This window comes from Pelodiscus sinensis, chromosome 1 (genome assembly GCF_049634645.1).
Source record: "Pelodiscus sinensis isolate JC-2024 chromosome 1, ASM4963464v1, whole genome shotgun sequence".
Lineage (NCBI taxonomy): Eukaryota > Metazoa > Chordata > Testudines > Trionychidae > Pelodiscus > Pelodiscus sinensis.
Window position 1 is genome coordinate 155870135 of NC_134711.1, and position 144179 is coordinate 156014313.

Here is a 144179-nt window from a genome sequence, read left to right on the forward strand (position 1 = left end):
GTACAAGGATAAAGTGAATGGAAACCTAGTGTCAGTCATTTTTTGATATATGATCGCACTAGGTTTGCACACTGTTGAGATTAGTGTGGGCAACCTTTTTTATGTTTGGTGGATGAACAGAGAACTTGATCCTGCCATGAGCAGATATTAATTCACATAACACCACCCCTCCACTCAAAGAATCTCCAATCGTAGGCTGAATTGAAGTAATAACACTTTTCATGCAATTTCTAAAAAAAGAGTAATTTCCAAGTATGAACACTAACTTACAGCCCTGCTTCAGAAAAACTTAAAATTCTGTTCTAGGTCTGTGCTTTGTATTCAGTTACATAAAGGCTAATTTCATCTTTGGTGTGATTCAGAAAATGCTGGTGACTCATCAAGTTACAGCAACAAAAATCAAATAATTCACCAGTACCAAAAATAACCATGCTATTGTGTCTGCTATATAGTTCTCTTTCAATCTGTAATTGATGATTTGCTCAAGAAGTTTACTTAACTACATTCTCCTGCTTCCTTTAAACTTTGAAGCCATTTCTAAACTTAGCTGTTTTCAGCTATTGAAACTCTTTTCCCTTTCAGGAGCCACTCAGATGGCTCATCAGGTTGATAAGTGACAGCACTGTAGAGCAATTTCTGAATCGTGACTACAAACACTGATACACACACACAATGTGAGGTCTAAGGATTCTTCCCACTGGTAAGTCAATATATATGATACGAAGGTATAGAAGAAAAGTGAATGATACTGCATTCTGGAGCTTTGATATCTATTTGTCGGTAGCTCTCTGTCAACAGGGGGCAATATCTTGCCATTTGAATGCAGTAGTACCTAGAGAGCCCAGCCAAGATCTCCATTATGCTAGGCAGCATGCACAAGTAAGAGAGTCCCTGCCCCAAAAACCTTACAATTCTGGACAAGACAGCAAGTGCTATCCCCTGTATATGGATAAGCAACAGATAAAGCAGAACCAGATTCATGGAGAGACCATCTACTTGGTGGCTAGACTAACCAAGCCTCTGTTATGTATATTACTGTAGTGTGACTCATTATAATCTCTAGACAGCAGTTCTATGAGAAGCAAAACACAGCCACCCCCGGCTGAGCCACTGGATCAATACTAACTTTGTCTCACTATGAAGTTTCTTTTGACATGTCTTATGCATAAGGGAAAAGTACATAACATACTTAGTGATAGAAATGTAGCCGTGTTAGTCTGGGGTAGCTGAAGCAAAATGCAGGACAATGTAGCACTTTAAAGACTAACAAGATGGTTTATTAGATGATGAGCTTTCGTGGGCCAGACCCACTTCCTCAGATCAAAAAAAGATTTTTTTGATCTGAGGAAGTGGGTCTGGCCCACGAAAGCTCATCATCTAATAAACCATCTTGTTAGTCTTTAAAGTGCTATATTGTCCTGCATTTTGCTTTAACATACTTAATACTCCCAGGAAAAAGATTTTTGCTTATTATGTTATGTTTTGCCATGAGTGGCCATTTAGCGGCAAAACTAGCCTTGCACTATATGACTGGAAGCATGACTACTGGATGCTAAATAACTTAGGGATGTTGCTGAGCATTAGCTAGGCCACCTTTACTATTCCTCCCTCATGTATGTGGGAATTCACACCTTGGGTGTCCTTGAGAACAGTTAGGGAGGTTGCTTTTGATATGCAACAGAGGACACAATACGTGCTGGTCACTGTTTCTTGTTACTTGGCAACAGTCTTTTTTCTCTTAGCAACAGAATGGAATAGCTTTGGAAGAGCGAAAAAAAGACAGAACATGAAAAGTGAAACCTTCATTTCATTGTGGACATGATCTTGAAGCCAAAATTGGTTTAATTTTTAGGTTTGAAGGAAAAGGATGTGTATAAACTAAACTTATAAAACCAGGCAAACTTTTAGACGATAGGCTTTTTGGGGGCTGCGGCTGTCAGTTTATGTTGTGACTCTAGATACAAACAAGTTAAAAAGCATTAACTACATGATTCTTTAATTTCACATGTGAATTCCTTTGTCATGAACATCTATTTATGAAATTTACAGGGCATCAGAATATATAAATACATTTCATTTATGAATTATGTTTTGTCTCCTCACCATCTGTATCATGAAATAATCTAGCTGTTGTCTGCAAATTCAGCGGTTGCTCACAAACAAAAACAAAACACCCGCTCCCCAAAAGAAACCCAAGCAAATGACTAGGGTTATTTATTTCAGGACAGAACACAGCCTTATACCTATTCCTGGCCTATTAAGATGTTTCTCGTTCATCAGAGCTAGGTTCTGGTTTTGTCCTGGGCTGTTCATCTCCTGTCTTCTCTGTTTCTGGTTTGGAACTCATTTTCCTATAACATCTTAATGTTATCTTACTGTTGCTGCTTCATTTAGGTGATTTGAACCAGGCTCACCACTGCAGCTGGTGGAATGCTCGTTTGTACAATTGTCCTTCTCACCCTGTTCTGGAGCTCATTCCAGCTTCTCCTGGGAGCAGACACAGAGATAAGGTTTTTGACAGACCCTGACAAAGAAGCAGTACAAAGAATTCAAGAAATGTCTGTGGCTGATGGATTTGGCTGAAGCAAAGCAAGTAAGAAATATCAATGAGCCACTGATTTAGTTACTTCCTCAAACATCTAAATCAGTAAGGGTCAGCAATGATAATCAACAAATATCCAAATATTTTAGCAATATTTTATGGAAAAGACTCTTTCTCCCCCAAATGCCTTGTAAAAGTAAACTGCAAAATTAAGGTTAGAGCTCAGGATGAACTACATATGAAGGTTAGGCAAAGGAGATATTTTATTTTTAGAGTAAAGGACAAAAAAACTTCTGTACACGAGGAAGCAGAGACTGGTATTCAGGCATGTTCCAATCCATTCCAAGCTATGCCACCTTTGCAAGTGGGAATGGGATACATGGCACAGCTATTTCCTATGGCTTTGTTCCTCTCTGCCCAGGAAATCAAGGTGTAAGTCCACATTAATAGAATAAATGGAATCGTCAGCTGGAAACTGACTGGGAACTTGTTTTCCTATGCAGAGAACTAGAAACTCACTCATGTAAGGTGGCTCAAGTTTTTACATGACATTTTAACACTCTACCATCTCTTTTCAAATTTATTTTTATTATCTGTTTTGCCATTGGAGCACTTTCCCACTCAAGAAGCATTTATATTTGAGAGTAAAATACATCTTTTCTTCATCCCAGTTGCATGCCCTATAAATCACAACTGCTGATTTAACCAAACAGAGCTTTCATCTTTAAGATCAAAACACCCAAATAGAGTCATCTTCCTCATAGATATCCAGTCTTAGAGGTATGGCCATGTTAGTTTGTAACTGAAAAAACTTAAAAAACAAAGAATGGTCCTGCAGCACCTTAAAAACTAACAAAACATGTAGATGGTATAATGTGTTTTTGTGAGCACAACCCACTTCTTCAGATGAATGGAGCAAGGGGTCCAGAGTCACAAATAAATAGCAAAGAAAGAGGGGATGGGGAGAGAAAGAGAAGAGCAATAAAGAAGAGAAAAGCAATGAAGCATGTGTGTAGGACAATGTAGCTGGAGAGTAGATAAATAGTGTCACTTACCTTACTATGCCATTTTTAGCACCTCCAGAACCCATGGTAGCAGATAGCCAGAAGATGCCCTGCTGTGACACAAGTAACAAGACGGAAGTTACTGGTGTATAGAATACAGAAAGTAATCAAGTCCCTTTAAAACAAAATTAAACTGTTTAAAAAACTCCTATTTTCTATGTTGCAAGCAGTGGTTAGAGATTAAATAATCATAATACTGTTTTTCAAAATCTGATACTGGAACAAAGATTATGGATAACATTATCAATTTTTCTCTAACAAGTTAGGAATTATCTTTCTCTGTTAGGCAAAGTCAAAGGGGCAAAAAAGGCAAATTAAAAATAAGATATACAACAGAAAACAGACAAATACAAATTTGTATCTTAATGGTTTTGTGATAGGTAGCTCAAGGTTACTATTTGCATTATTTATTCGGTGTATCTTTGTTTAATGTCCCTTAGTCACTTATATAAAGTATATTCTGTGATCTGAAAGATATGATTGTGAGAATGATTTTTCTTTAGAACCTGAAATTCAGCTGAAAGTATGTGAAAACTTGTCATAGAATCATAGAACACTAGAACTGGAAGGGACCTCGAGAGGTCCAGTCCCCTGCCCTCGTGGCAGGACCCATCTAGACTATCCCTGATAGATGTCTATCTAACCTGCTCTTAGGGTACGTCTAGCCCTGGGATGAGGCATACCTGGGAGGTTGACAAATGCCTTTGATGTCGAACGCGGAACGTCAAGACTACTGCGCTGAGCCAACAAACAGCTGATCAGCTCAGCGCGGCAGCCATGTAAATTTAAACGAAGCGGTGATTATTTAAATCTCCGCTTCACTTTCCTATGCTGGGTAGTCTAATCTACATGCCTCTGTCGCCAGAGGCATGTAGTCTAGATGTACCCTTAAATATCTCCAGAGATGGAAATTCCATAACCTCCCTAGACAACTTATTCCAGTATTTAACCACCCTGATAGTTAGGAAGTTTTTTCTAATGTCCAATCTAAACTTCCCTTGCTTCAGTTTAAGCCCATTGCTTCTTGTCCTATCCTCAGAGGCTAAGGAGAACAATTTTTCTCCCTCCTTCTTGTGACACCCTTTTAGATACCTGAAAACCGCTATCATGTCACCTCTTAGTCTTCTCTTTTTCAAACTAAACAAGCCCAATTCTTTCAGTCTTCCTTCATAGGTCATGTTCTCTAGACCTTTAATCATTCTTGTTACTCTTCTCTGGACTTTCTCCAATTTCTCCACATCTTTCTTGAAATGTGGTACCCAGAACCACTTTATGCGGTTATAAAGTTTTTAGTTTAATTCACCAATGGTGGCATTGTACTGATGCTGGACATAGGTTTTCAATTGCACCACATAGCAAAAAGCCACTGAGACCTTTGGTTTGTATATGCAGATAGTAGTTCAAAGGTTGTTTTTCTCTAGACACCTTTGGTGAGATTATGTGCAGTCTACTATGCCCATTTTTCAGCACCTCAATATTGAAAAAATAAGGCTAGACTAATTCATTCAAGCACAAATAAAATTACCCAAGGGCTATGCTAGAGAGCAGTAGATTTTAGAATGAAATTTGATTAACCCGTGGGCCTAGTGGGTTAACTTAAATGCATTTAAGAATGTGAATGTTAAGCCATAGCAAGAAGAATTATTTAGGACCATGCAAGATATAAACTATGGCCTGAATTTTCTGCTTGCTGCTGTAGAGATGATAGTCAATTTAGCAGATAAAATGATTGTGTGTGGAAGGGCTATTTTTCCTATTTTTTCCTTCACAGAGAAAATTTCGCTTTTCAAATAGTTGCATTTCATCATTTGCATGATGAAAAGGTGTGTAGATTATTGAAAATTATATATATTTGCTCCCAAAGAGATCCATGGACATGATGGGTGACCTTGTGCAAGCAACCTCATGCTGTGTCTCAATCATTCCATCAGCAAAATGAGGAGAATGATACTTACCTTCTTTGCAGAGCACCAAGATAAATGTGTGAAGAGCAATTTAAGAAGTGGGCATTCGTATGGCTATGTTAATCTCAGTTTTTGCATGTAAATATTCACAAAAGGTGAAGAGTTTAAGAGGCTAGAAGAGCTATTCAGAAGTCATCTCTGAGTTCTGTTTTTACTTAGCTGCTGGACTGAAAAACAGACTCATATGCAGATGTTATCTGCTGTCATTCTGTTGCCTTTCATCAAATGAGCTGCTAAATCTGTCTCTGTTTCCTTTATCTGGTCTAGGAACCACATGACATTTTCAATCTTAACTGTTGTGATAAAGGAAGATTAAAGGCCAATATCAACTAGATTTGGCTTAAAATTGGGGATGTTATACCTAAAGTTGTAGGACTCTAGTGGAAACTTTTTCACATTACAAAGAGCTAAACTACATATTTTATATATGCACATTACACATCATGCATATTTCAATACATATCATATTATGGCTGAGATTTCTCTGGTATATTTCTCCCATTAACATGATCAGTGAAAATCCCCCAAATATCACTCATTTTAATGTATCACTCACATCCATACTCTTTGTTATAAAAGCTGTACTTTGAAATTTTAACCGATCAACATACTATGCTCAAATCAGTAGGTATTTGTGTCATGAATTGTAAGTTATTTTTGTTGCATTTCTAATGTATGGGTGGCCAAGAAATTGTGACAGCAATTTTAAACAAGTAAAAAAGTATCACTCTTAGCACTTGCTACTTAACTATTTTTTCTTGTAGACTGAAAGCGTCGAAATTGTTTACCTGCCTTATAAGATCATAACAATATTCAGAGGAATACCTCCTTATTATGAAAAGCTAGGGGATAGTCAAAGTTTATCCTAAAATGGAACTTTCTAGTCCCAAATCAAAACTAGACTAGAACTAGAAAACTATAATCAACACTACCATTATATTTTTATATGCAACATACGGAAAGCGTTGGCAATATTTACATAAGCCATGTCTGGCAAATTAATAACAGAACTGAAAGAAATATGTATTTCCCCTAAGCTGCTACTGCCAACAGCAGAGAATAAGAACAAAAATGAGAGCTCAGTTTAAAAAACAAAAAGTTCTGATCTTATTCTTGGCACTAATCCTTTGAAATTTTATCAAATTACTTAATATTTTCTTACAGTGCATTTCCCTGTTTATACCCATTGCATGGAGAATAAAAATATATTCCATCTGTTTTACTATGTACCATTATGAAAAGTGGGAATAAAGTAGATGGAAGCTGATATTTAAGTGCAAATTTCTTATTAATACTAGAAGCTTTTATCAGTCTAGTAACAAATATTCTTGCAATTTACCACCCAGAGGGAAGAGCAAGAAGTAGTCAGGAATTCAAGAGATGCTGTCTGTTGCCACTATTTTAAAAAAGGGGGTTGCATTTACCTAAAATCTTTTATATAGGGGAACTATAAAAACTTTATGGCAATTCATCAGTTAGCTTTATAAAATCAGTCAGATAGTTATCCTCTTTATGCAAATAAGACCACAGTGAAGAGGTTAAGATCATTTCAAAGAATGACTATTAATTTGGGATGCACAATGAGAAGCACCAATGTAGCTTAATTTTTGAAACTATTGTCTTCTTACAGTCCCTATAAGAATGAGTTCTGGGAGCCTGTCACTTTTATAAATCAGGCTCAAGTTTCTCAACCAAAAGTAGAAGCACCTAAAATCAGTGCCAATATTCCCCACAGTGGAACAGTAAGTCAATATTCAAGGAGCAGTACCCTGAAATGCAGATACTCTTGAAAAATAAGTTAAAATTTGAGGACCCCTGATCTGTTTATAAAATAAAATAAAATAAAATAAAATAAAATAAAATAAAATAAAATAAAAAGATCTGAAAAGCATTTGATTAGGATTTAAAGCTATATGGCAATTTATCTTCTTCAGGATTAGCAAACCAGTACGTCATTGACACTGCAGGGCTTCCAGCAACAAAAAGTTTTACTAATTCTTATACTGTACTGAAGACACTACCCATTTTCCATACTGAATAAAAGAAAGGAACTAAAGTGGTTATATTATACAAAATAGAAACCTGAAAGGTATTTTAGTGTATTTTGGTGAGAGTCTGGAGATTACAAAGCAGGCAGAGTCTACAGGTGACTGGAGCAGGAACTTGGAAAATCATGAAAAGAAGAGTTAAAATTCCAGCAAGGGATGCTTGGGTTGGACATTTGGAAAAAAACTAACCTTTCTAACTGCCAAGGGTAAATGAATTACCTTGGGAGGTTGTGAAATCTCCACCACTGGAGATTTGTAAAAGTAGATTAGACAAAAACCTGTCAGGGATGATTTAGACAAGGGGTGGGTAAATACTGGCTTGCAATCTGAATCCAGTCCACCGGGGTTAGCCCTTGGTGGGCCCCCACTCCACTGTATTTACCTGCATCTCCAAAGTTACAGAGGATCACAGATAACCATTCCCAGCCAATGGGAGCTGTGATCACCCATACGTGCAGAGGTGCAGGTAAATATAGTGGCAGCAGCCAACCAGGGGCTAACCTGGTGAACTGCCACTGTTTTATTGCCCACACAAGGTCGAGATGGTACTTGGTCTTTCCAGGAGTGCAGGAGACTGGTCTCTATGACCTCACCAAGCTCCTTCCAGTTCTTTGACTCTATGAAAACAGAGAAAGCTGGCAACCATGAAAGTGGCTGTGGCAGTCAAGCCGACATCCATATTTTAATTGTTCAAGTTAATTTAGGTTTTAAATGCACCAAGAAGACTAATACAAGTAAGAATGAAAAACATACAGCAAAATTTAAGATGAAGTGGCACATGTGTCACACAGCCTTAACAAAACTGAGAAAAGTTTCATCTACTTAAGTCTCCACACTAATGCAGAAATAGTCCCTTATGTATAATTCATTGTCAGTGGAAAGATATTCCAAAAGGGAAACAAAAACAAGGATTGAATTTCTGAGGTTTGTGGTCAAAGGAGCGTGAGTTGTTGTTGATAAAAATAAGAAGGGTTTTTGCTATAACTTAATACAAACATTGCTAGTAGAGATTAGCAAATAACTAGCAACAAATACACCTAGTTTCCCTATTTAAGTGTGAGGACAGCCCAAACATATTTCACAGGCCCGCCAATGGGGGGAGAGGTGCAAATGGACAACTGTCCTTGGCCACAACTGTGGCCGTAGCCCCAGACCCTTTAAATAGCTGCTGGAGCACTGAATCAGTGCTCTGAAGGTTTTTGGGGCTGCTGTGGTCTGTGCAGTGCTGAGGGTTGGCTGACCCCAGCCCTGTCTCTTCTGCCCAAGGCATCATCCTTCCTGGAGGCCTGGAGCCAGTCTCTCTTCACTCCCCCAGACCTTACCCAGGGATCCAGACATTATTGGTTCACCTGGTCTTTCATCATCCATGTCACTGTAAATAATTCCCTAATTTGTTTAGTAAATAATTCTTAGTCTCCAGCTACAGGGGGCAAATGGTTCGTTCTAAAAATTTGCAATACACACCAGTCACATAAAAATGTTTCTGTTCCCTGATATGGTGACTTCTTGAACTATCATAGTGTTGTAAATACTAACTTCTAAGAAATTCTCTATGGTAAATTCACTTGAGTGATGAAACCACATAAAGGTGTATCCACTTTTTAAAAATCTCAAAAAATTAAGTGGGTTGCAAGTAATGCATAGGCCTAGACTAGGCACTATGTTGCAGGGACTATTTCCCACTTGACAAATTTTCCAATGTAAAGCCATGTTCCATGAGTCTGATTGTTAGTAAAAAGTTTATACATTTGACTCTTCAATGAAAGGAACAATGGAGTTACAAATGTTGTAAAAATCAAAAATTCCAATTCAAATGTATTTTTTGCAGAAAAGGATTTCACTAGTTTCTCAGCAAAAGATATACTCAGGAGGAACTGGAAATTTTATGGTTAGCAGAACAAAAATCCTTAGCCAGGTTAAAACAAAGATCACCCTTTCACAAAGCTCGAGCTGATATGCTAACTATAGCATTCAGTCCTACAAACAGATGCCTCTGTTTTTGCAAGATTCAAATAGGTTTGCCAGGTGTCCGGTCTTGGACCGGACAGTCCGGTATTCACAGCTTCTGTCTGGTAAAAAAAACCCAGAAATTACTGGACATATAAAATGTCTGGTATTTTCTGTTTTTTGTTGGATGGAAAGCTGCTTGGGACATTCTTCCCCTGCCATGTCTGGAGCGGGTGGTGGGAGTGGGGGCATGTAAAGGCACCATGACTTTTTTTTTTTTGGTGCAGGGTTTTTTTGGGGGGGCTCAACAACTTTGGTCCCCGGTTTTTTTTTTATGTGAAACTATCTGGCAACCCTAGATGCAAAATATCCTTAGTCCTCACTGACTAAGAGTTAGGGGCTGTTGATTTTTGTCAGTGCCAATATCTAGACTATTATATAAAGCACCAATTATTTAACTTAGGATCTTATGAAATAGTATCTTTTTGCTATAAGCTCAAAGACCTTAGCTAACATAATTAGCAAGAGGATTTTAACAGCTATGTATTTATACCTCTGAACTTGCACCAGCATCATTGACGAAATCCTCAAAAGTAAATCAAATATTGTGGACTTGTGTACACGGTGCATTCGTCTGACCTACAAAGGTGTACATTAAGGGTGAGGAATCTTTCTCATGCCAGCCACATGCGGTTCATCCAGGTTAGCTCCTAACAGGCCAAGAGATAGTTTGTTTTCCTGAGCGTCTGCAGGTACAGACCCCTGCATCTCCCAGTGATGACAGTTCACCATTCCCAGCCAATGGGAGCTGTGGAAAGTGGCGTAGGAATGTAGAGAAACATTATATCTTACAATCATTTTGATGGGTCACTGGTAGATTTTCCACTTCCCTAACAGCTCCTTAAATCCAAAATACAGCTCCGTTTTTTGTTAGTCTTGACTGATATATGCAGAAGTGATAAATTAACAATAATAAGGCCAACATTTTCAGATCTGAGTACCGAAAGCTAACAGTTGAAACAAATTGGTGTCACTGTCTAAAAAGCTGACCACCCATAGTTCAGCAATAGCAATAGTTGTTGTGGAAACTGAAAAGTTAGGCCATATCTATTTAGGTGCTTAACACTGGGTCGTAAAATTATAACTTAGTGACATTTGAAGATAGCATCTTGATCTATGAATAGGAATATATATATATCAAGACATTCAATGCCATTTTTTATAAATCAGTGTCACTGAGTTTCAGAGCAATAGCCATGTTAGTCTGTAACTTTAAAAACAGCGAGTAGTCCTGTGGCACCTTAGAGACGTGTTATCTACCATATAATCAATCATAAAGCTATTAATACAGAGGAGAAACAACTGGATAAAACTTATTTAAGGATTACAACCTAGAATGAATGCCATGAATAGTTCTATCATTAGGGTACTCACTTTGTGCATTGTGTTAATGGTGACTGAAATTATAAGATATTGTTTCTGATTCCTGAAAGGATGATTTCCAAACTCTCAGTATTTCCAGAATAGCCAGGCAGAATCCTCTGGTTTGAAATGTGATGCTCATGTGGTTGCATGAATATTCACTGTGTACCTCTTCTTTGTATGATACACTTTCCAATGAAATCTCATACACATCTTCTGAGTTGCAGATACAATTAAGTGAATCTGTGGTACATTCTTCTAGTGAGCATTCACAACTTATATTGTGTAGCATTCACTTAGCTCTAAATCACAGTAACTGAGTAGTGATAAATTCAGTATTTCAAGCCAATTCCAAGAGAACTCTAAGCACAATTAGAACGACAACATCCAAGAGTGCCCAAATGTTGGCAGTATGTCTTATTGGGTTCCTGTAAGTAAACCTAAAGCCACTTTCTGGAGGCTGACATTTTAAAAGGCAATTATTGAAGTAATTACTTGGGTTTTTTTTAAGTGCAGACAGTGGTTTTTCTGTTACTGAAATGAGCAACTGTGTTTGTCAATGTTATTTGCCACAGCACTGAATGACTTTCAAGTCCAATTAAAGGCCACATTATTGATGATCTATGACTCAAAGCTCCCTTTGAGACAAAATTATTAAGTGATCAACACCTAATTCCAGAAATTGTTTGCTAGGAATTAACTTCTATATGTTCTCTCCTGCTTGTGTTCTAAATAGAAAATATGGAATGGAATATGTGATGGATAATTAACTGTGGTACATGCAATCATGGTTCTTAAGCAGTAAAATGTCGTCATTAAGGAAATTACAATTACAGATGCTAAATGGCTTCCCACTAGCTCCAATTACAGCCATTGAATTGAAAAGTCTTCCTTGATGATTAAATTCTGTGTGAAGTTCTGTTCAACAAACATACACATCTAGTTTCTCAATAATACACTGTGGCTACGTCTAGACTGGCCCCTTCTCCGGAACAGTCATGCAAAGCAGGTAAGTCAGAATAGGGAAATCCACGGGGGATTTAAATATCCCCCGCGGGATTTAAATAAAGATGTCTGCCGCTTTTTTTCCGGCTTGGGGAAAAGCCGGAAAAAAGCGTCTAGACTGGCGCGATCCTCCGGAATAAAGCCCTTTTCCGGAGGATCTCTTATTCCTTCTCTTATTCCTACTTTAAAGTAGGAATAAGAGATCCTCTGGAAAAGGGCTTTATTCCGGAGGATCACGCCAGTCTAGACGCTTTTTTCCGGCTTTTCCCCAAGCCGGAAAAAAAGCGGCGGCCATGTTTATTTAAATCCCACGGGGGATATTTAAATCCCCCGCGGATTTCCCTATTCTGACTTACCTACTTTGCATGACTGTTCCGGAGAAGGGGCCAGTCTAATCGTAGCCTGTAAGTGTGCATACCGAAGAAAAATATTTACTCTCTGTCAGATGAGCTCAGAAACTTAACCACTACTATTTGGCTTTGACCCATTCCTCTTAGAAATTCCTGCAGGCATCAAACCAGAGTAAGTACTATATTTCCAATGCATAGAAACTTTTTTTTTAATTAAACCCAATTGTCAGTTTGGAATGAACACTGCTTTCTGTAGGAAAGAGAATGTACTCAAGTATATACTCCACAAAGTGGTTGAAGTGGACTATTTCTGACTGTTCCTTCAATTCCTCTCAGGTTGTTTTGACTACCTTGTCAACACAAACACTATGCAAACATTAGCTTATTCCTTGTAAGAGCTCAGGGTATTGGGCTCTTGATCCTTCCGCAAAGGAACAAAGAACTGGGATAGATCAGACACAAAAGGTCATTCCTTTGATATGCAATACCACTGGATTTAGTGGAGTCTGCTAATTAGCATGCTAAAAGCTCTCTGGAAGCAACATGGATCCCTGCAGTAGAACTTCAAAGTCATTTGACTTGTAGATGAATATTACAGAGGAAATTGTGGTTTTATAAATCAAGTTGTCTTTTTTTTTTCTATTTTATCATTCTGACAGTGCGCTTCTCAAACTCCATTGCTTCATTAGTGTATTTTGATTTTCCTCAGTACTACTCCCATCCTGTTCACTCTAATTTTACTGTTACTCATTGTTTTGAATCATGTCTGTCTAGCCAGTGTTTTACATTTTTAGTAACATAGTCATAGGCCCTTACTATTCTCAAGGAATCAAGGAAGAACATTACTATTTAGGGCAACTACGTCTGTATTTCCCCCTGGTCATCCTGCAGGGGCACTCATACTAAGCTCCAAGCTCCTTGGATGTCACTGCTTTTTGGGTGAGGACCAGATTTTTTTCAGGCTGTGCAGTTCCCTGCCCACACTGTGAATTCTCCAGCAAGGCAGACTACCTAGCCACACCTTCATTGGTGCTGTGCTTCTCCTCAAAGGCTATGAAAAGTTTAATTTCCACAGTTATGTTATCACACTGCCCAACACATTTAATCTTAAAATGAAAATATGACAGAGAAAACATAGTAAGACTCTCACCTAGGACAATGAGTGTAGAGATCAGCCTACCTGCAACAAAGGCGCTGATAGGAGATCAGTCCGTAAAGTCCAACCAATGGGCTTTTCTGTGGCTGTAAATACATTATCGAATTTTAATCAGAAGAAGCATCGATATCTATAGGATAGTCTTTCCTTCATACAGGTTGGTTCACAGACTAAGAATATGTACTCAGTCGTACAATGATTCTCTCTTTACGGCATAGCTTCAAAAGGCTGGATTCAGAGGTGGGAATTTGCACTCACTTCTGTGGGGTTATTTCTGAGGAAACCCACTTAAGTTGGTCTGTCATGACAGTACATTCTTGCCTGACAGACTGTTTAAAACAATCTTTTCATGCTCAGAAACTTTCCAGGGTTTGCATGGGCCATCTTTTCATCTACCTGAAAAATCATATACAATTCCACACTAATATGTGAACTTTACATTTATCTCCATTGCAAAGTGTTTGTCACAGATCAATTCAGATTACTATGCTATGAAGCATATTTGATTAAAAAAGACTTCACATTTTCTAATCTTTTGCCCATATCCAGAATCATCTCCATTGAATAGTATCAGAAGGGGTAGCCATGTCAGCGTGAATCTGAATGAACAACAAGAAGTCCTGTGGCACCTTATAGACTAACAGATTTATTGGAGCATAAGCTTTCATGGGCAAAGATACATCTGACAATGTGGGTCTTTACCCACAAAAGCTTATGCTCCAATAAATCTGTTAGTCTATGAGGGTATGTCTACACTACCACCCTAGTTCGAACTAGGGTGGTTAATGTAGGCAACCGAAGTTGCAAATGAAGCCCGGGATTTAAATATCCCGGGCTTCATTTGCATTTTACCGGGCGCCGCCATTTTTAAAGCCCCGGTAGTTCGGACTCCGGCACAGAGTAGGTAGTTCGGATTAGGCTCTCTAATCCGAACTACCGATACACCTCGGTTCCATGAGTAGTAAAGAAAGTTTGCCTTGGACTGTCTTGTTTCTTGTTCCATGAGGTGTACCGGTAGTTCGGATTAGAAAGCCTAATCTGAACTACCTACTCCGTGCCGCGTGTAGCCGCGGGCACGGAGTCCGAACTACCGGGACTTTAAAAATGGCGGCTCCTGGTAAGATGCAAATGAAGCCCGGGATATTTAAATCCACAGGACTTCTCATTGTTGCCACAGGACTTCTCATTGTTTATCTCCATTGAATGTGTCTCGCCATTTCAGTATACATTTAGCAAGAAACAAGACAGTCCAAGGCAAACTTTCTTTACTACTGGAACTTCATGAGTTAGTCTGTACAGAATAAACTTAAAAAACACAAAAGCTCATGATACCATCTACATGTTTTGTTAGTCTATACAGTGCTACCAGACCATCTGTTGTTTTTAAAGTTTTTCTTAATCACTGTTTCGCACACTTCTCAGTAATAAATATAGCACTTTCGAATGACGGCCTGTATTGTTTAAATTTTTTTTGTTCTCTCAATAGAAGAAAATATCGGGTCTGTGTCTCATAAGGAATATCACTGTCTCTTTGAAGTTTACATCCAGGATCTTTCAAATGAGAAGTAATTTTAGTTTATGTTCAACAAGCCCTTTATTGCATAATGACAGTTTCTTCAGTGTCTTCTACTAGTCTTCCATTTCTGGGGAACTCTTCTGATTACTCTGTTCCAGCATTATGGCAAATCCCTGGGTCAGACATTTTTCAATGAGCATTTACTCTCAGACTTGGTATGGATATTTTCTCGGTGACATAGTTTTCCTGAGGCAAGATGCATTTTTTTGTGTTTTCACCACTAATTAAACCATTTGTCACTACAGATGATAGTTACAGTCTTTGCTCTTGGCTATTATAATTTGTCTGAGATTAACAGGGGTTTTCTTTAAGCCAGCACTCACTGCTCCAACCTTCTTCCCCATCAGAGAATTAGATACCTACATATTATTTCATATGATCTGAGTAAATTTTAGGAACTCGTGTTGAAGCTCAGAGAAATACATATTCATTCATATTGTCTACCAAAGACAAGGTCACCTGTGCCAGTTGAGTTTGAGACAAGCACATTCCCAAGGAATAAAGACATAATATTAGATGTCCTTTTTCTGTTCTCACAATGCTCCAGGCAAGGACACTTAGAAAGAAGGAGGAAAATAATTAAACATCCATCACACAAGAGCTTACTGACAGTGGGACAAGGACTTGTCTCAGGAGGAAGCGAGTCTTGTTCTCAAGGTCTTCCTAGCACCATGTACAGTCAAAATGAGATAAGTTATCCACACCTGCCCCAGGACTGAAGGTCAATTGGTATAGTGAGAAACCTTTGATACACACCATAAAACTGAAGTCTCCTCAGGGTAATTGCAGTAAAATAAAGTTATGGCACATCCAGTTTTGTTTTTTATATGTACCTCAGAACTGAATCCTTCTCTACAACTAGTCACTTGAACGCAGAACATTAAAACTTCCCTCTTCTCCTTTCTCACCTCCAGCTCTTAATTTCAGAATGGAAGTGTCACTGCTGATCACTACTGTCAATAGTCTCACCTCCACTTATTTTCCAACTGCTGTGGTCTCATGATTAACTCAAGTGCTTATACACAAAGGCCTTATCTCCAATATGAAAAGGTATGTTTTTAAAATGACTTAATCAACTCCATTTAATTAAATAGAGGTAAACCCTATTGAATATAAGGCAGTTGTAGTTTGGACATGAGTTAGCATGTCCAGTACAAGCCTCTGGAGGAACCTAGGGTATGTCTACACTACCACCCTAGTTCAAACTAGGGTGGTAATGTAGTCAACTGGAGTTGCAAATGAAGCCCGGGATTTGAATTTCCCGGGCATCATTTGCATGTTGCCAGGCGCCGCCATTTTTAAATGTCCGCTAGTTCGGATTCCGTGCCCTGCGGCTACATGCGGCACAAACTAGGTAGTTCGGACTAGGCTTCCTATTCCGAACTACCTGTACTCCTCGTTCCACGAGTACAGGTAGTTCGGAATAGGAAGCCTAGTCCGAACTACCTAGTTTGTGCCGCATATAGCCGCGGGGCACGGAGTCCGAACTAGTGGACATTTAAAAATGGCGGCGCCCGGCAACATGCAAAAGAAGCCCGGGAAATTCAAATCCCGGGCTTCATTTGCAACTCCGGTTGACTACATTACCACCCTAGTTCAAACTAGGGTGGTAGTGTAGACATACCCCTAGAGTTTATGTGAATATCCTGCCTCATGGAAAGTCCTGCCTCATGCTGTGAGCCTTCATGAGCATTTCACCTTGCATTAGTTAACTCAAATGAACTAGCTCAAGTTAAGAACACACCTTTTTTGTCTGCCTCTAATGAAGACAAGATTTAGGTTTAGTGCCTTCAAGGCTTAGTGATAGAAATGTAGCCGTGTTAGTCTGGTACATACATAGTCCTGTATTTTGTTTTAAGGCATAGCATTTCCTGAATGGCCATCCACGCTGGCTGCCTCTGATGCAGATTCCTCCTTAACAGCATCTTTCTTTGTTAAAGGAAAGACTTTTTTTGATGAAAGCTAGTGTGAATATCCTCTGATGAGATTTTTTGCTACAATTTTAACTTGAACCTAAATGCGCAAGCACCATTTAAAAAAAACATGCCTTTTTTTTTCAAACAGCATATATTTAAACTCAGATTTATCAAACCTCAAACTCTAATGCCCCTGCTGACTTCTGAATACTCTTCAAGGAAGGAGAATGAAAGCATTCTGAACACCATGGAGCAAAAAAACTACTCTGGAAAAAATATTGACACAGCTGAAAATTGCTCTGCCACAACCACATATTGTGTGTCAGGTTAACATTTCAAAGTTTTTAAGTGACCGAGGAATGTAAGTTCCATTTTCAAAAAGTGACTTTGAGTATGTCAACATAGCAACATTAATTCAAAATAACTAGTGTTATTTTGAAATAACTTAGTCTATGTCTACACAGCAGGCAGTTATTTCGAAATAATGTTGAAATACTGTCAAGCTAGAGGACTTTTTACTCCGAATCCTGTAACCCTCATTGTATTGAGACGTAAAGGAAGTTGGAGGAAGAGTGCTCTGTTTTGAAATAAGTGCTGTGTAGATGCTCCCAATTTTGAAATAAGCTATTTTGAAATAAGCTACACAATTGACATAGCTCAATTTGCATATCTTATTTTCAGTTAAGTCCTGCTGTGTAGATGCACCCTTCGACAAATATGGCCTTCAACACTGTGGAGATGTAATGAGCTTTCAAAAATCATGAGAGTTGGACCTTCAAGAGAGTTTGGCTTACAAATATTAAACTTTAAAAGCTAAGCAAGTTTTGGTGCTTTTTATTTGCCTTAAAGATCCATTTTTTTTAGGATACAGTGAAGTTATATTTCCTAAAGAGTCTCTGTAGCTATAATTGAAATCAAAGGTAAGTACTTGCCTACCTACTTTTTTCCTTCTCTGAAGTAGGCACCTGGTTGGTTGTGATCCATTACAGTTGTGGGTATTCCTAGTCCTCCTCTTTTTCAGAACATAAAAGCTCTTAAGATAAAACAAACAGAAAATTAAGCTACTTTCATTTAATAATGTACTGCCAATAGGTGGAGCTGTTTGAGAACTGACTGTCATCTTTGTTTGGGCAGTTGATTGTGAAGAGACGAATAAATTTTGGTGAATTAATCTTAAAAAAGACAAACCAACTCCACGTGGCAGAAGGATTGCATTAGAATTGGAAAAGGTACAGGGAAGGGCAACAAACAGGATTAGGAAATGGAACAGATTCTATATGAGGAGAGTTTAATAAATGTGGGATGAGAAAATTTTGAAAAGTTGATTGAAGGAGGGAGGTATGATACAGGTCTATAAAATCACAAATGATGTGCAGAAAGTGAATAAACATGTGTTATTTACCTCCTCACATTTGAAAAACAGGGGACTAGATAGAGGGGATCAGTCACTTGATAATTTGTTTAGTCTGTTCATTCCCACTGAAGCCTCTGGCAGGGGCAGATGATTGTTTTGCGGGGCCCCGGGCAGCATAACTCCACGGGGCCCCCCTTTGCTATGGCGCATGTGCCGTGACGCCATGTGCATGCGCGGTGGTGCCATGGCGTATGCACGGGGCTTTTTTAAGCGCGGGGCCCAGGGCAGCCGCCCCATTCGCCCTGCCCTATATCCGCCCCTGGCCTCTGGTATTAGCCACTGTCAGTCAATGGGATATTTCACTAGGTGGACCATTGGTCAGACCCAATATGGTGAATCCTTTTGTATTCTCCTTGGATTTGGTTGTAATTTTTGTTAAAAGTAAGAGTGGAACTTCCGTTGCCCACTAGCATTTCCAGGCTGGAATAATTCAGTCCACAATAAAAAGCCCGAATGAAGTTATGTAATTCTCTTGCTCCTGAAGAAGAATGCTAAAATGATTACTAGTGCTCTGTAAGGAACCCTTCCCGACCACAAATTTTGTATAATATTTCATGTAGAAGAGAGAGATTTTACTCCTTCCTTTTTCCCCTTACAGAGAGATGAAGCAACCTTGGGATTTCCCTTCATATTTGGTATTTGCCAAACATTTTTGTCTCATAAACATGGAGCTCAAGTGTCATGCCTAGGGGCACTCACAATTACTTTCTCTCCCCATTGTGAAAACTAACTACTTACTCCAACCCTGTGTCCTGTCTTTTAGCCAATTAAGAGGACTTTCCTTCTTATTCCATGCGTGCTTTCTTTGCTTAAGAGCCTTTAATGAGGGACCTTGTAAAAGTCTTTCTGACAGATCTGGTCAACTATATCTACTGGATCACCCTTGTCAAGATGCATGTTGACACCCTCAGAGAATTCTAATACATAGGTGTGAGGCATGGTTTCCCTCTACGAAAGCTGTGTCAACTCTTCACAAATCATATTCAACTGTGTGTCTGATAATTCTGTCCCTTAATAATGTGTCAATCAATTTCTCCCTAGTACTGAAGTTAGGCTTACTGGCCTGTAATTGTTAGGCATGCCTATGGAACAGATGCAGCTGGAGGTGGAGTGGGAGGTGCCCTCTCCCCCAGTCCCAGCATGGAGCTGCCATAGCTGGGGTAGGGAAGGCACAGCCCCCACCAGCCCATAATGGAGCTGCTGCAGAAGCTCTGTCCTGCAGCCACGTGACAGAAGTGGCACTCTGCGTACCCAGCCTGTGCCCCTGCCCTCCCTCAGCCCTCTTTCAATTTCACTCAGACTTCGTCTACACTGCTAGTTCTTCTGAAAGAAAATATGCTAATGAGAGACTCATTAGCATAAATCACAATCTCATTAGCATATTTTCTGCCGTTTCTCTTTGCACAAAGAAGCAGTGTGGATGGGGAGGAGAGCTGTGCAAAAATCCCCCGTCCATACTGCTGCTTTTTACACAAAAACCCCTTGTGAAAAAACAAACTCTAGAAAATATGCTAATGAGATCACAACTTATGCTAATGAATCCCTCATTAGCATATTTTCTGCCAGAAGAACTGACAGTGAAGATGTAGCCTCAGGGTACGTCTACACTGCAACGCTATTTCGAAATAACCGGCACTATTCCAAAATAACTTAGTCCGTGTCTATACAGTAGGCAGTTATTTCGAAATTCAGGCAGTCCCCGAGTTACGTACAAGATAGGGACTGTAGGTTTGTTCTTAAGTTGAATTTGTATGTAAGTCGGAACTGGTACATATTGTAGGGGAAACTCTAGCCAAACATTTCTCCAGAGCTCAGTTTTATTCTCCCACACCTCACTTCCCTCAGTCCTTTATTCTCAAGCTGAGGTGTCTGCTGAGAAAAGCTGCTCCACATCTCCCTGGTCTGCTGGGGGGGTGGGAGGAAGGTGCTAGCTTCGTGTCTCCCTGGTCTGCTGGGGGGAAGCAGCTAGTGCGGGGTTGCCTCACCCCATTTGTAAGTAGGGATCCGATGTAAGTCGGATCCATGTAACCCGGGGACTGCCTGTAGTGTCAAAATACTGTCAAGCTAAAGGACTTTTTACTCCAACTCCTGTAACCCTCATTGTACGAGAAGTAAGGGAAGTCAAAGAAAGATTGCTCTATTTAAATATAAGTGCAGTGTAGACACTCCCTGTAGCTCAATTTGCATAGCTTATTTCAAGTTAAGCCCTGCTGTGTACACACACCTTCAGTTATGGCAGCTTTGAGGACTTCACTTGATTTGAAATTTAGGACTATGTAGCCCTTTTTCAGCTACACCAGACTAAAACGGCTACATTTCTAGCACTTGATTTGGTCATTCTGTCTCTTTTCGGGGTTTTTTTTTTTTTTATGAGAAGCAATCCAATTCAGGCACATCCTGGTTACCTGATTCATCCAAACCCTCATGTTGCTTAAAGTTAGGATAAGAGGATGCTGTATACTAAATTTGGTGGTCCTAGTTCTTACAGTTTAGGAGGACTTCTTGCACAAACAGACAAACACACAGACACAAACTCTCTCAAATATATAGTAGTTATATCACATGCCGAGATGTGTTGGGGCTTTAAGAAAAATAACAAATATGAGACTTTTGTTAAAATGGTGAGAATAAGCAACATTGCAGTATTAAGTCTACCTTGTCATTTGATGCTGACATCTCCTGGCAGTGTATTAAAGGTTTCAGCTTGATAGCACTTTTAAAAATAGATCTTAAGAAAAGGTTCATTCTGCTTTCATGTTTCAGGAAAAGATCAGACTAAAACGTGGTCTCCTGTTTTAAGATGCTCTATGTGTCTGTCAGACATTTCTTCTCTTCAGATTCCAGTCTATGACCAAATTAGTCTTCCCACAGCTCTCTGTAAGATGACATTATTTCATCTGAAACATATTTCTTGACAATTGTCATGCTGTGGTATCCGCATCAGAAAGACTTTTTTATAATAGCCAAGCTAACTCAGCAATAGCTTATCTTTCCAGTCTACAACAAAGAGGACAAAGGGCAAAATTCACTCTTATCTAACATCTCAGTTCTGGCTGTCAGCTATCTATGGTGGAATATGGATACAAAACATTTTTGCTTCTAACAAGTTAATGGCTATTATTGTCTTTAGCAGCTCAGTTGTCTGCAAATGTACAATCAATAAGGTTAGATTCCTGGTAAGTCCTGCCACACACACTGTGGACTCTTGCCAAATTTTTCGGTAGCTGGGCATTGAAAGATATGAAAAATGTAGTAAGAGTGCTTGAAATGCCATTTTTCTAAGGACCAAAATTAAGACCAATCAGTTAGGAACATTTTAAAAAACATTTCACAAAGAAGTTTATTTCCATGCTATAATTGTTTTAAACAGATGAAATGGCCAAGGCAGAAAACATTTTTTTATAATAAGGAATTTCCCTGTTCTATCATATTCCAACTATTCTCCTTATCAAAAAGTAATTAATTCTTGTTTAAATTTACATCCTGAGTTTTTTCCTCAGGAAGAGAAGGTTGGAAGATTTTCATGCAAAATAAGGAAGTTTCAACAAGTTATCAGTGGCTAGATATAGAGTTACAATGGAAAAGCCATTATGTAACTTTAATTATATTGCCCACTAGTATTAGTCTTCGAAATAAATGCAAAAATGACATCAATGACAATGCTAACATTTCACAATTAAAAGTAAAAAATGTTTGGAAAGGATGATATTAAAATTTATTTTGAAATCATACATCAATGTTGTTGCACATCTTGTAACTTTCGTGTGCTATAATATCTAGTACACATTCAACCATAAAATAAAATAGGAATTGAGAGTACTGCCCATGCAAAATGGCTAAGTCAAAATATATTAAAAGTGCAAAGGTTTTTCTTAATGCTGCGTTAAAATTTGTGAGGTCAGAGTATCTTGAGATATTTATTTGTCGGGAGGTTGGTTAAAAATATTATTAAAATCTGTCTTAGGTAAAGAAGCAAATCTCCTGTTAATATTTGTGTACTTAATGATCAGTTTTGCATTTAAGAAGTACCAGTGTTGGCACAAGTTTTAAAAAGTTAACCAGTGCATTCACAAAGCCACCACAGCAGTGGGCTTGTTCTAGCCCTGTTACAATCATGGAGCAGTGTGGAAGAGCTTGGTGAAAATTTGATATTTTAGTTGCTGGCTGTTCCAAAAAATTGAACCTAAATTCAGTTCAGGTAGAGGCCCAAAATCTCCCTCCACCCTTAAAAACTGCAGCAAATCAAAGAAGTTGACCAAAAAATCATTTTATTTCAAACCAAGTGTGTAGTACAGCCTAAAGTGCATCATCTCATTTTTTCTATAGGCTTTTTTGCGGGGTAAATTCATTTTAAAAAACAGCAGAAGAAGGCATGTATTGGCACCACCCACATCATAACTTTTAGTGCAGTAAAAAAGGTAATCATCAATTATGTGGGAGACCAGGCTCCAATTGCTCCATTTGCCTGCAGAGAAGGCAAACTCTCCTGTGGAAACTGTTCCACTGGATATGATTAAATCACTGGCGCAGGGATTTGAACTCACATCTCCAATGTCCCAGGAAAGCAGCCCACCGAAGGGCCAGGGAAGCTCATTCCCTTTACCTGGCCTGCCAGCTAGTCAATTATTTAATACAACATTTAACAGTTTCAGTACAAGTGACTGAGAGAGACCTATTCCACAATAGCCTGCAACCCAAGGGCTAGGGCACTCTTTAACCCTAATGAGGGCAAGACAAATCCCTATTTGTTCCATGCCCCACATAAGAAGAATTAAAATCCTGGTCTCCAATAGCCAGGTGAGTGTCCTAATCACTAGTCTAAGGTAATAAGATGAGCACTGCCAGCACTAACACCTCCTCATGAATTAATGTCAGGTTCACAGATGGGTTTCAGGACAACTAAAATAGGATTTTGGGGGCGGGGAAGACTTTTTCATGCGGGGGAGGGAGAGGAACTACTCAGTCCAAAAATTCCAGGAATAGATAGGAAAGGCCAGAGAATAACTTTACATTGGGACACAGATTCTGGAAATGTATTCGCAACCTACAATGGCATCGGAAAGGAATGGATTAAGAGTGCCTTTTCTGTCCTTAATTTCAAGTTTTTATGGCCATGACAGTCCTGGTACATTTCAGGTGTTACACAACTCCTTAGGAAATCTGAATTCATTTTGTGATTTAATAAGTATACATCCCTGTTCCAGGTGAAAATAAGGCAGCTAGAGTTCTGGTAATATCACGGTTGAAAAACAGCAGTCAGACTCAGAGTGCTTTATGTAAAAATACATGCTTCCTGAGTTATTTACCAAAGCACAACACATCTCTTCTGAAATGAATATCTGAGAGCTTAAAGCTTTGCCCTGCTTATGTGTTGTACATAATTCCCTGACTGGCAAAGTTCTCCTAACTCTGATGACAGATATAAAAAACTAGCATCACCATATCAGTTTAGAATACTTTGCCTCTTTCTGACACCTGTACTGAGTTCAGACATGCATGCAGTCCTGCTACTAAGCACCAACAAAAAGCAAAAGACAGAACTTCTCAAGAAACAAAAACAAAACACACCTCCATAATTTCAGAGGAAATACACAATATCTAATTGAAGATCAACTCTAAGCCAGTAAATAACATAGACTGCTTTTTATTTTAAATGAGAAGGAAGGCATCAGTAAATATATTTGAATCTCAGATGTAAAGAATGAAGAGTTATCTAGGCAACCTGTAACAATGTACACTGTGGCATAGACACACAACAAAGATATAAAGGCCCACACCCTTACTCACTGGAATAGGTCAACTCAGAGCTAAAAACATATGTGATAGTGATTGCATAAGATATGAAGTGCCACAGAAATAGCACCCTGAGAAACTGAAAAAAAGGTCTTTTTCCTGGGTAAATGATAAAATTCAATCCCTTTTGAATATGTTCTTTTTAAAAGCCTATTACTTATGAAAAATTATTTGCACATGTTCAGACTCTTAGTTCCTCATGTGTAGTCAGTGGATAAAATCACTGGCAAATATCTTTCACAAATTACCCAGGGGAGACAAAGGAAGAAGCCAACTTTCTATCCAAGGGTATGTCTACACTACAGCGCTAATTCGAACTAACTTAGTTCGAATTAGTTAATTCGAACTAAGCTAATTCGAATTAGCGCAGCTAGACTTAAAAACTAGTTCGAATTAGTGTTTTGCTAATTCGAACTGGCATGTCCACACAGAGTGGACCCTGAGCAGAGTTTAAGGATGGCTGGAAGCAGTGCCAGCAGGGCATCATATGAGAACTTAGAGCGTGGAGCTGCTGTCTCAGGCTAGCCGAGGGCTGTGCTTAAAGGGACCTGACCCCCACCCCGGACAGACAGTTCTCAGGGTTCCCCACTTGCAAAGCAGTCCTGGCTTGCAGTGCCCTGAGTGCCCACACGCGGAACATCACAGCACTCGGACATCACCTCCGCTGCACTTGCCGCAGGCTGCCATCCGGGGGGAGGAGGCAATCGGGGGGCTGCAGGAGAACTTCCACCCCGAGGAGCCCGCAGAGCCAGCCCAGTCCTCCCCATCGGGGGCGCATACCCCATTCCTCCCTCACCTCCTTCCACTTACCCTTCCCTAGCCCCCCTTCCTGATGTACAAAATAAAGAAAACATGTGTTCAAAAATAGAATCTCTCTTTATTGAACAAAACTGGGGGAGACTGGGAAAAAGAGGTGAGAGAGGGGAAGAGAGAGGCTGGGAGAGGGGAGGGCAACTAAAATGATCAGGGGTTTGGAACAGGTCCCATATGAAGAGAGGCTAAAGAGACTGGGACTTTTCAGCTTAGAGAAGAGGAGACAGAGGGGGATATGATAGAGGTCTATAAAAGCATGAGTGGTGTGGAGAGGGTGCATAAAGAAAAGTTCTCCATTAGTTCCCATAATAGAAGGACTAGAGGACACCAAAGGAAAGGAATGGGTAGCAGGCTTCAAACTAGTAACAGTAGTTATATTGCAATTAAGTGTAAATAAGAGCCCTTCTTTTCTCTTTCTAACCCATACATAGAACTGTATATCTTTATGACATTGCTCTGACCACCCCAGCTTTGTCTTTCTAAACTCCATCAAAAGCTTGACACACAGATGTCCCTCCATGCCGTACATCACGCGTGCTACCTGCTTTTTTATATTGTTCTGCTGTATTGCACCTTAAGAGATAGGAACTGTACATGGCATTCAAGGTGACGGTATACATATAGTTATAAAATAATAAGTTTGTGGGGGAGATGAGAAGGAGTTTTGATCAAAGGAACCTGTGTATATAAGAAAACAAAAAGCTAACCTTTTTCCATGGAAAGAGTTACTTGTACATAAATTGTGATTTGCTTTTTTCCATTGGTGCTGTTTTCCATTCTATAACAAAGTGACAATGGTTCACTTTCATACCCATTTCACCTGCAGCCACTGAAAGGATTTATGAGGCATAATCATCTTTACAGGGGAAAATGCACACCATGTGATACAAAGCAAGACAATGTCATGACTGATTGAGATGTATGCAGTGCTGGGGTTCATGCAGGGGGCATGGCTGTGTATTTCCACTTTAAAGGTGAAAAACCTCTATTAAATCTAATAATAAAAGGCAAAACAGTATGTTGCAGCAACAGACAAAAATAAGATATAGCATTTCATCAGTGCTCTCTCAACCCAGAGTGCCTCACACCTAATTCTAGCAAGTATGAAGATAATTAGTCAGGAAGTAGTTTCCCCTCTTGCAGTTCTGGAGTATCAGTGTGGTTTTCATGCTTATGTAAAGTTGTTATATTTGTAGAAATGAAGTCAGTGAGATGCCTCATTTGCCCTCAATCCACTCGTGTACCTCCTTCCGAGCTACTTCTAAAGTCCCACATCTAGGGTTGCCAACTTTCCTGACCAGATTGACTGGATACAATTGCTGCAAATCCAGACAAGGGAGCTGGCAACCCTACCACATCTCTGAGGATTGTCACACCAAATGTTATTTTTTAAAAAAGCCACTTTGACAGGGAGTGTAGGGAGATTGATAAGATTTTGAGTTTCTTTCTCTTGTCCAGAGGAGACTGTACTCTAACCTGCAAACTGTACAGAACTAAGATCTGGAACACTGCATTTAGGGCACGTCAGTTCTATGCAGAAGATGGACACTACCGTGGTTGATCTTCCAGGGTTTGATTTAATGGGTGTAGTATAGACTTGCTAGATTGAACTCAAGGGTGCACCTGTCAGTGCCAGTATTCTTGCTTTTCATGAGGAGTAAGGGAAGCCACTCTCATTGGCCTCCCACTGTTCGGATGGCACGGAAACATGATGTAAGATATGTCGACTCCAGGGCTGGAGTTGTGTATCTTACTTTGACCTGCCAATGTAGTGCAGACCAGGCCTTAGAGTTATAGAGAATAAGGCCAGAAGGAACCACTAGTTCATCTAGTCTGACATTCTGCACAGTCTCCCATACTGACCCAACAACTGAAGTTGAACCAAAGTATTACGGCACACAGGAGACTAGACTATTGTGAGCAACAGGTGGAGAATTACTAATGTCATTGTACAAGGCACAGTCCCAGGTCCATCAGAACCATTGTTCCCTGTAAGCCGAGTGCTTGGGTGGCCACCTACAAGTGGTTCAAATGTCAACCAGCTGATTAGCAGAGTGTGCACAGCACCTATGGCCAGTGGCATGTGTTTCATCTGCACATGCCTCAGTGCACATAACATATTTTATTCCACACATGGTTGGAAAAAAAAAAGTAGAGGGAACACTGACCGGAACCCAACCCAAAATGTCAAGAATATTATTAAATGGGATATACCCTCATAATCCTGAAAAGTGCTCCACAGTCACATGTTAGGGAGAAAAAACACAAAATTCCCATGTCATTGCCAATCTAACTTTCAGGAGAATTGTCCCATTACCAGTTGTGGCCATCTCCTAATACTTCAGAGCAAGGAGATCATGGGATACGGCTGAATTTAGGGCAGAGGAGATTTCAATCCTGCCAGGCTGATGAGCAGAGCATACACAGTTTTTCTGTTTCTACTGTTGGTGCAAATTTGCACATGCCTCGGTGTGCATAAAAATTTATTCTGCAGATGGATGGGAAAGATGAGCGGGAACATAGGCTGGGCCATGTGCTGCCTGCCATTCTCAGCCCTGGTGGGAGCAAGTGAGAGAGGGAAGGTAGGTGTCACTTGGCCTCACTCTTCCCTGGAGCATGGGGAGGGCATGCCCCCATCCTTGGAAGACAGGCAGGCCTGCTGCCCCTAAAGCATAGGTGGCAACCAGCCCCAGCCTCCCAACCCTGGGTGAGCAAGTGGTACAACCCCAGCTTACACAGGGCTGAAACCCAGACAGCCCTGGTAGAATGGAGGAGACGCACAGAAGGGGGTGAGGGCTAGGAGTGCAATGTGGATGTGGCTGGGCTGGTAGTTTGGGAAGGCATTGCCCTGCCTTTTATACCTACTACCTATGAAGATTTAAAAAAAAAAAAAAAAACCTTTCCCAGATGACATTGAAGAGTGGAGGAAGAATATTTCTCTGACCTCCGCCTGAAGCCAGCTGAAACACTTGAAGCATGAGCTTTATGAACATAGGACATAAATTGAAGTCAGCCCCTGGGCTGTTGACGTCTGCCTGCTCCCATCACAAAGAACTCTGTCATACAATTTCAATCAAATATTTGTTCTGCTCACTCTTAAAAGAAATTATGTTGTTTGCCCCCTACAACTCCTACTCTTTTGTTACAGAACCTCACCCCTCTGATGGCTTGAAAACTTCTAATTTTTAACCTGAATTTATTTATTGCCAATTTATATTGGTTTGGTTTTGTGCCACCACTGCCTTTAAGCTTATATAGCTCTTCACCTCCCGCTGCATTTACCCTCATAATGTATTTATAGAAATTAAACATCCTCCCCACCGTCCCAGATTTCATTTTGCAAAATTAACAAGCCATGTCCTTTCAGTCTTCTCTCATAACACAGGGCTTTCATTGTCCTGATCTTCCAAGTGGTTCATCTCTGCATCTGGGGCAGTTTAAATTCAATTTTTTCTGGCATGGATGATCAGAACAGTACATGGTATTCCAAGTGAGGATTCACAATGCCTTGTACAATGACATTAATACTTCTCTCTCTATCAGAAATGCTTTGCCTAATGCACTAAAATCACATTTGCCTTTTTCCTAGCCACATCACCCCGTTCATAGTCTTCCTGTAATTGAAGCACACTTCCAGGTCACTTTTCTCCATTGCTTCCAATTGTTGAGTCCCTAGCCTGGAACACAAATTCTTATTATTAAGTGCATGACCTTGCACTTTGTACTATTTAATTGCATCTCATTCTGTCACGCCAGTCTTCAAGGTCATCCAGATCTTTCTATATAAGTCTTATCCTCTTCTGCATGGATGATGTCTCCAGATTTAGTATCATCAGTAAAATTCATTAGCAAAACTCCTACTTATTGTACCAAGATTAATAGCAAAAATTATTGAGTAAGTCTGGTCCCAAAACAGCCTTGAGGAACTCTACTAGTAACCTCCATCCTGTCCAAAAATTCACCCTCCACATAAATCATTGCCTTCTGCTCTTTAGACTGTTCCTTATACACCTTACAATGCTTATACGGATCTCCTTCTTCCCTAATAATTACTCACGGCTCACCATGTTCAATGGCTTACTGGCATCCGAGTGCATTCACTCTATTGCATTTCTTTTATTTTAAAAAATCAGTTATTTTCTCAAAGAAGGAAAACATGATCTTCATTTGGTAAGCTAATAATTCAGTGCATCTCTTTACTTCTATGAATTTAAATTGTCTTTCCTTCACAATTTGTTCTAAACCCTCGGTCAGAGTAACTGGTCTCTAATTGCCCTTTTCTCATTCTTAAACACATATACAATCAGGCCTGCCTCTGTGTGTGTGTGTGTGTGTGTGTGTGTGTGTGTGTGTGTGTGTGTGTGTGTGTGTGTGTGTGTGTGTGCGCGGTGGGGGATGGGGGAGTAAAAGAGGTGGGGGGTTGAGGGAAGTAAAAGAGGCAACTGCCTCAGGGACTGGCCATTCAAAAGAGCCTGGGGCTCCTGGCCAGTGCTTCAGTAGGAGCAGTGGAGGTGGCTGGAGCCCTGGGCTCCTTAAATCATTGCTGGAGCCTCAGGCAGTGCACTCCTGGCAGTTCTGAGGGCTGGCAGGGGGAGGCTAACCCCAGCCCCAGCCCTTTTGTCTGAGGTCCTGACCCTTCTGGGAGGATGGAGGGACCCCATCTTGCCCAGGTCCCTCCCCCCCCCCCCGTATATGATGTTAATATTCTGTAACTATATTATACTACCCCAGAGTAAGCAGAGTTAGTAAAAATACTTGCTACCACACCAGCAATCTTATGTGTCATTTCTTTTGGGGTACGTCTACACAGCAGCACTATTTTGGGATAACGTCCGTTATCCCATAATAGCATTCTGTGCACTCTACACAAGAAGCCTGTTATTTCGAAATCCATTCAAAATAACAGGCTGTCTCTACGTTGGCACCCCTTTCCGGAAAAGGGACGCTAATGAGACACTTCGGAATTGCAAATTCCACGGGGGGGATTTAAATATCCCCCGCGGCTTTTGCATGAACATGGCTGCTGCTTTTTTCCGGCTCGGGGTTTTGCCGGAGAAAAGCGCCAGTCTAGACGGGATCTTGCAGAAAATAAGCCCTTTTCCGGAAAAGGGCTTATTTTCAAGTAGGAATAAGGGATCTTCCGGAAAAGGGCTTATTTTCCGCAAGATCCCGTCTAGACTGGTGCTTTTCTCCGGCAAAACTCCGAGCCGGAAAAAAGCGGCAGCCATGTTTATGCAAATGCTGCGGGGGATATTTAAATCCCCCGCAGAATTTGCAATTCCAAAGTGTCTCATTAGCATCCCTTTTCCGGAAAGGGGTGCCAATGTAGACACAGCCACAGGCTTCTTATTCCGGCTTCCTGTAAACCTCATTGCACAAGGCTTAAGGAAGATGCCAGAATAGCGATTTATTTCTAAATTTAACACTGTGTAGACTGTAACAAATTTCAAATAAGCTATTTTGAAATAAGCTATGCAATTTGCGTAGCTCAAATTGTCGCTTTTTTGAGGTAAGCGCTACTGTGTAGACATCCTGTTAGTATTCTGAGGTGGACGTTACTGATTCTCCAATTTGAGCACATTAAGCTCTTCAACCTCAGATGTGGGTTATTTCCATGACTAGACAGTCATTTCCATCAGCAGTACTGCCTTCGTGCACATGTTTCATATCTTTGTCATAACTGAAAACCAAGGCAAAATATTCACTTAATCTAGCTATGGACCCAAAACAATCTTTAATTTCCTTTTCATCCAGACTGCATAGAGGCTCAACCTCGTCCTTTCTCAATCTCTTTATAGTTATATAACTAAGAAACCTCTGAATAGTTATTTTAATGTCCTTGGAAAGAATTAATTCAGTTTGACTTTCAGCAATTCTCACTTTACATCTGCATTTTCTTACCTCCAAAATGTAGCCTAATTTGCTGATCAGACCCTTTCCCCATTCCCTACAGGCTCTCTGCTTATTCCTAATAATCTAATCCTAGCTTGCAGGATGGTTCCTAGGCACCAAGCCCACAGTTGCTATGCTAATATGTATATAGTGAAGCTATTTTAGGATTGAGCGGTTTTTAAAATTTGGAAGCTATTTATTCCCCATCCAAGATCTGTAAAGTTTCATGTACAGTTGCTAAGGGGAGTTTTGCCCTATAATTGAAAAGTTATGGAAACATTATTTGAAGTGCTAAACTCTGTAAAACATACTCAAAATCCATTCTGTTAGATGTGTGATATTTGCAGAATTCATATGGTATGCTAGTGAAATGTTTTACTATCTCTTGTATGGGATGACCTGTAATTCAGACCTTCAACGCTTATACTGAAAAAAATGTATGCTTTTTCTCTTTCTAAGTTATATAACATCAGTTTAACAGGTATGTAATATTAAAGCCAGCATAGCAATACACTGGGAAAAAATTAACACAAATCAGATTAACCCCCAAAACTCTAAAATCCACGAAACAAACACTCACTTTGAAGTATACCCTGAATGTCAAATCACACAGAACTATCACAGCATATGAGCACATTTACATATTGCTAACATATTGCTACATCCAATTCCAGCATCTCAAATACATGCAAGTGTTCTATGGGTGGGTGGAAAATGAAAAGATTTCCCTGCACCCATGGAATTTATCCATCTACTTAATTTAAGATAAAGCATCATGGTGAAGCATGAAATTCTCCCTACCTCATAAATTGTATGAAAAAGCAGTGTTGACTTTAGGATTCAAATGTCAGTTTCTTAGAGTTCTTTGTTTTTATTTTAAATTTTCCCAGAGGTGAAATTTATCCTACAACTCCTGCAGATTACTCAAATCTAACAGTAATCTAAGAATGTTTGTAATCATGTGGACCCCACTCAATAAAGTTATGTGCTTTATGATTTTGACACTCTGACCCTTTATTATACTACCTGGATGTATGAGCTGTTAAGAAAACTTGTATTATTACTCCTTCTGAAATCACACTCTTGTCTGGTTTGTGGGAATTTCTGATATAAAATATTTATCATGCTCCAGTCCTTGCACAAGGTTTAAACTTCTAGCAAGCTATTTGCCCTGGGCTGTTCATATATCTTTACATTCATTATATATAGGGACAAAAATCTATGTTTACTTACACTCCAGAAATTGAAATAAGAAGTATCATATAGTATATAAATTGGAACATTTGGCCCTTGGTTCGCTTCTATTAAAATGATGTTGTTCTTCATTATAAGATATTCCTGCACACATGTAATCTATTTTTACCCATCAATAACAAATGCAGTAATCAGAAAGTCTAATTGAGTTTTCCATCACACTCACCTAATCTTAATTATAAATCTTAACAGTTACTACTAGAAAACATTTTGGTCAACATTTTTGTTGAGCGAATCACAACTGCATTATCTCTACAATGTAAAGCAGTAGCCAACTGACTTATCTTTTGATGAAGATACTTACAGGCTTCCTATCATTTACACAATCAATCCTGTGCATGGTGGATCTAGCATGTTTTCACTAGATTTAAGTAGCTTCAAATTACAAGTTACCCCATCAGTTATGTGGGAATGGTGGACACAATCCATTTTAAGATAAGCTTTCTGTTCACCACAGTTGATCTTGTGGGTCAATTCCTGGACTTTGTCAAGCATGAATTGCCAAATCAGCAACCGGAACATGTGAAATAGTGAATCAGCATTCAAACTCTGCATATATAATGGCAATTCCATATACCAGCTATTAAGATGGATAAATGATAAATCACTGTATGGGCATATTTAAAGTGTATTTGGACTCATTGTGTTTAACACTTCAAGAAAGAGTCATGTGTCTGTAGCACCAAATATTATAAACAGTAGGCAGAGACAAGACATTTCAATGGTTGATTAGTGATTTTCTTTAGAAATTAATGGAGATTGCCTATCTTCTAGAACTGAAAGGGACCTTGGAAGGTCATCTACTCCAGTCCCCTGCCTTCACAGCAGGACCAAGTACCATACCTGACAAATTTTTGCCCCAAATCCTTTCTGCAGGGATTAAACTCATAACCTTGGATTTAGCAGGCCAATGCTCAAACCACTGAGCTATCCCCCCCGGAGGATTGTCTGGAAATCTAAGTCCACTAGATCCCCCTTGTCGACCTCTGCAGAGAACTCTAGTAGGGGAGGGAGGCAGTATTTCTCTATCTAACCCTCTCTGGCCTCACCAGCACACTGCAGTTCTGAGCCTCTCTCTAGCTCTGTCTTCCATCATCCCCATGCTGCTCACCCAGCCCTGCTGCTCCAAAGGTTTCCAAAAGCCCAAATTCAGGGCTTGTTTTTCTTTCTTTCTTTCTTTCTTTCTTTCTTTCTTTCTTTCTTTCTTTCTTTCTTTCTTTCTTTCTTTCTTTCTTTCGTGAAACCTAATGTTGGCCTTTTTCAATGCCATGGAAAATGGCTGCACATTTATCAAGATGGAAGGATTTGGGAGAACTTACAGAAAAACACGTGGCAAATTACATTGTCTTCTGATTAAGTTGACCCTGCTTACTTAATGTTTTCTTTCTCCATCCTTCAAGGCCTTTACATTAGATATGTAAAAAGTGTTGCAGAATTATAATTATCATCCATTTAACCCTGTGAGATTTGCATCCTCTCATGTTTGAACCCCTGAGAAGACCATCATTTTGGAGTTTTATTGAAAGAATCCTGCTGTGCATCCTATTTGATTTGGACATATTTCATCATCAAAAAAAGATGCGATGACACATGCCTCGGTAATTTTGAGATACTGAATGGAAGCTTTTGTTTCTCAGAAATAAAACCAGAAAGTCTTTGCCAAAATAACAAACTGAACAAAACAAAAAACAAAACAAAACCCCACAATTTATTAGTTTTAGGGGGTTTTTTTAAAGCATAAATAATCATGGCCGCAAGTTCTCTGAAATCTGATAGACTGTTTCAAAATGCTGAATAGAGCAAATGGGCAAGATTTTAAAAAAGGCATTCCTCTTCACCTTGTGCCTCTCTCTGAGGACAGTCCATGATATGCACTACTCAGATAAAGTAACTCCAATGAAGAAATGCACATTGGTTTCATTAAGGTTAGATATTCATGTCCAACAAACAATTAGAAAAAGATAATCCCAAATAACCCGATTTATGGTCTTCTCTGCATCTAAAACTAGAAATGGCCTGACTGTGATATATTTATTCATTCTCTGACTGTGATATATTTGCCAAGTAATATAATTAGAAGTTCTTCCCTGAGTAAAGCCAAATTGATCAGTGTTAATTAGTAATAGCAGCCAGGTTACCGTTAGCCTGTTTACTAATACTTATGTCAGTATTCTATTGTCTGAATTAATTTGAGACGCTAAGAGCTACTGGAAAGTTATATATAGTTTGCTGCTGAACTTCATCAGTTGCCGTCCTTTTACGTTTTTTCTTCATTAATCTACAGAAATTTAATTTTTCCAACAACTGTTTATTTTACAGTAGTGCCCAGAGCTCCCAATCATGACCAGGTCGTATTGTAGTAGATTGGGGCAGACAATAAACCAGACGTGACTTGCCAGGGTTAGCCCCAGGTGGGCCACTGGTGCTTTATTTACCTGCACCTTCAATGGCAAAGCCACTTGAAGCTCGCATTGGTTGTGAACCACAGTTTGCAGCGAATAGGAGCATCAAACGACTGTATCTGTGGAGATGCAGGTAAATAAAGCACTATTGGCCCACTAGGGGATAACTCTGGTGAACCGTGTCTGGGTCATAGGCCATTTATTGCCCCCTGCTGTATTAGACACTGTACAAACCCAGTCCCTGCTTGAAAGAGTTCACAAGGAAAATGTAAGATGAAAGATAACAGGTAGATACTCACAGTCAGGGAAGCACAAGGAAAGAATATGAATTTTAAAGAGATTCTTTAGAGTTATTAATTTTTAACATTCCATTTTGATATTAAGGACAGCTTCAAGTATTTTTGTGTTAGGTACCCTCTTACTCTCAAGCAGACAATTTTCATTAACCTCATCTAAATCACAAAGCCTCAAAGCCAAAATACATAACATATTCTGTCTTTCAACTGTAACAGACTTAACTTTGATCCTTCTAGGCTACAGTTAGGAACTTTATGCTATTAGAAAGGGGTGCGCTCCAGCTGTCTGATAGGACACACCGAAATTGCAACTATTTCCTTAGTATATGTCAACGTTGCATTGTAACCCTAGTCTGTGGAACCCAGAATTGTGGACTTAGTGTTTCCACTTGAATGTCCATGCTGCACTATAAACCTAAGTTTACAATTGCTGAATCAGAATGTCTCACAGCCATGCTGATGCATCTATATTGCATTACACAGACCTCCTGACTCAGGTCTACTAGTAGAGTTGAAAGCACACTGCAAAACGACAGGCTTAGACTCAAGCCAAGATGGCACTTGGGCTCCAGCCCTCCTCCCTAGCAAGGTTCGAGGACAGGGTCCTGAGTGCTTGCTAACTTTAATCAAACTCACTCTTCCGTGTGGATGGAAGGCGAGGCTTGGTCTCTCAAAGCTGAGTCGCAGCCCAAGCATAATGTGCAATATAGATATACACTTAAGGTCCTGAGATAATGGACTCCAAAGTTGTGATGCTAGAAATGCTACTTTGAAAGTTATTTCCATATTATTTGTAACACATATTTTCTGAATTCAGAGATCTATATATTTTGATTCATGACAAATAAGAAACATCTTTGCAGATGGAGGAAAGTGAATATAAACATTTTTAACAAAATATGAAGTCAATTTAAGATGGTTTCCTGTTCAGTATTCAGAGTGAGTTTCCAGAATAAATGTTTCACTGGTACTTGTTTGGAACAACCTATATAGGTAATTTATGGCTGTTGTCACTTGTAAGTAATGCAGCTATTCAGAACTCATGAAAAACACTTTATACAACTCAACACACAAAACACGATTTATATTTTCTATCCAATAGTCCGAAAACTGGTATGTAAAATATGCCAAATTCTGCTTAATGTAACCCCCCGATATACTGTGTAGTATCTTTTATCCAACTATATTAGGATGATTCCATTGAAATTAGGGCACAGGATTTTGTCCATCCTCCAATTTAAGTAGAAAGAATAAAAAAAGTTAGCTTATAGGTGTGGTATTTACTCCTTGAACTTTATTATAAAAAATACAATTTAATCATTTAGAAAGTATTTGTTCGCCAGCCCCCATTTTTCCTCTTAACCCTGTAATTTTCTACTTTTACTGTTACAAATGATCTTCCTTTTTTTTTTCTACCAAAAATATACCAATAGGTGTTGATACTAATGTAATCCCCTTCCTATGTTTAGAGTAGTGGTATTTAGGTTGAAATAGAGCATAGTACTGAATCTCCATTAATCCACTCTTTGTGAAATCATTAACATCAATGCAAAGTAATTTGGTAATCTACTCTGTGGTCACTTAATTGACTACACAAAGTGCAGGATACCTGGAAATCCATCATCAGGACTCCAACTCTGCCACAGACTGGCTGTGGACAAGGAAGCATTCTGTATCCCTGATTTCTCTGTTGAAAGTGGGAATGAGGGTGTTAAGCCTCCTTGATGCAAATATTATGAGATTTAAATTAGGTCTTCTGGATCTAACTTGTTACTCTTATGTGACCAAAGGTGAAAGTAAGTTGGTGAATACTGGTACAGTACACTGGCAAGTGACGGGCCAGCGAGGGTGAGGCTCTGGATGCTGCCGGAAGTTTGGCCAGCACGACTGCCGTGTACCCAAGCTCCAACCCCAGTGTGCAGGCAGCCAGGCAGCGTGGTCCCTACATCCCTGCCAGCCTCAATGGTCCAGCAGCCGGGCAGTGTGGTGGTTGCACTCCCAACCCCGAGCTCTCCCCACTTCTCACAATGCCCTGCCCTGACTTCTGCACCTGCACATCCTCCTCACCCATGCTCTGAGCTCCCTAAACCTCCCAAACTCCTGCCTGACTCCTGCTCTCCCTATAGACCCCAATCCCATGCCTTGAGCCCCCCACACTCTATCCCTCACTTACATTTCTTACAGCTACTTTCCTTTCGCAACCTCCCGCCCTGACCCACCCTCCCAAAGGCGGGGTGCAGTACAACAGTACCTGTAAAAAACTAAAGTTACTTTCACCCCGGCATATGATTAACACAACTTCAGTAGAAGCCATACTGTACCTTTATCATTTGTAAAAAAGCTTGAGCTCCTTGCATAGAAGGGCCTACAAACTTGAAACTTTTGTGATGGTGTACTACATAAGCCCTCAAAATGGGACCTTTCACTTGGTGCCAACAATACACTAGGTTACGCTCTTTAAGGGAAGGGCCATGTCTTTCAGACAATTTAAGAATGGTCACAACAAAAAGGAGTATTCCCCACTCTCACTTGAAAACAAAGGTTAGCATCCAGAACTATGATTATTTCTTCCTGAGGTAACGTGACCCAGTCACACTTTGGAATGTTACACCTTCTCTTTCCACTGAATATTTTCTTAACCCTTATGCTATTTGTATCTTTGATAAATTCATATTTAATATTTCTGTTTTCCATTAAAAATATAACACTATTAGGCCCCCTCCCTGGACTTCTTATACTTTTTTTTGCATTTCACACACCAGTTCAAGTGAGCCATCACCTACACCCTGAGTGATACCAGAGCAGTCTTCCAGATTCTGTCTCACGCCTCCCCACTGAACATAGCTCAGCAGGAAGTCCAGTCCAGTTGGTTCCAAGAATTTCCTGCAGTGGTCCAACCCTTCCCTTTCCCTCTGTGTAAATCCCATCATCACAAAGATTACTATTGCCTATGCACTCAGCTAAGACTGGTAGATCTGTTAGAGAATGAAACAGTGCAGCTGTAATGGATCTAGAGTCCCCAAGAGAATCTCTTGTTAAGTTAATTGCTGCTATTTCAACTCTGATTCATGGGGTTTAGTAAAGGATATATCATGCCACTAATATCCTCCTCCTCTACCAGAGATATTGACTGTTGAATACTCTGAGGCTATGTCTACACTACAGAGTTTTTCTGAAAAAACTTCAGTTACATCCACATTGCAATCGTGTTCTTTAGGGGGGAAAAAAAATCAAAAGAACAGAGGGAATTTTCTGACATTGGTAAACCTCATTCTATTAGGAAGAACACTTTTTCTGAAAGAGCTCTTTTGAAAAAAGGCGTGTGTGTGAACAGGGAAGAGGGAGTTTTTTAGAAAGAAGAGGAAAGAGGAAAAAGCACAGGTACCCTGGTGGCCACTCCATCCATAGTAATCACAGCTTATATGCAAGGTATGCAAGATATAAGCATATATCTTATAATCAGTGCGGATGCTATCTTTAAAAAAAACAAACATTGCTTTTTTGATGTGCTTTGGCAGTGTGGACGCTATTTTTCGGAAGAAGTTTTTTCAGAAGATCTGAAAAAAGCGAAAGAAAGAAGCCTCCAGTCTAGACATATTCCTCCCCTGACTTAGGTATAACATAGCCTAGCCTGAGTATTATTCTAGGAAATATGCCACTGGAGGGATCACTTGTCAGATGTGCTGAACAGAAAGGTCCTCCCCATTAATCATTGTCTAAGATCCCATGGCACTTCTGCAAGACAGCAGCATGTTAATTAGTGTGTATAGTGCAGCTGGAGATGTAATTTCCCATTTGGGTACGTGTGCTGATGCACAACAAAAACTACAAGAACAAAAAAGCCAAACATCTGCCCCTCCACACAACACATAACTGCCATGGTGGCACAGGCTAGTCATCCAAGTATGATGCCATCTGAGACTCTATGTAAGGACTCAGGCAACTGGCCAAAGCCAATTCCACCACCTGTGTTGCTGGCCCATGCTGCCACCTGGACCGCTGCTATTTTTGGCAGAATGAATGTGTTCCTATCTGCCTGAACTGGAAATAACACCTCCAGCTAGTGTAGATGTACCCTTAATGTCCTGGCCAAATTTCAGTGTAGGTCAAAATATATTCCTCCAGAAGTTTCCATTGGCAAATCATTCTTCACTTCCTCCTGTAAGTAGTGTTACATTACGAGAGCAAAATAGCAGCCATGTTTCATCCTGACGATAGTTGCCTGTCAGCATTAGATCAAATGGTTTCTATTATCTCTATTGTGGAGCACTATATATTCATCTCTCTTTAAGTATTTTGAAGAAACCCCTGCACCTTCATATTTCAGTGTTGGTCACTAGAAAGATAAAAGAGGCTATAAAACTGTTGTGCACTAAATGGTTGCTAGGATTTGCTTCCGCATAGAAATTTTAGAAATAAATATTGACACACATAAGGAACAGGAGCATTTCATCACAGAAAGCATCCAGCTATTTGCATCACCCATTATTCTAGACAGTTGAGACTTAAAGAAAGAATCTAACAAGGAAATTAAAACATATATAAAAAGTAATTAGTGGTAATTATTACCTTAGCTCATCAGCTCTTTGTAGAATTTCAGAAACTCTCTCATTATAAAAGAAGATAAATTTAGTTGCTTCCTTTCAAAGCAAACTCTATGTAAAAATTTTACCTGCATACTCAGATATGCTTCTATATGTATTCAAAACCATACTTCTTATTCTACTGGCTAAAAGCAAGTGATTACTATTATTCCCACTGGACCTGCAAAATCGTCTCAAGTAAGGAGGAGTGAGCTGCATTCTGTTTCTTGTGTATTGGCAAGGTTGTTTACCAAATTTCAGTTATATCTTTATAAACCCCACAGCAGACAATGGGACTGGATAGATGTCACTAAAGGCATGATTTGGGCTATTGGAGCTATATACTGGTGAGGCTGGATAAGTTGGAAAGAACCCAGTTTGACTTTCAGTACAAGGAGAGTTTCAGGGCTTCCAACTGGAGAAGCATTTTTGATTGTGAAGTGTGAATATTTGATAATGGTAACTGAGACGGAAATTACACTTTTATATATCTGGCCATGAAGTCACTTAAAGGATTAACAGCTGTATTTCTATTACACTGAGATCCATACTATACTTAAAATGTAGGCTGACATAGGCATAGCACTCAGGAGTTTGAAAATCCACACTACTGAGCATTGTAGCTCTACAGACTTTATCCCTGATGTAAAAAAAACGAAGTCAATGTGTGACGGGACGGCCATGTCCCGCACTGAAGCCCCTGCCGTGCATGCCCTGTTTGGGGGGCAAGGCACGGGGTGCCGGCCGTGTGCCGGATGTTCATGGGCCGCGGAACAGCTGGCAGCCCTGAGCACTGTGGCAGAGCCGCCTCCCAGATTCTACGAGGGGGGGGCTGAGCTTCCCCCGTGGCATCAGGACGTTGCCCCGGCCGACGCTGGAAGTGGCGGGGGACTTAAAATGCCTGGTGCGCCAGGGTCAAAGCAGAGAGAGAGGGAGAGGAAATTGATGCAGCCTCAGGAAGCCGGTCCTCCTCCAACTAACCCCCTCCGGACACGGACACAACGGGGAGGGAGATAAGCCCAATGGGTGGACTAGAGGCGTACGCCCGGGGAACCATGTGTGCTAAAGCCCCGGCTCGGGAAGAGAGAATCACAGAACCCCCATGACCGGGGCTGGCCCTGAAGGTAGGTGGCCCATTGGATAGCGGGGAGAGAAGGGGGAGAGGAAGCAGCCCAGGGCAGAACTGCTTGAGGTTGGTGGGCTGACGCATTGCGATGGGAAGCCCCGTCAGCTGGACTTGTCTATGAAGGGTCCAAGTCCTTAGGGCCCTGGGCTGGGGCCCGGGCTCCCCTCTCCCTCTCCTACCCAGAAAACAAGGAATTCATCCTACAGACACTAGAGATTGGCGGGCAAGATACTCCGACCGTGGACAGAACTGGCGTGAGGTGATGGGGACATTGGTAAACGGAAGGGACCTGAGCTGGGGGAGGGCTGATAGCCAGAGAACCCCTCCCCGGCTCGGTCACACAATGGGAGAATGCTTCTGTTGACCTTGCTACCACGGTAGGGAGATTTCTCTCAGATTCATAGATTCCAAAATCAGAAGAGAGTTCTGCAATCTAGTTTGACTTCCTTTGTAACACATACTATAAAATGTTCCCAAAGTAATTCCTAAAATATATTTTTAGCAAAATTCACCAATCTTGATTTCAGAATTGCCAGAGATGTAGAATCCATTGAGTCTCTTTGTAACTCACTACACTGGCTAATTATACTTGCTCTCAAAAATGCACGCCAGTTTCCAATCTGAATTTGTCTAGCTTCTACATCCAACCATTGGATAATGTTATACCTTTCTTTCATTCATAGATTGAGAAGATTATTAAATATTTGTTCCCATTGTTGCTTTGCTTTATTGAATAATCAGTTACTTAACCACAATTTGGTTTGTTATTAAATATAATCAAGAGGCCAAATAACCAATGTCAGTCAGGTTTACTAATATGGTATGACAAAAAGATTCTATATGATACCTGTCTGCAAAGAAAAGTCCTGTGAGATGATGTTACAGTTACCTTAAACAGCTGCTATTATTTATATGATAATTTTACAAGTTACACATTTCATCATGTCTCTAAAATCAAACCCATCATTTTGTTCCAGTTCTCTAACTTATCGGATAGCTACTCTAACAAATCTTAACCTAATGCAGATAAGGTGATATAAAAATATTAGCATTTACAATGTAAACAAAAAGAGAGACGTGACTGCATTGAATCAAATCAAAATGAAGCAGCTGAAGCACATGCGACGATCATTCAGGGACCTAGGTGAAGTTGAGCTATCGTTACACAAAAGTTTAGTGGATAAATAATTTGTATAATTCAAGTGGCAGGCAAGTATTTCATAGCTGGCATCTCACCATCAAACCTTTAGAACAATAATACAATGTTATTTTCATTTTCCTTAGGACTAGATCTTTCTACTACTGTACATATTTAGGTCAGTTTGTCTGTCTCTGTTTGTTCAAGAACTCCTCCTAAATGGTAAGAGTTAGGCCCACCAACTCAGTATACAGCTTCCTTTTATTATAATTTTAAGCAAGGTAAGGGGTTGGTTGTGGCAGGGAAATGGAATGTGCCTAGAGTGGGATTGCTTTTCATAAAACCATGCAGAAAAAAAGAGACAGATGCAACAAGTAAGTGAAAAGGGCTGGCTGGGGGTGTGCCCATACCTGAGCCTCCCATCCCCCAGATGCCCTTTAGATGGGGGGGCTGAAGCTCCCCCTTCAGTTCATATGGGAAAATTGCTGGCTGTTCCCCTTCATCAGGTAGCAAGGAGAAAGTGTACAGCTTGCTGCATTCCGCACTCTGGCTGGGGAGAGCAGGAGGCAGATGAACATGGTAAGGTTGCCAGGTGTCCAGTTTTGAACCGGACAGTTATCAGCCAATGGTCAGGGAAGTGTGTGTGTCTGTGTGTGTCATACCCAAGTCTTTCACTGCTGAGACACAAGGTCCCATCGCAGCGGGCAGCCTATAAGGCTGAAGGGCTCCCCGAGAGGTTTACCGCTAGGACCAGGGTCCTGTCACGGAGGGCAGCCAACAGGCTGACAGACACCCCAGAGTTTATAGGAAGAGCTTATTACATCTCAGATTTCAACTGCTAGGATACAGGATCCTTTTGCAGTGGGCAGCCAGGGAGGCTGAGAGATGCCCCAATGGATCTGTCCTCTGGAAGTGACATGATCCAAAACACCCAAGCTCTCCCCTATACCTGTCTCTTACGACTGGCTGACGTTCTTTTAAATTGTGCTTGGTTCTGTTACAGCAACTGAAGGAGTCAGGTTAAAGCTTAACCAGTTACAGGTTTATTAAAAAGGCTTATAAAGCATGTGGTTACAATGGCTATTGCTCTACTTCTTAACTTCTAGCAGAGTAAAAAATGAATTGGACTATGCCATTCCTGTCTCCCAATACTATGACTAATTCACTAGTTCATGCCTTCTGAGTACTCCTTACTTTCCCCTTCACAAAACAAAGAAACTTTTTGGGTAGCACACATATTGGAAGTTAATTTGAAAGCATTGTTAAAATGTTGTATTCTGACCAAAAGAAGAAGTGTAACATGGAACCCCGTCAAGATGTCTCAGAAGTGAAAGTAGATGGACCCTTATTCATGAGGTCTCACATTCCAACACAGATGCTCTTCCCATAAATTCTCCCATGGGTCATTCTCTCTCAGAACTAATTTTTCTCATACCTGGTATTGGTCCCTATGGCCTTTTCCTTCTCAGCACATTCTTTTGTCTGGCTAAGTTTCCAATACATGCTACATCTTAATTTAGAGTTCTGGACATGTCCTTAATTTGTAAAAGAGTCTACAATTGCTGACTACTCTGTGTAAGCAATTTCTGTCTCTGAAGAAAAAGAAATCAGCCTCTTACTCACTGCTTCATCAAGGATGTTACAGGAAGAACAGAAAGCGCTAATAAATAAGTACAATTATGACATTGTTGGCATCACAGAAACTTGGTGGGATAATACACATGATTGGAATGTTTCTATAGAAGGGTACAGCTTGCTCAGGAAGGATAGACAGGGAAAAAAGGGAGGAGGTATTGCCTTATACATTAAAAATGAACACACTTGGAGTGAGGTGGAGATGGACATAGGAGACGGAAGTGTTGAGAGTCTCTGGGTTAGGCTAAAAGGGATTAAAAACAAAGGTGATGTCATGCTAGGAGTCTACTACTGGCCACCTACCCAGGTGGAAGAAGTGGATGAGGCTTTTTTTAAACAACTAACAAAATCATCCAAAGCCCAAGATTTGGTGGTGATGGGGGACTTCAACTATCCAGATATATGTTGGGAAAATAACACAGTGGGGCACAGACTATCCAATAGGTTCTTGGACTGCATTGGAGACAACTTTTTATTTCAGAAGGTTGAAAAAGCTACTGGGGGAAAGCTGTTCTAGATTTGATCCAGACAAATAAGGAGGAACTAGTTGAAAATTTGAAAGTGGAAGACAGCTTGCGTGAAAGTGATCATGAAGTCATAGAGTTCACAATTCTAAGGAAAGGTAGAAGGGAGAACAGCAAAATAGAGACAATGGATTTCAGGAAGGCGGATTTTGGTAACCTCAGAGAGCTGATAGGTAAGGTCTCATGGGAATCTAGGCTGAGGGGAAAAACAACTGAGGAGAGTTGGAAGTTTTTCAAAGGGACATTGTTAAGGGCCCAAAAGCAAGCTATTCCAATGCATCAGAAAGATAGAAAATATGGCAAAAGACCGCCTTGGCTTAACCACGAGATCTTGCATGATCTAAAAATAAAAAAGGAGTCATATAAAAAATGGAAAGTAGGACAAATTACAAAGGATGAATATAGGCAAACAGCCAGGAATGCAGGGGCAAGATTAGAAAGGCAAAGGCACAGAATGAGCTCAAACTAGCTACGGGAATAAAGGGAAACAAGAAGACTTTTTATAAATACATTAGAAGCAAGAGGAAGACCAAGGAGATGGTAGGCCCACTGGTCAGTGAGGAGGGAGAAAGAGTAACAGGAAACTTGGAAATGGCAGAGATGCTCAATGACTTTTGTTTCGGTCTTCACCGAGAAGTCTGAAGGAACCCCTAACATAGTGAATGCTAGTGGGAAGGGAGTAGTTTTAGAAGGTAAAAGAAAAAAAGAACAAGTTAAAAATCACCTAGAAAAGTTAGATGCCTGCAAGTTACCAGAGCATGATGAAATGCATCCTAGAATACTCAAGGAGCTGATAGAGGAGGTATCCGAGCAAAGGCTAAATAGCTAGAGAGCTATCATCTTTGGAAAATCATGGGAGACAGGAGAGATTCCAGAGGACTGGAAAAGGGCAAATATAGTGCCCATCTATAAAAAGGGAATAAACTAACTGGTCTGTAGTTTCCTGGGTTGTTCTTAACGTCTGTGCCAGGGAAGATAATGGAGCAAGTAATTAAGGAAATCATCTGTAAACACTTAGTGGCAAGGTGATAGGGAACAGCCAGCAAGGATTTGTAAAGAACAAATCATGTCAAACCAATCTGATAGCTTTCTTTAATAGGATAACAAGACTTGTAGATAAGGGAGAAGTGGTGGATGTGGTATACCTAGACTTTAGTAAGGCGTTTGATACGGTCTCGCATGATATTCTTATCAATAAACTAGGTAAATACAACTTAGCTGGGTCTACTATAAGGTGGGTGCATAACTGGCTGGAAAACCGTACTCAGAGAGTAGTTATTAATGGTCCACAATCCTGCTGGAAATGCATAACAAGTGGGGTTCCGGAGGGGTCTGTTTTGGGACCATCTCTGTTCAATATCTTCATCAACGATTTAGATATTGGTATGGAAAGTACGCTTATTAAGTTTGCGGATGATACCAAGCTGGGAGCGGTTGTGACTAATCTGGAGGATAGGGTCATAATTCAAAATGACCTGGACAAATTGGAGAAATGGTCTGAGATAAATAGGATGAAGTTTAATAAAGACAAATGTAAAGTGCTCCACTTAGGAAGGAACAATCAGTTTCATACATACAGAATGGGAAGAGACAGTCTGGGAAGGAGTACGGCAGAAAGGCATCTAGGGGTCATAGTGGACCACAAGTTGAATATGAGTCAGCAGTGTGATGCTATTGCAAAGAAAGCAAACATGATTCTGGGATGCATTAACAGGTGTGTTGTGAACAAGACACCAGAAGTCATTTTTCCACTCTACTCTGCGCTGGTTAGGCCTCAATTGGAGTATTGTGTTCAGTTCTGGGCACCGCCTTTCAAGAAAGATGTGGAGAAATCGGAGAGGGTCCAGAGAAGAGCAACAAGAATGATTAAAGGTCTAGAGAACATGACCTATGAGGGAAGGCTGAAGGAATTGGGTTTGTTTAGTTTAGGAAAGAGAAGATTGAGGGGGGACATTATAGCAGTTTTCAGATATCTAAAAGGGTGTCATAAGGAAGAGGGAGAAAGCTTGTTCATCTTGGCTTCTGGGGATAGAACAAGAAGCAATGGGCTTAAACTGCAGCAAGAGAGGTTTAGGTTGGACATTAGGAAAAAGTTCCTAACTGTCAGGGTAGTCAAACACTGGAATAAATTGCCCAGTGAGGTTGTGGAATCTCCATCTCTGGAGATATTTAAGAGTAGGCTAGATAAATGTCTATCAGGGATGGTCTAGACAGTATTTGGTCCTGCCATGAGGGCAGGGGACTGGACTCGATGACCTCTCAAGGTCCCTTCCAGTCCTAGTAGTCTATGATTCTATGATAACAAGCATTTTGGTTTCCAGGGCTGCATCTATAGGAAGCAACTATATTTAATAGTGGGTTTTTTTTAATTTTACTTCATCTTCACATTTCTTAGCAGTCTTCCTCTCTGTCCAAGCAGATGACATTCCGTGAAGCAGAGCTAACTAGGAGTATTAGAGGTCAGTTTGTGCTTTATTTATTTCCTTTCAGCTAAACTAAAATCATTTAGATAGTCAGTAAAGGCTTCCACTTTTCATTTATGATTAAAAGCAGCCTGCAATATAATGGACTGTTTCACTAAACTTGTGGTCTGGAATGTATTTTCCTTTATCCCAAGATTCATCCGTCTTTCTTACTCAGCTTCTCTTTGTGTATAGTGTTTCCTATACTAAATGGTAGCATTAAAATGTCTTTCCGTATTATGTGTGGCTTGCCTTTTCTTATTACCTGTTTTTGTCTCCACTTCATACCTCTCCTCTGGCTTTTCTGGGGGTTTTACATATTGCTGCAAGGTGGAAATTCTAGCTCATTCTAGCCAGAATGTGTAGTGAAACAGTAACTGCTATCTCCAGTCAGTTAACGGAAACAATAGTGTATTTTATATAATTTATATTTCATTGATGATAATGTATGAGATTATTTCTAGATTTTAAGAAACATTTTATTCGGCAGGAAAAAATGTCTGGCCATTTTTACAATGTTTTACGCTTGACTTAAGTTGAAAGTGATGCTACTTAAGAGTTCAAAACAAGCCATGTTGTTCTCTTACCTGGCTTAATTGTTACAGTTGTTCACTGGGAAGAAAATAAAATGCTGTTGACATTTTCTCTGTATAGATGAGCTGGCTGGTTCCCATGAGACCCATAGATGCTTGCGGTGCTTTTGAAGGACTCTGGCTCAGTTTCCCTTTTTCTCAGAAACCCCAATGAGATCCACAAAGGCTTGTTTTCAATAACCATGCTTATCTTGTGGTCTGATTTATTAACATAAAATAAATTCCGAAATAAAACCTCATTCTCCCAAGTTTCAAGCTATGAACAGCTCTTTCTCCACTCCAAGGGTTTTTGTCTTCATGATCTCTCAGCATCTTAGCCCAGAGTTTCGTCTTCTCTACCTTAACCAAACGCCTCCTTTGCTGCTGCTGTTTTCTCTCCTACTGACTTATGGAGTTGTAGAAGCCTTCTGACTCTCTGCAGTGTCGGCAGGCATCTTTAACCATTCACTTGCAGTCCCTTCTTTTTCAAGTTCTGATTAAGCTATTTGACCCACTGGTCAGACAATCTTCTTTCTCCCTGGCTGAGGACATAAATTAACCTGCTCACAGGTAGACAGAGGCTCCATCTCTCCTGAAGAGCCAGCCACGCTGATAAGGTAAAAGTCACATTTATCAACATTTGTATTGTCATTTTAAATGTATGGTCTGCTTACATATACACAAAAATTTAGGAAGAAGACATTACTTAGAACACAGAAGGAGCAAACATCCTTAAGGATATGGTGTGAATGTAATTTGCAATCTCACTGCATGAGTGTATCATGATTCTATCAACTGAAAAATTGAATTGAAAAGTTATTTTTAAAATACTGACTTCTAGGGATCTCCAACAGAACGTATGCACAGACTTGTGCCAACATGTTTGTAATACAGTAGCACTTGAAACAAAATATACTGGATCTTTGTGGAGGGTTTCAAACATAACCTAGATCTGGATCCTAATTACTGAAGTCGGTAAGAGCAAATAACCTTGAATTTTCTAGCACTTAAAGTTCAGACGGTAAATTATGAGGCTGAAGCCCCCAAGCTTTAGAAATAGAAATGTTAAAAATTCCAACCTTCCCTCAATTACCAAGACTTAAATGTAGAAAAATAAGAAGTTCCCTTTGCATATCATAGGCCTGGAAGGGTAAGTCTACACTAGGAAATTATTTGGAAATAACTTATTTTGAAATAATGACTCCCAAAATAATTTTGAAATAGCATGTCCTCACTACAGGGAAGCCTCAAAATTAGACTAAGGCACGCTCTGTTAATAGGGTTGCCCTAACTCGACTTACAACCTCAGGAAATACTAGGGTATGTTTACACTACAGAGTTAGTTCGAACTAACTTTCATAGGCGCTACACTAGTGCTCCGCTAGTTCGAACTTAATTCGAACTAGCGGAGCGCTTAGTTCGAACTAGGAAAACCTCATTTTACGAGGATTAAACCTAGTTCGAACTAGTTAGTTTGAATTAAGGGGTGTGGCCCTCCCCAGCTTTCCCTGGTGGCCACTCTGGCCAACACCAGGGAAACTCGTCTGCCCCCCCTCCCGGCCCCGGACCCCTTAAAGGGGCACAGCCTGGCTACGGTGCCCATGCCAGGTGCAAGCCTGTCAGCACCCAGCCAGCAGACCCTGCACCTGGCACGGATCGAGCCAGCCACCCGATGCCCCCCAGCCCTCCCCCTCTTCCTGGGACCAGGCTGGCGGCTCCCGGGAGCTTGCCCAGGACTGCAAGAGGCGGGCACCCTCCTGGTCTAGTGCAGACATTGTGGACCTCGTCCACGATCTCCGCACTAGGCACAGGAAAGCGGCCATCTAGGGCAGGAGAGCTGCCAGCCTGGCCACCCAGGAGCAGGTGTGCAAGAGAATCAAGGGGGTCCACTGAGACCCCCCCATCCTGAGCCCACAATGGCCGTCCCGGGTCAGACCAAAAGTCCATCTAGCCCAGTAGCCTGTCTGCCGACAATGGCCAACCCTAGGAACCCTGGAAGGGATGGACCAAAGACAGTGACCAAGCCATTTGTCTCGTGCCATCCATCACCAGTCTTCCACAAACCTTGGGCAGGGACACCACTCCTACCCCCTGGCTAATAGCACTCCGTGGTCCCAACCTCCATGACTTGATCTCACTTCCCTTTAAACTCTGTTCTAGTTCTAGCCTTCACAGCCTCCTGCAGCAAGGAGTTCCACAGGTTGACTCTTTGCTTTGTGAAGAACAACTTTCTGTTACTAGTTTGAAGCCTGCTACCCATTCCTTTCCTTTGGTGTCCTCTAGTCCTTCTTTATGGGAACTAATGGAGAACTTTTCTGTATGCACCCTCTCCACCCAACTCCTGCTTTTAGAGACCTCTATCCTGTCCCCCTTCCGTCTCCTCTTTTCTAAGCTGAAAAGTCCCGGTCTCTTTAGCCTCTCTTCATATGGGACCTGTTCCCAATCCCTGATCATTTTAGTTGCCCTCCCCTCTCCTAGCCTCTCTCTTCCCCTCTCCCACCTCCTTTTCCCAGTCTCCCCCAGTTTTGTTCAATAAAGACAGATTCCATTTTGGAAGACATTTTATCTTTATTTTGTACATCAAGAAGAGGGGCTAGGGAAGGGTAAGTGGAAGGAGGTGAGGGAGGAATGGGGCACGAACCCCCGATGGGGAGGACTGGGCTGGCTCTGCGGGCTTCTGGGGGTGGAAGCTCTCCTGCAGCCCCCCAATTGCCCCCTCTCCCCAGATGGCAGCCTGCGGCAAGTGCAGCCGGGCTGATGACCGAGTGGTGTGATGTGCCCAGTGTGGGTACTCCGGGCAATCCAAGCCAGGACTGCTTTGCAAGCGGAGCACCCCTGAGAACTGTCTGTCCGGGGTGGGGGTTGGGACCCTTTAAGCATAGCCCTTGGCTAGCCTGAGACAGCATCTCCACGCTCTAAGTCCTCATCTGATGCCCTGCCGGCACTGCTTCCGGCCATCCTTAACCCCGGTTCAGGGTCCACTTAATGTGGACATGCTAGTTCGAATTAGCAAAACGCTAATTCGAACTAGTTTTTTAATCTGGATCCGTTAGTTTGAATTAGCTTAGTTCGAATTAACGTTGTAGTGTAGACATACCCCTAGGGAGTAATTACTTTGAATTATTCTGGGGAGTCGTTATTTTCAAAATAGCATCAATGGAGCATCCACACTACTGCTATTCTAAAATAACTCTTTCAAAATCAGCATGATTGCTCATGAAACCCAGGAGTTATTTTGAAATAACAGGCTTGGTAGTGAAGATATTCTGCTTATTATTTTGAAATAAGGGGTGTTATGTAGTCCAGGGCATAGAGCGCTAATGCTTGATTCTTCAGTATGTAGAACACAAGCACAGCAGCACACTACTGTGTTACCAGCACGATGCAACTGTATTTACATTTTGGACATGAAAAGTAGTAGTAACTCAAACCAGCCATAAGCAAACCTCAGAATGTGAGGAGATTTGCTTTCCATCAAGAATTCAGGGAATGGCTGGACCCCAGAGGAATAGCTGCAGCCAGGAGTGTAGGGCCCTTTAAAATTGCCAGGCCCTGGGGCAATTGTTCCCTTCCCATCAGTGGGCCTGGCTATAGGTTGACAACTTTTTGCCTAAAAGTGTAAATTTGTTAAGATGGGGCTATGTCAAACCAGCCATAAGCAAACCTCAGAATGTTAGGAGATTCATTTCCCATCAAGAGTCCAGATTCTTCTCTTCTCTAACATTGCTTGTGTGCATAGCAGCTGAAAGTTAACTACAAGTTGTTGCGACGTGGAACCCGAAAATTGACCCTTTACTTGTAACAGAGGCCTAAATGTGAATAATTTGGATTTTGTTTCTATGTATATTTTAAAAGTCCTATGGTTCACCTTCAAAATGTTTTGGCAAATAGGAATCACGTTATTCCATTCTTCCTATTCCACTGCATATAGCCATAGTTATACTTTAAGGCACATATGTTTTCCAGAGACACGTAGCGTCAGTCAGCTGGTAATGGAGAAGTCCCCCATTATTATCTTTTTCAGTGTTTCCTCACACCAGCCATGCTATCATAATCTCCTGTAGACAGAATACAATGACCTTCATGTCTGAAATATTTCAGGATAGATTTATAAGGTACTGTAAAAGTTCTACTGAAGATAAGCTTATTTAAATTAGGGATAATATTTTGCCCTTAATGTGCATTCTAGCCGAAGTTTACCAGTTTTCATAAATACTGTTAGATTGAAGGACACATTTTCAAAACTTTGAATAGGGACTTTATGTGCTTTGGAAACTTTCACTTTTTCTCATAATGAAGTATAGTAGCTAAATATCATCCCCACTTGTCTGAGTTAGCATACCAAATCAACATCAGAGAACTCAAAACAATGGAGTATGCCATCTCTCTGGGCCAGGATTTTATGGAATCCAAACTAACTGGCTCAGAGTTTTATCTTGAAACTGGAACTAAAATCAAATATGGTTTTAAAGTAGTAAAACAATTAGTTTGATCACCTTTATTTTTCATTCATTTTTCACACAAAGTAGCATTTTAAGGTTCTATCTGGGTCCAAAGTTGAAGCACCAGAGTATTATGAGAAAAAACTCCTTGTGGTGCAATGCTCTGAAAGCAAGCAGGTAGTACCAGAAATTGTATCAGGAAGCTTCTTCTTGCAAGATTTCATGTGGATTTGTGCCTAAAGGGGCTTGGATATCTCAGATGATTATCTGCATTCTTGATGGGAAGTGAATCTACTCACATTCTGAGGTTAGCTTTTGTCTGGTTTGAGTAAATATTACTTTTCATGTTCAAAATGTAAGCACAATTGCAGCACAATTGGTGAATCCAGGCTTTTAAAATAATTTCCATCCTCAGTGTAAGATTTGTCATTTGCATTTATAAATGCTGACATATTAAACACCACATCTTCTCCTGTAAGCTATTCCAGAATGAAGGACTACAAAGGGAACACTTGGAAAGTAAAGAGTTGGAAGACTATTCCTGTCCATCACATACTAACTCTGCTGTAGCCCCAAAGTAAAAACTAATCTGGCTGGGTACTGGAGGAAAATGGATAAATGTTCTAGCAGATTTTTAGTTTCACAGAACCTCCAAAACTAGAAACAGGATTTTTTTTTAATTGATCCAGTACAATATCTATCCGGCAGCCAAGGGGACTGATTATTGTACATAAGAGGAATAGAGACTAGCTCAGTAATATGTATGTCAATGTCTGATAGCTGATTACTCTTCAAGCACCAGTTTTGGAATATGAAACCAAATCAAAAGAACGGCCAAAAGAAAGGAACTATAATAATCCATCTCCAAACCCTCATTACCGTGTTCAAGCGTCCGCCTGTGGCTATGTTCTTCACCTTATTTCTCAACTGATATTACTCTGTAAGACACTGAACACAATTCTCAAGACAGCTCTGCATCAGAAGAACATTTCCTCTCCGTTTCAAGCACGCACTGTGATTCAATGTACTAAAGAAAATGTATTGTAACTGGAATAATAGAAAAATTGACCAGACATACAAAGCAATCAAAGTGATTGCTCTTGCCTGTGAAATTGGTTGTAAGTTCACTGATGAAGCCTGGATGACACAATTGAGTGTATCAGACCTGTATTCCATTTAGGACAGTTTCCTGTCTGACAGTGGCCTACATCGGATGTTTTAGAGAAAGATAATCGTGATGGGGTGTGCATATCCCTCACTAGAACAGGAGGAGTGAAAACCCTGTGGGTGGAGGAAGTCCCGCCCCTTCAACCAGACTAGACATGCTCCAAGTGCTGGGGCAGTATAAAAGGCCAGAGAGCAGTTCAGTCTGGGCTGGCCAGCAAAGGGGAAGGTTCTGTAGACAGAGTTCCAGTGCTGCTACAGCCCACATCCCAGAGAGAGGAAGATGAAGTGCCAAGAGGCTGCCATGACTCAGCACCTACAGAGACCTGGGAAGAAACCACAGCCGGGGAGATGAGAGACCCAACTGCTACGTGGGACGATGCCCAGCTGGACCGGTAGGAAGCTACCTAGGTAGGGTGCAGGACCTGCCTCTCCCATCCAGGTGTTCTCGGTGTATTTTGGCCAGATTCCCCACTGAGCAGAAGCAGTAAGCAGCCCCACCACACACAGGGCCTGGGTCGGTGCCCGGTGGAACAGGGTGGGCCCAGGTCCCCCTATCAGGGGCTAAACCCTGTCATATTGACTTTGGCTATTAAGCCAAACTGCCCTGAGGCCAGGAGGGCTTATTGTCTCTTCCTATAAGGCCCTACTGCCCTGACACAAGGACATTCATTGACTCTGGTTATTAGGCCCTACTGCCCTGAAATAAGAGGTGTTCACTGATTCTGACTATTAAGCCCTACAGCACTGAAGAAAGGGCACCCACTGACTTTGGCTATTAGACCATACTGCCAAGGAGCCAGGAAGACTTATTGACTTTGGCCAGTAGGCCATTTTGCCTGGTGCGTGGGACTGTTCACAGACTTGGAGTTGTGTAGGAATCAAGAGACTTATGGACCAGTGAGAGGGCCGCTGATCCGGCGACCAATCAGTGGTGACTGCACCTTGGAATAACCCCATTCCTGTGATGGGCAAACACCAGGCAGGTGAAAGGGGTTGGCTGGGGGTGCCCCTCATCCATCCAGGACTGTCTCAGCCCCAAACCTTCCTACCCCAGACTCCCTTGGGACAGGGGGAAGGAGGGCTGAAGCTCTCCCCCAATTTGCTTTGTACAAAATAGGGCAAGTAACTCATGGTTTAAGAGCTTGTGATCCTCTGAATGTGAATATTCTGTTTGTATGCATGCATCTTTATTGTTTGTGAAGTTAGAAATATGAAGTGAAAACAGTTTAACCTGTCTTCTAGAAAAATAGGGGTCTCCATGTTAGTCTGTAACTTTAAAAACAATGACCAGTCCTACAGCACTTTAGAGACTGACACATATGTTATCATGAGCTTTTGTGGGTAAAACCCAAATTAGGTTTTACCCATGAAAGCTCATGATGTAAAGTAATCAAAATCATTAGTGGTACATAAGGAACTTAATGGCCTGGTGAATTTTGTATTCCTCTAGAACCCCAGGTTGGTGGGAGAATTGAACAAAGGAAATTATATTTAAGAAATGGGGAGCAAACAATGGTAGTCTTCAGCAGGCTTCACAAACTTTTCCCCTCTACAAAAGGGCACACAAAGGGTACGTCTAGACTACAAGGTTTTGTCGACGGAAGTTTTGTCGACAGATACTGTCGACAAAACTTCTGTCGACATAGAGCGTCTAGACACATTCAGTTCTGTCGACAAAGCAAGCTGCTTTGTCGACAAAACCCTGTAGTCTAGACGCAACCCTACAGGCAATAGCACCTTCTGTTGACAGAACTCTGTCGACAGAAGGCGTTATGCCTCGTAAAATGAGGTTTACCAGCGTCGACAAAACTGCTGAGACTCAGCGGTAGTGTAGACGCAGGTATAGTTTTGTCGACAAAAGTCCACTTTTGTCGACAAAACTCAGTAGTCTAGACACACCCAAAGAGACCTGGAAACAAAGAACACTACCAAGGGAAGAAGCTGTTAGACTCAGGTCTGAGAAAAAAAATCAGCTCTGGCTTGATGAATTTTACCTGAAATAAGGAATAGGGTGAGGAATTATGTTCTGTAACAACTTCTCTTAGTTTATGTCTACACTGCATGCTTATTTTGAAATAACTCACATTATTTCAAAATAACATAGGGTGCATCTACACGGCAGGGCTTAACTCGAAATAAGCTACAAAAATTGAGTTATGTCAATTGCATAGCTTATTTTGAAATAGCATCTACGCAGCACTTATTTAGAAATAGAGCACTTTTCCTCCCACTTCCCTTACTCCTTGTACAGTGAAAGTTACAGAAGTTGGAGTAAGAAGTTCTCCAGCTTGACAGTATTTTGACATTATTTCAAAGTAACTGCCTGCTGTGTAGATGTGCACTAACTTATTACAAAATAACGCTAGTTATTTCAAAATAATGTTGCCGTGTAGATGTATCTATAGTGTGTATCTATACAGCAAGCCCATTATTTCAAAATAATTTCAAAATATCGAACTTCTTACTCTGACTTCTGCAACTTTCATTTCATAAGGATTAAAGGAAGTTGAAGGAAGAGTGTTCTTCCTTTGACTTCCTGCTGTGTAGACAGCACCTAAAGCCGAGTTAAGCTATTTCAGCTACTTAAGTTCCACAATAGACATAGCTGAAGTTGAGTAGCTTAATTCAACTTTAGCTCTGCTGTGTAGACATACTTTTGTATATTAGTCATATCTGGCATATATTTTGTTTATTTTAGAACAATAATTTACTTTGATTTGTCTGTCATCACCAGCAACCACTTAAAATTCTACTTTTTATGCTTAATAGCATTACTTTTGTTAATTATCAAACACTGTGTAAATAATTATCTGGGGGGATCAACAGCTGTACATATCTCTTTCATTGATAAAAAGAGCAACTTTATGAGCTTGCTCAGTGTAATATTTTATATAGAGTAAGACAGATTTATTGCAGATTTTGGTTACTCTTTATGGCTGGGCTCTTGGGTACTCTCAAGTCCCTGTAAACTGAGCTCCCCCAAGGGCTGAGCTGTTCTCAGGGCACACCAGAGGGCAAGTATGTGGGTTCAGTGGTATGATCAGTACATTGAGTAACAGACTCAAGGGAATATCTGTCATCTAATCCAACACACTACGATGAGTTTATTTTTGTTAATTAAAGATCTGGTAGAAGTAAATTCTAGAGAAAGGGAGCTATATGACAACAGGAGAGCTGCCTATCTGCTGTGGTCTTTAATTAAAGTCAGGTCTTGAGATGAAGCTGTGTCTTGAGTATTGGGTGTTCCAGTTGGGTTAAGATTATTGAAAGAAGGGATTGCCTACATGTTGTTAGCCTACTCTGTTCCAAGACTGATTTGTGTGTCAGGGAAAAGAAAGCACACTCAGAATATATCCATATTTCACATCACTGATTTTTTCCATGGGGAAGCCCAACTTTAAAGGGTTTAAACATCTCTCAATTCTTATCATAAAATCATAGAATACTAGGACTGGAAGGGACCTCGAGAGGTCATCAAGTCTAGTCCCCTGCCCTCGTGGCAGGACCAAATACTGTGTAGACCATCCCTGATAGACATTTATCTAACCTACTCTTAAATATCTCCACAGATGGAGATTCCACAACCTCCCTGGGCAATTTATTCCAGTGTTTGACTACCCTGACAGTTAGGAACTTTTTCCTAATGTCCAACCTAAACCTCCCTTGCTGCAGTTTAAGCCCATTGCTTCTTGTTCTATCCCCAGAGGCCAAGATGAATAAGTTTTCTCCCTCCTCCTTATGACACCCTTTTAGATATCTGAAATCTGCTATCATGTCCTCCCTCAATCTTCTCTTTTCTAAACTAAACAAACCTAATTCTTCATAGGTCATGTTCTCTAGACCTTTAATCATTCTTGTTGCTCTTCTCTGGACCCACTCCAATTTCTCCACATCTTTCTTGAAATGTGGTGCCCAGAACTGGACACAATATTCCAACTGAGGCCTAACCAGCGCAGAGTAGAGCAGAAGAATGACTTCTTGTGTCTTGCTCGCAACATACCTGTTAATGCATCCCAGAATCATGTTTGCTTTCTTTGCAATAGCATCACACTGCTGACTCATATTCAACTTGTGGTCCACTATAACCCCTAGATCCCTTTCTGCTGTACTCCTTTCCAGACAGTCGCTTCCCATTTTGTATGTATGAAACTGATTGTTCCTTCCTAAGTGGAGCACTTTGCATTTGTCTTTATTAAACTTCATCCTATTTACCTCAGACCATTTCTCAATTTGTCTAGGTCATTTTGAATTATGACCCTATCCTCCAGATCAGTCACAACCCAGCTTGGTATCATCTGCAAACTTAATAAGCGTACTTTCCATACCAATATCTAAATCATTGATGAAGATATTGAACAGAGACGGTCCCAAAACATACCCCTACGAAACACCACTTGTTATGCATTTCCAGGAGGATTGTGAACCATTAACAACTACTCTCTAAGTATGGTTATCCAGCCAGATATGCACCCACCTTATAGTAGCCCCATCTAAGTTGTAGTTACCTAGTTTACCGAGACCGTATCAAACGCCTTACTAAAGTCTAGGTATACCACATTCACCGCTTCTCCCTTATCCACAAGACTCGTTATCCTATTAAAGAAAGCTATCAGATTGGTTTGACATGATTTGTTCTTTACAAATGCTGGCTGTTCCCTATCACCTTGCCACTGTCCAAGTGTTTACAGACGATTTCCTTAATTATTTGGGATAGCCCAACAGATGGAGTTTGAAGAATTCACTAATGTGGTTCCCAAACCATCTTTTTTATTTTAAAATAGGCTAAACTATCACTCTAGTTCTCATGAAGATATTGTTTAGATCATACAAATTCAATATGATCAATATTGTATTTTAGCACATCTCTTTTCTAGCATTAGTCTTTATCCCAAGCCACCTCTTCATAAATTTTAAAATATAAAGCAAATTAATGAGGGTTTTGAGAGCTATGTTAATTTATTTTGATTTTTCAGGTGTAATATAAATTAAATACTTGGATTGCATGGTTTAGGTCAAACAAAATATGTGATTCCAAAAATTCCTTTAGTAAATTCTCTTATTAATGCTGATAATATGTCTTGTTGTGTTAGTAAAATAGGCAGATGCTTGTTTAGGGAGAAAGGATTACTCAGTTTAGGACAGTCAATATTGATTTGATAAAGTATCTTGGTACCATTTTATTTTAATTGTGTTCGATGGAGCAACTAGGATCTAAGGCATTCATTGATTGTAAATAGAATGAAGTATCTTTTTTAACACACTAGATTAAACCATTCCTTCATCCTCTCTAAGCATCCCGTTCACTGTTTTTTTCCAGAATGCCTAACCTTTCCCCCCGTCAGCCAAGAGAGCAGCATAACTCTGTTTTTAAGGTAATTATGAATCTATAATTTCAGAAAATAGTGTGTCTAATCTCTGACACTATGAAACTAACTCGGAATGTTGGTTTTATACCTTTGTAAGATTTTAATATACAAATGGAGTTACTGCTGCCTCATACCTCTGATGGCACATCAAACTCTATGCTTTCTGTTAGTAGAGATTTTAGTTTTACAGATTCAGTTCAGTGTAAGATTGTGTCTTCTTTGTCAAACTCTGAATGAGTTTTAAGAGTCTGAAAATTTTTGTCTCTAGTGGCCTTTAGGAAAACCTTTATCTTTTTTTAAAAAGGAGCCTGGTTGTTATGAACTACACTGAAGCAGTCTCCTAGAGTTGTCAGCTTTAGACTGCGGTTTCATTTAGACAAATACTTTCAGCTGTTTGCCAACCTCCTTGAGGTTCACTTTTTTGCCTGCAACTTCCATTGTGCTTCTCCTACTAACAAATCAATGCCCCTCCCTGACAAGTCTGCAAAAGATCATTTCTTTACACCTCTGACATATGCAGGCAAGAACCTTTCTGCAACATAGCATTAGCTATACAAGGCTTTTATAACAATGTGGAAAATAGCACGACTGCTCAATCACTTTGAAAATTACTACCAATGTAAGAATTGGCAATGATATGGAAACAATAATTATGAGTCAATGTTCAGGGCTGATACAATTAAATCATAAGAACTTATTTAATAAACTTGATTATTTCTGTGATTGTTCTCAAGACAATGGAACCTTACCTTTTTGTGTAGAAAATTGTATGTATACATTTCTTGTCAAGCCTGCTCAAATGTATAGATGCCCCATATAATTTCAATATTAAAAGCTAATCTTCTGCTTATTAAGTCACATTAAGGAAAGTGTTCCCCCTTTGTGTCTGAGGTATACCTGACTGTGGCAGCCTAAGCACTCCCTGTCACTAGGGTGACCTCATTCTGGGATGCGCATGCTGCTTCTTTGGCCACAATGAGTAGGCCATCTCTATTATCGGCAAAACTTCACTGGTCTCTGGGTAACCCTGAGTCTATAAGTGGCCCTGCTCACCAGGCAGCATGATCCAATGGTCAGAGTCAATATATATATATCCCTCGGTCCAGGGCAATATGGCTCACTAGCCCGAGTACATGAATAGCCCTCAATTCGGGGTAGTATGGCCTACCAGCCAGAGTCAGTAAATAATAGCCCATGATTCAGGGCAGTACGGCTTACTTGCCATAGTCAGTAAATGGCTGCTAGTCCTGGGCAGAATGGCCCATTAGCCAGAGTCAGTAAATGACAGTCCACAGTCTAGGGCAGTACGGCTTACTAGCCACAGTCAGTGTGATTGGGAGCTAACGCCCTGGTAGAGGGACCCGGGTCTTTCCCGCTCCACAGGGTCCCAACCCAGGGCCCTGTGAGCAGCAGCACGGTCTGCCACTCCTTTGGCGGGGAATCCGGCCGAAACACGCCGAGGACACCAGGGTGTTGGAGAGGCTACTCCTGCACCCTCTTTGCGTCACTTCCTACCGTATGGTTAGAATCAACGTTCCACATGATAGTTGGGTCTTCCAGCCCTTCAGTAGCTGCTTCTCTCTGGAATCCCACAGGGGTTGTGTTGAGGCTATCTGCTGGGCCTCCGGTTCTCACCCCTGGCCGTTGAGCAGCTCTGATGAGAGGTCCTTCTCCTTCACTGGTCAGCCCAGACTGAGCTGCTATGCTGCTCCAGCACTTGGAACATGCCCAGTCTGGGTCAAGGGGCGGGACTTCCTCCACCCACAGAGTCTTAGCCCCCCCCCCCTTCAGTGCGGGGTATGCTCTTCTCAATACGCTGATCCAAAAATACATTTCACTTTGACACCAGAATTCAGTCTGAAATTCTTTTTGTGCTGCTCATGGGAGAGATGAGATTGAATGACAAACAGAGGCGATTCCTCTGAGTCTGCCCACACTTTTGGAAGGAGAAAGCTGTGGTGAGGATGGTGTCAAAATCAGACAGGACTCACAAATTTGTCAGACCGCTCTGTTTATTAGCAAAGCCTCTCTGCTAATTCACCCAGAAAATGTGAGTCCCATACAAGGTTCAAACTCCTTGATTTATACAATCAAAAGAAAGCCAAGTTAACAAGATTAAAAGAGAAGCAAAACTTCACATGATTAGTATGAGGCTAGTCAAGTATCTTCATTTCCACATCAAGCACACAGCAATCTCCTATCCATATCTCCCTGGTTATCTCAAATGCTTTCTGCCCAACACCTAATGTTCCTTTTCCTGTTATCCCAGGCCCACCTGGCTAGCACTCTGATCTGCATACCTACAAACAACATTAACATACTTTTCTCCTTCCTGTTCAGAGACAAACAGGATTCCTTCAACTTATTCAATTATTACAGCATAATTCATTTTTCTTTTACAGTATAATTCTTTTTACTTTCACAATGGTGACAACCCACCCAGTGTGAGGTGAGTGCACCTGTCTCACTTCTTCTGCTCCCATTAATTCTCTAATTTATCTCCCCAATCCGTGTCTATAGCTCTACCCACAGTTCATGACTGAATGGCCTACCCACCAAAGTCAGTAAACCCCCCTCCTTAGTCCACAGAGCAGGGTGGCAGAATGAATTTTTCCCCACTCATGGGGTAGTGCACCCCAATGGTCAAAGTCAATAAGTTCCACCCAACTCATAGTGTTGTATAGTGCTATCTCAAGGGACAGGAGATAGGGGAGAGAGTTACATCCCCCAATAGAGGGTCCAGGTCCTTCCACTCCACTGGACCCCAACCCAGGACCCTGTTAGTGTCTACAGTTGTAGTCACTAAGGCTACGTCTACACTGCCAGTTTTGCCAGCAGTGAGTAGGCAACTGAGGCGTGGATTAGCATATCATCTTGCCTCATTTGCGTAATTCATGCAAGCTGTTTTTGCAGGAAAAAAGCAGTGTGGATGTTTTCTTTTTGCACAAAAACCCCTTTTCCCACCAGATCCTTATGCCCCCAAAAAAGGAGGTTTACCAATCTGGTGGGAAAAGGGGTTTTTGCGTAAAAAGAAAATGTCCGCACTACTTTTTTTCCCCACAAAAACCCTTTGCACAAAAATGGCTTGCATAAATTATGCAAATGAGGCTGTGATATACTAATCCATACCTCATTTGCATAATCACTGCCAGCAAAACCGGCAGTAAAGACATAGCTGCAGGGTTCATCTACACAGCAGCATTATTTCAGAATAACTGTTGTTATTCTGAAATAACAATGCGAGTGTCTACATAGCAATTCTGTTATTTCAAAACAACTGATGGCTTATTCTGACTTCTGCAAACTTCATTCCACGACGAATAACACCTATTCCAAAATAGCAGTGGTGTGGACACTGCACTGCTGCTATCTTGAAATAGCTCTTCTCCAGGCCATTCAAACTAATTACTCCCTAGTGCCTCCTGAGGCTTTAAATCAAGGTAGCATGTCCACATTACAGAAGCCTGTCTTGGACTAATTTTGAGGCTTCCTTGTTGTGTAGACATGCCATTTTGAAATAAGCTATTTCAGAGTATTTCTTCCAGAATAGTTTATTTCAAAATAAGCATGCAGTGTAGATGTACTCTGAGTCAGCAGGGAAAAGCTCTGACCAAAACACACTTTCCCTCTGTCTTCAGCTCACTCACCAGGTAGCAGTCACCTTCCCCTAGTCTGCTTTCTGCTACAGTTGCCTCAGTTCTAGTGCAAATCTCCAACTCCCCTCCTTTGTCTGGGATCTGTCTGTGCCTGTTTGCCTCCAGAACCCATAAGGTCTCTGGGCATTTTTGGTTTCCAGCCTGTGTTGTAGCCCCTGGGAATTTGGATGGTCACTGTGGCTTACCTGGATCAAGCAATTCATGTCCTCTCCCTCCGGCCATCAGCCCCAACTGATCTGAGCTGCTCCCTTTCATAGCTGTTCTGCATGAGAATGTCCAATAGGGCAAAAGGGATTTGACTTTCTCATCCATCAGAGAGAGCCAAAGATTTGGCTTTCTCATCCATCACAGTTCACCCTCTCCTGCCCAGTGTGGGGTGAGTGCACCCTGTCACAGAAGCACAGCCACTTAAATTATGTGTGGGTATGTTGTTTCCTTTTGAACCCATCCCCCTTCCAAGATCCTTTTCTCTTTCAGTTATACTATTTAGAACTTGTCCATGTAGGATGGTTATGCTCTAGAGAGCTGTAGACAAGGCAATAGAACTTTGAAAATGATGCCACTATGAGGCCAGGGAAGCAGCCTAGAATCCACAAAACACTTTCTAAGCTTTTAGTTGACTTTGTAAGAATTAACAATTGAGTCCAATACAATATGGAGCAAGAATAAAACTAAACTTCTTTAAGGTATGTATATTCTAGTCCCCTAGTTCGAACTAGGGAGGCTAATGTAGGCATTCGAACTTGCAAATGAAGCCCAGAATTTAAATATCCTGGGCTTTATTTGCATGTTCCCATCCGGTCGCCATTTTTAAATGCCACTAGTCCAGACTAACTGTCCGCAGCTACACGCGACAGTTAAATGGTAATTCAAACTAAGTCCTTAATTAGAATTACCTGTTACACCTCATTCCAGGAGGAGTAACAGGTAATTCGAACTAAGGACTTAGTTCGAATTACCATTTAACTGCCGCCTGTAGCCTCAGGCAGTTAGTCCAGACTAGTGGCATTTAAAAATGGCGACCGGATGGGAACATGCAAATAAAGCCTGGGATATTTAAATTCTGGGCTTCATTTGCAAGTTCGCATGCCTACATTAGCCACCCTAGTTCGAACTAGGGGGCTAGTGTAGACATATCCTTAGTGGGACAAAACTGCACCTGATCCAGTAAACCAAAAGAGGGGGAAAAACATAACAAAGAAACCACTGGATTAATTTAGATGCTAGCATTAATTTAGTAGCATTTAATAATACAGTTTGTGGAGTAGAATCAATCAAACCTAGGTGTAAACGTGTCTGACACAGTTCGCCACCAACACGGTCGATGGCCCCCGGTTTATTGGTCGTGCGGGCCAGTCCCGCAGTAACCGGTACAAACCGCCACCGAGGCCCGCCCTGTGTCCGTTCCTCCGCTCCCTTTGTTATGCAAGCCCGAGGTTGATTCGTTGGCCAGCGGAGTAGGGGGGTTCGGGCCCACCCCCTCTCCGAACCCTGGCCCAGGGCCCTGAAGGCAGGGACTCGCGGTCCCTCCCTAGTGGATGGGGGAAATGCCCCAAAACACACCCGCTCACGGGCTACGCGACTCCGCCCTGGGCTGCTTCCTACTCCGCCGTTCCTTAAGGGCCGGCCCCTGCCGCGTTTCCCAGCCTCACCTCTCCAGCCTCCTTCCTCCCTGCCTCTCCGTTTCGCCCTCTCCCCTCCACAGTGCTGGTCCCGGGTTTAAATCCCCTGCCGGCTCTGCTCCCTTCGTGCGTCACTTCCCCCGCATCGCCCCGGAGCCTCCCTTCCCCCATAACGTCATCCGCCCGCGCCTCTCTGGCCCCTCCCTTCTGGGCCTTGCCTAGAGGCTCCCCTTGCCTCCCGGCGTTCCCCTCGCCGAGTCCTGGCTCGGTAGCGCGGCCCGCCATATCGGGGCCATGCGGGCTCCCCACCACCCGGCGTGTCTGTCCGTCGTCCCCCCGAGCACCCCGAGTGCGGGGCGGGAGCGCCCCGTCACACTAGGGAAGAAAATGGTATCTCCATAAATATGTGTTCAGTGCAACTTGAAAATTTCTTTTCATCTTCTACATATTTACCAGTAAATCTCAAATGCTTTCCACTCACGTTCTAACCAACATACAAGCTTACAATGGAAACATGTGCGTTGCCATAGTTACTTCAAATGTAAATTTGGATGGGACTCATTGGTGAAGAGATAAACACTAGCATAAGGTTAGCGTAGGAAGGAGTCGTAAAAATGGACTTCAAAGACAGATTTGAAGGAGGAGGGGCTGCTTATCACAAGTATTGGTATCTGTTTCAAGCATGTTATATTTTAAGCAGAAACATAGAACGGGGAAATATGCTAACGTGAAAGATAATGAAAAGGGAGTGTTAGCAAAGAGATCTTCATGTCTTGTTCTCTGACCATAGGCTGTAACATCATTAAAAGTTGCAAGGATGTTGACTTCTGCTTCCTAGCCTCACCTCTAGGATGGCAATTTAAGAAAAGCAACAAATGATTTTACATTAACATATATTAATTGGCCAAGCTAATTTTTAATTTAACATTAATAGGTTAAAAGACACGCAAAAATGTAACTGGTTCCATGCATTTCTTTGTAGTATCTGGAAAAGTATGTCATTGAAGGTAACAAGACTTAGTGCCCACCTAGTCTTGTTACAAGCCAAAGATTGGGGCAGGGCACTGTCTGTGAAAATGCTGTGAAGTATTTTAGGGCTTGTCCAGCATACAGCAAGCTGAGATGAAAGTCTAGCTCACTACATTGACCTGTTTCTGTGTGGACCCTTTTACCGTGCACCAGAACTTCTCAACTGTGCTTTCATCTACCAGTGTTTGAAATCTATCGCAGTGCATCAAAACACAATAGGGAACTTTTAATGGCAGGTTAGCATGCTCTACATGTACACCCCACCTTGTTGCTCACTAAGGGAATGTGCACACTGCAGTGGTTTTTCAGGATATTGGAGGTCTATTCCGCGTCTTTTGAGCCCACCAGTTATTTCAAAATATAACTGCCTCACTGTTCCAACTTTCCTGTAAACCTCATTCCGCAAGGAGTAAGGGGTGTTTCGGAATGGCAATTTATTTCAAAATAAGTGCTGTGTAGACAACACCAAATTTCAAAATGAGCCATTTTGAAATAAGATACACGATTTGTGTAGCTCAAATTGTGTAGCTTATTTCTAGCTACTGGTGCAGTGTAGATGCACCCTAACTCTCTGAGTAGATACGGCCCTTGTCTTTCTGCCCAGAGTGAGGGAGCTGCTCTTAATGTAGTCCAAGTACCCCAGGGTACAGCTGGACTATGAACAACAATTTGGTCCTGTCACCTTTTCCTGTTCTGGTACCAAAATGGCTAGTACTAGGCAGATCGGAGTGTCACTAAGCATTTCCAATAAATTAATTACTGATGTGATGCCACCACAGCCAATTAATGCAGACCAATATTGTCTGTTTCTTTGTATGCTCCTGTCTATGATCATGATCCATCGGCTCTGCCCATCTATTGTCCTTGTGTAAACACCATCTTTTTGTCCTGTGTTTGTACAGCACCTACCCCAATGGGGGACGTGGCCCATGGATGGGATTCCCAGGCACTGCTATAGTACCAATAGAAACAATTATCTATTATGAATTTGCACCAGTATCAGTGAAAGCATTTATTTTCCCTTCACTGATGACCTCAAAATCAATACGCATTCCTGGAAAAATGGATAGTGAATTGCTGAAATTTTTCTTCACTCAAACTCCCTTGTGATTTCTTCTTTCTTTAAAACTTTTTAAGCAAACTAATCCAACTCATGAAAAATCATCTCTCTAAATACTTAGGCTTAATCACATAACTTGACTATTCATAAGACTCGTCCTGCAAAAAAATGAGAACAAATCAACATACATCAAAGGCAAAAGTTTCTGATAGGAGCATTTGATATAAAACGCTTTTACATAAACTTAACCTCAGCTCCACAGTTTAAAATAAACACAACACAATGCACACTTATCAGAATCCTTCCAGTTTAGCACATTTTATATATCTTTGAATTCAAAGCTTTGCTACTCTTATCCCAGACTCAATGGGAAGACTTTATGGAACAGAAACAGCTTCTCCATTTTCAGACTTTTCTTGCTCCAGATAAAATGGCATAGGGATCACCCATAAAATTTCAATACTCAGTTGGGAACCATCATAACAAATGAATCTAAACCCTTTCAAGGACTGAAAAATGGTAGATGGGGGCTAGGATTAATTGTGGATTACTGTAGAATATTGTCTTAAAAGAAGGTAAGAGGAGGATTCTATCTCTGGATGTATCTACTGTATCACTCATCTTGTACAGTGCGCTGGTACTGGGTAATGAAGTGAGGAGGAGTAAGTCAGGACTGCAACATAGTTGGGGTTAAGTTGCACGTGAGGTCTTCAAACCAAAAGCAACAGGTTTTTACTTGGTAAAGGCAACAGTATTCAGACTCAACAGCATTGGTTATGTTCCAATATATTTCTCTATATTTCTGCTAGATTTTTATTTTTGCTATTGCTTTTGGAGCAAGATTTGTATTCAAAGAAATATAAATATCCCAGTTTCATATAGGTATGCATTCAAGCTAGGCTGTTTATCAGGTTTACATTACTTCGGGCAAAATTAGACTCATGCCTCCATTGCTATCTTTGATATAGAAAGAAAGACAATCATGGACTATTTGGGGGAAGGGTTAGTGAACATACACGCACCAATATTTGAATTGGTTTATTTAATAGCATCTGTAACTACTGGTGGTGTAACTTATCCATCCATCTTGGATAACCAATATTAAATGCTAAAATGTAGAATCTATTGCACTCTGCTTGTTGGTGCTCAAATACTGATTTTATTAGTTAGATTTCCCAACATTCCACCACAAAATCTCTTTATATAAAAAAAACAGCTCCACTAAAAAAAGTCATAAAACTGAAATGTACTATACCTTGTCTGAAAGATGTTGGATGACGGAGGGTGTATCTACACTGCAGGGCTTAACTCGAAATAAGCTATGCAAATTGAGCTATTTCAATTGCGTATCTTATTTCAAAATAACTTATTTCAAAATAGGGAGCATCGACACAGCACTTATTTTGAAACAGAGCACTCTTCCTCCAACTTCCCTTACTCCTCGTACAATGAGGGTTACAGGAGTCGGAGTAAGAAGTCCTCCAGCTTGACAGTATTTTAACAGCTTCAGGGGGTAGCTTAGTTAATCTGTATAGTCCACGAAAACTCATGATACCAGCTACCTGATTTGTTAGTCTATAAAATGCTATCAGACCATTTGTTGTTTTTTAAGTTTGTAGTACTTTAACGCTATTTCAAAATAACTGCCTGCTATGTAGATGTAGAATAAGTTATTTCAGAATAGCGCTAATTATTTCAAAATAGTGCTGCTGTGTAGACATACTCTGAGTCTCACACCATGAACTGCTTTTGGAAACATTTGTCAATAAACCAATATGAAAACAACTTAAACTGTTACTCAAAGACTGAAGTTACTGAAAGAGGCTTTTGTGTTTGATTTTAGCAACGCTCAAATACTCTTTTCAGTACTGCCTGTGTGTTTTTAATATTAAGATGGCAAAGCTCAGCCACAGTTAACCAGTTTCACTCCCCCGGGAGAGAGAAAAAGAAATCAACAGACAGGTATCTTTGAAGCAGTGCAATTTTAAATACGCTTTTGTTTGCTCAAAACCTTTTGTGTAAAACTGACAACCTTGACCTGCTAACCCCAAGGACATCAAGTCCTCCGCAATAAATCACATGACCATCTCCCACTGAGCCCTGGCATGATACTGTTGCCATAGTAGTGAAAGGCAAACCTAGCAACAGAAACTTCAACCCCTAAAGTATACAACTCCAAATGACATTTTTTAAATAAATAAAATTACTTACCCAAGCTTGCCCATTTTCAAAAGGGATGTCAAGTTCTTTTTGTTCATACATATAAGAGAGGGAGTATAATTACTACCAAAATCAGTAGATGAACACTGTTCAATGGGTAATAAAATACTTTCCAATTAGAGGCCTTTTGATATCTGTTTTGTATAGTCAACACAGTTATATCCGGCAACAGTTTCGTTTTGATTTTAACCAGGGTTGATACAAGTGCTTTGCTGAACTGGGAATAAGAAGCACTGTAGTCATTTCAGATGCAAATATTGTTCTGGAATACAAAAAGTATGACATTTGTATTTTTTGTTTATGCTAATTAAAAACAAAACCGGTGACTTTAATATGCGTGTATGTGTATATATACATATGTAAAAAATGGAAAAGCTTCTTTTTCTGCTATTTTTGTGCGTGTGGCCTCTGTTTGATTATTCACTGTGCCTTGTAACTGTTTGCATAGCTATGGGGAGGGGAAAGCTATTACTAACTCCATATCTGAAGTCGTCTACATGAAGCTCCTCAACATCAATGCAACTACATTCAAATAAGTTTGTGTTGAAGGGTACATCTACACAGCAACATTATTTCAAAATAACGTAGTCTGCGTCTACACAGAAGGCAGTTATTTCAAAATAATGTTGAAATACTGTCAAGCTGGAGGACTTCTTAGTCCAACTCGTATAACCCTCATTGTACGAGGAGTAAAGGAAGTTGGAGGAAGAGTGCTCTATTTAGAAATAAGTGCTGAGTAGACCCTCCCATTTTTGAAATAAGCTATTTTGAAATAAGTTACGCCAGTGTTTCTTAAACTTTTTAAGATGGAGGAATACCAAACAATAATTTTTTTTATGAGGCACACCAAGGACTTTTTGTGGAGCAAAGCAAAGAAAAGCAAAGAAAAGAAAAACAGGGTAGGAAAAAAAAAGTCACCTTTTTGGTAACTTTAAGGGTGGCCATTTTGAACTCCGTTGTTCTCCAGGGCACACCTGCGACTGCCTCGCGGCACACCAGTGTACCATGGAACAAAGTTTAAGAAACACTGAGCTACGCAATTGACATAGCTCAGTTTGTGTAGCTTATTTTGAGTTAAACACTGCTGTGTAGATACACCCTACCAGAATTCAGATCATGCTCCAATCAGGCCTAACACATTGTTATAGAATATTGTTTTATGTAGTTCTGAAGGACTGAGTCGACTGCAATAGTATTTAATAAAAGCAGAGTTTCCTGTAAAAGTGTTACACCATTCTGCAGGTAGGCTGAAAATGGTGTAAGATGTAAGCAGACAAGGAATTTTTATTAATTTTAAAGATAAAGAATTACTATTCTCCTTTCCTTGTGTGTGGTTTTAGTTTCTCCCCTCTAATTCTTCTGAGCTAAACATTATTCCATAAGCAAAACTCTGAGTATGCATTTTTCCCTCTAAAAGCAGACATTCCAGTTAGGTAAATTATATTTTGTAAGAAGATTTGAAGCAATAATTCCTATGGTGCTTCACCATTGTACCTTATAACTAGCACCTATCAAGTTGAAGTCACCCCAAGCACTATCACATTAAAATAATCTTTATGGCTGATTAGACTTGGGTACCTATTATAACAAATTACCCAGACAAAAAAGGAAAGACAACTTGAACAAGCTCTCCAAGAAAGGAGAGTAACCTCCCCCTTCCTCCCTTACCTATTCTTTCCTTGGCTGGGAAACTAATAAATTCTAGCTAAAGCAAACAGATGTCCCTTCTCATTATTCACACAAGAAAAGTACATTTTCAGAAAGCAGAACCATATCAAACTCCAAAGCAGAGGTTTGGTTCATGTAACAATACTCCATGTGCAAGTGGCCACAATTGGGGAAAAGTTGTTTGTTCTTTTGCAGTTTGGTTAAAAATAGCAAGATGGCATTTTCTCAGAAAGTTTAGGCAATCTTTTGGTAAGTATTTAGCCTTCTGAAGTTCTTCATTACAAACTACATTATATGATGACGCTGCATGAGGAGAATGTTTTAATGAAGAAAGATATCATAATGCTAAGTGCATTGACAAAGTGACATTCTATTGAACATCTCCGAATTCATCTTGGCTTATATTTAAGCTTTTTTTGAAGTTCATCCCATTATACCTGTTCAAAGGCATGCAAAAATGCCTGTGAACAAAGTAAAGCACAAGAAGATTCTCTCATGAATGCTGGCTGTTCACATGTGTGTCGATATACCTAGATACACAACTCTTACACTGTTTTAATCTTCAGCTAATCTCTTCAGAGGAGTTGCCTATAAATTAGAAAGCATTTCTTTACTTCTTGTAGATAAATATCAGAATCAAAAGAGTAATATTCATGGCAAGTCAAGTATACACAAAAATTATACCATCTGGCACAATTAGTCAGCCTTAGGGGTGGTTAATGAACTGTAAGATACACAATCAAACATGAATGCCAGAGGTGCAACAGTTTATGATACAACTGAAAATCTAAGTTAGGAAGCTTTATATAAGAAGGCTCCAATATTTCTATTACACAAATAGATTAACACTTCAAACTTATTTGCCATCCTATTTCTGTCTCTCTAGTTGTCTCAGTAATAGCACATGCACCACAGAATGATTTTTATCAAGCTAAAAATTAAGTTTGGTACAGATGTCGAAAAAGCATTAAAAATAAACTGCCGTCTAATTCAAATGCTGTCTGTGGTAATTTCTGTGTATTCATAACAAGCAGTGATAAGGCAAAATAGAAAAACCCTTATTAAAATTCCCCAATATAACTCTAATATGAATGTAGAAATTCTCTGCTGTGCATCAAGAATGACAGATGCCACCATCCTCTGTTCCTCATTCTTTTTCATACACTCATTAGTAGTGCCGGAGGAATCAACCCTAATGTGTTCGTCCACCGAGGGAAGCCAGCAGCTGTTACCTTTCCTCCACAGATAGCATTCAAGCCTTCCAACTGCCACAGAGAAAATTAACATCTTAAACGTGTCATTTTATAGTCATTCCTGCTAGCTCTGCTGCACCAACATTTCCATTAACACACCTCCTTTTCTTCCAGGTTCAGTACTTGTCCACACACAGAAATAAAGCTCATAAATGGCATTCCGAGATACTAAGTACGTACAAAAAAAAAGGTAAAATTGGTTGATTTTATCTGCTTATCGAGAATATACACAGTGTATTGCATTATGGCACTGATTCAGTAAGGCACTTGAGAGTAAGTGTTCTGCTGAATTGGACCTTGTATTTCCTTCAGAATCAGTGACTCTGAAGGATTGGAATCTGTGTTACCTCCAGAATCAGTGACTCACAGTAATTGTATGAAAAGACACGGCTGCACATCAGGGCCGGATTAAGACTTTTAGAGGCCCTAAGCACTGAAAAGATTATGGTGCCCCTCAAATGTAATTCAAAATAAAAACAATACTATACCGTAAAATATAATTGTATTTTTTGAAATGACACAAAACTGATATGTCATCTGAAATTAAAATAGCTTCTTTCTAGATTTTCTGATTGCAAAATTTTGGATACGTTCATCGAAGCTGACTTGATGAAGCACGTCCACTTCTGTACACAATAGGGAAAGTGAATCGAGTCTGTCCTGACATGTTGTTGTTCTCTGAGGGTTTTATATTCTTTTCAGCTGAGAAAAAGAACGTTCTGCGGAGTTCTGACTTTTCCCATGACAACAACTTCAATGCTTTTTTTGAAATATCAAATTTTTTCAAAAAAAAATCTTTTTTTTTTGGTGCCCCTGCTTTGCTGGTGCCCTAAGCACGTGCTTAGTCTGCTTATTGGATAATCCAGCCCTGCTGCACATATATGAAGCGTGAAGTCAGACCTTTGCTTGGCTTGCTTGTATTTTTTCAGGCCTGATTCAGATGAAGGGTGGGAATGGGGAAATCAGCTTCGGTTTGTGTCAGACAGTGTCACATTGCATATAGGGACTAAGAAATCTGTGAGTACTGTACATCTATGCAATTTTAACTCCCTTCTGCAAACAAAATGCCATTTGAATATTTGCAGAGAGCAAACACAAAAGGGACAGAGCAATTTGTTGAAGAAATACTTGTTCATTCACTCAATCATTCATTCAGAGCTTGTATTTATCTCCTTTATATAGAAAGGATGAAAGACATAACTGGATCTATGTTAAGAGCTATGTATATGGAGGGCATGTAGATAGAATATGACAACAAAAGTTCACCTAATAATTCTATACTCTTTCTTTTATAGTATAGTAGGCTGCCCTCTGAAATCCATGTCAACAGTGTTTTGGAGGTGTCAGCCTTTTTTTTCATACCCTCCATGAACGAGTCAGAAAAACTGGGGCATTTTTGAAAGGTTTTGTTCTTTTCAGGCAGCAAGAAAAGAGCTCTACATATGTCCAATGAGTTTCACAACACCTCTTCCCTGCTAGAGTGAGATTCAGCATAAAATATAGATGCTTTGGCTCATATGAAAGTCCAGCACCGCTTTAGGGATGAACTCAGGATGCAGGCTTGTAGAAAGTTTATCCTAGTGGAACACTATATAGGGGGGGGGGGGGGGGAGGGAGGATGAAGGGAATTATTCATGATAGCAACCTTCAACTTCCTGAAGGGAGGTTCCAAAGAGGATGGAGAAAGGGTGTTCACAGTAGTGACAGATGGCAGAACAAGGAGCTATAGTCTCAAGTTGCGGTGGGAGAGGTCTAGGTTGGATATTAGGAAAAATTATTTCACTAGGAGGGTGGTGAAGCACTGGAATGGGTTACCTAGGGAAGTAGTGGAGTCTCCATCCCTAGAGGTGTTTAAGTCTTGGCTTGACAAAGCCCTGGCTGGGTTGATTTAATTGGGATTGGTCCTGCCTTGGGCAGGGGGCTGGACTTGATGGCCTTCTAAGGTCTCTTCCAGCTCTATGGTTCTATGAAATCTGACCTTTTGTGTGCTTTTACCCTCCACTATACAGATTTAATGTTTCTCAAATTGGTGATCCCAAAAGAGTTGCATTGGGGTCACAAGTTTAATTCAGGAGGATCACAGTGTTGCCACCCTTACTTCAGAGCAGAGCAACAGCAGAGTGGTGGTTGTAATGTTGGCTAGGTGCCCAGCTCTGAAAGCAGCACCCTAGGCAGTCAGAGAATGATGGCTACTGACTAAAAGCCTGGCTCTGCAGGTAGCAACACAGAAGTATGGGTGGCAATACTGAATTGTGCCATCCTTCCTTTTGCACTGCTGCTGATGGTAGCTCTGCCTTCAGAGCTGGATTCCTGGCCAGCAGCTGCTGTTCTCCAGCTGCCCAGCTCTAAAAGCAATGCTGCTGCCAGCACCTACTCAGATGTATGGGTAGCAATACTGCAACAATCACCATATCTCACACATGCATGCGCCTCCTTTTTGAGCCTGGCCCCCCAAAATTACAAAACTATGAAATTTCAGATTTAAAATATCTAAAATCATGAAATTTGGTAAGGCATTACATGTGAGACACCACAGCTAGAATACCAATGGTTAATTTTTACGTTTTCATGTGAAAAGTTTTACTTGGTTTTTTTGTTTGTTTTTTTTTTTACTGAAAGGTGAAGTTTAACAGAATGCAAATGCTTTTCAGGAAAAAACTTTGTTTAGCTGCAAATCCATTTTCCTGTAAAAACATTTAGATCTACAAAGCAAAAGAGGTGATTATGCACTCATCTTAGTTGTTGCAGACAGATTTTTCTGCTTCTAATTTGTGAATCTTTGTCAGTCTGTAGAGTGCTTAAATGGAATTTCCTGATAACTAAATAGTAGGTCATTATATTTAGAGGGACAATTTTTTACTACTTGCAACTTTATTTGCAAAAGGCTTAAATAAATCTTATGTATTTGGGATCCAATTGCATGGAAGGAGCTAATAGTTTCTTCTCTCACATTGTTAAAGTCTTCAGAAGCACACACTGCATCAATCATACTTTCATGAGAAACAACACATCTCTCCTGCTGCTTCCCATTTTTTATGACATGGGAAATTATTCAGCTTCCCTACTCTGAGACTTGCTGAAAGATGGGGAGATGGAGAGGTATTTGGCAGCAGCTGTTAACCCACCTGCAGAGACAACTTCTGTCTCATTTCATCTGTTGAATTGCGTGAGTCACCAGACTAATGTTTACTTGTTCACAATTAAACTCACCACATAGTCCCCTGAGATTCTTCGTGAAAGAAATGTCAGAGCTTTTAGAACCTGCATTCCAATCTATTCTCCCTGTTTAAATATTGGATGACCATTTAGAGTGAGCGTATCCAGGGATGCTGAATGGTAATGGCAGGACAGAAATAAATCCTTTGTGAGGGAATATACACAACCACTCAATAATAACATTTCTTCTCTGCTGGGAGTACTAAATTGCATGTTTATTTGTATTCCGCATTATGATTATGTTCACAGGTTACTATCATTTATCAGTTACACTCAGTATTAAGCATATGTTTTAGGGCATTAATTTGTCTAAAATATAGTTGACCATAATAGCAGCAGTGTAAGCAGAAAGCTATGTGTTAGAAAATGCAGAAATTTGTTTTTGTTAAACAAGTACGTCTTCACAACTATTTTGTTCCAGCAGTAGTTTGAGGCCTTCTGGACTAATAATGGTGAAAATGACTCCTGTAGAAGAAAACTGACATATTCCACATTGCCACCCAACAAGTTTACACAAAGCTAGGCTGTACAGGTGACTGTTGTTTTAGCTGAATAGCATATTGGAATATTGAACATTAACTATTTTATCCTCCATTGTAAATTAGCTAAAAACAAATGTAGCCCAAGGTCCAGTGTGTTTCAGCAGCAGCCCTGGGAACTACAAGTTGTGGACTACAAACTGCAGCATGTTGGGAGAACTTCCTGATTCCTGCCAGGATGTGCCCTCTGCCCTCAGCAGGGTCTCAGCAAGGACTGTGCTAGAAGCAGCACACAGGCTGCTTGCTGAGAGAAGGGGCTGCTGAACTGTTTTCCTGTTCTATGTTTTTTACAGAATAAAGCCTGTTCCTGGTGGTTTGTCGGAGTGGGTCTGGTCTGAGGTGCACTCACACATACACATCACAGAGCACACCAAGCAGCCTCAGGCCTAGCCCTCCCCCCACAGTGGTGTAAGAAGTCACAAGCTTCCCCTATGCTGAATAACCTCACACTGGGCTAGCCAACAGGAGGGGTTACACAAATTTAACACAAATACATGTATCAAGGGAATTGGGGTTAGCTCTTAATCCAGTTGAGAAGATTCAGAAAATCCAGCAAGTGATGAGCAATGTTTCTCTCAACCCAGGGTTTAGTAAAAACAACATCAAAAAATAAGATACAATGGTATGGTAATGAGCTAAGTGGGGGGGGGGGGGGTGAATCTTGTCATGAAGCCTAGAAGTAATGAATTATTTAAAATAAAATTGTTTTCAAAGTGCGCGTGAACTAAATGATATTACAGTAACATATGCAGGTATCTGTATTAAGCCAGAATCTGTCTTAGGTTTTTCTCCCTCTAGAGTTGTGGCCTGTCTAACTTTCAGATCACTTAAGTCTTTTAAACGTGGAAGTTACCCATTTTTATGCTGAGCTGCCTTGGATGACTGGGGCTGGATATAAAATAATCCATCATATCTTCTTTGATATGCCTTTTCCTAGCTTCAGTGATAAACAAAACCCTCACTTGCTTTTGAGAATAACTTCTTTGCTTGTGACAGCTGTTTCACTCTCTTGATAAATGTCCATCTGATGCATATTTTCAGCACAAGCTGGGGCAGAATTTCCTCCTTTTGAAGTCAGTGGAAAATGTGACATAAACAGGTGCAGAGTCTGTCCCATTTAGGTACTTCAGGTTTCCCGTGTCTCAGGTGAGATAGGGGAGCTTATTTGAAAACATGATTTATGGACTTTGTAAAAGTTTGTGTCAACCATGAAACCATGGTACCAGGTGACTGGTTGTCTTTCAGTGGGCCTAGACTGAGTATGTTATGAGAGCTTCACAAAACTGGATTGGTTGAGGGCAATCAACCTGTTTATCATTGTGGGCTGCATGTGTTACTTGGGCTGCAGAGACAGAACCATAGCTCTCCCTACCAAAATGGCCACCAGTCCCACCCCTCCCAATTAAAACTGCCCACAGTCCTCCCACCCCTAGCAGGGCCAGGAGCAGAGCCCTGAGGACAAGACAGGAAGCAGCTGATAGCCAAAGCCCAGACCTTGCTACGTGGAGCTGGGCAGCAACCAGCATTTACAGCTACACCCCTACCTGGGCAGCCAGGACCTGAGTGCTGTCTTAGGGAGATGGGCATCTAGTACCCCTGACAGTGGGCCAGAATTGGTGTGTACAATGTGGGATCAGGAGTGGAGTCCTACCTAAAACCTTGGAATGCTGCAGCCCTCTGGCAAACCCCTAGTTTCTAGCACCCTCCTCTCCCTCGCTTCCCAGAGTCCTCCCCCTGCAACCTACCCACAGAGGCACTCTCCTGTCCCCTACCATCTGGTGACATTCAGCAGCCCCCAATTGGTGCAGGCTGCAAGACACTTTCCCCCACCTCATCCAGCCCCAACCCCTGCCAGACGAGAGTGGCAAATTTTGAAATCTTTGTAGTTCACAGCGGGGCTGCCACGGTATGCTAATTCAGGCCCCAAAGTGGACAGAAATCAGTGATGTAGGGATTTCCATTGGAACTGTACAGTCGCCCCCGAGTAGACACTTCTCTGCATAGCTTTCAACATCACTACTGATTAGGGTGCCATTAGAATCTGAAAACTGAAGAGAAGTTTCCCACAGTGTATGTGCAAATGAGTGTTCTATCACTCTGGTCTTTGCAGAGAACTGGACAGTCACCTCCTGCTGCTGCTGCTGCTATCTCCACCCTCTCTTGTGCAGTGCATGAAGCTGACACTAAGGCTATGTCTAGACTGCAGGCTTCTTTCGAAAGAGCCTCTTTCAAAAGCATCTTTCGAAAGAGCCTCTTTCGAAAGATCGCGTCTAGACTGCAGGCGGATCTTTCGAAAGAGCAATCCGCTTTTTCGAAAGAGAGCACCCAGCGAGTCTGGATGCTCTCTTTCGAGGAAGCCCTATTTACATTGAAGAACGCCTTCTTTCGAAAGAGGAACTTTCGAAAGAAAGCATTCTTCCTCGTGAAACGAGGTTTACCACCATCGAAAGAAAAGCCGCGTTCTTTCGAAATAATTTCGAAAGAACGCGGCTTGAGTCTGGACGCAGGGGAAGTTTTTTCGGGAAAAGGTTACTTTTCCCGAAAAAACCCCTGAGTCTGGACACAGCCTAAGACCTGCTGTAAAGGCTGCTCCATTAAACACGCTCCCTGCCCTGTCCAGTGTCACTAACTTCTATGGAAACATCTCGTCGGAGGCCAAAGCAGTGCTCAGTTTAATCATGTTTTTCCCTTATCGGCCCCATAATTTCTTAAAGGTTGGTGGGTGGAGAACTGCACTCTCCAAAGCCTAGAAACGTTTAATAAAATTGGATCATGACAGTGGGTGCCCAACACAAGCTGGTAAAGTTGTGTGATTAATGAACCATCAGTGTGAAGCCATTTATTCCTATCAAAGTTATTAAGGCTAAGTGATCCCATATAGGAACTATTAAAGTTACGGGTGTCCTTTAAAAAAAAATAAAGAAGGTATTTTATTTGTTAACCTAACTTCAATTTCAAGGCAACACTAATAGAGAAACAGGAAGAATTAACGAGGACAATAATTTTTTTTGCATTGTTCTTAGTTTATCCTCTTGTTCCTTCATTTTTACTTCCTAAACCTGAAGGTATATGGCAGTGGTCCCCAACCTTTTGGCGCTGCCGGGCGCCCGGAGGTGGGGCCACTCATGCGCCATACATCCGGGGCAGGGTCGCGCATGCACCATGAGCCTGGAGACAGGGCTGCGCATGCGCCGCACACAGGGCGGATTAAGGGGGAGGTTAGCTGGGCAGCTTCCCGGGGCACCAACCTATGGGCGGTGCCTGATGGCAGCTGTAAGGGGCACCACACGCCTGGCCACACGGTGCCCCTTAGAGCTGCCATCAGGTGCCGCACGTTCAGGACTGGGGGCTGCGCGGCGCCCCTTAGATCTACAATTGGGCACTGTATGCCCAATTGCAGCTGTAAGGTGCGCAGCGCGCCGGGGGCATGGCTGCACATGCACCGTGCGCCCGGGGGCGGAGCCGCACATGTGTTGCGCGCCCGCTGCCCAGGGTGCAGGCATGGCTCGAGCCATCCCTGGCCGCGCACCCGGGTCTCGGGGTGCAGGAATGGCTTGGGTCAGCCTTGGTCACTCAGTGGGTGCACATAAATGCCCTGGCGGGCACCATGGCACCCACAGGCATCGCGTTGGGGACCACTGGTATATGTCATACAACAGCTTCCTGCACAATCTGTTTTCAGGCCTATTATTGCTCATCTTATCATTCTGTGATAACTCCTGTGAGTGTCTACCAGGCAGGAAGCCCCTTTGTCCTAATACTGCCCAAACCATTACCGTCCTTACCCAAAGAGCTAGAATCTGAAGTGGCCACATCAACGCAGACCGCAGAAACACAGCAATGCCATTTAAAATGGAGTCCCTTTTTCCAAGTTCACAGGCCAATAGGTTTCCTACTGGATGCCAAACCAAGTTCTCAGCTGAATATCATAGCCAAGGTTGGGAGCTGCTGGATCCCACTCCACCCACATCTTCTGGCTGCCCAGAGGAGGTGCCAGAACATCAGGCAGCTGGGCCCCGCAGCACCCATGCCCTGCACAGCTGGGGTGGGGAACCTGCTGATATCCATTTTGTCCCAGATATTTGTAATAAAACTCATGGAAAGGTTAGGGCTTCTGTGAGTTTTTCTTTATTGCCAGTGACCGGTACATGATTTTTACTGACAAAATCTTTGCCCTATTCATAACCCCTCTACTGCTTGCTACTTAGGAAGATTTTTCCCTTAGCTCAATTTATGGGTGTGCCTGCACTTTTGGAGCTTGAGGTTCTGTTTTTGTCCTTCTGGCACAGTGCAGTTCCTCCTGGCTCTTGTGCACAAAACAGTTCTAATTCCAGTTCCTAACTGTGTTTGGATTTTCCTAAATCGTAGAATAAAATCATAGAATCCTAGGGCTGGAAGAGATCTCAGGAAGTCATCAAGTCCACCCCCCCTGCCCAAAACCAAGAACTCGTGTTATTGCCGTAATATAGTGCCCCTGTATGTGAACTAGAACAAGAGCGGCACTGGTGAGCTGAAGAATAACAGCAGTATTCCTAACAAACTATCAATCACAGTCCTTCCCCTTCATCTTAACATGGCAGAAAAAGATGGATAGTGACAAATGCTGAAAAGCATTATTACTTGGTTGGATATTAACTATTTGTTCTCTTAACTCGTCAGTGGGGAAACAAAACACCATCCCATCAGGGGGATTTATCTCAAGAAAATGGGCCAGCTAGTACCACATCTACATGCCCTTCCCCCCCCCCCCGCTAAGAACTTAGCATAGCTTTAATGAAGCATCCATGTTGATTTGGGCATATTTTACCAGTCTTTGTTAATTTCTTCCCAACAGGATGGGGTAATATATCTGTGTTATCAGACAATGTCTTTCAGAATGCAAACAAAGCCATTCCTAATAGGATCCAGACTCAGGCCTACCAAGTCTCAACTGTTTGCTAGGTAACATAAGGCACCAGTGAAGAATTTCTAGTCATACAGTGAAACCCTAATTATTCCTTTTAGTTTGCACTGTTCCCTTATGTTCCAGCAAATTGATTGCTCAAGTTGCTCTTTCTTTGCCCGCATATGACTTGAGGCTTAACTGTCTGATGCAAGTGGGGATGGGGATGCATGACAAGAATGAACAAGCATATAAAAGGGCATTTTGTGTCTCTGATGCTTAATCAGCATTTCTAAAATAAACCCTTACTGCTAGCAAGAGGTGAATATTGAGAAAGCATGCCTCTGTGAATAAGGTTTATGACTTTTGTTTTGGTAACCTGAGGTGGATATTAAATCTTTTTGAAAAAAATCTGTAGTGTTTTCTATTTTATGCTTTATAATTAATAAATAAAATGAATTAAATTATCTTTTAACAGATGGTTGGGAACTAAGCAAAGTTCCCTCTAATTTTTTCCATCCCTGGATGGAATAAATTTTGTTTTGTGCATCGAGACATCTGCAGAACTGCACCATCAATAAAAACACAGGCTGCCAGTTGTGGGCACTGTGGGTGCTCTGCTAATCAGCCAGGTGGCATCTGAATCTCTCCTGGGCTGCCGCCCAAGCACTCAGCTTACAGGGAACTCTGGTACTAAGCCTCCTATGACTTGATTTGATCTCCTCAGTCAAAGTACACCATATAATGGTAAATGTTTGCTTGTTAAGAGCTCCATAGGCTCCATAATTCCCTAGGCTACACCTTTTGAGTGTGCCCGTCATTTCAAAATATAACAGGTTTGCTATTCTGACTTCCCTGTAAACCTCATTCCACGAGGAGTAAGAAAGATTTCAGAATAGCAATTTATCTTGAAATAAGTGCTGTGTAAACAGTGCCAAATTTTGAAATGAGCTATTTTGAAATAAAATTGAAATAAAATACACAATTTGCATAGCTCCAATTGCGTATCTTATTTTGACTTATGGTGCAGTGTAGGCACACCCTTAGGCTATGTCTACACAGCAGCATTATTTTGGAATAACTGACTTTATTCCTTTATTCCAAAATAACATAGTCCACGTCTACACACAAGCAGTTATTTCGACATAATGTCAAAATAATGTTGAGCTGGAGGACTATAAGTCCCTCCTTCTGAGGGAGTTTGAAGGAGTGGCTCTCAAACCATTTTTTTTCCTGTGTATGCATTGGTGGTTACAGCAAATTGCATAGTGGCTGTAATTAGAACAGTTAAAATATTTTACTAGTGATAATTTAGTCCCATCGTGTTAATAAAAATAATTTATCATTCCAATGTAAAGAATAATATGTCATTAATAATAACACAAAGTTATACAGTTATTACTAACCATCAGTTTCATTTGCTCTAGATTGGATGAATTCATCATCTGAAAAAGGGCTGCAAAGCTGCCCAATATAAAAACTCACATTGGTGTCACCAGACTTAATTTGTCATTTTGGGAATGAAAAGTCCTTTAGCCTCTTTTGTTGTGAAACTATTCCCCTATTGGTTTTTTCTAAAAGCTTTTTAGGGAGAAAATCACTACCATTCTTCCTGCTTGGCTGATTCATGAGTTTTATAATGACGTTGCATGGCACACAATATCATCTGATGAATTTCTGTCTTACATATTGCAAACATGCCAGTTATTTCAGATACATTTGTTTCCAACACTACTATATGCTTCTCTTCCCACTTAACTGTTAAATCAAACTATATATTTGAGAGATGTTTTTGTCTGATTGTTCAAGAACCCTTGAACACTTTTGAGCTTCCTTTTTAACAAAACAGTCTCCTACAGACATAGTATGTCCGTAGTATCACACAAAAAATCTGCGGTGGGGCCTGCCCTAGCCAATGGGTTCTGCCCAAAGGGAACCCTTTGGCAGGATTATGGCAACCACACACTCAGGTTGCTCCTAGGACCTGTCCCTGGCCTCTGTTCTCCAGCTATGAGAGGCCATGTCATGATCTCTGACTTCTAGTGACTGCAGCGACCATCCAACACCTCTGCTCTGTGGCCACTGTTGCCAGCCCCCGAGCTGGTTTTGAGATTCAGCCTCCCCATCAATACCACATAGCCTCTTCTAGCCAGCAAGCACCAGCTTCGTCCTGGCTTCTCCCCCACAAGCTGATTAGCTCAGAATCTTGCCAAGGCCAAGGCGGTGGAGAGAGAGGGGAGTGTTTGGTTCCTTCCACAAAGACAGCCACCCTACTGTACTGTAATGAAACACTGCCAGGCCCACCATGGGCTCGGGCTGCTGCAAAGAGCAGCGCTTGTGGCCACAGCAGGATTCTTGGGGAAGAAGCTCCACGACCCCACAAGTCATGGTGGCTGAACATGAAGGCCCTGGTGGCCACACACAGCCCCCATGGCTGCATTGGGTAGCCACTAGCCCTAGATTGTGCCGCACATGCAGCATTTCTTCTGGATTTTCTCCATTTTCCCTCTAGCTTTCTCAGTGTTGATTTTACTCATCTTTGTAAGAGGTCTGATAGATTTGCAATGGACATGTTCTATCTGACCTCTTTCTGCCTGATTTCTAGTGGGGAAATTTTCATGCTGTTTTGCGTTTTAAGACTTTAATTGAAATTATCACTGCACTTTACATATATTAACCCCCACCCCAGATGTAGATAAGCATTGCACCCATTTTACAGCTAGGGAATTGAGGCAAAGCAACCTGCTCAGGGTGATACAGTAGCGCAGTATCAGAGCCAGGAAACGTAACATGCCGGGCTTGCAATTTCATGCCAGGCTTGCTAACCACAGTCTTCTGCCCTAACCACTGAACAATGCAGTTTTAGTGTTCGGCCCATGAAAACAATTGTGGGAGCAGTAAATACAAGGGTAAGGTGTTTCTCAAAAGCTGATTCAGCAAAATAATGTGTGGCTTGATGCTATAATGAGAAACCATGCCAGGAATGATCTGAGTCTAGTGAATTTGATTGTATGTTCAAAAAATGGCTCATTGTAAATATGTGTATATTTTAATAGTCTATGTTCATTGTATTTATCAAATTAAACCTACATAGCTCTCATGTAAAGGCTCATACACTAGAAAATCTCAGCATAAATACTCAACATTTTGAAAGGAGGATTTTTGTACACCTACTCTGTAGTCACTAAATCACACTGGGAAAACCTGAGGAGATGAATCACAAAAGATTGATACTCTCTATCTTAAGAGTCACTTTCATGGGATTTTAGCTTGAAACATTGATGTATATGATCATTTAGCTTTACATGAAAGTTTCATCTTGTTTATTTTTCATCTAATTTAAAGATGTTTTAGAACTTTTAGAGTCAGAGAGAAAGAAGGTGCTGCTAAGTGTTAACATTAGGCGGTCTTAATGAAGATGGCAGAAGCACATGTCACATTTTATCCATATTCATAAACTGTCAGAAAGACACATGAGTGCCAGTTTTGTACAGACAAGTTCAATCTAATAGTGTCATTCGATTGCATGAAGTAAAATTCTGTACATTTCTATGCATGAGAATAAAGTAAAGGGGTCCAAGTCTCTTCATGATCCATAGTGCATCTATAAAGTGGCTTTTTTAAAATTCACAGAGTGTAGACAGCAGCAATCCTTATTTTAAGGATACACCATAACCATGCTAGCAACACTTTCAGGCAGGCCTGCTCTGGCTGAGAGAGGAATTTACAATCCCTGTGAATTCAGTCCAGGGTTCAATGGCCACGTTGTTTGTGATATTGTTTGTTTGGTAATATGGAGGCATCTCTAATAGAACCTGGAGTCAGTTAACCCATATTTCATGTGACACTCAATAGCTGTTATTAACAGCATGGGAAGACTTCAGTTGTGTAGCCTACAGGCTTAAGACAGCTTTGATTAAGTTAAATATAGAAGTTGATAGAGCTAAGCAATGGCTCAGAGTATGTCTACACTCCACTGTGGCCAAGGAACATATTTACTCTTCCACTTTTTTTTGCGAAAGAGCAAACGTGCTCTTTCGGGGAGCCACATATTCCTCGTTCTACAGGGGATAAGGCCTCCGTCAAAAGAGGAGGCTTTTCCGCCATTTGGCCCCGTCTAGACTGGGCCACATGTGAGAAAAGCCTCTTGTGGAAAAGCGATCGGAAAAAGCTAAGCAAATTGAGGAGTGCAATTTGTGTAGCTTTTTCTAGCAAACAAACAAACAAAAACTATAGTGTAGACCTCGCCTCAGATATGGTTAATAAAAAGAATGGAGAGCTGGTAATAACCTAGAATTAGGGCAGATAATATTCTTCCTACACGTTATATTTTAAATCTAAACAATTTTGTTTCAGCTACATTTCATAGCATTTTCTATTTATGGTTTTCTTGTTGCTTATACAGTTTGGTGTCTATTTTTATTGTTCAGTGTATACAAAAATAGTAGGGTATATAAAATAGACTTAAGATTGCTGTAGGAAACTACATTTCCTTTCCCATTTTTTAAAATAACTTCTATTCAGTTTCCTTTGTTTAAAAAAAAATTACACTATACTTCCTTAGCATTTAAATTGTCTGCCAGCAAGGCTTTGACACTGTTTCTGTTTTTAACTACTGGGGAGTCCCTTAGGCCCCAGAGCAATGGTACTATGTAAGAATTTAAATTTTAAAAATAACCTGCCATACAAATTACAATTTCACTGAGATGATGGGGGTAGAATTGAGACAAGTGTCATCCTATCTGTTGATTCATTTGTCTGGAGAGAATTTTCTGCAGTATTGGGCCTCTTACTGCTTTTTTATGGTGCATTAAATATCTGTCATATGTTTTCTGTTTGCATTTAAACATAAGCAGTTATCAAGTTTTGGCTTCCCTCTTTTATGGGGCATACAGGACCTGTCGAGAATACTGTGCAACACATCATGAAAAGTGAGATACAGACTTAGATAGATCAAGTACGATACATTAAATGATAAATAAATGATCACTGCCCTCAGATGGATTCAAGGAGAGCTCTGGCTCAGGTTTCACCCTTTTCTGTGTCACTATGCAGGAATGTTTTGGAAGGTGGATGTCATATATGTATATAGCACAATCTCCCCTATGGAACCTCTCCCGGCAGCAGCTCCTGTATTTTTTTGAAGCAGACTGACGTTGGGGCCAGTTCTATCCTTTCTGTAATGAAACAAAAAACTGGTTGAAGTTCTTCAGTTCTTCTTTTTTTTATAACTTTTCTCTGGTTTTAGAAAGTTTTGCCAAGTCCAGATGTTCAGAAGGAAATTTCCTCTAAATCCTCTCCTACTGCTGACAAATATTTTAAATCCTTGTGTTAAGATTTAACTCTGCAAGTTTAAACTAGAAAGTGGGAAGGAAGAGCTTTCAAGAGGTTATTAAATTCTGGAAACAGGATGTTTTAACATTCATTTTAGTGCATTTCTTGTTAAGTTGCAAGAGACATGTATATTAACACTCACAAAATTGTCTACGGAAAGTGTTCCATTGTAGGAAATAAGTGGGACAGAAATTATAGATGAAAATATTTTTATCTGGAGGCTCCAAATTTCAGAAATCCACAAAGTTGACCCTAGTTTTCCTTAAGCTAAATATTATTTTCTACATGAGCAGTTTAGGGTAGTAAGTTGAATCTCTTAAATCCAAGACTCTCGTGTCTGGCAACATAACGGATGTTGCCGGGCCAGAGAACCCCAGCACCTGGAAATCCAAGCCAGTCAGGGAGACCAGCAGTGGGGAACCCCACCATCAGAGCAGTGAGACCCGTTCCTGGAGAGCCCCTGCCAGGGAGGGCAGCAGTGGGATCAGCGAGTCCTATCCCTGCGGAGCCCTGTCCTGACACGGCAGCAGCGGGGCAGCTGCAGGACTGCTGCGGCAGCTGGAGAGCTCTGTCCCTGGAGACAGCCCAAGCCCTGTAGCAGCAGGGCTAGAGCCCAGTGGCAGTGGGGCTGGAGCAGAGCCAGCCATAGGGAGAGGCAGTGTCCTGGGAAGCTGGTGGTAGGGGATCTCCTCTGATCCAGCAAATTCCCTCATTCGGACCGGTCAGGCCCTGAGGGTGCCAGACTAGGGAGGTCCAACCTGTAGTGCCATCTCTACTGGGGTAATTGCAAAGCATTACAAAACTCTTCAGAACTAATGCGCACTGATGGAACACTTCCTAATATCTTCTGCAACAGAGGCTCTCTCATGTTCTCTCAATATACGCAGAATCACTATTTGGTCATGAATTTCACCATTTGCTGTGGATGTGGGAACACATTCACCATGACTGGTGAGGATTTTCAGTACTGTTTCACCTCCTTTTCACATGAACTTTTAATCCTTTGCCATTCTTTTTTTTTTTTTTTTAAGAAAGGGGTTTACCTCATCCCCACATCATATAACATGGCATTCAGACAAAAATTATCTGATAAGTGTGGGGCATCAGACATTCCTTACGTGTTATGGCAGCAGACATCATGCTTGTGCACCTCTGTTTCTCTAATCCTACAATTCCACTGTAGCACTGATCAGGAAGCTAAAGGATACTCCACTTTTTTCCCTAATAAATTAAATGACATTCATCTTTTATATATGCATTACAAGTTCCCTGTAGTCAGATGATCTTGATCTCAAATGCTAATGAATTCTTCATACTTTTCCTAACTTGGTTTAAGATTTGGGAATTTGATGGAGTATCTTTCAAAGGCAAGTGGACACCAGTAGATTAGGTAATTCAGGACTCAGCTGGACAGTCAACGTAAGCTGTCATCCCCCTTCGTGTCCTGAACAATTTCAGCACAGGCTGTCAGCTTTTTTATGCTGTGACTAAAAGAGCTTTCAAGAACAACTTTCTGACACCAAGACAAGAAAAACCCCCAAATCTCATCACAACTCTGACCTGTAGTTGACAGATTTATTGGGTATGAACAGAAAACACAGAGTAGTCCCTTTTAAGGGTATGGCTCTCATGTGTCTCATTGTCAGCCAGGATTCCAGCATGATGTACACTTACAAAAGACCCTTCCAAAGAAACAATCTCTCTGTCCAACTCAGATCTCTCTAATCTTATCCTATTAGAGGACAATCATCAAAGTCTAACAATTATTTAAATAAACAATTATGTAAAGCAGGATTAGCAAGTGGTTTTTAGTAGGAGCAGTGAGCTCGGTGCTTGATTTGTGCCAGTGCTGAGAACTAGCACCACCAGGCAATTCACTGGCACCCATGGGCTTGCTTGCAGTGTCAGTGATGAAAGTAAAACAATTATTTGAGCCCCAACACATCTTGCATTACAAAATGTGCACTGAATACACTTTAAAAGATCTGCTAACACCCCACAGATAAACCAAAATCAAGATAATTCTGCTAATCTACTAAATATTTGAGAGTGTTTGCATGTCTGTCTGTCTATTCAGCTGTGTGTGAGTCCATTTGTTCAAGAACCCCACCTAAGGGGTAAGACCTTGACCAACCGACTATACCATGCAGTTTCCTCTTACCATAACTTAAAGCAAGGTCAGGGTTGGTTGTGCCAAGGCAATGGGATATGAATGGAATGTGATTGTTTCTCATCAAAAGGAAAGAGAGGAGTGTGATAGCGGGGACAGTTATACTCTCAAAGGATCCCAGGGAGCAGCAAGCACCCCAGCTGCAGGGAGCAGCTGCTGGCCTCCCATTTCCTGCTCTGAATCCTGTACCCCTCACCTCCTGCAGTGATCCCCTGCTCTCCCCCTAACCCTGGCTTCTGTACGCCCCCACATCCTCAGCCTCTTTCCCCAAGTCCCACCACATTCCCAAGTCCCTGCCCTGACTCAGGCAGCCCCACACCTCCAGCTTCCTGCCCTGAAGAACCCGAGCAATGTCAGGTAAGTCCTCTAGTATATCAATATTCTATGCATTTCTTTTCCCACAGTCTTCATTCCGAGGTAGATTAGCATAGGAACAGGGTCTTTGTCAATTAGGAGACTTGTGTGCAACCTTTCTTCACAGGGTATTATGTACCTTTTTCTTTGGTTATATTCTGTTTATTCTGGTTCCCCTTCAATTTTGTTTTGACTGCCAGTTTCACAGAAAACTCACAAATGATTGCAAATATGATGAACACCCAACAGTTGAGTTTCACTGCTTTGCATCCAGGGTACGCAAGTTCACAAATTCCTCAAAAATTGCAGCATGTCATCCTTCAGCCTACAAGTTTTTACTTTGCCACATGATAAGCCCATTAAATTAATTAGTGCCCATAGGAAGCACCACTTTCCTGCAGAATATGTGGAATTTCAAGGATCTGATAATAGAATTTGGGGAGAGGGTGAACGTGGTTACTCAGTGAACCGTTGCTAATGTTTTGACAATATCGCCTGTAGTTTAACTCACAAGTAGCTACGGTTTCACATTTTGCTGCATTACTTAATGTAAAATTTGGCAATGTTGTTCGATTCTGAACCACTGAACACATAATAACCTAACAATCGCCTATCTGGAAGGGTGCATATCTTATTTCAAATCTATTTCGAAATAGCTTATTTTGAAATTTGGTGCATCTACACAGAGCCAAATTTCAAAACAATGTGCTATTTCGAGACATTCCTTAACACTTGTGGAGCGAAGGTTACCAGCATACCCGTTATTTCAAAAAATATTTTGAAATAAGGGGTGGCTTATATAGACATGGGGTAGCTATTTCGGGATACCGTCAGTATCCTGAAATAGCTGTGCAGTGTAGATGTACCCAAAGTCAATACAGATCCCAATTTGCTGCTATCACACCACTATATTCATTTTCCCATTAGCATGGGTGATTATTTTATGCAAATAACAATAAACCCTGCCATATTGGAAAGTTCTTCATTCAGTTCTAGCATCTGTCTTGAGCAAGCTGCCTGCAGTGTAAAAAAATATAATCAAATGCAAATATTGAAGCTTAAAGTTTGGGAAACCCTCTTTGTCTTTTCAGTCTCAAACAAGGAGAGTCTGTAGGAAGTAAAAGACATTTTCATGTTTGATAATGTTTTGATAGTGTACTTTTAGAATCTCTTTTGGTAACTTGTAGATGAAAAATGTCAAACTGACAATACAGTAACTCAACAAAGACTCCTGTGGCACCTTATTTAGGAATAAGTTTTCATAGGCAACAACCTACTTGCACAAATAAATGTATTACTCTGTAAGGGTACATCTTTATAGCAGTGTTATTTCAGAATAACGTCCATTATTCCAGAATAACTATGTGAGTAGCTACACAGCTAGCCTGTTATTTTGAAATAATGGCTTCTTTAGCATTTGTAAACTTGATTCCATGAGGAATAATGCCTCTTTAGAAATAGCTATTTCAGAATAGCAGTAGTGTGGACACTCCACTGCTGCTCTTTCAAAATAGCTCCTCCCCCAGGGCATTCCAAGTAATTACTCCTCAGTACTTCCTGGTGCTCTAAATCAAGGTATCACATCCATTTAAGGGAGCCTGCCTTGGACTCATTTCTAGGCTTCCTTGTAGCGAAGACGCACTAAGAACATAAGAATAGCTGTACTGGGTAAAACCAAGGGTCCATCTAGCTCAGTAGCCTGTCTGCCAACAGTGGCCAGTGCCAGGTGCCCTGGAGGGGGTGGACCGAAGACAATGATCAAGCGATTTGTCTCCTGCCATCCATCTCCAGCCTCTGACAAACAGAGGCCAAGGACACCATTTCTATCCCCTGGCTAATAGCTTTTTATGGACTTAACTGCCATGAAATTATCTAACTTCTCTTTAAACTCTGTTATAGTCCTAGCCTTCACAGCCTCCTCTGGCAAGGAGTTCCACAGGTTGACTACGTGCTCTGTGAAGAAGAACTTTCTTTTATTAGTTTTAAACCCGCTACCCATTAATTTCATTTGGTGTTCTCTAGTTCTTCTATTATGGGAACTAATAAATAACTTTTCTTTATTTGCCCTCTCCACACCACTCATGATTTTATAGACCTCTATCATATCCCCCTCAGTCTCCTCTTTTCTAAACTGAAGAGTCCCAGTCGCTTTAACCTCTCCTCATATGGGACCCGTTCCAAACACCTAATCATTTTAGTTGCCCTTTTCTGAACCCTTTCCAAGGCCAAAATATCTTTTTTGAGGTGAGGAGACCACATCTGTACATAATATTCCAGATGTGGGCGTACCATAGTTTTATACAGGGGCAGTAAGATATTCTGTGTCTTATTTTCTATCCCTTTCTTAATAATTCCTAGCATCCTATTTGCCTTTTTGACCGTCGCTGCTCTCTGTGTGGAAGTTTTCAGAGAACTGTCCATAGAATCATAGAATCATAGAATAATAGGACTGGAAGGGACCTCGAGAGGTCATCGAGTCCAGCCCCGCCCTCAAGGCAGGACCAAGGTCCGTCTACACCATCCCTGACAGATGTCTATCTAACCTGTTCTTAAATATCTCCAGAGAGGGAGATTCCACCACCTCCCTTGGCAATTTATTCCAATATTTGACCACCCTGACAGTTAGGAATTTTTTCCTAATGTCCAATCTAAACCTCCCCTGCTGCACTTTAAGCCCATTACTCCTTGTCCTGTCCTCAGTAACCAAGGGGAACAAATTTTCTCCTTCCTCCTTGTGACACCCTTTTAGATATTTGAAAACCGCTATCATGTCCCCCCTTAATCTTCTTTTTTCCAAACTAAACAAGCCCAGTTCATGAAGCCTGGCTTCATAGGTCATGTTCTCTAAACCTTTAATCATTCTTGTCGCTCTTCTCTGTACCCTTTCCAGTTTCTCCACATCTTTCTTGAAATGTGGCGCCCAGAACTGGACACAGTACTCCAGCTGAGGCCTAACTAGTGCAGAGTAGAGCGGCAGAATGACTTCACAAGTTTTGCTTACAACACACCTGTTGATACAACCTAGAATCATATTTGCTTTTTTTCAACAGCATCACACTGTTGACTCATATTCAACTTGTGGTCTATGACCCCTAGATCCCTTTCCGCCATGCTCCTTCCTAGACAGTCGCTTCCCATCTTGTACGTATGGAACTGATTGTTCCTTCCTAAGTGGAGCACTTTGCATTTCTCTTTATTAAACCTCATCCTGTTTACCTCTGACCATTTCTCTAACTTGCTAAGGTCATTTTGAATTATGTCCCTATCCTCCAAAGAAGTCGCAACCCCACCCAGTTTGGTATCATCTGCAAACTTAATAAGCGTACTCTCTATCCCAATATCTACATCATTGATGAAGATATTGAACAGTACGGGTCCCAAAACAGACCCTTGCGGAACTCCACTTGTTATCCCTTTCCAGCAGGATTTAGTACCGTTAACAACAACTCTCTGACTATGGTTATCCAGCCAATTATGCACCCACCTTATCATGGCCCTATCTAAGTTATATTTGCCTAGTTTATCAATAAGAATGATAACTCCAAGATCCATGATAACTCCAAGATCTCTTTCCTGATTTGTCGTAGCCAAATTAGCCCCCATAATACTGTACGTATAGTTGGGGTTATTTTTTCCAATGTGCATTGCTTTAAATTTATCCATATTAAATTTCATTTGCCATTTTGTTGCCTCACTCAATTTGGTGAGATCTTTTTGAAGTTCTTCACAGTCTGCTTCTGTCTTGACTATCTTAAACAGTTTAGTATCATCCACAAACTTTACCACCTCACTGCTTACCCCTTTCTCCAGATCATTTATGAATACGTTGAACAGGACTGGCCCCAGGACTGACCCTTGGGGGACACCACTAGTTACCCCTCTCCATTCTGAAAATTTACCATTTATTCCTACCCTTTGTTTCCTGTCTTTTAACCGGTTCTCAATCCATGAAAGGGCCTTCCCTCTTATCCCATGACAACGTAATTCACACAAGAGCCTTTGGTGAGGGACCTTGTCAAAGGCTTTCTGAAAAATCTAAGTATACTGTATCTACTGGATCCCCCTTGTCCGCATATTTGTTAACCCCTTCAAAGAACTCTAATAGATTAGTAAGACATGATTTCCCTTTACAGAAACCATGCTGACTTTTGCCCAACAAATTATTTTCTTCTACGTGCCTGACACGTGCAAATTTCTTCCTCAATTGCTTATTCCAAAATAATCGGGCAGTGTAGACGTAGCCTAACGTGTTACAGGACTCTTTGTTGATTTTGCTGAATCAGACTAATATGGCTACCCCTCTGAAACTCAGTTTCTAACCAGTCCATTTTTTTTCAATCATGCATGCATGGAGGGACCAATAGTACTTCCTGTACCACTTGGAAGTACTTCCAGCCCTGTTGTTGTTGATTCTGAACCATCATCTCTCTAGTGACTCAGTTCTTCATTTCTCAAACAGGCCATATTAAGTATATGCACGCAGCAAAGAAAAACTCATGGCTGACTCACAGCTGATTTGGGCAGTGGGGCTTTTTCACTGTTGCTTGGGCTGGAGCTCCAGGACTTTCCCACCCCACGCAATAAACAGTTAAATAGTCAAATGGCATGAAAATACCTAAACAAGTTTTTCCTCTTGTGTCAGTTCACTTTGTTTGGTGAATTGCCTATGACGTATATTCCCTAGGCATTATATGAAAGAAAATGCCATTTCATTGTGGTGTCTTACCAACTTTTACATTGACCTCATAAAAGAATGACAGAGTAATTGAAGTACTATCTTTTATTTGACCAATGTCTGTTGGTGAGAGATACAAGCATTTGAGACACATAGAGCTCTTCTTCAGGTCTAGAAATGTACTCCCAGCATGGCAGGGAAATGCAAGTGGAACAGACTGTTTAGCATGAGTAGTTAGCACATGTTGTAAGGCATCATTCTAGTATAGTGGGCCTTAAGGAAAACCTGTACAATATTTCAAAAGACAAACCTGAGAGCTTAAATGAATTCCTCTTCTAGATACTAAAAATCATGGACTGAAGAGAGACACTGGGTTTACGGCTATTACAACATTCTGTAACCCACTGAAGCTTACTTTTGTCCTATGACTGCAGAGGGTTTAATGGGCCAGTCTACCTGGAATGGTTCCATACAATGCATGCTAGCTATTTAACACTAAACAATCTGCTCCCAAGTGCATTTTGTTGTGACATTGGAGGTTGCTATCAGCTCTTAATTTTATAAAGTGGTCCCTTATGTTATACGCTACAACGAGTGCACTCATTATATGATACAGGATTAGCTGCACAAAGCTATCAATAAAACATTAGATATTGCCAGAATAAACTAAGCAAGTTTGTCCTAGTTACAATGTAGGAAGATGAAGTTTTACCATCTGTATCATGTGATTACATAATTAAGCTTGCGATTTAGACCAGCAATTTGGATCCCATAGAGTATTTTAATTATAAACTTCTTCAGACCTGGCCTTCTTAAAATTGGATGACAAATGATCAGATCGTGGTTCAAATTAATGCACATGTAATCAAAGGCACACAATCCAATTGTCTTCAAATGCTTCTTAGTATTCGGTCAGCTGACTCTTGCCCAAATGTCATGTATTATGATGAAGGCAAGAGCACAAACTTTGGGATATTAAATGAATTGAATTTATAAATGAACTAAGTTTAATGTGTTCTGAATTGCAAACTGTGCAATAATCTGTTTTAGGACATATATGGGAAGAAATGCATTAAATCAAACACAATGGTATGCCCATTCAGTTACATTTATAGTAAGGTTTTTACTAATAAAATTCTTTATAGCCACCAGTTCCACTGTGTGTGAAATTAAATATATAATTTTTCTGTGTTCACTGTACTCCAGCCAAAACAACGACTAGGCCCAAATGCTATTCAAGGTTATACCTAGGGATGTTCTTTCTTGGTTATTCACCTTTTTTTTCTATTATAGTGAAGAAATGAACTCTTCGTGGTTGATTCACCATCAGTGAATTACTTCTACTAAGTCAACTCAACTCCATTGCAATTGAGTTGTATTTGGCAGTTTTACGTCTCTCTACACTGATTCCAATATTTTAAATTTGAAGCCATGTTCCTTAGTACCATAGACGTAGGTCAAATAGCGTATTCAGTTAGCTAATTCAATAGTTCCTACAATTTTCCCTGTGTGTGCACAGAGTCTGATAAATTCAGCATGCTTTGAAGGTTGTTTAATATTCACTTGAAATTCAGTATTTTGATCAGCTAGTCCTACCAGTAAACTCATTTACCAGGAAACTATTAGGAGAAAAAAGACATAGTTAAACCAAGTTTGTTCATAAAGCAAAAGCAATATTCACAGTAAGCGTTTTGCCATGTTTACACAGTTCTGGTAATTACATGTCAAAACCCTTAGCTAGGGAGCTGACCCTTACATTTTCACTTAAATGCCAATGATAAAGGTCTCAACATTATATTTTAAGATGTTATATGGTCTGCATTGCTCAGTTGTAATTTCAGTTACATTCACTGGTTCAATTAATTAAAGAATAACACTGGACAATGCCTTAAACCCTGCTGGTATCCTGAAATAGCTATTCCTCGTCTTGACAGCACACCCATTATATCAAAATATCTTTTGAAATAATGGGCCTGCTATTCTGATGTCCCTATAAACTTTGTTCCACACGGATTAAGGAACATTGTGGAATAGGGGTTTATTACAAAATTTGGTGCTGTGTAGACAGCACCAAATTACGAAATAAGCTACTGCGACATACACTCAAAATAAGATATGCAATTTGCGTATTGCAAATTGCGGAGCTTATTTTGAATTAAGGGTACTGTGTAGACACACCTAGGCTGTGTCTAGACTGCAAGCCTCTTTTGAAAGAGGCTTTTTTGAAAGAATCTTTCCAAAAAGCCTCTTTCAAAAGAGAGCGTTTAGACTGCAACCACTTCTTTCGAAAAAGTGAGCCACTTTTTCAAAAGAGAGCACTCAGACAGTCTGGATGCTCTCTTTTGAAAAAGTCCTGTTTGCATTCAAAAATGTCTTTTTTCGAAAGAGCACTTTTGAAAAAAAGGCGTTCTTCCTTGTAAAATGAGGTTTACCGCAGTCGAAAAAAAACACCGTGTTCTTTCGATTTAATTTAGAAAGAATGCAGCAGCAGTCTAGATGCAGAAGTTTTTTCAAAAAAAGGTCACTTTTTTTCGAAAAAGGCCAGTTAGGGCCTGGGGGTGGGGGAGCGCACAAAGCCTCTTCCATGGCATGGGTACCTCATGGGAAGGGGGGGAAAGGGGCTCCCCCACCCCCAGACCAATCATGGTCTGGTAGTGGGGTAGCTCCGCCCCTTCCTGTTTAGGTCTCCACCCCTCCCGGGGTGGCCTGGGGCTACTTCAAAAAATTTTGAAGTGGCCCCTGGGCAAAAATGATTGTCCACCCCTGTACTAAATCATTAGTTGTCACTTTCTGGTGGGTAAGTTTGTAGACGTAGTATGGCCTGCAACTCCATCTTCTGATGTAAGGTTGATGGTAGCACTTAGTTGCAATCACTGAGTACTCATGCTCAGTACAGCTGTTTTATATTTTGAACAGTGTATTTAATACTAGTTTTATGGATTCATTTTGCTTGTGCAGCACTCATTCTGAATACTAGCCCCTGGTTTACATTGATGTTTTTAGTAGTGAGCTGTAGTTGAAGATGACTGAAAAGGAATGTTGGTTTCCCCTCCGGTTTGTGTAATGTTTTGGTAAACATTGCAGCACATAGAGCGTAATTCCATACAGACAACATGTGCAGTCAGATGTGCATGTGCCTTATGGGCTAGAACCATCTCCTCTTCAAGCCCATGATGTGGCGAAAATTGGCCCCAAGAAATAATCAGCCCCATTTGATGACACATCTTAATATCAATGCTGTAAATCCTATTCTGTAAAAAATAAAGTTTAAGTAAAGTGTAACTGCAAATTGAATATATCTCCTTAGGACTTGAGCAGAGATTGCTGTACATTGTAACTGAATAAGCAGCAGATAACACAGGCATTATATCAGGAAGAACTCCTATATCACATCACAAGACATGTCCAAGGAGAACACTGCTTCATGGAAAATTCCGCATCCACTCTGAAAAGGTAATAGCATATTTGGAAGAAAAATTTCTTCCAAGCAAAACATCTCTTTGCTTCTGAACACTATTTCTCCAAATAAAAAGGGGATTTCAATTCTTTGTTCTCTCTCGTTGGACAAGTAGAAAACCATAATTATCCATTCTTGCTTCTTGAGAGAGCCTGGGTGTAGATCCTTAAATACGCCTGGCTTTAAAACAAATAAGCCTTACAACTATTGAATTACTCCTCCGTAAGACAACCAATCTATCCATAAGACCATAAATGGGCTAGCCATTCTCTTGCAGAACCTTCTAAATGGACTTTCATCATTTTAATTGATGCTTTTGAATAAGAACATTGTAGAACAGATTATTAAACCTGCCAAAGTACTAAGAAGATTTCAAAACATCCCATGTTGCAGGGATATGAGAACTAGAGCTGAATGAAATTTTTGACAAAACTTTTTTCCCCACAGTGAAAAAAATGCAACTTTGATGACACCAAAGCCTTTACTAAATTAGTGTTTTGGGTTTAAAAAGAACTAAACAAAAGCCCCTCAAAATCTAAATCAAATGTTTCATTTTGAAAATTTTGAATTTTTTGTTATAGGCATCATTTCACATTTTCAAGTTTCCTTCAGTTTTCTTTTTAAACTATTCAGTGAAGGTTATATTTGTCAACATAGAAAAAAAAACACATTACATTTGACCTGAAAAAAAATTCTACTTTTGATTCACCTAAAACATTGTGTTTTCAATTTGACCCCAAACAAATTCTCTTCTATGTTTCACAATTGTCAGTGAACTGAAACATTGAGTATTTACTTAGCTGTAAATACTCCCCAGAACCACTCCCCATTAATAAAAAAGGTGAACAATACTCACATTTGTTTACTTAACTTTTTGAAACACACAATGCATTCATAAATCTTGATGACAAAATTGGGAAAACTGCCATTTCAATGTAACTCTTGTTTTCCGATGCTAGCCAAATAAGCAAAAATTCCTCTAAGGAGTCAGTCTTCAAAATATTCTAAACTGACTAATTCCTATGCTCTGATCTAACAGAACATGCACAGTGCACTAGGGAAAAATGTGCTCATGTAGGGACATCCTCTGAGGCACCAAACAGCAGCTCTCAGAGTCAGGCTTTAACTGTCACGACTGTGTCTTACACATATTACATATCCACCACTTAAATTGTCAAAAAAGGGCTAATTTAATCTCTCAAAGGAGGCTATTATGTTGCATGGAGAATGTTTTCCCAATGTTATGTTGCCATTTCTAGTAAAAAAAACAACCAAATATTTAATGGCTTACTGAGAGAATAAATTTACTAATTGACTACTTGGGAACTAATTCCCTCACATCCTTTGGTTCAACAGCACAGTGAAATAAGGAGAGAAAACAAGCTGCTTCGATGGCAAAGCCTTTCTTGAGAATTTTATGGGCATAAGCTTTGCGCTGACTTCAGCACATGGGTGAAATTCATATGAAGATAACTATGATCTTCAACACCTTCACATTGCTTCGCAGGCAACTGACTTAATTCTGGTTTCTACAACTCCTTCCATCATGCTAACCCTGAAATGATATAACTTTGGACTAATGGCAGGTGAACATGAAGGTGTACATTGCAAAGCTTAGTTGAAAAAATCCTTCAAGTGAAGTGCAATGTAATCCTTGTCAACTGAGCTATTATGTAACAGACATAGGTGAAAATTGTATATAACGTGAAACACTTTTTTGTAGCTCCTGCCATAACTCAGTGGCCTATGATCAGTTCAACAAGTGTGGTTCTGATGTACAGAGGGTAGGATAAGATTCCACCTTTTTTGAGGCTAATGTTTGAAGAATGATGGGTCCATGGGTTATGTGAACCCTCTCTGCTAATAGACTTGTGTGATGCAGCAACTACACTAATACCCCTAGAGTGTCTGGTTTCCGCTCATTGATTGAGAGGAAGAGCTCATCCTCCTGTTCCCTGAAGCTCACACCCCATTAAGTTAAGATGGATGCTGGGTCAATGCTGTTGTTTTAAGAACAGCATATTCTTGTGCTAAGCCCAAGAGAGCAGGCGACAATCAAAACTGCAGACATTGGGTTACAGCTTTAAAACAGCAGGTTTCACTGTGGTAATTTTTTAATCCAATGTAAACAGTACAAACAAAAAAACGGCTGTACGGTGATGCCATTAGTGCTCCCTCTCTCACATGATGTCACATCAGCCCTGGAGAAAATTATACATAAAGAAAATGATCTAGACTGATTTTTAGGAAAAAGCAAAAAGCACTAGAGGAGAAGTCCTTTACATGAAGGGCAGAAACACTGACTTAACATTAAAAATATTAAATGAGTAACATAGAATAGTTAACCAGGAAATGAACTTTCTGTATTGTCAGTTTTGTTTATGGCCAGTGTGACGGGGCAGAGGCGCCCCGCACTCCAGTTCCCCTGGAGGCCGCGTACTTGTTGGCTCTCGGGCCGGAGCCAGGCACCACGGAGCCGGCCGCTCCACGATCGGCGGCACTCAGGCTGGAGCTGGCCGCTCCGCAATCGGCGGGCCGAGCGGCCCCAGCGGTTGCCAGCCGGCAGTGCGCTGGATGCTCTTGGGCAGCCGCCACGGCGAGGCGCTTGGGCCAGCTGGGGATTCCGGGTGACGTCACCATGGGGGCAACATCACCACGCGGCCTCGCCGCCCGGCCGGAAGTGGGCCAACGCACGGGGGGCAGAGCCCCCTCCTGCGGCAAGCGGCGCGGAGATTTAAACCCGCGAGCAGCACCGGTGAGGGCGGAAGCTCGGAGAGAGCCCTCCAGCAATGCAGCGCAGCGGATGGGACCCAAGCTGAGGAGGTAAGCTGCCAGCGCGGACACAGTGGCCTGGCGGGGAGAGGAAGTAGCCCAGGGTGGGCAGAGGGAGCCTGCGGGCTGGCGCGTTACGGCAGACGCCCCGCCAGCCGGACCGGACGACATACGCGTCTGAGTCCTTAGGGCCCTGGGCTGGGGTCCATGAGAGGGGGCGGGCCCGGACCCCCCTCTCCCTGCTACAGGAGGTCAAGCGGCCTCCAACCGCGAAGAGGCCCCCTGGGCGAACAGTGAAACTGACTGGGACGCCAGACGGCGATTCACAGGGTGACAGGAGCACGGGACTGGGGATGGAGAGCTAGGGGTGCCATCGGGGCCCCCGATAGACTCATTTACAGCCAGGATGAGTTCCAGTGCTCTGTTCAAATATTTACACCCCAGGGGCTAGATTCCCACCTCCATGAAGTTCTGACTAAATAGGTCGATGGGTTAGACATATATGTGAGATGAGAACAGGCCCAGTACGTGCCTGAATCAGTGCATACCTCATTTAAATACAACCTTGTTGCCAGGTATGAACAGCAGCAAGAAATGCCAGGTTCTGTTTTCAATGGGTTTTTTTTTTTTTTTTGCTAAAGACTTATCACTGGCTCAACCCTGAGTGCTTAAGTACACCACCCTGAGCATTCTTGATGGACAATATTTCATCACTGAATCCAGGGGCTGAAGCAAAGAACTTCACTGGAGGATAATGGGGAGGTAACAGGATGAATTTGGGAAAACCAACAATTAATGATCAACAAATTCAGTTGTCAGTCTCCCAGGGTACGTCTACACTTGCTCCCTAGTTCGAACTAGGGAGGCAAATGAAGACGACCGAAGTTGCTAATGAAGCGTGGGATTTAAATATCCCTCGCTTGATTAGCATAGTCACGGACGGTCACCATTTTGGAAATTGACTAGCCCTATTTAACTTGCCGCGTATAGACGCGATACTCCAAGAAAAAACCCTTAACTCGAATTAACTGGTACTCCTTGTATGAGAAGTACCAGTTAATTCGAGTTATGGGGTTTTTCTTGGGGTACTGCCTCTATACGCGGCAAGTTAAATTGGGTTAGTAAATTTCCAAAATGGCAACTGGCTGTGACTATGCTAATCAAGTGCGGGATATTTAAATCCCGCGCTACATTAACAACTTTGGTCACCTTCATTTGCCTCCCTAGTTCGAACTAGGGGGCAAGTGTAGACGTACCCCTCAGGGTGTCTCAACAGCTGTGACAACCTCATCCCTCCTTTGACCATTGTGTGTGATCCCTGAGAACCCTATTTGATATGGCTTTCCAGTTTAACAGCAATTCACTGATGCTACTCTAAAAACAGTCTTTCAAACACTTTGGAACACACCCCATAGTAATACATCTACACCATATTTCCTAAGTTTGCTTATGAATAGTGCCCTACACAAACATGAAAAAATGCATTGCGGACCATGAAATCTGATCTCCCTTGCTGTGAAATGTGTGGGTTTTATGTACTTTTACCCTGTACTATATAGGTATCATGCAGCAGACCAACATTTCTCAAATTGAGGGTCCTGACCCACAAGGGAGATGCAGCAGGGGAGGTTACAAGGTCATTTTATGAGGAGGCTGTAGTATTGCCACCCTTACTTTTGTGTTGCCTTCAGATCTAGGTGGCCAGAGGGTGATGGGTACTGACAGAGTGCACAGCTCTGAAGGTAGCATCCTGATTCAGCAGTGCAGAGGTAAGGGTGACAATATGACACCATACCATGCCATCCTTACTTCTGCACTGCTATTGATGGAAGCTGGGCTCCTAACCAGCAACCATTGCTCTCCAGTTGCCCAGCTTTGAAGGCAACATTGCTATGAGCATCAGCACAGAAGCTCAGAGTAGCAATATTGCAAGCCTCCCACCACACACACATACACACACACACATACCACATCATTGCCCATCCACAACTCCTGTTGGGATCAAGATTCCTGCACGTACAATAACATGAAAGTTCAGATTTAGATAACTAAAATCCTGAAATGTCTTAGTTTTAAAATCCTATAGCCCTAATATTGACCAAACTGGACCATAAATTTAGTAGGGCTTCTTAGCATCTACTGCTGCTTCCTATCCACTAGTCTGTTAGCCTGTAAAAGAAGGAAAGTAGGTTGGTTTGATATAATTGGTTCTTCACAAATCAATGGTAGCTATTGCTTGTCTTATTCCCTTGGTTTCAACCAATTGATTACAAATTATTAAACAAAAGCTTCTTTTCATTACAAATCCTGTGAGAAATCTAGCACGAGTTTAGTTTCATGCTGAAACCCTCCCACTAGCAAAAATGCTTATTAGTGTGTCATTTTTCCTAATGTGTTTGTTTGCATTTTATTTTATATTCTGAATACTCTTCTTACAAAAGAGAACAAATAGCACTTATGTAAAAGTCATCTTATTTTTAATCCATGTGCTCCCACCATTAGTTATCATGGGATCGCCATAATTATTTAAATATAAAACCAATCTACTTGTGGGTATGTCTGAATTAATAGACTCCCTCAGAAGAGCTTGTTCTATTTAAAAAAGCTTCTGGGGACAATTTGCTATAAGGGAGTCTTAGCTGTGAAGCCATGTTGCTAGTCAGTGGCATTAGCTAACACTACTTGTTGAGCACAGCATGAAAGTAATGGCAGCTTTCTGAAATATTATTGAAAGACCTTATTCAGTAAGATTATGTATTTTGGATTGCAAATAGACTCTTGAGAGAGGCAAGGCAGAATGTCACACATGAGACCTGGGAATTCCAAAGACTGAATATCAAATATGCCAGAGGTTTGAGAAGTTTTGAGAAATAAATATCAATTGTATTTCCTGGTGACAAGTTACAGAGGAGTAGCTGTGTGAGTCTTAGGCTATGTCTAGACTGCAGGCTTCTTTCGAAAGATGCTCTTTCGAAAGATGCTTTCGAAATAGCATCTTTCGAAAGATCGCGTCTGGACAGCAGGCGGATCTTTCGATAGAGGAAATCCGCTTTTTCGAAAGAGAGCACCCAGCGAGTCTGGATGCTCTCTTTCGAAGACGGCCTCTTTACATTGAAGAACACCTTCCTTCGAAAGAGGAACTTTCGAAGGAAGGCGTTCTTCCTCGTGAAATGAGGTTTACCGCCCTCGAAAGAAAAGCCGCGTTCTTTCGAAATAATTTCGAAAGAACGCGGCTTGAGTCTGGATGCAGGGGAAGTTCTTTCGAAAAAAGGGTACTTTTTTCGAAAGAACCCCTGAGTGTGGACACGGCCCTAGTCTAGTGAAGTGGGTTCCAGCCCAAGAAAGCTTATATTCAAATAAATTTGTTGGTCTTTAAGCCCTGGTCAACACTAGGGAGTTATTTTGAAATAACAAGCAGAGCGTCCACATTACCTCACCCATTATTTTGAAATATCAGCTGGTTATTTTGAAATAATAAGTCCTGCCTTCCATAAGGAATAATGCCTATTTTGAATAGTTATTTCGAAATAGTGGTAGTGTAGATGCTCCACTGATGCTATTTCACAATAACTACTCCCCAGAGTCAAAGTAATTACTGCCTAGTGCTTCTTGGGACTCTAAGTTGAGGTAGCATAAGCACATTAAAGGAGCCTGCTTCAGACTTATTTTGAGTCTTCCCTGTAGTGTGGACATGCTATTTCAAAAGTTATTTCAGGAGTTATTATTTCATTTCAAAATAATTTCCTAGTGTAGACTTGCCCTAAGGTGATACAAGACTCATTGTATTTCCTGGGGAATTCCTGGGGAGATGTTATTGCACACTGATACTTTTGAAGCTATGTCCTGAGAAATGGGTCTACTGGTTACCTGTTACAGAACGTCAACAATCAAAGACAGACACTGTATATAAAAAGGACTGATTTGTCCAGTTGGGCTTCTGGTTCTGGATCTACGGCTATGTCTACACTACAAAGAAAAGTTGGAATAAGATAGGCAAATTGCGAACTGCAATTGGCCCGTCTACACGGGGCCAAATGTCAGGAAAAAATCTCTTTTGGAACATCCCTTCTTCCTCATGAAATGAGATTTACAGGGATGCTGACAAAATGCGTCCACTTTTCCAACATTTTTTTCAGAAAAGCAGACACATTCTTTGGACGCAGCAGAGCTTTTCCAAGATAGTCTTTCCAAGACATACCCTAAGATGGATGCATTTATAACTATAAGGAAAACCCATTTGTGGATTTTGAAGTATTAAAACCTATTAGTGCACTGAGCTGGAGTTGAGAGTGATCTCTGGTAAGCTTTTTACTATATATATAGGTTCTTTTACTGTTTTATTATGTTTTCTCAGGAATGCTTTCACCTACAGAATAAATGCGCTTGCTTAGAAGTAGGTGTCGAGTGATTTGTAACTGCTGGAAATACACTCGTCAAGGCCCTGCGAAAAAAAGCAACATGCAGTCATGGGCCTGTTAAGCTTAGTTAAGCTGTCAGGCTTGCTAAGGATAGCACAGAGTAAATCAGGAAAGTGTTCAACCCTGCAGTCCGCAGAAAGGAGGCAGTGAGATTGAGGTCTCCCCTCAGGAGATGTAAGGGTTGGGAGCTAGAAACCAAACCTACAATGAGTGCTTTTGTTGGGCCATGAAGGAGGAACAGAAGACAGTTTCCCTGAAACTATGATACACAGAACTAACTGTTCCATTTAAGGTAAATTGAGCATTTCACCCACTATCGTGCACATCTTTTTAACGTTTCAAGACATCGGGTGTTATTTCTCCAAATAGATCCAAAGTGAGAATAAGTTTTTAAATGAAAGTACAAAAGTCACACTGAACTGCTCAGGGTTTGAAATGGACCTCGGATCCCTCTCTCCAATCAATTCTTGCACAGTGTGATCTTTTTAACCAACACTTACGTGTGGAACAGAGACAATGAGAAAGAACCTTAGTTAAGAATGGAATTTCATTTCTCCCTATATACTTTACATGACCTTTTCTATTTCATCATGAAAAATGTGAAAACCATCAGGTCAGCTTTGCAACACGTGTGAGGGGGATTAATGATCAGTTTCCTATTTTATAGTTGAGTAAACTGAGGCACAGAGAATAAAGCCAAAAATATAAAACTTTGGTGAATAGTGTTTCCCAATTGGTGCGCCGTGAAACCATGGGGTTCCGCGAAGCAAAAGCAAGGGTTCTGCGATGAGTCAGCACTCTCCCGTCCCCTCTTAAAGAGACAGAGTGGCGGGAATTGCAGCGGTGGGGCTTTTTGGGGGCGGGGGTTGCTCAACGAAACACCACGGGGCTTTGTTTTTTAAGGCAACCCTAGGGGTTCCATGGCCAAATAAAATTGAAAAAAACCCTGGGTTAGGCAGTATAAAAGCATGTGAATCGGACCAAGGAATAGAACTTAGCATCAGTTGTCCCATGTCAGTGCTTGACTTCCAAGGTGTAGAGTATTTGCGTCTCTTAAAGTCCCCTGTCTGCAGCCCCCTGGTCTCTTTGCCTCAGGCTTTTAAAGCCTGCTCACCTAGGTCAGGCCTACCCCCTCCTTAGTCACAGAGGGGAAGGCTGATCCTGAGGCTGATCAAAGGCTATCAAGGGAACAAAAGATCAAACACTCCCAGACACACAATCCCAACTGCCACAGTAACTGAAACTGAAATCACCTGAAATCAGAATCAAATTCAAATAGTCGAGCAAACTTACTCACACCAAAAGCTAATACTCTCACCTGGCAGCCTGTTCAGTGGCAGGACCTCTTGCTTTCCCTCTTAAACTCTCCTGTCTGCAGCCCTCTGTCTACTTCACTTGTTCTGCTTCGTTTTATATAAGTAGTTTATTTATCTTAATTCTCCTAAAGAAGTTTTCTGTCTTAGCAATTTAATTTTAAAAAGTTGCCCTGGAAAATTCAAACCTTACTTCAGAAAATGTGCAATTTCTTGCAACACTTCTTCAGCTATTGCTTCTTAACACTGTTATTTGCACCAATTTCCCACCTCCTAGACGCTGTGTGTCACATTCTTGCTTTTTTCATTTCTCATCTCCAACACTTACTTTCACTTGTCTTCAATCCTTAAGCTAAGGGCTAGTTCAGTATTTCACCTGTTTCAATTTTTAAATGACAACTAAAAATAGCAGATCTATTACAGCATATAACCCATACATCTTACTTTCCAACAGAGGGTTGCTCTTTGTTTTCCATTGTCATTCACTTCCCATAGTGTTTCTGCTGTCCAGTTTTCAGTATGATTTTCCCTGAGATCTTGTCTTGCTTTTCAGCTGCCCCACATGCCAAGGGTGCTGAATAAAGTATTTTTCAATTTGAAAAGCAGGAGTTGTAGATTTCAGTAATCCCAACCATTCTAATTAGAAAAATGTGGGTGCTGTTCCAACATTTGCTAAAGTAGTACACGTGTAGGAACTGTGGAGAAAAGTATTAGCCTTTACTTTTAAAGTCCAAGTAAAATATTTACAGACACACAGACAAGAGCTCAACAGCAGGCATGTCATATCACTTAACTACAAGCATGTAACTCATTCCACTGTGGGCAAACACACACAAACAAAAAACCCACTCGCACTTACCAATGTGACATCCAATTAAATCTCCCAGCAGACACCTTGTGGAAAGAGATATCAGACAGTGCAAACATAGACAAAATCAGCTATATTTTTCCTTGCATCATAGCTGATAAAAAACAATAATGAGCTGAGGTTTTTTGTTAGTCTTTCATTTCTAAGCTTCATGGCACAGTCATGACTGTCAGTTGCAATGATTAAACACTGTCTGTGTTAGAGATCATTTCAAAAAGACATTTTTAAAGGGCAGAAAGTACAGTTGATGGGTCAGAGCCTGAAGAGCCTTTGCAACAGAGACAGTTCTTATTTCAATGAAAAATTGGCAGGCAGACTAGTCAAGAGAACTCCCTCTGCTCCAGGAAACTCTCCTGAGACTGAGATCACACTGGTTTCTAGTGAGATTCAAATGCGTTCAGCTTGTTTATTATTATTATTATTATTTTTGAAGAAGTGTTCACCTGCTTCTACACACCTCTTGCCCCCACTGGAAACAAAAGCCCCAAGTATTTCAGCCAATTTATTTTATTTTATTTTTTTTTATCCAATTTCAGAAAACTATGAGCTTTGCCCTCAGCAGCAGACATTGTGGAGGCTTTAGCTAAGCCGGAGCTCTTGTGTTACCCTCTCCTCCCGACATTCGTCATTAATGTGGTATCTTGTCATTATTTTAATTTGCATCCAATAGCTAATATCCATTACTGCAGGGGGGAAAAAGCTGGCAGCACATTAAGATCATATTTCCATCCTCTCAGTAGTGTGCAATAAAAAAAGAGGCCATCTTGTTAGGCACTTAATCTTACTACACATGTACAGCTATCCTTCATTCTGTCCACTCTAACCTCCCCTGCGTTCTCCCTATTACAAGTATAGTGACAAGTAAGAAGAAGAGAGACCCCAATATATATGTGCATGCACACAGTTTTTCCAGCTGCTTGATTTTTAACTGGAAAGACTGATCAGAATGAAATAGAACTAAACTGGATCTAAAATGTTGTCATCTTGCTTTTTTCTTCTTTAGAATCCTCTTCCAAAGAGCCTTGTTGATCTCGTCTCCATTTTCCCCTCCCACCCTCTTCCTGCCACACACAGGTTCTTTCTCCTTGTTCTCACTCACCTTAGACTTCTAAACCTGCCTCTGCCATCACCATTTTGTTTTCACTAGCTCATTGTGCCCAGAGACTAAGGATCCTCCTTGAATGTTCTCTGATGCTTACCTTGTAAGAGCTGATCTGAATATTTCATCTTCAGCTATTGGCTTTTCAGTCAAAGCTACCTCCTCCCTCTCTAGAAAATGCCTGATGTGAAATGCCTGATGTGTTTGACAAAGATTTTACTTCAAGGTGTAGGGATTGTGGGCATTTTATTTCCTTTGTTACGTTGCATGTGATTTCTATTGCCCCATATATCAACCTCAGTTTCCCTAGGCACTGCACCAATACCTAGATGAAGATGGGAATTTCAGATATAGCCTGCCCCATGTATGCTTGACACTTTCTGTAGCCTGAGCCTGTGATGGGGGTGTGACCAGGTGACACATTTTGCCTAGGAAGCAGGACAAAGGCCAGAGGCAGGGCTGGGACACACTGCTGGGTCTGTGTTAGTCCCTCTGCCTTAGAGTACAGGGTGGGGTCAGGGCCCTTGGCTCTCAGTCCTCTCTCCCCAAGACAGATTGTACTGACTGCTTCTGGTTACTGTGCTGACAAGCCTGTGCTGTGCTGTCCCTGTTGACTAATAAACTTTCTGTTCTATCTGCTGGCTGAGAGTCACATCTCAATGCAGATGTGGGTGAAGAGCCTGGTGACTCCCCACATCTCGCAAGGTTTTTCACAGAGTTCTTTTCAAAGACAACTTATGACCTATACTCTCATTTCCATTCTGGCAGTATGGATTATATGTATACCCATATTTACACCCACTTTACACTCATTTAGCATTTTAAAGGGTTTGCAAGTGGCCTCAGCAGAAATGAGAAATCTATCCTGTTCCTTCCAGGCTTAAGAATTGAGGCACCTGAAAGAAGATTGATTCAGTGTTGTTGTATGGAGACTCGTGAAATTTTACATCATCGAGTATTTTAAATGTCTAACAGTAAGGTAGTGCCCTAAAGTGCTCATAAGCACTCATAATATTGATTTATGTTGCTTAGACAGAAGTACAGACTATAAACCATAAAGCGACAGGCACATAGACCCAGAATTCCACTGAGTTCTCCATTCTCTCAAAAATAGCCAAAGAAAATCCTCTGATATGCATGCTTTTGTATCATAAGAAAGTGCAAAGTTTATTTGAGAAAGTTTGTCTGCCTGTCTGTTTGTTAAAGAACACCTCCAAATAGTAAGAGCTAAGAGCACCAAATTTGTTCTACATCTTTCTCTTACTGAAACTTAAAGCAAGGCAAGGATTTGGTTGTGCCAGGACAATGGGATGTGCATGGAATGGTATTGCTTCTCATAAAACCATTCAGGTTAGGATGTCATTAGATGTGTATTCACAAAGCCAATTTGCAACACTGTTAAACTGCAAAGGAGTATCTGGTGAGGTTGCACAATGGTTCGACCTGGTACTATTCAATATTTTCATTACATGACTTGGCTGATAGAACAGAGTATACTTATACAAATTTCAGATGACACCAACTTGGGAGAGATGACCATTATTTTGGGAGACAGGATTAGAACTCAAAACAACCTTGACAAACTGGAGAATTGGTCTGAATTCAACAAGATGAAAATCACTTACAACATGTGCAAAATATTCTACTTAGAAAAGAAAAAAAATCAAATGCATAATTATGAAATGGGGCAATAACTGACGAGGCAGTAGTACTGCAGTAAAGGATGTGAGGGTTATAGCGAATTGCAAACTGAATGAGTTAATAACATGATGCAGTTGCAAAAAACCCTAATATCACTCTGCGGTGTATTAACAGAACTGCCATATGTAAGATATGTAAGGTAATTAACCCACTCTACTTGGCACCGGTGAGGTCTCATCTAGAGTGCAGTGTCCATTTCTGGGCTCCACGCTTTAAGGAAGTTGTGGAGAAACTGTAGCATCCCAAGGAAAACATCAAAAATTATACAAGTTTAGAAAACCTGACTTCTGAGAAAAAGCTAAAAAAATGGGGTCATTTTGTCTTGAGAAAAGACAATCTGATTAATCTTCAAATGTATTAAGAAGTGTTATAAAGATGGTGACAAACTGTTTTCCATGTCCATTAAAACTAGGGCAAGAAATAATGGGCTTAATTTGCAGCAAGGGAAAAATAGAAAGTTTTTCTTGATATATAAACCTAAATATAAGGGTAGTTAAGCTCTGGAATAGGCTTCTGAGGAATCAATATCATTGCAAGTTTAAAAAAAAATAAGTGGGACAGATACCTGTAGGTGCTGTAGGTTTACTTGGCTGTGCCACAGCACAGGGGTTTGGACTTAGTGAGTTTGAGCTCCTTTCAGCCGTACATTTTTTATGTTTATATAATTGTTTTCCTCAGCTGCTGGGAAGTTTTTGTTAAATTAAGAGTCCACACATATTTGTATTATTTCATCGATACACTATCCAACTCTCCGACCATATGCTGCACTCCTTTCATTTAACAAACTGTCTCTGAATACAGAAAATATATATTCCACGGCATTTGGATTCCAACTACATTCTTCATTAAATAGTCAACTCCTGCTCCATGGGGAAAAGCTTGATCTTATCTTCTACTTTCGATGATTGTGCCAGCAGACAAAACTGCATTTAAAAGTGAAGTCATGTAGAACTAACTGAATGGTATTCTGTTACAGTTATATGTCGTATCCCAGACTACTGGGAGCTCCTTAAATGAAACTGCTGATTCGAGAGATTGAGGTACAAATCAAGGAGATTGATTTGAGAGGCAAACAATCGCCCATTACCCACATGGCACTAAGCACACTATTTTTAAAGCTGTGATCCATCATGAAACAGAGTTCATTGCAAAACATGGGGTGGATACTATGGAGCAACTGAAGAAACAAACATCCTCTACAGTTCAGATGACTCTGGAGAGATGTTTTCCAAGAGTTTACTAATATATGTTTAGTCTATTAAAGATTGTGTCACAATCAAGTGATTTTTTTCCCTCTGGGAGTGCTTGTGATGAGTGTAAAGAAACATTTAATATGTCAATCAACTCAACTCAACAAACATCACTAAAAGGGTGACCCAAAGGAAAATACAACCCTCTGAAAACCCAAATCCCTCCAACTACCAGCTTCAACAAAGCCTGGCTGTAGCATGGTCTGAGGGTTTAAAAACTTGGACTCTGTTTGACACTAGAAAGAACTGCAGAAGTGGAGACCTTTTAACAATTCTTCCTAAAGCCCTCGGATGAGACTCACGTCAGCCATCCCAGCGAATCAGTTATTTAATTTAAACTGAAAGGAAGAATCTGTCTTGAAAAGACACATAATGTTTTGATTATTAACCAAACCCTCAAACTGTATCTAAAATCAAATTAGGAATCACTGCAGCCTTTGGTTTAGTTCTAACTCTATCTGAGGGTTATGTCTACACTGCATGCTTATTTCAAAATATGCTATTCTGGAATAGTTATTGCAGGAAAGACTGCAGGGAAGCCTCAAAATGAGTCTGAGGCTGGCTTCCCTAATGTAGATGTGCTATATGGATTTAGAGCCCCAGGAGGCACTGGAGAGGAATAACTTAGCCCCTCATGAGGACCATTCTATTTCAAAATAGCAGAAGTGGAGCATCTTCACATGCCTTATTTTGAAATAGCTATTTTGGAATAGGCATTATTCCTCATAGAATGAAGTTTACAGATTTCAGAATAAGCCGTCCATTATTTTCAATTTATGGAATGGCTGTGTAGATGCTCACATTGTTATTTCGAAATAATGATGTAGTGTAGATGCACCCAGGGAGAAGAAACAGTAACTAACTAGTCACCACATTCTACATCAACATTTTCAAACAATCTTTGACTTCAGGGTTTTTAATAGCTGTAATGCAACCTAGAGGAGAAAGTCACAGAATCCTACTCAATCCTAGTTTGTACTATTCTGATATACACATGTAACCCACACACCATCTAGTAGCACTGAGACCACTTACAGGGAGAATAGTGAATCTGTTCTACAGCCTTAGTTAATAGCTGACTGGCTTCTAGCTCATTCAGGACACATTTCCTCAGCTAGGAGAAATATGTAACCCATATCCTAGTTGAAACCACAGATAAGTCTCCACTTGTAACACCGACTATCAGAATCGAACCTGGGAACTCTGGACAGTACACCATACCCAGAAGGTGTGTGGGTTACAAACAAGTCAAAAATCCAGCAGGACCCCTATTTTGGATTTCAATTTACTTCAGGTTTTAAATTTTGTCCATCAACAGGCTCCAATACATACAGTAAAGATCAAAAGCCAATATACCATTAATTACAATCATTAAGATTATTTAAGGTTTCAGTTACATTTATGGGTGATAATTAGCAGAAATTCCCTAGTTAAAGCCCCAATTAGTATGATCCTTTTGGCATAACTGAAGATCAGGTTCTGAGTCAGTAATTGAATAGGCTGTGGGTGTAAACTAGAAAGGTTCTTCACCTGAAAACAGCACGTTTTAGAAACAGATGGGGAAGTGAGAGATAAATGTGGCCAATTGACAGATGTAGAGTTGCTTGGGCATCTTAACTCAGTTCTGTTTTCTTAGTTACAACCTTGCTTTTTTTTCACTTTTACTTCATATATGAATTATGGCTTCATTTAAAAAAAAAAAGAACTACAAGCTTTTTATACCAATTTTTACTTTTAACTACTTAGATGTATTGTCAGTTTCAATGTAGGTAACAGTTTCATGTCTGGCAATGAATATTAAATATATTTCATGTATAGTAATGAGATTTGTATACAGGCATAAAAACATCAGTAGTGAGGTGTAACTATTTCACTAATGCTGAAGTATGTTAAAACATCCTGCCTACACAAACAGACTTCAAAGGGAGTCTTGCCAGTTCTATTTTAGAACTATAGAGCAGCGGATCTCAAACTGGGGTCCACAGAACTCGGGGTGGGGGTGTCTGAAAAAACTCCAGGGGGGGCTGTGATTCCACTACTCGACTTCTCTCCCAGTATCTCCTGTATGTCATGGAACAGCTGTTCAGTGACATGCAGGAGGAGTTGGGAGGGAGAGAGGAGTGGGGAGGAGCACAATCGGGGAGGGGGCAGAAAGAGGTGGGGAAGAAGAGAGGCAGAGAGGGGAAGAAGAGAGTGCCTTCCTCCCTCCCTATGCTCCAGGCCAGTCAGGCTGGGGCCACATGCAGTCCGAAGAGGCTGGAGCTGCCTGCCCTCCCTCATGCTCTGGGACCGGGGAGGCTGGGGACATGCCCCACCTGCCCGCAACCTCTTCATGGAGGGGGTGGGGGTGAGGAGGTGACTTGTCTCCTGTGGGGGCTGTGGCCTCAATAGAAGGGGCAGGGTTGGGGGTCGGGCTGTGGGCTTGCCTCCCCCAACCCTACCTTTACCCACTGCCTATGGTGTGGGTGGCTTGGGAAAAGAGATGAAGTAAGGAAGGAGGCTGGGATTGAGCAGGGTTGAGCATCCCTAGGGAAAGTTAGAAGCCAGTTCGGAGGAGGGCCCAACATTTTTAAATCAAAAAGGGGGTCCTTGGCTGGCTAAAGTTTGAAAAAAGCTGCTATCGAGTATTCACGCAGCAATGCTGCTGCAGCTCTCCTCATTTCAGCCTTCAAGGAAGCACGACTGAATACAAGATAATATTCAGGGATCGACATGTCAATTTGGGGGAATACTCTTCATTCCAGTTATATAGGCTATGACGGGAGGTAGCTAAAAGTCTTCTTCAGTTTCATTTTACAGTACTAGCCATAAGAATACAAATTCAAGCCCATTTTCTAATGTTATGTGTTACTGAAAATCAGTTCTAACTGAGAAGCTGTTTTAAGCTCTGAAGTTTTATCTGATTAGTTGTTAACATTTTCCCAGGCTCTCTGTAGTTTAACAAAATCAAAAGCCTTGACACTTTATTATAAGGAATATTAACAATACCCTTTTAGGCAAGCAGCAGCGCAGTTTTTCAATCTTTTGCATGAGTGGTAGGGACAAATAGTACTTCAGCATCTTAAGAATTTTGTGTTGGCCGGATGCTTTAATAATATAATTGCAATACTTAGATCCAGAGATTTTTAAGGTTAGAAGGATCATTATCATCATCTAGTTTGTCTTTTTGCATAACTCAGTCCAAAAAAAATATGTTTCACCCAATTTTCTCCATCAAGTCTACACCTTCACTACAATGTCTCTTTTAAAAAGATCTTGATTGAATATGTTTGATAAATTATTTCCACTTTTTAAATACCTTCATCATTAAAGTGCACCTTTACTTCTACTCTTGAGTTTTTCTAGTTTCACCTTTTAGCCATTTGCTTTCACTATGTCTTTTTCTTTCTAGATTAAAGAGCAATCTGCTCTCAGACATTTCTTCCCTGTGAAGATACTTACAGACAGATCAAGTCACTTAAAAATCTACTCTCCGTTTACCTAAATAGACTGAGCTTAGTTTTTTTTTCTCTCTCACTCTCTCTGAAAAGCACGTTTGGATCATTCTCATAGCCCTTCCATATCCCTTTCCAATTTTTCAACATCCTTTTTCAAGTGTGGATGCCACGTCTGAATATAAAATTCATGCACTCTTTCCGCTGATGTTCCCTTGTTTAGGGGTCGGAGGATCAGTTTCACTCTTGCAGCTACAATGCTACACAGGGAGCTCATGTTGAATTTGTTATCTCAATGATCCCTAAATCCTTTTCCAAGTTGTTGCTTTCCAGGATACCATCCATCTTGTAAGGCTGACCTACATTCTTTGTTCCTAGATGTATAACCTTGTGTTTAGCTGTGCTAAAAATGTAGCTTAGTTCAGATGAATCCACGTTATATCCAGATTGGTCTTATTTACCACTCTAATAATTTGTGTCTTGTCTGCTGTCTTCATCAGTTATTTCATACTGTCCTCCCAGTCACAAACAAAGATATTCAGTAGCATTGTACGGAATACATATCCCTGCAGGACTCAACTAGAAACAACGTTAGATGACGATTCTCCATTGAAAATTATGTTTTCACATTCTATGCAGTGAGCCAGTTCTTTTAACCCAGTATGGGCTGTTTTTCGTTGTCTATAGTTCTCCTACGTAAGAAAAATCACATGGGACTAACTGAAATGCCTTTCAGGAGTCCCAGTAAATTTATATGACAGTTAGAATATCTATCATCACTTGCAATCTTTAAACAATTATCTGTTTGACAAGAACTATTTTTTATAAAGCCATGTTGACCAGCAATTATGTTACCAGCTTAATCTTTCATTGATTATGTTCCATATCAGCCTTTCCATTATTTTTGCTCCAGACTGATTTCTAGTTAACCATGCGACAGTTTCCCAGGTCATCCTGTCAGCTCTTTTTAAAAACATTAGCTTTTTTCTTGTCCTCTGGAATTTTGTATTGTCCCAAGGTTTGCTAAAAATCTGTACTGATGGTTCTGCAAGTTCCACAGCTAGTTCCTTCATAGAAATTATTTCATTACCACTCTAAGACATCAACCTGCTCATAAGTGCTTCGTATATACCTTTCATCTAAAGACCCCAAAGCAATCCAACTGATTAATAAACAGGGGCTCTTGTGTCTTTAAAGAGTTGCTTGGTGGGGATAGAGGTGCTGAAGAAGTAAGGCACCATAGCAGTAGCTCCTGGTGGCTTCGAAAATGTCTCCAGGAGTGGTACCCACCACCACATTGTTAAGGAAGCAATGTGTGCTGCTCTTTACATACCAGCTCTGATGACTCATGTTCCCTGCAAGCTGAGAGTTTGGGCAGCCACCCAGGAGAGATTTGAATGTCACCCACCTGATTAGTAGAATGCCCACAGAGGGCATCATGTGTTTCTATCAGTGGTGCACATCTGTGTGTGACTTGGTGCACATAAGAGAATTTATTCTGCACATGGATGGAAAAAATTAGAGCAAAATTTGCTGATGACTCATGTGCAATGAGTGGGACACTGGCTCAATCTTACTCAGAAGACTTCTTTGGTTTTCAAATCCTAACACTGGTATGTATCAGATATGCCCAGTCCTTACTCTCAGTGCACAAGGATAAGAATGTGCCAGGCCCAACGTCTGGTGGACACACAAGGATGGGCAACTTAATCCAGTCGGGCTCTGCTACTTCCTATGTTCATGGATCTGCATGAGACCACCCACAAAGCCTGCAGACATCAGTTGAAAGATGTCAGTTCACTCATTACTGAATGGAACCCATGATATTAGTTATATTTGCAGCAAACTTAGTGAACTCTGTAGATAACTGAGAAATTAGTATGTTTACTTCTTTTATTTGCTGTTATATGAAGTCTAACACTGTGGCATTAGTAGAGCTATTCATACCTTATGAGACACTATATGCATAATTCACCGTGCAATGCTGAGAGAAATTGAGCATGCTTGACAGCTTATGGAAGAACAGGGAATCAGAGAGCAGGTCAGTTCAGTGATCAGGATCATGAAATACAAGATGATCTGGGAACAGGGACAGTCGAAAGATATAAACTGAACATCATCAGTGCTGAAAAAAGGTAAAAGGGGTCAGATACACTTGTTGTTGGAGCTGCCATAAAGTTGAGGTAGGCCAAAAGTGAAGCCAAGAAGAAAGCAACATTGTCAAATTCCAACAAGCACATGCTCCTGCCCCGAGGTATTACATCTGCTTTGCAGTGATGGACGTATGACTAGTGAATTGTTTTTTAATATTAAATAAAAAGATACCTTTGAAGTTTGTGCAGATCTTAGATATTAACTGCCCTGCCAGCTTATGGAGAGAGGCTGACACCTTTGGATTTTATGGAAAACACTATTGCTGCACACTGTCCATTTAGCACTAGTTATCCTGTAGAATAGACACAGATTTCTTAAGGGAATTAAGCTTTCCCGAAAGAGACTGGAAATTCTAATTAAAAGCCACAGAGGAATCCAAGGTGAGATTACATCATACTGATTTAAATACTCTCATAGAAGTAGCAGTGTTAGCTCACTGATTTAAATACTGTATCAATAAAAAAACACTTTTAATTTAAAAAATATAAAACATAGGCATTGACTTTCCCCACTTTTTTGTGCTTTTGAGCAAGAGAGCGTCCACACTGCATAGACACTCTTGCGCAATAAAGCACCTGTACTTTTTCTGATAGGCTTTTTGTGCAAGACATACCTGTGGAGCATCCACACTTGCCTTTTTGTGCAAGAGCTGTAGCACAAAAAGAAGTTATTCCTCGTGGGGAGAGAAATAACTCTACCAGCAAAAGTCCTCTGTCCTGTTGATATACTGTATTTTTTTTTCCGCAAAAACGAGTTTGAGGTGTGGATGCTCCACTGGTTTTTGTGCAAAAACCTTGTAGTGTAGATATAGCCTTGGTGAGCAGGAGGCACTGGCAGGGAGAGGTCAGGGCACCACCAGAGGACAGGAGACACTAAGGGAAGAGCTGAATTTGACTGCCAATGGGACTTAAGCACCTGGTATTTTTTTCCTCTGGGGGGGAAGGGGAGGGGGCAACTCCTCTGAGCCAGGCGATTCAAAAGGACCGAGGCCCCCTGCCACTGCTACTGTGGCATTTAAATTGCTGCCAGAGCCCCAGGTGATGCTTATGGTTGGCGGCCCCTATTCCCACCCCTTCTGTTTGTGGCCCCGGCTCTTTAAGGAGAATGGAGCTGGCTCCCGCACACCTTGAATTGGGGTCTGGCAAGTCTGCCAGCTCATCTGCCTATGATATAAGGTGTCATCGCTGGCAAGAAGCTAAGTTTGTTTCCTGTTTAGCCACGCCCAAGACAAAAATGAAATATATATGAAGTTTAGATGGAGCTACTGTCTACTTCAATATAGAACCCTATACAAACATTCAGAACCATAATTTGCAAATAGCCTCATTCTCACTCAGTAGCAATGAATGATCCCTAAACAGATGTGAGGTACCTCTCTAGGCATCACACCAATGCATAGCAGAAAACATCTGTTATTGGTAAACTGTGTAGCTAATTGCTTGACCATACCTTCGTTCCTTGTGAAATATACTTAGCTAGTATTAGTTAAGCTTATTGCTATAACTCAATAATAGTACAAGGAAAAGATTCCATATAATGCCAGTTTCTGTGAAGCCATTTTGCACAGCATTGCTACAGTTGTCTTACACCAAAAATATGCTTCCAAAGTTACACTGCTCAAGTCCATCTTTTTATAACCTAGCTGTTTACAAGTAAAAGTTACTATGTACCTCATCTGAAACTAAATTTAATGAATCAGCTTTCGACTTGATTTTTCTAGTACCATAGGGTAACTCTTCTCTCTTTGTGCTGAACACATGGGCTGTGTCTAGATTGCACCCCTTTTCCATAAAAGGGATGCAAATTAGACACAGCGCAATTGCAAATGAAGCAGGGATTTAAATCTTCCCCGCTTCATTTGCATAAACATGGCTACCGCTTTTTTCCGGCTCGGGGCTTTGCCGGCAAAAAGCGCCAGTCTAGACGGGGATCTTTCAGAAAATAAAGCCTTTTCCGAAAGATCCCTTATTTCTGATTTTAAGAGGAATAAGGGATCTTTCAGAAAAGGCTTTATTTTCCGAAAGATCCCCGTCTAGACTGGCGCTTTTTGCCGGAAAAGCCCCTAGCCGGAAAAAAGCGGCAGCCATGTTTATGCAAATGAAGCAGGGAAGATTTAAATCCCCCCTTCATTTGCAATTGCGCTGTGTCTAATTTGCATCCCTTTACAGAAAAGGGGTGCAATCTAGACACAGCCATACAGTCTAGGTACCAAGGGGCATGAAGGCAAGTCCTTGTTCTGTACTAGCAGAGAACAATCATATGTCCTTTCTTTTGGGACATTCTAGTATAGGCTTGTGAGAATAATTCCCTTTCTGTTGCTATGGTAAAATAATCACATGTCCATTCAGATTTCTGGTTTCTTTAAGTCAAAGATTACTTCAGCTAATGCAAGGTATTATGGGCTGCTTAGCATAAGTGACCAAGATTATAGTGATTGTATAGGCCAATTTAGACTATATAACTGAAATAATATATGTGCTTAATAGTTGCACTTAATGCATAAAAATATATGTGGTATGGATTATACATATTATTAGTATATGTGTGTGTATCTGCTCCATATCTGAGATAGTTTGTCTCTCTATGAGCAAGCAAATCTTCTCTGTCTATTCGTTTGTTCAAGAACTCCTAAATGGTAAAGCTAGGAACACCAAATTCAGTATGCAGCAAGGTACGGAATTGGTTGTGTGTGGGGGTAGGAGGGGGGATGGGGACTGAAGCTCCCTGTGATGGGGTGAAGTCAGAGAAGACCCCTTGGGGTGCTTCCCAGGGTGCTGAAATGGCCACTTTCACTCACATTCCTGCTCTCTGGGCTCTGCACCACCCTGTCTTGCTGGGCCAGCTCCCTGGTCTCCCCCAGCCAAGACACGGAGGTGAGATCACTGCCTCCTTCCCCCCCAAGAAGCAGTAGACACTGAGCCTCTTCAGGTCCAAGGAGAGTGCAGTTTTGGGCCCAGCTTCCTGGGATACCACTCCCCAAATGGGATCAAATCCCCCAATGAATTACTTGGGTAAGCCCCCTTTAACAATGAAAGGGGGAATGTAGACACTCATTGCTCCCCCAGGTAACAATTATTTACCCTGGGCTTGATAGTAAGCAAAAGTTATTTTATTTAGTACAAACAGTAGGATTTAAGTGGGTGTAAGTGAGAACAGGCAGAGCAAAGTAGATTACAAATCAAAAGTAACAAAAAATTACTTAGCTATTTCTAACACTAAAATCCTCAGGGCAAACTTATTATAAACTTGCTGTGACAGGGCATTTGTCCTGCTCCGGCCCTTTAAGGGCAAAAACCCCAGCCTTGAGAGAGAACTGAGAGTGAAGCCCCAGCTGAGGCAGTTCTGGCTAATGAGGGCCCAGCTGGGGGCTATATAAAGAAGGACTCCTGGAGGAAGAGGGAGATCTGACTGCTGTTGTGGATAGAGAGCAGTAGGGCCCTAGAGTGCCAGGAAAGCAGGAGGTTTTCTGGAGGTAGAGTGGGGGGGAAGAAAGGCTGAGCTGAGCTGAGCTGGGGAAGTCCTGGCCGGGGAAGCTCTGGCCAAGCAAGCTCCTGGGCTGCAGGGCCTGAAGCAAAGCCTGAGGCTACTAGGGCTGTAGAGAGGCAGCCATGATAGGCAGGGACAGCAGGTCCACACCCCTTTGCTAGTGATGAGTGGCCATTACAGACTGCAGTTTGCCCTTGAGGCAGGGGCAAGACGAAGACTGGCAGTGGGCCCCTGAGGCAAGGAACTGGGTGTTTGCTGGGAGGAGAACAGGGTGCCCTGGGGAAGGGAGGACCCTGGAGTGCAAGCAGGATAAACACCAACCCTTGGAAGGGGGATGCAGAGACTGGAGCAGGTAATGCTGGAGGCAGTGCACTGAAGAGGATGCTGCAGACAAAGAAATGGGGGGAAACACCAGCAAGAGGGAGGTATCCAGTGAGCTAATGGGGGTGCCAGGGTGGTCAATCTGACCCATGACACCCTAAAATGGTTTCTTTCCATCTGCCTTCCAAACCATGGAAATTTCCACTTCCTCTGGGGTCTCTGGTTCACCCATCTCAGGTGTGCCTAGCAAGTCCAAAGACAAAAGACTCCAGCCTCTCAATTCTTCTTAAAGAATTCCCTTACTGCGTGGGGAGTCACCTGGCTGCTCCCCAGAAACCACTGCTAAGACTTAAGGACAAAAGGCTATGTGCATATGACCGCCCAGACACTGAGGCTACATCTACACTGCAGACTTTCTGGGCAAGAACTTGCAGAGCATCTATACCGCACAGGTGTTCTCATGCAAGTAAATTTACAGTAAAGCATCAGAAAAGAGGGCTTCTTGCACAAAAGTTATTCTCCCCATAAGGAATAAGAGCTCTTGCACAAGAAGGCAGTGTGGGTTCTTGCGCAATAAACCCCTATGGCTAAAATGGCCATCAGAGCTTTCTTGAACAAGAGAGCGTCCACAGTGCCATGGATGCTCTTGCGCAGAAGCACGTGGCAGGGTGGACGCACTCTTGTGCAAGGACTCTTGCACAAAACAGTTCTTGCACAAGAAGCCTGCAGTATAGACAGCCTGATTGCCCAGCCTTGGAATTACCCTTGATGGATTTCCATTTACACATTTAAACAAAGTATTCCTTATTCCATATGTCTAATTTTACACACAAGAATGATAAACATACCAAAATAAGATAAACAGAACTAGCAGATTAAGACCTGAAGATTGATAGGTTACATGATAATGTTCAAAGTACCTTTTTGTTATGTATATTTATGTCCATGAGTCCATTTCATAAAGCATAGGGGAGGGTGAACCATTACACTCCCTTCTTTCCCCTCATTTGTATAGGGATGCATCAAACCATACAGAAAAGAGGCAGAATCAGCAAAACCATTACCCAGGTCTTAGTCATTTGCTGGACTTTTCCTGTAAACTCCTCTGGCCTATAAACTGCATACTACTCTCCTCCTGTCCATCTAATTAAGAGCTACTAAAATGTTCTTGCTTCCCCCATCAGACCACATAATTACTTTTAAAAATCCTTCATTGGTTCTTAAGGTTTTTTTCATTTGTTTTTTGTTTTATGCTGTCCTCCCTCCTCCCCCCCACAAAAAAAAAGTCTTGGTACTGCAGTAGGATTACAGGGTGAAACAGGTGTTCAGAGTTGTGCATTAACTTCAAAATTCTAACTTGCTTTTGTGTGAAAGGTCTGCAAGATCTTACAAAACTGTCATTTAGCACTTGTTGATCAGGAAGAAGAATGCTATTTTCTAAGTGGTATTATTATATTCTTATCTGATCTTCTACCTATCTAGTGATTTTGCTTCCTGCATTCTTTAATTCTGTTTCTTTGATTGCTCGAAATAGAGCACATTCAGCCCTTTTCTGAGGAGGCCCTTCAAGATGCTATTGTATTTCCTTAAGCTACACATTTACCAACTTGTGTTGGTGAAATTTCATTCCAAGTGCTTGGGCTTAGTACACCTATTATGCACAATTTGTGAGAATAATAGGCAAACAAATATCTTACACCTTGAAATAAAAGCACTCCTGCAATTTGACCTTAATCTTCCAGTTCTACCTGTACATGATTGACATGTAACACATTTATTTAGATAGATTTTACTTGTATGAATGAAATTACTCAGCAGAGCATAGGATATGAAGATATGCTGATGCATACCAAGTTTTCACAACAGTATGTACACTGATAATATCACTACATGAAGAACATTTATGTCTTGAGTATCAAGTCATACTATCTTTCATGTCACCAATACATAACATCGCTTCAACAAATATTCCTGCTAGCAATGTATGCAACTTGACAGTGTACTTTGAATCTAACTGCGATCAAAATACACTGACTTATCAACAGTCTCTTACTTACGCATCTGCATTCATGCCTAACTTCTTACTTAATCTGGATTACAGCCCCAAGATTTGACAGAAGGGAAAACAGCAAGTAAAATGATAAAAGGAGACCTACTATGTAAATAAGTGGCATACCCTCACTTAGAATTCTGCTTTTAGCAAAAACAAGGGTTAAATTCATAACTGCATGCTACAACATGAGGTTTGTTAATTGCTAACATCATGCAAGAGTGAACAACACTTACCTGAAGAGAAGCCTGAAGTTTGCAATTCAATCAAGTTGTTTTTCAGTAGCATTTGTATTGGTGTCCTACAGTTAATGTAGTTGCTTTGATTGATTGTTTTCTGGCATATCTAAAATTAGCTTGCATCCTTTCTTGATTGATTATTGAAATTAAGAATGTGTTTGAATGCTAATTCTAAGTAGGCATGTTTCCATAGAATCATAAATATATTTTGTATAGAAAATAGTAGACTCTTCAGAGAAGGGTACCAGGAATCCCATAGCAGGTACTCAGAACCTGCCTAGCCATAGGGGAAATTTTCCCTGAACCAGGCTAGTTTGGGTGTGCTTTACATAGGATTGGATCTTAAGCTAAATATTTTAATATGGGGAGAAGATGATATAGGAAAGTAAAATCACTTTTAAATCTATTTAAAGAATTTGTTAACACTGAAGAGCCGCTTAGGCGGTAGAGTGTTAACTGCTGTGTAAACTGAAGGGCTACGTCTACACTGGCCCCTTTTCCGGAAGGGGCATGTAAATTTCATGAGTCGTAGTAGGGAAATGCGCGGGGGATTTAAATATCCCCCGCGGCATTTAAATAAAAATGTCCGCCGCTTTTTTCCGGCTTTTAAAAAAGCCGGAAAAGAGCGTCTACACTGGCCCCGATCCTCCGGAAAAAGCGCCCTTTTCCGGAGGCTCTTATTCCTACTTATTCCTACTGCTTTTTCCGGAGGATCGGGGCCAGTGTAGATGCTCTTTTCCGGCTTTTTTAAAAAATGCCGCGGGGGATATTTAAATCCCCCGCGCATTTCCCTACTACGACTCATGAAATTTACATGCCCCTTCCGGAAAAGGGGCCAGTGTAGACGAGCCCAAGCATCATGAAGTTGCAGTCAATTATCTGTCTATTACTAAATTCAGAAAACCTCGAGTGTCTACATGTACATCTCAGGAGGCCAGAAACTGAGGAAGCATCCTCTGCACAGACCCCCAATTTTTAAAATAGTTTCCCAGATTTGCCATGAAAATAGAAATTTAGTTTCCAAAGCACATCCATTAAAATACCAACTTGTTGTTGTCATGACTTAAACACTGCACCAGTTGCCTTCAGTGCTGACCTGCTTTCTACTATTACTACTGTAAAAGCAACAAAATAGATGAGCTTTATATTTCTTTAAGCTTGTTGTTATCACGCCAGTGCAAGAGTTGATAATAGAGCAAATGAGGAAATTATATTAATCCCCAAACACTTATTTGCTGCAAAAATTTACATGTTTCTGAGGAATAAGAATCTATCTCATTTTAAAGGTGGATGCTTTATTAATTTATAACAATCAAAAAAGATTTCATATCTGAATAGCTCTAATTTAAGTAAATAGCAGATTATTGGCAGAGTGTAATACAAGGAAGCCTAGCAGAATTGCCACCCATCAGCCAGTTCTCGGACAGTCTGTAAAAAAGAGCTAAAATTGGATCTATTAATAAAATCTGTTAAAAAAAATGTAGATATCAGTAAAAAACCACCGAGGTTTGCAGTAGAGTGGATGAGTCTCTCCTGGTTGGCCCTGGGGCTAGCAGCAGATGGTGGGACAGTTCCCCGGGAGTCTACGGTTTCCAGAGCAGGGGCAGAGAGGGGAATTCTCATGAGGGCTCCCTCTGACTTGCTGCTGGCTGGTGCATTCTCTTCTCCACCTCTGGCTTAGTACTCTTCTTCAGCATCGCTAGAGTCTGCACAGCAGCAACTTTTGGTGGAAGCATGTGAAGCACAAACCCCTACCAGGCTTCCTGTGGTTAGAGGGTGCAGGGGACAGTGGGCCAGGCATAGCAGCCTTGAACAGACTCCCTGTCAGGAAGTCACCGTGGGGCTTTTATTTAAATATAAGAGATAAACTGTCCACTCCTATGCTGGAAGGATTATCGATTGTGCAAAGTGAAAAATTATTAAAGCTACAGTTGACAGTGGGGCGGCTCTGATGTGGCTAATACGCAGGTTAAACTAGCATAGCATTGCTGCTGTGATGTATGAATAAAAACACTGAATATTGTTCACTTTTGCCCTTTTGTGTCATCTTCATATTATATGCAAATGTGTCTATAAAAAAAGTGTCATTTTTTTTCTGCGCTGTCCATAAAAATCAGTTTCAGCAGTTGGCAACCCTGAAGTCTAGAGATGCAAGTGTAGTAGCTACTAGCAAATAATTTAATCGAAATTTTGACTACAGACCACTAAGAAAATATTTTTCAAAGAATAAGCAGAAAGCTACAATAATAAAACTAGACTTAAGTTTACAATCGGTTCAGCTAGCCCGCTATTTGATAACAGAAGGGATAAAATTAACTTGGTTAGATATATAGTAAAGCCTACCTGAGGTATCCCAAAGCACATTACAACAAAGAGATAGATACCAACACTGCAAAGATTGTACAGGGCCATCATTTATTCAGCAATAGGTCACAAAGAACCATAGACTTCACCAGCTGTTTTACTGAGACGGGGGATATTTAGCATTACGCTGGGGAATATCACTTATTGTAATGGACATTGCAGCAAACTCATTTTTAAAATATTAGCTTGGATCAAAGTGCTGCATTCACTGTGCTTCACCCCCTACACTGACACACGTTCACACCTTCTCCTTCTTGTTTGGGCGCCTGCCAACAATTTGCCTACTTTAAGCAATTTCAAACACGCTGCTCTGCAGCCTTTCAGGTGACACCCAATCCTCTTGAAAAGTGTATGGGATTGGAACTTTGCATTTTATCAGATGTAGTCAACACAGTAGTGGCTGAAAGAGCTTTGACTCATGCTTCATCCAAGTTACAGAGGCACTTAAAATTCTCCCTGGGATCAATTACAGTCATATCAGAGAATCCTAGGCTACGTCTACACTGGCAGCTTCTTGTGCAAGAACTGTTTTGCAGAAGAGTTCTTGCACAAAAAGTCTTGCACAAGAGCACGTCTACACTGGCATATGCTTTTGCTCAAGAGCGTCTATGGCAGTGTGGATGCTCTTTTGTGCAAGATAGCTCTGATGGCCATTTTAGCCATAGGGGTTTCTTGTGCAAGAAATTCATGTTGCCTGTCTACACTGCCCTCTTGTACAAGAGGTCTTGCACAAGAGGGCTTATCTCTCATGGGGAGAGGAATAACTCTTCCAGAAGAAGCCCTGTTTTCGAACGCTAGACTGTAAATTTACTTGCGCAAGAATGCGCGTGCAGTGTAGATACCCGGCAAGTTTTTGCACAAGAACAGCTGTTCTTGCACAAGAAACTGCCAGTGTAGATGTAGCCCCAAAGTACTGGCATGTGAGTTGGCAATGGTTTTAACCTTGAAGGTAGGGAAGGTTTAGCCCGTGTGGTATCCCCACAACAAAAGCCTATTTCCATTACTATGTCTTCACCTTTGCAAGTGTCATGGGGCACATCCCATGGTGGAGTTTTTGTTTTTGTTTTGGTACTGAAACCCTCTTGAATTCTTTACTCCTTAAATGCGTTAATTGTGGGAGAACTTTTGTCCTTTTGGGGAGAATTCTGGCAATAAAGATACCAGTGCTGCAGTGTTTTTTTCCACCCCTGCATTCTTACTCACAAGTGTGAGTTTGGGGTGAGAGTCAGGAAATCAACAGCCCTATCTCAGTAAACTAGCCTGGACTAAAAAGTAGAAGTTTTCCTTTGTGGGTGATAGAAAGAGGGGAAGATTAAGACAAAATTTCACTGTGCAGTAAAGACATATCTCTAACATCAGCTTGTAATGTCAAGGCAGGCCAAGTTGCTATTCATAAGGCTTGTGCATGTGTCATGCTCCAGTATTTTATTTTATAAGGGTATGTCTACACTTGCACCCTAGTACGAACTAGGGATGCAAATGTAGGCATTCAAAATAGTCAATGAAGCGGGGATTTAAATATCCTGCGCTTCATTAGCATGATCTCGCCGGTGCGTTACTCCGAATGCCAGCTGTTTCAAAAGTGAACGTGTGCACCCTGTTGCGTTAGTTTGAATCAAACCTCTTGTTTCCAATTAACTAAAAATGAGGAGTAACGTTAATTCGAACCAAGGGGTTTATTTCGACCTACAGCTTCTAGCCTGGCCTGGGGGACTGAGCCTAGGGTACAGGAGGAGGTGAGGCAGGAGGCCAAGCCCTTAAAAGTGGATGGGCCATGGCAACTGGTACACCTGTTCTGACTCATATCTCTAGAAGGATTTTTTCTACAGGTAGGAAGGGAAGCAGATATAAAAATTGGCTACTTTTTTCAAGAAACTATACATTACACCTCACACTTTCCCTTATGTACATAGCCAGCAAATTATATTAAGGTTTAGCAAACTGCTTATGTGCCACTAAATGTAAGTCCCATCTTTAATAGTAAAAATGCTGGACTCAAATTGTTGGAAAGTCAGATGCTTCCAAATCCCCCTAAAACTAAGGCTTAGCTCCTCTCCTGCATCCAGCATACCCTTTCTGCTCTTTTTTCGCCCTCAGAGAGGGATTGGAACATTAAATGAGCCTTGAAGCCTCATCTCCAGTTCCACATTTGGGTGTTCTTGAACCAACAGCAGGAAGCAAGTTCTACATTCAGATAAACAAAAAACAGGACTATGTAGCACTTTAAAAGACTAACAAGATGGTTTATTAGGTGATGAGCTTTCGTGGGCCAGACCCTAATAAACCATCTTTTTAGTCTTTAAAGTGCTACATAGCTGAAACAAAAAACAGGACTAACCCAGACTAACACAGCTACATTTCTATCACTATATTCAGATTAGCTCTCACAGAAATCCCCCTAGCTGCAGCCATTCATAATGAGATTGCAGGCAACTTTAGTCAAACGTCCCTCCGATTGCTATGATGACAATGTAAAGGTGGTACGACAACCATCAAAATAGGCAGGACACAACCCATAGCAGCGCAAGAATACAACCCCCATAGGGCAATAGTGGAATAACTCTAATTAATAAACATAGTGGAACATCACTGCAGCATGCCTGAAATGTCTTTAAAAGCTTTCTGTAGACTGCCAAAGAAGTGAAAGTGTTTGACAGAGTAGGAGGAGGAAGATGCTAGTGGCATGGCTTAGCCTGAATTTTAAAAGGAAAATTAAGCATAGTACCATCGTTACGCCATTTACTTCTGCAAATTGATCGTTTTAACAAAATAATGTCGTCTTTGACCTTGTTCTCAAGGGAATGCAAGTCAGTCACTTTGCAAATCCAGTCAGCTATATAAAAAGTTATGTGTGTGTGTAAATATGTATATACGGAGAGAGAGAGTGCAATTTCTGAGGTGAACATGTATCACTAGCAGCTATACAGTTCTCTTATCTGAAGTACTTGCATTGAAGTTTGAAAAAGCACGCTATATATTAAAGAGCTTGGATTTCTGAGAGGAGTGTGGGTGAAAGCCACCTGTTTCCTTTCTGTAACACTCTTTAGTCTGTCCTCAGGCTGAGGAAGGACTTGAATAATCCTGTATTTTTATTGGAATGGTATTATTCCAAAATAAAAGGTTGTTGAGAGCCAGATAAGGTTTGATCCATGAAATATGCAGTGCCAGCTCTCGTGTCTTCCCTCCCAATTCTAACCTACAGCTACACACAGTGAAGCAAGTTGGAATAGCTAGCATTTAAGTCCAACTGTAGTGGTGGGTAACCTTTCTGTGGACACATTGGTGGCAGATTCCAATGATGATTTATGAGGTTAGGGATTTTACAGTTCTGACAAACCAAATACATAAGATATAAGATGAAGTATTCTAAGTCACATTTTTCCCTCACAACAAATGTGAACTTAGATGAAATACCTCGATTTAAATAAAATTATATCCATATCACCTGAAAAAATCCAGGTCTTTGGGAACAGCAAATCCTTAGTTTGTAATGGTCAGGAACCTCATTTAACTGTTTTGTGATCCTTTGCAAATTTTCAAGGTTTGCTACACAGGTTTGCCCAAGTTTTTAAGCTGGGACCTGGATTTAACACAAGTTTAAGACTGTTCAGATTGTTCATCTACTTGTTTCTAAGAATAAGGGCATGTGCACAACTAAGATCTGTGCTAAAAATCTCTCCTGTTTTGCAGCTGTATACACACTGGAATAATCATTGGGCAGGGACATGAATGTGGGTAGCCTGCCTCCCAAATGACAGCTCCAGCTACCAAACTCAAGAGTAATTCTTGCTCTTGGTCCCAATGACAGTTTATGGGACAGTTTCACCAGGAGATACTGAAAGCCCTACACCAGAATATCCCATAGCTCAGAGTCTAGGGAACTCTTCCACAACCTGGAAGATGCAAGTTGAAAATTCTTTTCTACATCAAATAAAGAGGAAAGTTCAACCCAGGTTTCTCACAACCCCAACTGGTGGGCTGATAGAAGTCCTAAGGTAGGCATCATTACAACCTCCTTTTCCTCTCTCTGATATATTAACATAGCCTTTCATCCTCTGCTTTGCTTTTTATGTGAAAAGGTGCTCAGAAACTAGACTAAACGTTCATTTGTGATCGAACAATACATTTTGTATGACCCCAAATAAAATTTGTGTTGGCTTTCTTGATCCAAAGTTTTTCAAAATGTTTTGGTACAGTTCAATCCAAAACATTTTTTCTCCAGAATTCCACCAAACAGATCAATCAGTTATTTGCCCAGTTGAAAGAATGACAAGCTGTAGCGATAAACTGCTTTGTCTTGCAACTGTGCCAAGGCACTGTAGTTGCATAAGGTGTGTGTCAGGGTAGCAGTGACTCATTCTGTTTTTACTGGTAAATTATTATCTAATGTAGAAATGCTTCCACAACTGTTAATCTTGAGATCCATGTATTAACATCATGAGCTTCCTACAACAAGTATTGTAATTCCCACCAAAATTGATGGGATATGTGTTGCACAAACTGATTGTAGAATAGATCCTATCACTTTTAGCCTTTGAATATCTATTTAAGGAACATTTTAATAAAATATTTATGCACATACATGCCCACACATTTCCAGTTAAATAAAAAAGTTTGCAAGCCATCACCGGTTAAATGATTTTACTGGTGGATAATTAACATAGCTTGTCTCCATACACATTTGTTTAGGGTTCATAAAAACAGGATCCCTTGTTGTTAATATACAACAGTTATGAACAGCAAACAAAACTGAAAGATAGAGTAAGGTAATGTTCCCTGAATAAATTAGAGATGGGCTGAAACCAAAGACAGTATCTGATTTCCCTGAAGTGTATGGATCTAGGAATTTGATTCAAGACCATCTCTGAAACTTACAGCAATACATTTCTCTCACATTCATAGCTCTTTGAACACCAGTTACAAATAGAAAACTTATTTTCATACTTTCATGGCATTTCCTTCCCAAATTCTCATTAACGATTAGAAGCTCTACTTAGAAAAGCTAACTCCCCCCCTTGAACCATGTGTTCAACCAATCAGTGAGGCAGCCTTACCTTTCTCCTCACCTACTAAACTTCTATTAATTCTTAACATAGTAAAGATAGATAAAATAAGAGCTTCAAATACTTGCTATTGTTTTGCATGCATATCTGCATGAATCTTATCATAATTTACATTTTTACACATAGGATACCTTTCAAGCTACAAAAGCAGGAGAGGAATAGCTAAGGAATAGCACATTATATTCAGAAAAAGAAACACATAATATTTTAAAAGCCAGTTAATGAGTCAGAGCTAGCAGTTAATTAGTATTCAATACAAACTTATGTTAGCTTGGACTGGTGTAGTTACTTGTTCAGTTATTCCAACAGAAGATAACCCAATTGATATGACTAAATTTATGTGAAGTAGATTGGCTCCCTATTTCATGCTTCAAGAAAATATAGGTTATTGGATTCTTTTTCTTCTAATAAACTGCTGCAGAACAACTGGATGACCATTTAAACTGTAATTTTAGAGACCTGTGGTAGCATGATTGTAATAGTCAATGGACCTTTCTTTTGCTTCTCCAAATTGCTTTAACCAGTTTTACCCCAAAAGCTTCTTTGAAAACTGTACAAAATCAACTGCTATTATTTCTACAAACCTATTGGTTTTTTAACCATTAGGAACTCATTGACCTTTGTCATATAAACTATTGAGCCATGACTTGGTATTGCTAAAGGAAAAAGTGTAAACCAGTTAATCTTGATCACAACATATATCACCTTAATACATTTCTTCCCGTATGAATTTAAGTTGTACTATTAGTGGATAATTAGTGTCACAAACTATTAAGGCCAGATGCTTACAAAACATTGTACAAAAAAATTAAGTGGGACTCAAACTGGACTTTTGGCCAAAAATGTTCTGATTTGTGCTTACCGTATATACTCGAGTATAAGTCGACCCGAATATAAGCCGAGGCGCCTAATTTTACCCCAAAAAACTGGGAAAAAGTATTGACTCGAGTATAAGCCTAGGGTAGGAAATGAGGCAGCTACTGGTAAATGTAAAAAATGAAGATAGATACCGGGTCTAGCCCCGGAAGTCGGGGCGAAAGCTGCTCCGGTGCCCCTGGTCTGCTGGAGATCGTCTCCAGCAGACCAGGGGCACCGGGCGGGTTCCAGCAAAGCCGGGCACCGGGCGGGTTCCAGCAAAGCCGGGCGGGTTCCAGCAAAGCCAGGCACCGGGCGGGTTCCACCGGGCGGGTTCTGGCAAAGCCTCAGAGGCGCGGGGAACCGCCGCTGCTGCCGCTTCAATCTGGGTGCCTGTGGTCTGCTGGGGACCGTCCCCAGCAGACCACAGGCTCCCGGACTGAAGCCGCAGCCGCGGGGGGGTCCCGCGCCTCTGAGGCTTTGCCCGCCTCAGTTCTCTGACTCGAGTATAAGCCGAGGGGGGCATTTTTCAGCACAAAAACTGTGCTGAAAAACTCGGCTTATACTCGAGTATATACGGTACTTAAATCTGGAAATTGCATGTGAGATTTTTGACCCCCAAAAAAAGAGTAATAGTTAAAAATTTTACATTTCCCATTGCATTTTCTGTTTTCACAAGACAGACTTTAAAACAAACAATTTTAACCTGCTGTAGTAGTATCCACCGATGTCTGAGAAATCATTTATCCTTTATACTGTCTGTTGTGCATTTAAATGGATGCACAGGTAGCTAACCCTGTAGCAATTTCTTATGTGAACAATACATAATGATGTATTAAACCTCCCTAATTTATAATACTAAGTTGATGCAACAGCTCTGGAACAAGGCGCAGAGCCAGCTGTCAGTGAAGAATTTATAGCAGATGCCAAGCTGCTCAAGCCCTACTGGTGAAGCTAAAGCAGCTAACAGATGCATGCCAAATAACCACCCTTGGAACCAGTGTACCTTGGAAGCTCTGGCTCATTTACTCTGAACTGACAAGGTCTGCAGAGATACCTACCTACAGTTACCAAAACAACCCAATGCACAGAACAAGGTGTTAACTATGCAACAAATTGATCCAGCCTGCTAGATAGGTCTGAGAAATAGTTCCAGACTAAAAGTAAGACAAGCTCTGCAGCTCCATTCCTGTGGAGCTTGGAAGCTGTCCAGTATCAGAGCTTCTGTCATGTGTATGAGCCTTTCAGCTTCTGGAGAACTAGTTTTGATTAAGAAGCAGAAGACCAAGAATTTATTGTTGCTGCATGACAACTAATTTATGAAGTAAAATGGGAAAGGTTGTTAATGTTGTAAGCTATGCAATCAGATCAGCATTTCTGAAGAATATTTAAATCAATAGGCTACTGTGGAGGCAAGATTTATGTTGCAAAATCACCCCTGAACTATCAGATAATTTCAAAATTCAGTCTCTCCCACATTCACTCAGATACCACTTAGTCATTCAGATCCCAGTTTCATCTTCCATCATTGGTGATTATACCATAGTCACCAATTAATACTACATAACATTTGAACACTAAGCATAAAAATGTTTATCTTATGCTACTATTTAGGCTCTGATCAAGTCATTTTCTAAATTATAGTTATGGCCTATAATGTAATCCACACAAGCGAAGACAGCATTCCATAGTTCCAAAAGTTTATACGAATCCTAAAAAAATGTTTTTATAGTATTACCCAAATAATACAATTCATTTCTGAATAAGGAAAATTAAGCATCTCAAAGAAGTGCACGTTTTGGCATCAAGTGGACTCATGTGAGGGTTATTTTTTTAAATTTCGAGTTTTTATAAGGTTTGTAAGCTCAGACAACTTATTCATTGCTTATTCTGAAAAGAGAGTAAAGCGAGATACATTCCCTTTCGTTCTCCTATTGAAAGTCTACTTTTGGTTTTAAGTTCAAATTAAAAACTGGGTGTGTCACAGATGGGGCAATTACTAGCCATTTAATGAAAAACAGAATTTTATGGGGCAGGAGGGGAAATAGTGACATGAATCTGATTCAACCATTACATGCTGGAGTGTAACCACCACCTGGTGGATTTGAACCTGGGATCTCTGGAATTGAGTATAAGAAGGCTCCCAGCCCATTCTGTAGAGGTCGCTTGATATTAACTGTTGCTGTGGTCTAGGTACCACTTGCATTGCTCAGTAACCATAGTAGGGCCATGTTTACACTGGCGGGTTCTTGTGCCAGAAATATGCAAATGAGGCTAAGTGTGGAATATCGCCGAGACTCATTTGCATACCTAATGAGCTGCCATTTTTTGCTGAAGAGGCTCTTGTGCCAGAAGGAGCATCTACACTGCCCCTTCTTGTGCAAGAAAAACCCTCTTGCGCAATGCCGCTACGCTGATTATTTTCAGGAATAATGGCAATGCGCAAGAGGGGTTTTCTTGCGCAAGAAGGGGCAGTGTAGATGCTCCTTCTGGCACTAGAGCCTCTTCTGCAAAAAATGGCGGCTCATTAGGTATGCAAATGAGGCTTGGCGATATTCCATGCTTAGCCTCATTTGCATATTTCTGGCACAAGAACTTGCCAGTGTAGACATAGCCTAGGCGTGTGGGTTACACTGGCACCAGTATTGGCGTTGTTATTCACTTTCATTTAAAAAGAAAGGCTTTCTACGAGATGAAGTTACTATTTACAACTTCATACTAGGGAAATAACTATTTAGAACTGACAGATGCTGTGCCTTCCCTCAGAGCAGTCTTGATCTCACAATTGCAGCATGATTTTCTATCCTGAGCTGCTTTTGCAAGATAACATTTTTTGGCTGACAACCGAAGAATTCATATGCTAACATGGTGACAGTGGGCCATTTTGATATCTGATCTTCACTATTTAGTCATTCTGCAGATTATGAGTAATTGTTTGAGCCACATTACTGAAATATTTTCATTCATTTATTAACTCACCTTGATCAAAATGTAATAAAAAACCCAGTTGATTCTCGAAGTCTTCTGATTTCAGATTGACTCTGCAGGCTTCTCTAGCCAAATTTTTCAGTGGACAAATTTTTCCCTGCGTTCTATGAACCCTGTTCCATTGATTATACCATATATTTCTCTTTCTCTCTGTGTTCTCTAGAAAACAAACTTTGTAGTAAGCTAATTATTCACTAGTAAATTAGGCTATGCTTGTATAGAATTTCGGTGAATTGTGAGCTGATATAAATCTACAGCACCCCAGCATGTCAGAGCATTTAGTTCCACAGTGGGCTTTAATCTTTCAGAGAGACAAAAAAAGATCAAGTAGAGAATGAGCATAACCAAAAAGTTTGATCAACTTCAATGGACTTTCTCTTTATCTCAAAATACTTTTTGGGGAAGGTAGAGGGAGAAGGTTCCTGGGGGAACCTAAGTTTTTGTTGTAACTTGAGGATGATTTAGCCCAAGCTTCTCTTGGATGAAGGAGACTAATCTAACGCTGGCTACTAAAGAACAACTTAATCAATTTACTAGTTTCCCCAGCATGAAAAGCTGTCATTGAGACCAGGCTGATGCCAGTATCTGTTTCCTGACTTCTAATTTACTTTGTTCTCCTACCTTCTCCGTTTTCTGTCTTTTAATTCTTGAAGACTCCATTTCCTGCACAGAGTTAGGGTTGTGTCTTTCTAAACTAGTCTCCAGTTACCGTTCTTTCAAAAGTGATATGTAAGTGTCTGCTACACTTTCTTAAAATAGAGTTGTTCTTACTTTGCAAGTGCAAGAATCCTGACACTAGGATTAACCTGAAATCAGTTACAGTAGTTCTTGAATCTCACATTGCCTCTCCATTAGCACTGCAAGGTTTTCTGCATTGATTTTGGAAAGGAAAGCAAAGGCCAGGCTCCCCAACAGGGAGTGGGAATAGAACAAAGGGAGCAACTGCCCTGAGGATCGATGAGTCCCTAGAGTCCCCCTTTAAATCACTGCTGAATACTGCATGGCATGCTTTGAGTGGCTCTTAGGGCTGCCTAAGAGGGGTGGAGTACCACACGGCATACTCCATATAACACTGAGGGGGGTGCAGTGGTCCAGGCAGCACTGAGGGCAGGCTGCCCTTGGCCCCACCCTTTCCACCTTTGGTCCTGCTTCTTCCTGGAGTGCGAAGCTGCACCTCAGCCCACCTTGCTCAGGGTCCTGGCATGGCCGTCAGCTCCCCTGCAAATGCCCTACTATGGAACCCCCCAAAATAATCCTCCTGCACACATTTTAGAAAGCCGTTTTGGCCCATTCCAAGTCTTGGCTTTACAGTTGAATTATATACTCCAGTTATCTATAATGGAAGCGGATACTCAGTGACTGTTCTCACACACATTTGACACCTCTTCCTTCTCAAGCCTTCTCCATCTGTCTTTTTCTGTTGTCACTGAGGCTGGCAAAACTTTATCTATCTACATACACACACATTAATCTGCAGACAATGGAATATGGCTCACTCAGCCTCACGAGAGGATATATTTTTTTCTGTGCTTTGGGCAAACTATATTAACATGTATCTTATTGAGAGAATCATAACCATCTCTCATGTTCTTACTTTGCGATATAGAGTAGATGACAGCCTTATTAATTTCGTATTTGTGAAGAGCTCTGGTCAAGGATTACTTTACATTGTAAAATCAATGCAGTCAAAACAAGATTTTGACATGAAGATTTAGAGGAATAGCCATCTGCATGAACACCACAGTCTCTGCTCTTTTCCCCTCTAGATCGGGGTGGGCAATAATTTTTGCAGGTAGAGCACTTCATGAATTTTGGTTCAGGGTCACGAGCCGGCTCTTCCTCCCCCAAAGGTGTGGGGCCGCAGGCAAAAGGGGTGGGGCTGTGAGCTACAGAAAGAGAAAAAGAGTGTATGAGTGAGAAAGAGACACTGTGTGAGACAGACTTTGTGAGTGTGTGTGTGGCACAGAGATAGGAGAGTGTGGGTGACAGTGACACAGAGTGTGTGTGCAGGCTGTTGCTGGGTACGTTTCTGAGAGAAGCTACAAGCTTTTTCTAATAAGACAGAAAAATCTTTCCTGCTCTGTTGTCTCCCCTTTTCCTGTTCTGCAGAGATGGGGTAGCGGGGTTGTGAGTGCGTGTGAGAGAGCAAAAATAAGCACTGAAATCTTTGAAACAGGGCACTGCCTCTTAAGACAGGCACTCCTCAGAGTCATTTACCATCCATGTTTCAGATTGGAGAAGCTCTGCTGTGTGTCTCCCTTTCCCTGATCCCCGCACTGTAGAGATGAGATACGGAGGCAGGGGGATAGCCTGACTTCAGCCCTCCCCTATCCTCTCCCCTATGCACAGCTAGCAGGAGAATCTTGGGAGCAACTCAGCTGAAGGATGAAACAAGGTGTGTGGGGGAGAGGCGCAACTGAGCACCCGCTGCTAAATAGCTGTGCAGGCTGGAGAGAAATGTGTGGCAGGCCAGTTCTGGGTCCCAAGCCTGATTTTGCCCACCTTTACTGTACATGAAGGTGAAAACGGCCGGTATAATATCTTGTTCTGAACAAACTGCTCTCCTTATTTCCCTTGCCCTCCTTTAAGTGTATCCTTCTGAAGTGTACTAAGGAAAAAGTGCTAGGCTAAGTATGGAAAAAAGGAGTCCTGATGGAAGCACAGCATGCAGATTTGGGAAGTACTGAATACATTTTGTATGATTAAATTGCCCTTCTTTCCCATTCCTTGTTCCTCTTCTCAATACTTACCTCCCCCCCACCCCGCCCATCAATTTTGTTAATATTATTTTATTTTGATAGTGCCTACAGACCTTATTAAAGGTCTATTTCCTGTTGTTGTAGGTGCTGAATTAACACAAGATGATGATCCCTGCCCCCAAAAGAGCTCAGTGCACCTCTCTGCTCCTCCCTCTACCCCCCCAAAAAAGCTGCTTATGCAGGTACTTGCCTCCTTCTATCAGAGGCTTCACAGCTCTCCTCATGAGTTCTCCTCTGGCACTTCACCTTCCAGACCCACCCAGCTCCTAGCTCTTATACATCTAGATCATGACCCTTCCAGTTCAGAGGTCTTTTGTGATAATTAAACTACATATATTTTTATTTTAAGTAATATTATCCCATTTCACTGTTGACTTACTGTCCTGTTGTTTTGGTCTGTTGGTTTTAGTGACAGCTTGCATACATGATTCACCACAGTATTTCTCCTTCAGTTTAACAGGAACAAAGATTTCTGTTTCCACTTTTTCCAAAGGCAGTAGATTTCTTGGAAACAATAGTTACATTAGTCTGGATAATACTTATCTTATATCCAATAATAAAGGTTTTCACTATCTTGCTGTTCACATGTTATGCTTTTAAGAAACACATGGGATCTTTTTTGGTGGAAAAGGCAATATGCAGAGTTTATTGAAAATACAACACAAAAAGCAGCATATGAATTCACAAACACACAGGCCCTGCAGATGATCTTACAGTTACTAATCTGCTATGGTTCAAGTCAATCTATTGGCCAGTTAGATTGAATGTGAGTGAGGAGTCAGGGTACGTCAATCACAATTCCAGGCTCCTCCATGGTTTGGCTTGCAGGGACGAACCCAGTAGCAAGAATACCCCATTTTTATTCTTGTAAGATCCTATTTGAGTCTATGGGTTTTTGCAATGGCATCTGTAATCCTTGAAATGTTAATGTTGGGATTTTCCTGAAGTTATCCTTTGATGTTTGTAGTCAGGCTTCCCATCCGTTATCTCTTGTTTGTTGTCTCAGTTTTGGGGGGGTGTCTGCCTGTCTTCCTAGGTTTGGCAATTCTTCTAGTCTAATCCTAGCATTGAGTACAATGGATGCTCCCTGATCATCTCCAACTTTCTTACCTCTTCTTGACCATCTGGACATTTGGGATGGCTCTCACACACATTCTGCAACTACGCACACATCCTCCAGTTACACAACAATTTACAGAGACTTTCCCATTAAACAGTTTTGCAGAGACTTTCAGACAGGCTTACATTTTTAAACGGATTATACAGTTACTAAAGGACATAACTTTGCATTGCAGACAAGAGACACAACTTATCTTGTAATGCTAACAAGAAGCAAGACCTTATAGAAAACATTTATAATCGTGAAAGGCAGCTGGCAGGGAAAGCAGAAGCATTTAGGACGTATAAGCAAATTATATAGAGCTTATGCCATCATTATACTTATATTCTTATACCAACACTAAAATACTATATTCGGGCCACACACATGGCCTGAATTCATCATTGTGTGAACTGAAAAGCCAGTGTTTGGCCCCGGAGTAGGAGGATGACTGTTACCATCTTCTCTTTACCTCACTCATCTATCTATCTACTATCCAATAGCTATGGCTCCATTTAAGTAACACTATTTTGGCTTTGTCATCAGCTGTGCTTAGCTATATTGTGCAGCCTTGGAGCAGCATAAGAGGAAACAGTGCCCCTGCCATTTCCCCCTCCCCTCCTTCATCAAGCTTCTTAAACTCCACACAAACTTTATTTTTGTCCAACTATGCCCCTTCTTCCATGGTCTAATTTACAGGCACAAATCACAAAACAAAGTTTAGTCCTGGACTTTTCTTCCCTGCCTCTGAGGCCATTCTCTACCCTCAGACTTTTTCAAGTACCTAGAAGGTTGTTACAAGGAGTAGGGAGAAAATATATTTTCCGTAATTCCTGAGGATAAGCCAAGAAGCAATGGTCTTAAATTGCAGCAAGGGAGGCTTAGGTTGGATATTAAGAAAAATTTCCTAACTGTCAGGGTGGTTGAACACTGAAAGAACTTACCTAGGGAGGTTGTGGAATCTCTGACACTGAAGATATTTAAGAGCATATTACAGAAATATCTATCAGGGATGGTGCTTAATCCAGCCATGAGTGCAGGTGACTAGACTTGACCTCTAGATGTCTCTTCCTGTTCTAGGATTCTATGATCTTCCTAGCTGGAGTCTTTTCTAGCTGGAGTCTTTTCTACTCCTGTTGAGTATTTTCTCCTTAGCCCCTTGGCTCTCACTGTCAAACCTAAATCCTTTCCCACAGTCAAGAATTTTGCAGAAGACTTATGTAAATCCTGCTCATAGCAGCTGGTCTAGCTACTAATTCCTTCAAGCCGTTTTCAGCATTCCCTTCTATCTCTCTGGGCTGAGAAAGGTCCATGGTTAACAGTCTTCTGTTTGCTCCAGGAGCCTCTCACTATCTGCAGCCCCTGCCTGATTCTCTCTCTTTTTTTTTTAATTGAGTTATGTTTAAGTGCCACTACAAATCTCCACATCCTCTTCAGTTCTCAACTCTCATTGCCTTTTCTTGTATGTCAGCTTTTCTAGCTCCACCACTGGAAGCCACAACCAGCAATGCTCACCAAGAAGTCCAGAGTGGAGCAGTACCTCCCAGTCTAACTTTACATTTGAACAACATGCTCATTTTTACATTGTAGAATTGGCATAGTTCCAGGCTTTCACCACTATATTTAATATCAATAACATCCCTCCATAGGTCAACAAACAGAACACACTGTGAACCCATACCCAACATGTCTAACTTCTTAAAAGTTATTTGGGAGATAATTAAGTAAAATCTAGTTTAAGGATGATCTTTCAATACGCACATGAAGATTGCATAAGTCATTTAATGTATATTAACCTAATTGGCACAAAGTTTTTACAATAGGATTTTAAATTAACTTACTGTCATTTCCATGACATTATATTTCTAATGTAGTGATAATCCATGAGCAAGAGTCTTAATTTTTCATCCAGAGTGAAGGGAAAGAAAATGCTAAAATTAATCTGCTAGTAATTGTAAAGAAAGCATCTTGTAATAGAGCAATTAAAATCTGCACTTAAAAAGAAATTAGGGATTACATTTTATGCAGTTCCTCCATCTCCTTTTTGCTAGTGCTCAATTGTTCATTATGATATGTTCTTCCAAGTCTGCAGGTTCAGTTTAATGAATCCAAACAATTGCATTTCCACCACTACCCTTGGGGAACAATCTGTACCTGATGCACTCCTACTTGCTTAAGTGTCACAACAAACTTCTTACCCATTTATAAATGCTTTCACAGTAGAATAGCCTTGTGCAATTTAAAATAATACTGTAAAAAGTATTCAGAAATGTTTTTACACTTCTTTTAAATAAAATGGTTTGCAACCCAAATTACAACCCTCAACCACTTTCCGTATTAATGTTTTGCTGCTCCCATAAATATATGGCACTTTTTAAAATTCACTAGGTGCCTTTGTGTGTCAGTAGTATCCAATGTTTAAAGGTCAAAAAATACTCAAGAGGTTAAAGACACTCACACAGTAAATCAAGTCTTGGGAAAATCAAATCTCTAAAGTTATGTTTGAAGTGGAAGTAGTGTCAGAGAGCTTGACAGATTTGTGTTCAGTTGAAGTTAGTTGTAGTGACACCTTGTTATGGTTTCTGCTCATTTCTTCGTGTTTTCTCAGATTCTTCTTAGAGATAAATTTATCCCCACAGTCACAGCCATTTTTGTCCACAGAATGGTTTGGGAAAACTGCCGCAGGCCCTGCACTTTGCAGGGCAGGGGTGGCCCAGGGTCCTGTCCCTGCACTCACTGGCAAAGAGGGGAAGCCGAGTGACCCAGCCCCAGCAATCCACTCCACTTCCCCAGCTCTTCATATCACTTGGGGCAGGGGACTTTGGGGAAGGGCTAGAGCCACCTGCTACCCTCACCGGCAGCAGCAGGAAGTAGATCAATGTGGCTTGTAGCTGGGGGAGAACTGCTGCTGCTAGTGAATGGGGGGGGGGGGGGGGCGGAACCCCTGCTGCTAGCACCAGCCTCCTGCTAATCCTCTGGGTCATGTTGCTCTGGGAAGAGGGCTTTAGAGAAGGGCAGGGACAGAGGAGGAATGGGAAGAGATGGGGCAAGGATTGATCAGGGAGGAAGTAGTTGAGTGGGGGTGGAGCAAGGATGGAGAAGGGGCAGAAAAGGCAGGGTGGGGTCAGAGAAGGAGTGGGATGATGTTCAAGGCCCTGGACCTTCTCCTGGGTTATTTATTCCCATTACATAAGAACAGGGGTCACCAAATGAAATTAATAAGCAGCAGGTTTTAAACAAAGAAAATAAAGTTTTTCTTCATGCAGCGCACAGTCCATATGTGGAATTCTTTGCCAGAGCATGCCAGGACTTTAACAGGGTTCAAAAAAGAATTAGATAAATTCATAGAGGTTAGGTCGATCAAAGGTAGTTAACCAGCATGGGCAGGAATGGGGTCCCTAGCCTGTGTTTGTCAGAGGCTGGGAATGGGTGACATGGGATGGATCACTTTGTGATTCCCTGTTCTCTTCATTGCCTCTGGGGCATCTGGCACTGGCCACTGTCGGCAGACAGGAAGGATACTGGGCTAAATGGACCTTTGGTCTGACCCAGTATGGCCGCTCTTATGTTCTCGTTTCCTTACGCCAAACCTCTCCTGAACCCAGCCCCATCCCATAAACTGTATCTCCAGCTGGAGACCTCACTCCCTTGAACCCAATCCTCTGGCTCAGTCCTGAGCTCTTCATCCCTGGCCCAACCCTGACCCCACACCACCAGCTACAGCCCTCACAGCCTTTCACTCCAACCCTCTGCCCTGGCCTTGAGCCTCTCCCACATTATGAACCTTATGGCCCCATCACCATCACCTTAATTTTGTTATGTGCACCAATATGAAAGTCATGGGCTTCACATCATCTCCCTACTAGTGCGCATTACAAAACTCATTTCGCTCATGGTGGAAAATATTAGATGGAACACTGATTCTAATCCTGTAATCCAAAGAGCTCACAAGCCTCTCATCTTGATATCATCTGCAGACTTCGTAAGTGTTCTGCCTATGCCATTATCCAAATTATTTATGAAGTTAGTGGAGCTATATCATATTTAGTGCTTCCCACTCTATACACAGAGCTTGTTTCATTGTCAAAGCAGCATGTTAGCTTAGTTTGAGATGATTTATTCTTGACAAATCTATGTTGATTGTTATTGAACACCTTGTTATCTTCTATGTACTTTACAATTAGATTGTTTGATTATTTGCTCCATTAACTTTCTGGATACCAAAGTTAAAATGATTGGTCTACAATTCCCCAGGTTGTCCTTATTTCCCTTTTTTATAAATAGATACTATGTCTGCCCTTTTCCAGTCTTCTGGCATTTCTCTCATCCTCCACAATTTCTCATCTATAATTGCTAATGGTTCAGAGATGTCTTTATCCAGTTCCTTGAGTATTCTAGATGTATTTCATCAGGCCTTGCTGACTTGATGTTATCTGTCTTTATAAGTAATTATTAACTTGTTCTTTCCCATCTTGCCTTCAGATCCTATCTCATTCGCACTGATGTTCATTTTATTGGTTGTCTGATCACTGCTAACCTTTTTGTTGAACCCCCTTCCCCCCAAAAAAAGCATTTAATACTTTGGCCATTGCTTCAATCTTTATTACTATCTTTCTCTCCATAGTAAGTGACAAACCTACTCTGTTCTTAGTCATCTTCTTATTTCTAATGTACTTGTGAAAAAGGATAACAAGAAAATGTATGTCCCTAGCTAGTTTAATTTTTTTTGATAACTTGGCCTTTGTAATGTTATCCCTGTGTGCTTGGTTTATAATTATGTTAGATAGATCATATCTACCTTTATAATTGACCTACTTTCCACTTTTTGTAGGACTCTTCTGAGTTTCAGATTGTTGAAGATTTCCTGGTTAAGCCAAGATAGCCCTTTGCCACACTCCCTACTTTTCCTATGTATTGGGAAAGTTAACTTCTGATGTCTCCTTTTAAAAGTGCCAAAACAACTGAACCCTGTTTTCTCTTAGACTTGCTTCCCCTATCAGTGACTGGGTTTGCTGAAGTCTGCCTTCTTGAAGTGCACTGTTTTTAAATCTGCTGTTCTCCCCACCTACCATTCATTAGAATAATGAAATCTATCATCTCCTAACCTTTCACCCTACAGCCTTTCCACCTTTAAATTCTCAGCCAGTTTCTCCCTATTTATGAAACTCAAATCTAAAACAATGACAATAAAATGTAGATCAAATCTAGAAATAATTTATAATAGACTAGTCTAATTTTATTACATGTTTCTCACCTCCTGAGATCAGCATGGCTATAGGCAAATGCAAAAATTAAATAATTAAATAAGATTCTCATAGTTTTCCTTATGTTTGTATGCTATCAATAATTCTGAAAACTTCTTGCTTTTTGGATTTATCATTTAATGGAATATGAAGTTAGTTCTGAATCTCACAAGATGAAGACAAATTAGAATCTTTGTAAGAGCTTAGTAACCATGTATTTAAAATACTAATATTAGTCACTGCTTTCTGCCACTTAACAGGGTAAGACCACATGAATGAATCTGCTGTGCTCTCATCTATTCCTTGAACTAACTGCAACAATAGAGCGCAAGAAATATTTCACTAGGACTGTACTTGAGTCTAATCCTACATTTTTCAACAACCGGTCTAATGTCATTGCCTATGGCAGTGGGACAGAAGTAGCAACTACCTTTACAACATGATGGCACTTTTACTTCTGAGGAGCAAGGTCAATATCTTGGGGGAGGAGTTGTTTGTTTAAAAACCCATCAGCATCAGTTGCTACCAAAATGTCAATGGTGAGCAGGTTCAAGTACAATATAGCATATATGTCATATGTTCAAACATAGCAAGATATATCCCAAGTCCAGAGCTTTGATATGGGCCGTATAGTGAAGTAGGTTTGATTCCACACTATTCCTCTGTTTTAAGGAATAATAATTAAGGCTTGCCTTGGGGGTCTTTCCAGGGCCACCAAGCATCAGTTTTCCAATTGTATTCCACACAATTCCCTCATTGAAATATTCTACAAAGGCCTGGCCTATATAGGGAAACATGCACCAGTTAAACTTGAATATATTTCTACAAATTTCTGCTTCAACCCATGCAAACCCATCTGTGGACATTTCACTTTGAGAGGTTGTTTTGGTCTAGCTTAAAAATCAATTCCCGATAGACTTAAGCTGCAGTGAAATAAGACATTCTTAACCAAAGGACAGTGTACAAGTTAGGATTTACACCTATTTAAAAATCTCATCTTCAGTTAAACCGTTCCAGCTTTCTCTGGTAGGTAAGGTTCCGCTCCTGCCCCTTCTCTCCCTTGTTCAAAAGAAAGCATGCTTTGGCACCATGATCATATTAACATTACTGAATACAGCTATTTTCTGTGTGTGCTTGGTTTTTGTCTTTTAAAAACGAGTATTGTTCTGTTATTATAAAGCAACAACAGACTGGCTACCTACAGTATGACCAATTAGTTGAGCCACCAAGTGCAACCAGAAATCAAGTCCGTTTTTGACAAACCAGCTTTGTGCACCCTGTCTGGAGCTCTTTGCTTTATACACAACAAAGAAAGTGGAGTGTTAATGAAAAATCAATACACATTGTGAATGCTTTACCCAACTTTATCCAGACTCTTCCATGCTAAATACCAGCCTTTATTTCCCAAGTCACTTGTAATCCCATTAAGTTACATGAAGACATCTTGTCTATTGTATTCTCCCAATATCCTCTGGATTTTAATTTAAATAGAAGATTTCATACTGAGTCAAATATAAAGCAAAAAGTCCTTGTGAGCATTGCTAGTAACTAGCGAAAAATTCCCTTGTTTGAGGGGTACACTTCAGGAAATTACAGTAATTCCATTTCTAGCTGCCTTCTTTATTACACAGTGATGTAAGGAGGCTTGCCTATTTGTTTGACCACCTGCAGCACAACTGTTCAAGAAGGTGATTCTTTTAATAGATTTATTCCTTGAACAGTGGTTTAATTAAACCACTTTTTTTGTGTTGCTATAATTTATAGCCAAAAGCAACATTTCATGGTGCACTCCCACTATTGTCTCTATTCTAAATAGTCTGTCAGCTTTTCCATTACAGCCCCTGGATTTCAAGGGGCTATAATATGAGCATAAAACTTTGCTTCAGACACACAGCAGCTCAGCCCAAAAGCAATTTTATAATCAATTTAGTTTATATCACTCTGACCTTTTCAAAGTATGAGAAGGGCAAAAATAGATTGTTTTGTGGTGGCACAAAGTGTTGTTTTTCCTGTCTTATTTTCAGCAGTTGCAATGTATTTTTTTTTTTAATGTGAAGGTCAGGAAACCTAACAGGAGCTAAAAAAAAAAAATTCATTGTATTTACACATGTATATGTGGTGTAGGCGAGACATAGATTAAAGATGGTAAAATTTTAAGGGTGTGCTAATAATTGTGCTTAGAAAAAAAATATTGTTCTAAAGTCAAAGCCAGATAGTGGGGAAAGCAGGCACAGACGCACATGTTTGAAATGCTATTCCGATGCCCAATCCATAGCTTATTGATGCTAAAGGAGTTATACTATGTTAGAACGTATACAATTATGCCATACGTCTTTGATAGACAAGAGCGGATGGTTCCCCAAGCTATGAGTAAGCATTTAAACTGATTGACTAAACAATATTCAATAACAAGATTCACCTGGGGATAGTGTTAGCATGGAGACAACGGATGAATGGAATTTGTTATTAAATGAGGTTCTAATCTTTAGCAGACTGCCTGAATATTTTCCCCCACACTAAGAGAAAATGTTGGCTGCAGCAATTTATGTGAATGCCCTGTTGATATAGAAATCATGTCTTATTTATGGCTAGATAAGAAAAGCTCAGCATTCTCCTTCTGCAACTCAAACAATGGAAATGCATTTATGATAAAAAGAATTGCTTGTGCAAACTGAAATAGGAACAAAAGCTCTGACCCCATCCTGGTGGCCATGGCAACTCCAGACAACTGGAAAAAAGTGTCTTAAAATAAACATTTAAGTTCAAGCAAAAGCTGAGAGCCATTGAAGTATGTGTAATGATTTCAGGCCATTCTATCAGCGTGTGGAAGCGCCACTGGATGGGATCTTCAGTGGCATGGGGGACACATGTCTACATGGCGAACATTTATGGAAATCACATTGTAGTAAAGCAGTGATGAGGCACTGATGATTTTCCTTCCAACCCTTCTCTTGTCCTTACTATGGTTATTTAAACATTGTGTTGTTTAAATGCCACCCTGGCTGTAATTTGTTGACAGGATATTTCAGTAGTTCAGGCCTGGTGGCTAACTATTTGTTTTTTAAATGTGTGACAGGAATTATTTTCCATCTTTAAATATTTTCTTTTGCTCACTACAATGTGGGCTTTGCAGGAAAGACACTTAACTTTGTTCTATGGTTTGCCTTGAAGGTGCTTTCACCCAAAGATCTTTAAGAGGTTTCTATCATGAGGCTACTCCCCCAAACACTTCAACCACTACAGCTGATGACAGGTAAGCTGAGGCATAGAGAGTGGTAGTGACTTGCCCAAGATGAGAAGTGCAAGTTTATGACATAAGCAAAAATAATTCAATCATCTGCTTTTCCTACTATACCAAGATCCTACTTAGGCTATGGCAGCATTATTTCGGAATAACTAATGTTATTCCAAAATAACAAAAAGCGCATCTGCACAGCAAGCCATTATTTCAAAATAATGTCGAGCTGCAGGACGACTTACTCTGACTCCTGTAACCCTCATTTCACAAGGAGTAAGGAAAGTCGAAAGGAAGAGTGGTCTTCCTTTGACTTTCTGCTGTGTAGACAGTGCCAAAAGTCAAATTAAGCTATTTTGACTTCAGCTATGCAACTGATGTAGCTGAAGTTACAGAGCTTAATTCAACTTTTGCCTGCTGTGTAGACATGCCCTTAATGACTAATGTTGTATGAAAGATAATGC

General features: G+C 40.9%; 1 long non-coding RNA gene across 1 annotated transcript; it reads right to left on the bottom strand.

Annotated features, from left to right (window-relative positions):
* Positions 1 to 1395: 1395 nt before the first annotated feature.
* On the bottom strand, positions 1396 to 104209 carry LOC112544762 (uncharacterized). The gene is made up of 4 exons (XR_003088091.2): positions 103952 to 104209; positions 13523 to 13584; positions 3598 to 3659; positions 1396 to 2487 (listed from the first exon to the last, which is right to left on the bottom strand). It is a non-coding gene; the product is annotated as an uncharacterized LOC112544762 (long non-coding RNA).
* Positions 104210 to 144179: the final 39970 nt, after the last annotated feature.